This window comes from Mytilus galloprovincialis, chromosome 2 (genome assembly GCF_965363235.1).
Source record: "Mytilus galloprovincialis chromosome 2, xbMytGall1.hap1.1, whole genome shotgun sequence".
Taxonomy (NCBI): domain Eukaryota; kingdom Metazoa; phylum Mollusca; class Bivalvia; order Mytilida; family Mytilidae; genus Mytilus; species Mytilus galloprovincialis.
Genome location: NC_134839.1, coordinates 93,110,427 through 93,254,605, shown reverse-complemented (window position 1 = coordinate 93,254,605; position 144,179 = coordinate 93,110,427). Strand labels below are relative to the sequence as shown.

Genomic DNA, 144,179 nt, shown 5'->3' with positions numbered 1-144,179 from the left:
ATCTGACATGAGAAAATAACAAGGAAGCCATCGAACTACCTATTGAGATTATCCTAACTTGATACTCACTTCTTTCGTGTTCATGTGGGATAGAAGTCCTTTCTCCAGTTCTCTTCCTTATGTGTATCCATTCTTCGTTTTACCGCCTAAATCACTAGCCGATATCTGTATCCGGTATTTGGTACCCTGGTATATTTTTTTTAACGCGAGGTGTTCAAAATTTCGAGCGATTTGAACACTGAACATGTAATGTTATAAACTGAACGGATCATGAAATAAGATAAACATCGACATATTTTTTTACGATATTATCATAACAGGCCTCATTGATATGCATAATTATGTCACTAATAAGTAAAACTAGTAATGATAATAAAAATAAGTTCATAAACTAAACATATATGCCAGCTTGGAAGTTAAATAATTCACAATTACTAAATTATTAGTCAAAAATTCACACAAGATCATCCTGCGCATACATTCATATTTTTTAATGAATTTCTTTGTAAATTTGCCAATTAGAAGGATAGAAAATCGGACAAACAACTATCTTCTTTTTTAGAACAGAATTTGAACAGCGATGTACACTGTGTTTGAACACACATGTTAATATTTTTAACACAAACGTTAAAACTTTGAACACGTCTCTAAGCATGAACATATGACGTTAAAATATTGAACATTCGGTGTACACATTTTGAACGCGTCCGGACGCGTCAGGCGTCTGGTATATTTACAGTGTATGTCAATTGAACCTACTTTGATACCATAACTGCCCTTGAATTTTTACTAGATATCTTTTTTGTCTCTTTGACATATTCCTCATTTTCATTCTCAATTTTATTACTCACTATTTAAATTACAAGCATGTGTGAGTTTCTATAATTGTACAAAAAAAAATGCTGAAAAAAGTATACTATAACAAATAAATAGTTACGCCATGAGCGCATGATACGTCCGTCACCTTTTTGAAATATTCAATAACTTCTCAATGTCATATCAGATATTTATAAAAATCAGTCAATATATATCATGTATATAAACAATACACCAAAGTTTCATGAGAACTGCTGAAAACATTTTTGAGTTATTGTCTGAAAACTGGAAAATACCATCTTTTTTAATGAATCAACCCCTTAACTGAATAACATAAAATCGAAAAAAAAATAAAAATCGAAAGGTTGCTTACAACAATAGATATAAACAATTCAGAAAAGTTTCATGAGAACTGCTGAAAACGTTTTTGTGTTAAAATGTCTGAAAACTAGAAAACCCCCCCTTTTTAATTAATAAAACCCCTTAACTCGGAAACGTAAAATCTAAAATTTATAAAAATTGAAAGGGAGCTCATGTCAATAGATATAAACAATTCACCAACATTCCTTGCAATTTTATGAAAGAATTTTTGAGATATTATCAGAAAACTGAAAGAAAAAAACACCATTTTTATTGAATAAAACCCCATTACTCAGAAACTTAAAATCTAAAATTTATAAAAAACGATAGGGAGCTCACGTCAATAGATATAAACAATTTACCAAAGTTTTATGTAAATTGTTTAAAGAGTGTTTGAGTTAATGTCCGACATGTTGACGACAGACGGACAAGAATATACCAAATACATATCTAGATACATAATTCTAAAAACCATGTTCATAGAAAATGGAATTCATTACAAAGGATTATATCCGTAATAAGAAATACTGGATTTGTCAAGGACTCGACTTATTTTAATATTTCATTTACTGTTATCTGTTTTTGTCCATTTAAATTCCTTGTTATCTGTTATAAGCCAAATCAATTTGCTGTTTTGCTGTTATTGGGACCCCCCTTGCCCCCCCCCCCCCCCCCTCATTAAAGAGTTAAGCTTGAGCCCTCAAAAAAAAGTTCTGTCAATTATTTTACTTTTTTTCTGTTTTGATGTCGTATAAATTGGCCTAACCAAGTAATAGTCTCTAATGTACCTAATGAAATGTAACCCTCTGTAGCATTACAATTTATAGAATTCTCCGTTTCAATCGGAAGTACAATTAAAAACCGTTTCATAGTAAAATTATTATCATAGAATACAAAATGCATATTTGCAGTGAGTAACTATTATACATTTTTTATGATTACAGCTAAATAAAGATTCCTCTCCAAAATCCCCGTATGATAAAGGCAGCCTTGACGATGGGGGAATGTCACGAGACAAGCGGGACACCTGTTGTGAGTAAGTAATTTAAAATACTGTGGATTCATTTTTATTCGTGGTATACCAATTTTCGTGGGTTTCGTGGGTCACAGCGAACCACGAATTTAAGAACTCAACGAAGAATAATCCCGAAAAATGTGTATGGAGTTGGATGTTTATTTCCGGTTATGTTATGCAGTTCTAGTATAGTGTTGACTAGCGAATGCAGTTCTAGTATAGTGTTGACTAGCGATAAACATTGTAACATAACACGTGATTTTGATTGAAAGAAGATACAAGTATTTTGATTAAATCTATAATAAATATATCGAATATCAGTGATAATTTACTTTTTAAAATTGATTAAAACTGTTCATGGAAAATAACTGCAAGTTGTTAATTACCGTGTCATAGTTTGGTTTACCTGTGATTAAAAATCAATAGGATTAAGTACGGGGATATTGCCCGTAGGTAATATTGTTTATGACAGGAACATTTATTTTCACACCTTATACTTATATCACTGTTTATTATATCGTGATTAGGGAAATTAGCTTTCAATCATAAAGTTTTGAATGCCTTATAGAATTCAGACAAGAATTTAAAAATTGTAAAACAAACAAATAATTAGTTGTCTCTGCCCATTATTGTAATCGAAGTTATCAATGAACACTTTAACCTAGAATGACCAATTAAGCGAGGATTTTGACAATTCAAAACTTTTTCAATGAATTCCTTCTTTTTTGTTTTGTTTTATTATTGATCGAACCAAGGATGTTATATGATCTCCTAAATCAAAAAGAAATCCACGAATTACGTATCTAATTTTTGTTGTTGTAATCAGCGATCCACGAATTTACGTATACCACGAAACGTCTTTTTTTCTCTATCCACGAAAATTGATACCCACGAAAATAAATGAATCCACAGTAGTACATAAATATTCAGTTAATATGAATGACAAAAATCAAGAACAAATCCATGAAAGTTCTCTTCTACATCAATACAGGTTCCGTTCGGTTCGGGTTGGAATCTGTTTCTCTATATAATGATTTTTAGACGATATCTAAACAAATATTTTACTCTATTTTTCAAAGATCTACAGAAAGTTGTGTTCTTCATATTCGAGATCATAGATATGATCAGATATGATAACCTTTTTTCATCAGTGACATCACGATAGGAAATTCTGAAGAAATCAAAAATATTTGACGTCTTAGTTGAATATCGACCAAACAAAGTTTTCTCTAGTGTTAAGAAATGTTTTTCTCGTATCGATATAGAAATGAGAAATATAGATTACACAACTGCAACAAGTGCATTACGATATTTTTCCACTCGAGACATTTAAATTTTAATATTTAAAAAGCAGGAGGCTTGCCGAGCTTTTTAAATAATAAAAGTAAACAGTTGAGAGTGGAGAGATACAATCGCACTACCAAAACTAGTTAGTATGAAATTCAAAACAGTGTAGCTGTGGCCATTGATTGACACATTAAAATCATTCATTGACTGGGACAATTTAGGTGAACGTTTGTATGTAACGACCAATGCTCACTATGTACTTTTTAAAGACACTTAAACTATGGGGTCACCAAAGGTTCTCAACACCTAAATAAAGTAATTCGAAAAATTAATCAGAAATAACACGATATTTTGATTTATATCAATTATATAAATCAAAACACAAAGGTTATTCCTGATTAATTTTTCGAATTATTTTATAATTAAAGGCGTTAAGAAACCTTTGTTGACCCCACAGTTTAAATGTCTATCGTAGGTACGTCATGAACAGTGGTTGTTACAGACAAACGTTCACGTAAATTGTCCCAGTCAATGGATGATTTTGATGGGTCAATCAATGGCCACAGCTACACTGTTTTGAATTTCATACTATATTGGTGAAATCTTTTTTTGTTGGATTATTATGCTTAATTTTTTAATGATTTGTAGAAAGCAGTGTTCTTTATGAGGGACGTCATAAAGGATTGGTCCATTTTTTCATGACGTCACAATAGTAAATTCAGTAGAAACTAAAGAAAAATTCATCTTCATATCAAATTTGCCAAGAACAGATATTTCACTAGTGAGGAGAAATATTTTCTCACATCGATCAAAAATATGAAAAATGTGAAAAGAGCATACAAATTAGAGAAATTAGCATCAAATTTGAGAAAATAGCATTAAAAATTAGAAAGACATAATTTTCTATTTTCAACGATCAGATAAAAAGTTACAATTCTGTAAATACAAAAGAACAATTCTAATTTTTTTTTTCTTTCTTTTTTAGTTCATTTATTGACAAGTTTAGACGTAACAGTAAAACAAGTGTAGCAGAAAAGGAAAAACTATTACAACAGAGGGTAATCATCCAGAAAAATCCAGTACCACAACCTCATTCGTATCCATCAGATAAAAAGGTTTGTACTTTTTCCTAAAATATAAGTTAACATTTTGTTCTCCAATTCAATATAAGATGGGGAAACATGTCAATGTGACAGCAATTCAACGACACAAATAACAAACGAAAAATTAACAAACACAATCTTCCAGAAAAGATGTGAATGCATTAAACAGACTATCAAACTTAAGGTGTACCATCAACATCAAATTCTCCGGATAAAAATAAGTTAGATCCACTATAAATGAGATTACAGGTTTGGAACCGGAAATGTTATTGTTCTTTGGCTTGCACTTTATTCAATTGAACTTTTCATAACATTTTCGTATGTTTTGTGCTCTTTAAGATTTAAACTTATAGTGCTCATGTGTCTTACCACCTCGATAGTCTCATGGCAGAGTGTTTGCCGGCTGTTGGGATGATCTTGGGTTCGATCTTTGGTCTATTCAAACAAAAAACTTGTAACTTGATTAATAGTTTTTTTCAAATCCCAGTCGGATGTCTGTAACAACCAAAATTTGTAGGTTGGGACCCTATTAACCTCGTGCTGTAAAAGCTATTATGATATCTCTTGATGTGACGTGAATCATGACTTCTGTGTGGACTTGTCGCAGACGTTGTTCTGTTTAATCATACATTCCTCAAGATCTCAAGTTTTATAATTATGACGTTTTTTTTTTTATTCATTTTGATGTGACGCCTTCCTATGATGTCGTGTTGCTGTTCAGTTCAGTTGTATATTGAGCGGGAATTTCGCTCTAAACTTTCAAACCCTATTTTGAGATGAAATTTTCTTTGACGAACGCTCGTATAATATATTATATCACCTCACCTGAACCACAGGGCAAAGTGAACAATTCTCATCACTTGGTATCGGTCGTCGTCGTCGTTTCTTGTACAAATATCTTCACTGAAACTAGTGCATGGACCAAATTTATACAAAATTGGCCACATTCATCATTGGTTACATACTACAAAAAAATGCCCAATTATCCTGCTGCCAATCAAGATGGTCAAAAACACCGTAGCGGGTTATTTAACAGTGTGACTATGCGGTATGGGCTTTGCTCATTGTTGAAGGCCGTATGGTGACCTATAGTTCTTAATGTCTGTGTCATTTTGGTCTATTGTGGACAGTTGTCTCATTGGCAATCATAACACATCTTCTTTTTTATATGCACCACATTTTTATGTTATTTCGAATAGAATGACAACATATTACAGTTATTTCTTATAATTTAATTCTAAATTCCATTTTAAACCGGCGAAAATCATGAAAAAACATTGATGACGTCATGGTCACATGACAAAATTGTGTATATTATATGATAAATAAAACGACGTCAGCCAATCAGAAGACGTGTTACATCCAAAATTAAATTATTTGATATTATAAACTGCAGATATTTAAAGTGTCAAAGTTTATGATCTGATCTAAATACTAGTAAAGTCGAAAAAGGTGTGACTGTAAAAACTTGCCAATTTTAAAATTAAATAAGGAACATTGTTTGTTTTGTTCACTATCATCATTTGTCAAATCATATTTTCATTTTAGAAAGACAAAAGGAGGAGCGAAAAGGATAAAAAACAAATAGCAGGCGACGATTGGAATTCAAAGTCAACCCAGTGTGGTACAGTTGACTTTGATGTGTCACTGACATCTTTTAGTGTGTCAACAGAGGACACACGAGTGAAGACTTTGACAGGAATGAGAATGGCGGAAAGTGAATCTGATGGAGAGGAAGCTAGACTGTTTCATAGCTCATTGATGTATGGTAACAATGACACACCTGATAAAACAAGGAACCGAGTAAAGTCAACTTCTAGCTTAGTATCAAATTGAATGCAACGTTTAATCATTAAAGATATGGATTACAAGAAAAATGTATGTTTTTATTTTAAAGCCTTTATACTATTACAAAATATATGACGAATTGTAATAAAATGAATTTTTCCACACCAATTGTTAACTCATCGGTTTTTTTTTTTATTATAGTTTACATAGTTCTGAACTTCTTTTTCTCTCCTTTTCTCTTTTAAGCTAACTCTCATCATGGAAAGAAAACCAAGTTTTTGGTATATTCCCGCTATCTAAGTTAAGGGCTGTAGATATATATAAATCACCTTGTCTCTCTGTTTGTCCATGCAAATTGCAAGCCAACTCAACAGCTTGACGGATATTGATGAAACGTAACAATAATAGGGATTGTCCAACATTCTAAACGAAAGATAATAGAATTTACTCTCTTCTTCTGTTGATTCGTGTATGTCCATGTTCTATGGACGCGCTACTCTTTATAGAATACTTATAAACCCTTGTCATGCGGGGGCCGTAATATCACGGCCCCCACGACACCGTTATTTGGCACCAAATGCACACCATACATTTGGAGGTCAACATTATGCCATTTTATTCGAAGTTTATGCATGTTTCCTCAATCTTACATTATTAATTGTCATGTGTCTCACTTTTAATGTTCAATTTGAGCTCAAATACGAACTTCGAAAACTGAAATTGGACAAAATGGGGTTTATTGGAGGGGTGGGCTTACCTTCGAGGTCTGAAACACGAAGTTGTGAGGCCTAAAACTTTGAAAAATAATGTAAATCCGAAGGCATATAACTACTGATCGTGTATATTATTTAAAAAAAAAAACGCCTAGAAAACGACTTCTTACGGTTGCAGGTCCAGTTGATGTAAAAAATCGGAAAATTTTAGAATTTTGGTGCAAATGACCTTCTTAGGACTGAAGTACCCAGATCATTTTCACGCCGACCTACCAACTGTTGTAATTACTGTGTTCACTGGGGTCCACTCTACATCGAAAACTTCTGTTGGATGCATCTATTAGCATCCTTTGGACTTCCAGGGCGAAAAAAAGAACATAAAAACGTCAAAATCGACGCTTTTGTTGATATTATTAATACATTATTTTAGCTTTACTCCTTCTGCGCTTCATATAAAATGTACAACGATGAACGCTTTAACACCACAATAAATGTACAAAAAGAAGCCTTCAATTCTTAAATAAAAAGATCTAAATAACTTAAAATTTATAGATAGTCAATTAAAAGGCCGAATTCTTATTTGTAAAAGAAGGATATTTTCCTGTATAAACGAGAAGCATAGTGAGCATATCGCAGACGAATATCACATTTAATGAATGGCTGTTATTTATTTTGAATTTACAAGATTGATCGTTTATATAAATATACAGTGTTAATTTCCATTGTTTAACCCAAGCGTACATTTTAGATAAATAAATTGAATGAAAACTACGGTTCCTAATTTGTGCATTGGAATTAAAAATTCGATATGCATCATTACTTTCTTTTGTTTACAACTCTGTCTTGTATTGTTCTGGTCGTACTATTTCAAATATTCAATTTCATGACTGTATCATGTGTATCCATAAGTTTACCATAGTACTATCATATGGTTGGGTTAAAAATTAATGGTAAACCCTTAGGCTAGTTTTTACTGTTTTAATGTTTAATCTTATCGTTTTAATTTCTTGACATAACTGCACGACTCGATTCTCAATTATATGTGTTAAGATAATCGTTGCAAAGAATCCTGCTCAAACTTTAGTGAAAGACGGGGTTAATCTTGCTTTGTTGCGAGAGTTTATATTCTTTGTTGAAGGCAATTGTAGTGACCTGCAATACAAGTTCCATTCAATTGAGTTTAGTTATTATATGTCTTGTGTTTCTGTCTCTGCCCTAGGTTTTCTATATGAGTCTATTGGCACGAGAAACTTCATGTGAGCTTGACCTTTGCCCTCAATGTAAAACTTGTATATTTTGTTTGAATTAAATGGAGAATTAACTGTATGATTGGCATTCGTACCACATCTTCTAAGATATATTAGATACATAAGATATATTGTTAGTTTAGTGTACCACAATGACCCTTTTATCAAAATCCTTTTTTTTTTCACAAGAATCTCTTGACCAGACTATGACTTTTTGACTCTTGACCTTTGCATATTGGATGTGTCTCTTCGTATGATTACCTTGACGTCAAGTCAGGAGTCTCTGGTTTTTGTTAGTCTTGTATATTTTTAATTGTAAGTTGATTTTATAATTTGAAGTTTGAACTGGTACACATTTTGTTAAGGGCCATCTGAAGCCCGCCTCTGGAAGAGGGATTTTCTCGCTTTGTTGAAGATATAAAAAAGAAGATGTGGTATGGTTGCCAATGAGACAACTATCCACAAAAGACTAAAATGACACAGACTTTAACAACTATAGGTCCCCGTACGGCCTTCAACAATGAGCAAAGCCCATACCGCATAGTCAGCTATGAGGACTCATAAATGGCCTTTGACTGCTTTCTGCTCTTTTGACATTGTTACTGTCTCTTTTACACATTCCACATTGCCATTCTCAATTTTTTAGAATGTTTGGTTCAGATGAAACTAAATCCTTTAATTTCCGTGAATATCAAGTAAGAAAATTTACTGCTTCAGTAGCATCATGTTCTGCCAGCTGTGATAGATAATGCAAAATGTTTCAATCATTTTACCTTAGATTTCATTTCATGGACATGTAGGTATGAATAGTCTGCTTTTACATCATAAAAATTCACACAGAAGGTATACGCATATCAATAAACTGAACTCAATGCTAAGAACCATTAAAGTACACTTAGACAGAGAGCTCAATCTAGTGAAACACTTTGTTAAGTTGGTCACATTTAACTTGATATCACTGTCTGTTACCAAACTGCACCGAGATCCTGAAAAAAAAATGTGCAAGTTCAGTTTATTTAAAAAAGAATTCAATGGAAGAAAATAAGCTGATTACTGAAGTAAATGTAGAATATGTCTATTAATCACAGATGCCCCTGCTTGTGAAAAAAATGAGTAAACTTCCACATATAGATGCAGGATTCGCGTAATTTTGACCGTTTTGTGACCATAAGCATTGTGAATAAGTTTCAAAACATTTGGCTGAGGCAAATTAAAGTTAAAGAACAGAAACAATAGATTTAGCAGTTTTCCTATCTCAAGGCTCCGGGTTGACATTTGTATCATTGGTACTCGTACCACAATTTTTACATATAAAAAAAACATGAACAGTGACGCCATCGTGACCCAATATTGAGCTTCACAGATCTGTGTTATGGGGTAATGTGAATCGCGTATAAGGTTCATAACATTTGATTGAGTCAGACTTATTTAAGACAAAGGAAACGAAATAGTCAGCACTTCTTATATTTTTTAAAGGGACATGATAACTCTTGAACGGTAAAAGTGACACTTAAAAATTTCAAATTTGATTTTGTGTTGAGGTGGGGATCCCGCTTACATGTTCAACCCCGCCTTATTCGGTATGTATGTGCTTGTGGTAAGTCAGGAGCCTGTAATTCAATGAATGTCGTTTTTTATGCGTTACATACTTGTTTTTCGTTCATTTTTTTTACATAAATTTGTTCGTTTATTTTCTCGTTTGAATATTGTTTTACAATGTCATTTCAGTGCCTTTTATTGCTAACTATATGCGGTATTGACTTTGCTCATTGTTGAAAGCTGCATATGACCCATAGTTTTTAGTGTTTGTGTGATCTGGTCTTTTGTGGAGAGTTCTTATTGGCACTCATGCCACATACGGGGGAGGGTTGGGATCCCGCTAACATGTTTAACCCCGCCTTATTTTATATGCACGTGCCTATTTTGTTTTTCGTTTATTTTTTGTACATAACTTATACCGTTTGTTTTCTCGTTTGAATTGTTTTACATTGTCATGTCGGTGCCTTTAAAAGCTGACTTTGCGGTATGAACCTTGCCCATTGTTGAAGACCGTGTTGGTGACCTAGGCTACATTGTATAATTGTTAATTTCTGTGTCATTTAGTTTCTTGTGGAGAGTTCTCATTGGCACTCATGCATCAGCTCCTTTTATATATTGTGTTTAGGTTTTGAAGTATTTGATTGAGGCAAACTAAAGTAAGAAGAGCAGAACCCGTTTTTATGGGACATTCGGGACAGACGGACTAGTGTAACTCTTTATGTTCCTAAATCATGGCGCCAACACAGAAGTTCTTACTATTGTGCTGGTGATACATATCCCACTAGCACTGTCATTAACACATGTACAATTAATTTTATTATAAAAATAATATTCAATCTTAATCTTGATTTCTTTATTTTTGGCCGAATGATTATATGCATGCCCTTCACAACGACTGAATGAGTATCAAATTTGCCAATTTATTGTACATAATTATACATTTTATTATATTTATAACTTTTTTTCCAACTAATTAAAGCTTACCAACTTATTGATCATAACTTTCCTTTATATGTCTTTTAACATTCTGTTTTGAACAAAAAGATTTCTAACATATACTTCACATGTATTTCTTTCAAATCTGACATTATTAAAAATCCATTAAATAAATTCAGTCGAACTTGATAATAAATGTGCAAGCAAATATATATGCAAGTCGTCAACTGGTCAAGTGGCTAGATGCACTTATCGTTAGCCATATAAACAACATGTCCTAATTGGGTGGTTTTAAAACTTCTAGCATAGGTGGATCCAGGGGGCGCCCCCCAAACCCTTTGTGGGGGAAATTTGGTTGATTATATAGGGAATCATTGAAGCATGAATGAAGCGGGCCCTCTTAGGAAAAGTTCTGGATCCGCCACTGTCTAGACATATTTACGTAAATAAGGGATGAGTAAAGGAAAAAAAAAGAAAACAGCATGACTGAATTAAATAAAAAGATGTTCGATGTACTGTATACTTCGGTTTGTTTTAAAAATATATACGATGCTTTATTTTTATCTAGTTTTCTTATCAAAATAATTAAAATGAGAAAATAAATACCTTATAGCTTCCTTTACCGTCGATGCTAAAATGTTTAATGTTATAAAATAATTTTAGCGTCTTTGACCTACTTTACCTTTTTATTCGGAGACTTGCGGTTATTTTCTGTTACGTTCAACGGGAACATTAGAATGATCTAGAATAGAACCAAGATGGAACCAAGAGCGGATCCAGGGGGGGGGGGGGGTCCTTCGTGGGAAAAACTTAATTGATTATATAGGGAATCATTGAAGCATGACTGAAGCGGGCCCCCCTTAGGAAAAGTTCTGGATCCACCACTGTCTAGACATATTTACGTAAATAAGGGATGAGTAAAGGGAAAAAAAAAGAAAACAAAATGACTGAATTAAATAAAAGGATGTTCGATATACTGTATACTTCGGTTTGTTTTAAAAATCTATACGATGCTTTATTTTTATCTAGTTTCCTTATCAAAATAATTAAAATGAGAAGATAAATACCTTATAGCTTCCTTTACCGTCGATGCTAAATGTTTAATGTTATAAAATAATTTTAGCGTCTTTGACCTACTTTACCTTTTTATTCGGAGACTTGCGGTTATTTTCTGTTATGTTCAACGGGAACATTCGGAATTCTCATGACTTTTTATACCTTCAATGTATTTTCCAAATCATTTATTTATTTAGTATATTTATATATAATTATATATAATTGAACCATAATTCGCGGATTATTCAATGTGAAGAGTCAAAAATTATTTTATGGTTCAATAAATCCAAAATAAATTATTGCCATTCATTAAAAACTGCTTCCGGTTCCGGTCTACAGCAAGTTGAAATTTTTTTCTAGTGAAAAAATTTTTGGTAAATCTGTGTCAATCATTCAAATTTGTGTCCATCCAAGCCAATTTATACATCAAATTACATCATTCCATCATATTATCCATATATACCACATTATTTAAACCTTTGAACGTACAACATCAGAAATATGTAGCGAAAAACAAAAGTCATCCACCACGTTTTTTTCTCCTTGTCCGACATAGGGAAGCCCTATACGGAACAAATCTACTGTGAAAATAAAACAATTACTGTTTAAACTTTTCCATATTGCAACAAATTGACTTAATACAGTTTATATAAAACATATATGTCGGTGACAAAAGTATTGAAAGAAAGGAAGAAGTTTTACTCAAAAATTAGAGGTACGGCGCTAGACCGAGAAACATACCTTTTTACTGATAGTAAAGGAGTTGGATTACAAGAATTCACACCAAACTCCGTTAAAGGAAATTTCAAAGTAATATACAAAAGAGGGGCAACCATAGAAAATAAACATCATATTGGAGACCTACTTCAAAAACTAAAATCGTCATCATCAGATAACCCAATAGTTTACATATGGTTAGGCACTTGTGAAATTACAAGGAAAGTAAATAGAATAATAGAAACAAGAAAATACCCATACCAAAGCATAGAATTCTTTCTGACCAAATACAGAGAAGTAAAAAAACAAATTCAAGATTTAAAACCAGGCAGCACAGTATTGTTTATAGACTGTCCATATTATTCTATAACTAGAGCAAACAATAAATATGCAATTAGAAAAGAAGGCAATGAAAGACCTAAACCAAATAAAAAACCATCTCTAGTGATAAATAAATTTAAAAAGAACAGATTAGTACAGTTATCAACAGAAATTGACAATCAAGTATGCAATCAAGTTGATTACTACAATCGTCAGATAAAACTAATCAACAGAAATACAGCAACTCCTAGGCTATCACAAGATTTAATAATATCAAATAAATCAAAAAAGGACAGAAGGGTAAGATATAGGAAAAACTATAATCTGCTACAAGACGGTGTACATCCAACACGAACTATAGCAAAGCTATGGATTTATAAACTCATTGATCTAGCGCTAGAACTATCAGAAGATAGGTGTTAGACAAACTTATTATAAGGAAGCCTTATTATAAGCTGAATGACTCTTATAGGGAAGCCCTAAATGAGTTAGATATATATAGCAAATGTAACAATTTAGAATAAATAGGGAAGCCCTGTTTGTCTATATTTAGAATTCAAGGAAATAAATTATAGGGAAGCCCTATAAAATAAACAAAGGTGACCCATACTGGAAAGAGTACAAATGAGAGTGGAAAATATTTTTTATTTAGGATAGGGAAGCCCTATACTATAAATAAAGGTGTCCCAGTCTGGAAAAAGTACAAGTAAGAGTTGAAAATATTTAATTTAGGATAGGGAAGCCCTATACTACAAGCTCAAGGGTAAATCAATAAAGGATAACATAAGATAACAGTAATAGTTAGGGAAGCCCTACTACACATACAAGGACAGTTATTTTAATCTTAAGAGTAAGATAGAGAAGCTCTATCATACAACGAAAGCAAATAGGTGTATAATTAGATTTTTAGGGAAGCCCTAGAATCACATTATCACTGTCTCAACTAGATAATAGATAGAGAAGCTCTATCAACTATCAAGAGAAGGCGTAATGACGAGACGTAACAGAGGTACATCAGTAGATGTAATGAACGAAGAACCATGGGAATGTAAAATCTGCTCAACAATATATAAAGACCCAAATGCTAAACTTCTAGAATGCCAGAGATGCAAGGATCACTTTTGTATCAAGTGCCTTAACAAATCAAAACCAGAATATGACCTTCTAAGCAAAACAGACTCAATGTGGTTCTGCGTCCCATGTAGGAAAACAGTAGAAGAACACATAGTTACTGATCTAAAGATAGAGGCGAGATGTAAGGAGATAATGGCAAATTATGAGCAGAGAATACAATTTTTAGAATTATCTGTTGACACTAAATGTGACGAGACAAGAGTTAGGGAAATAGTAGAAGAATCAATAATTAAAAATAGCTGTGATAAAGAAATGATCAGAGAAATAGCTAAAGATGAAGCTACTAAAACAGGGGACGCTGTACATAAAAAAATGGAGGAAGCTGAAAATAAGGGAACAGGGCCGCAAAAGAAAGCAACAGTTACAACAGTGATAGAAGAGATGAATGAAAGAAAAGCAAGAGAGAAAAACCTGATTATATTTGGCATTACAGAAAATCAATCCGAGGTTAAACAAGAAAGAATAGACCATGATACAGAGAAAATAAATGAACTTTTTTATGATGCAAAAATACACCTGGAGGAAGGAAATATAATGAAAACCAAAAGGCTAGGGAAGTACGATAGTAAGAAAGATAGTAGACCCTTATTGGTTAATCTTAAAAGCATAGACTCGAAACTCACTCTATTCAAAAATATGCATTATATCAGAGGTATGCCAAAATATGAGAAAGTCAACGTTAGTAATGATCTGACACAAAGTGAAAGAGAACAGGAGAAAGTACTATGGGCAGAGGCAAAAAAGCTACAAGAACAATGCATATCGGGGGAATACCAATACAAAGTAAGAGGACCACCCTGGGCCAGAAAAGTGATAAGAATAAAGAAGTAGTGAAAAAAAGTTCAAAGGATGTAAATAAAACTGTAAAAAATAGGGAAAAGGTTTTTAACGGCGAAAATGTAAATAGTTTTGCAGTTCTACCCAAATTGAACTGTTTTTATACAAATGCAGACCAGCTATTCAACAAATTATCCGAATTAATAGTAAGAGCAAGGGATAATAAACCAAATATAATTGGAATAACAGAAGTTAAACCAAAGGTTAATAGGTACAAACCATCCAAGGCAGAATACTCATTACCAGAGGTGGGAAACTATAAAATGTATGAGAAAAATCTAGAAACGGATGAAGGAAGAGGTCTACTATTATATATAGACTCAAATCTTGAATCGACAGAAGTAAATATGGAAGCCCAATTCCAAGAAAACATATTTATTAAGATCAAACTTAACCAGAATGACAAATTATTGATAGGCCTAATATACAGATCACCATCTAACAACACAAAGGAATATAATGATAAACTAACGGAATTAATATCGGAAGCAACTCAGAAAGGATTTTCGCATATACTTATTATGGGAGACTTTAATTACCCAGCAATAGATTGGGAGATATGGAACACAAAAGGAGAAAATGAAAATAGCATCGAAAACAGATTTTTAGATTCGATACAAGAAAATTTCCTATTCCAACATACAATCAAACCAACAAGATGGAGAGGTACAGATACTCCGCATACCTTAGATTTGATATTGACGAACGAAGAAGAAATGATTAGTAATCTAGAATACATGAGCCCTCTAGGGAAAAGTGACCACTGTGTATTGTCCTTTGACTACAACTGTTATATAAACATTAAGAACAAACCAAGAATAGCTAAGCTGTATGACCATGGGAACTACCATGATTTTAAACTAGAATTGGATAAGATAAATTGGCAGGAAGAAATTAAAGATGACTTTTCTGTCGACACAAACTGGAAATACTTTTTAACCACTATAAATGAATTAGAACAAAGATTCGTACCAACAAAAAAAATGACACAAATTGGAAAGAAGAAAAACGCTTTCCCAGTAGACAAAAAAACCAGAGAATTAATTAAGAGGAAAAATATACTGTCAAAGAAAATTGTAACCAACCAAGACCCGGAAATTAGAGCTGAGTATAACAGAGTAAGGAATAAAACAAAATCATCAGTTAATAAACTTAAGAAGAAATTTGAGAAGGGATTATCAGAAAATGCAAAAGCAAACCCAAAAGCTATATGGAGTTATGTAAAATCAAAGTCCAAGACAAGGGAAGGTATTGGTGATTTACACACTGATCCCGACGATACTAAATCTCCAAAAACAGATGATGATAAAGAAAAAGCGGAAATATTATCAGAATACTTTGCAAGTGTATTTACACAAGAACCAGATGGCGAAATCCCTGTACCAAATTCAATAAATATTGCAAATGAATTAACTGAATTAAAAATCAACAAAGATATGATAATGAAACACTTAAAAAAGCTAAAGATTGATAAATCACCAGGTCCTGATAAATTACACCCCAGACTGCTTCGGGAAACAATGGAAAGTATAGCTGAACCCTTGAGCTTGATCTTTAACCAATCATTGAATGAAAAGACAATACCAAAAGAATGGAAGAATGCACTTGTTAGCGCTATATTTAAAAAAGGAAACAAATCGCAAGCAAAAAATTACCGCCCAGTGAGTCTAACATCAGTTGTTTGTAAGATATTGGAGAAAATCATAAGAGAACACATAATAAAGCATATGAAGCTAAACAGGTTATTCTCAAATAAGCAGTACGGTTTTATCTCGGGGAGATCAACATCATTGCAATTACTAGAGGTAATTGACAAATGGACAGAGGCGATAGACGATGGATATGAGGTAGATTGTGTATATACAGACTTTATGAAAGCATTTGATACAGTACCACACAAAAGGCTACTAAAGAAAATTGAAAATTATGGAATAAAAAACCCTATACTAGATTGGATACAAGATTTTCTATCAAATAGACAACAAAGAGTCTCAATAAATGGTGAAGCATCAGAATGGAAGGATGTTACCTCAGGAATACCGCAAGGCTCGGTACTAGGACCACTCTTATTTGTACTCTACATCAATGACTTACCGGAAGGAGTTAACTCAGATGCTTACTTATTTGCTGATGATACAAAAATCTTTAAAATAATAAAGGAAGACGGAGACCATGAAACATTACAAAAGGATTTAGACAAACTAGAAAAATGGAGTGATACATGGTTACTCAAGTTTCATCCAGAAAAATGTAAACATATAAACATTAGCAAGAAATCAAAGCAAGATATTGAAAAATATAATCTACTAGGAAAAGAAATAAGCAGATGCAAAGAAGAGAAGGATATAGGGGTAGTCATTGATGAAGAATTATCCTTTGAAAAGCATATATGTGAGAAGGTAAATAAAGCAAATTCAATTTTTGCGGCATTAAGAAGATCATTCAAAAATCTAAATGCAGAAATCTTTATTCCATTATATAAAACACTTGTAAGAACACATCTAGATTATGCTAGTTCAGTATGGGCACCTTTTAAGAAAAAATATATCGATAAAATTGAAAGTGTACAAAAGAGAGCTACAAAACAAATACCGGGATTTAAAAACCTAAGCTACGAAGAAAGGCTAAAGAAATTAAAATTACCAACACTAGCGTACAGAAGAATAAGAGGGGACATGATTGAAACCTATAAGATCATACACAATAAATATGACCCGGAAACTAGTACTTTCCTAAAACTGATGTCGAGCACAGAGAATAGGCACAGTACTAGAACTAATAGCAGTAAAATCGTTCATCAAAGGTTTAATACTAATCTTAGGAAAAATAGTTTTACGGTGAGAATATCAAAAACCTGGAACAAACTACCAGAAAAAGTGGTTAAGGCACCGTCTGTTAATGCCTTTAAAAACAGACTTGACAATCACTGGAAAAACGAGGAATTATATTATTCTGATTACCGCGCAGTTATAACCGGAAGCAGCAGTAACAGTAATAATTACGACCTAATATATGAGTCTGGTGAAGAGGAGCCGTGAGGATCCTGTACCGGAAAACATCTTTAAGTATCTTTAAGTAAGTATTATAAATAAATTTCTATCAAAAATAAGGCTCAAAGATGTATATTAATACGAATAACAACGTACACAGAAGTTTGCGTATGAATACACAACCGTTAGAGTGGGCGTGTCGCCATAAAAATTCATTATCTTTGGCTCAGACTATAAAACAAGTTAAATAAAACTTTTACAATAATTAAACATTAGGGATAGGTGGGAGGGTAACTAATCGAAAATATATCTAATAATGATTACAAAGTTACTTAAAAGTACTCACTGAACATATACTATAGATAGTAGAGAATTTCGAAATGTTGAAGAAAACGAACTTCGCATATAATTATGCGTTTTTAGAATAAAAAACTATACGATGACATTGAAAATAAAGCCAATTCTTTTAACCAATCAGAATACAGTAAATACACCAAATTTATTTATTTGTAAATATAAAAGAATATTAACCGCAAACAGTTGTTAGGTGGGAGTGAATCTGATCTTGGACCAAAAATACGGAATTTTCCGATTTTTGACTTCAACTGGACCAGAAACCGGTAGTGATTGTTTCCTATAAGATTGAGAAAGGAAATGGGGAATGTTTGCGTATTACAATAATAATTGCGATCAGTAGTTGTATGCCTGTGAGTTTGTACTATTTTTGCAAGTTTTAGACATCTGAACTTCCTGTGTAAGACATCGAAGAGAAGCCCACCCCTCCAGGAAACCCAGTTTTATCCGATTTCAATTTTCCAAATTTGTATTTGAGCTCAAAATGGAATTATAAATGAGAAATATGACAATACATATCATCAGGTTGAGGGAATATGCATGAATTTCGAAATTAGTATCATTCAGTTGACTTCTAAAAGTATGGGTAGCCATTGGAGCAAATTAGCGGTGGTTTGGGTAAGACCGTCATATGACGGTCACAGAATAGTAAGGGTTAAAGAATATTGCTAGCTCCTTTATATTCTTCCGAAGAACTTCCTGTTTGAAATCAGACTAATATGAGTAAAGTAACAATTTGTAAAGAAGAGGAGAACAGTTGGTTCACATGTATGTTAGCAACGTCATTACCTCCCCTGTAACTGTATCGTATGCCCTTAAGCTAATGTTGTCGTAAAAGTGTCGTTAGAGAGTCGTTAAATTTAACAAAGTTAACTGTTGTTAAAAAAATTCAACGACAAAAGTAATGTTAAGAGTCGTTATTATACAGAACGTGTTTTATTTACTTTAACGATTAAATTTTACTGTTAAACAAGTGAACATATAATTTCGAATGAAAATGAAAAATTCTTTTATTATCCAAATCTTCAAAAATGTACTTCTATTGAATTACTGTCATTTAGAACTATAAAGCCCCAGCGGCTGAGCCACACGGTCACGTTTCGGCTATCCCGTTTTGCTACGTTTTCACAGCGTAGCTAAACGGCAATATACGTAGCGAATTGATCGTAACAATCCGTACTTTAGGATGTTTGCCTGTCATGTCACTAGGTGTTATTACGGTTTAGTACGTATCTGCTAGGTTTTTGTACGGTATATTACGCTTCATGGTACACATAACTAGGTTTCATTACGTTTTTCAAGGCATACGTGTTGGTGCTTATTACTACGCATCTTTATCTTCTTCTTCGTATAAGAAAACCACGTGTATCCATATTTCCCTCCAATTGCTAAAATATTTTGTCATTCTAAGAGAAAACGGATGGAATTGACAAATTATGGATGATTGTTTGTTACACAGTTATTACAATAAATCGTTGTCCAATCCTATACCAACACCCCAACTCCATAGATCACAAGTTTTTTCGGGCATCTATTTAGACCAATTAGAATGAACTACTTGACTATGGCCATGTCCATCGTCAGGAGCCAGTGTCATTTCATGGTGAAACTTATTTTGAATATACTGTAATTTTTAAAAGGGACTTGACACCTCGTGATCTGTTTATACTTTTCTATACTTTTTTTTCTGTTTTTCATGTTTATCAATTTTACAAACACAGTATAGAACATGTTTTTATAATTTGCAACATGTTAATTGTCAAGATTTGCAGATGGTACTGTGTCTTTCAAGTTTGTATGCCTACGGAAAGAGAAAAATATGGGTCTTTTAGTGTGTTTTCAGTCTTGAAAACACTGTGTAGAATACTACGCGACGCGACTGTAATACAGATTTTGGTTTTACCATTAATGTGTCATTTCTTTGTTGTGCAGTCACTTCCTGCATAACAGTTTTAATTTCATTTTTATAATTCCCTTTTAAAAGGCGTTCACTAAATAACGCATATTGTTTTTGCAAATCTACTGGATCGTTCGTACAGCTCTAAAAGGGAAGCATTCTCCTTTAATTGTGCCTCTGAAAGTAGAGGGTGGATAGTATGAGGACCTTTCCAAGTTCTGATAATGTTAAGGTTTTTTCCCGATTGCCATGAGGTCTAAGAATCCTACTCCTCTTAATCTTGGGCCTTAGAATACCAACACATTTTAGCTTGTGATTTCTCGTATGTAGATTTAAGTAATGCGTGTTGTATGTTAGCATGTTCAAAACATTGTGCTATTTTGTCATCTGTACCTTCATTGTAAATTAAAAAAAAAGCAATCGTTCTTGACAAATAGAGGTTCGATATTTTCTGTTTATTTCGGAGAGTCCTGAAAATACTATTTAAGACTTCATAAAACCTCAGATCAGTTATTTCCCATTAGAACTCCAGGAGAAAGAGGGACGAAAGACACCAGAAGACCAGTCAAACTCATAAATCGAAAAAAAACCTGACAACTCCATGGCTAAAAATGAAAAAGACAAACAGACAAACAATAGTACACATGATGCAACACAGAACACCAAATAATAAGCAACACGAACCCCACCAAAAACTACGAGTGATCTCAGGTGCTCCGGAAGGGTAAGCAGATCCTGCTCCACATGTTGCACCCGTCGTGTTGCTCATATTTTAGCAATTCCGGTAGGTCACATTCATGAAAGGAAAGGGAATTGTAGTTACGACGTTAGAAAAATATCCGATATCATCTGTGAAACTTATTCCATGACGGTCAACCAACTCGCGATGGCGTCCGTAAAATTCACGAAGGGAGGATTTCAACTTCGCCATTTAGAACTCTTGGTTTAATAGGGTCCTTGTGAGCAGCAACCCTCTATCAAGAAAATCATGATAGGAAATACCAGCACAGGAATATCTTATCAATTGAGAGATATATACCCCGTATGCAGGTGCTGCTGGAATGTTGCTACATAGAAATGGAAAGTTCACAATTGGAAAGCTCAATTGGACAGCTGAAATCATCTCTTTTGTCGTAAAATGTTGTTTTCAACCGACCTTCATTGTCAATTTCTAGATGTAAGTCAAGATATGAGGCCGACTTAACTGTATCTGTTGTATCCTTTATCTCTAGTTCGATGGGATAGATGCGTTCAACATAGTCACCAAATTTTGAATTATTTAGTGCGAGAACATCATCCATATAGCAGAATGTAAAGTTAAAGGATAAAGCTAACTTCATATCTTTCTTCCTAAGAAGTTCCTGTATGAAGTTAGCCTCATAATAATAAAGAAGCAAGTCGACAAGAAGAGGGGCACAATTTGTGCCCATTGGAATGCCGACAGTCTGTTGAAAAACACATCCTCCAAACGTTACACATATGTTGTCAATCAAGAAAACAAGCATCTTGATAATGTCAGTTTCAAAGAATTTTTTGTTTGAATCAGTGTGATCCTTTACAAAGTAGGATTTGTCCCTCCCTAAGGCAAGACTTGGAAGATAAAGTTCTTCATCTTTGGTTGAAATTCCAAAAGAACATAGAACAGACCTATGATTATCCAGGTTTCCTCTTTGGTAAGTGTCGTGAGTGTATACGTTGAGTTTCCAAGTGAATTGTAAATACCTAATTCGTTTATCAATCAGTTAATGTAATGCGTTTTACACATTAAAACGATTTTGTTATCGGACGATGGACTAACTTTTCGGCCTCTTCCACGCCCTCCACGACCCCTTCCTCTGCTCTGGTCCTCATCAGAACGGTCTGATTTGAAACACACAGGAGGAGGAAAATTGGAATAAAAACGAATAAGTGCAACGAAAAACATTTCAAAAGAGCATTTAATATAAAAGGGAATGACAAGGTTCCCACCAAGGATTTCAATTTTTTTCATGATTCGTGTATCCTCTCAACAAAAATGTTATCAGAAAAAAACCATAACAATAAAATCTTGCTTTTGGAGTACAAGAAATTATTTAGACCATTAATAACGACAACAGTAGTATACCGCTGTTCAAAAGTCATTAATCGATTGGGAGAAAACAAATCCTGGTTACAAACTAAAACCAAGGGAAACCCATCAACTATAAGAGGAAAACACGAAACAACTGAAGCACTGAAGTACAGCAAACAACAAACAAAAATGGTCGTTTGAACCTGGTTTTATGGCTAGTCGAACCTCGCGCTTGTTTGTAATGTTAAATATACTGCTAAAATGACACCATTACACGACGGGAATACAGTGGAAATAATTGCAAGAACACACAGGAGAGAGAAAAAATAAAATAAATAATACAAAAGTACATTGCGACATGTTAACAATATTAACAGAATATCAACGACTGACTAAAACTAATTAAGAACAGTACACAGAAACATTATAATAGAGTTACGAACATAAAATAGGAACCAAATAATTTAATTAAAATAACAGATGTATTAATTATATTAATAAAGTGCACCTCCTTGAATTGTCTTGATTTTCTGAATTTTCTGAATTAATGATGCCGTTTCATATGTCAATGATCACAGCGTAGTAACTCTTGATACTGCGTAGAATAAACGCACAAAACTGTAAGAAAACGTGCGAAAACGTACTTCAACCGTAGTGAACCAAATTTAAAAGGTACTGACCCCGGATCGTAGTACGTACTGAAACGTAGTAAAACGCAGTTTATACGTAATGAAACGTATTTTAAAAACTTGATAGAACGTGTCCCGTGTATTTATCGAAAAACCTAACAAAACGTAACAATACGTAAAAGAACGTATCAAAATGTGACATAAACCTAGTAAAACGTACGGACCGTTAAAAAATGAAAAGAAATCATGAAACGTAGCATTTCTAAACGTACTAACACCTAGCTGTCGAAACGTGACAGAGTGACTGGGGCTTAATTGGTCACCCGCACAGCGCAAAAGTGAGTGAAAACCTGTGAAGAAAGAAAAATTATCAGTATTAGTTGATTCTGAGAGAATAAATAATAAAGTAATATGAAGACAATAAGTATACAGCTGTCATGACATAGTTTGAGTGTATACCGGAGAGAAATACAGTCAGTACTTTCAAATAAACTAATGAATTTTGACCAGGCAGGCTTTATCACAAGTAGATTTATTGGAGAGAAACTGTAGACTTATAATGTCTCACACTTCACAGAGATAAATGACATTTCTACATAAGAAAATGCCTGTACCAAGTCAGGAATATGACAGTTGTTATCCATTCGTTTGATGTGTTTAGACTTTTGATTTTGCCTTTTGATTTTGGACTTTCCTTTTTGAATTTTCCTCGGAGTTCAGTATTTTTGTGTTTTTACTTTTTTTCTTGTATATTATATATATAAATACATAGAGATCCATTTTGTTACACCTTAATTTTTGTGATCTATTTATTTGGCAATCGTCAATGACAGTCAGCAGCGTATAAGAACATCAGGTGTTTGACCTGTTAGTAAAACCGGCTTGTTAAAACATATTTTTTCACTCTTTTGGTCTTTTGGAAAATGTTGTTTGTTCTGTATTAAGACCCCTGTACAACGAAATTTGTTACATGCACACGTATGAAAAATGCGGTGTTTATCCAATGCAACCATATGTGTTGAACGTTGTTTTTAATTTTGACATGTATGATTTTTAAAAAGCATTCGACTCTACCACACTTGGGTATATTTTTTTTTAAGAATCCATCTATAATTGAATAAAACAAATAAAATAATATTTCATCATTCAATTTTAACTTCTTCTGATTGGCCGAAAGTTTTTGTCTATCAGCTCATAAATATTATTTTGTTATGTGATAGTGACGTCATCATCGTGATTTACTCCTTAAAAATGAAATATAGAATTGAATTATAAGGAATGACAATAATATGTTTTTCTACCTATTTGAAATAACTTTTAAAAAAACGTGGTTTTAAAGTGATTTTTTAAGTCATTCCTGAACTAAACGGACTTTGCAGCTCGAGGTCAAACCACAGGGGCGACGCCAGCGATTTTAAAAGGGGGGTTCCCAACCCAGAGTAAAAAGGGGGGTTCCAGCTATATGCTCCCATTCAAATGCATTGATCTTCCCCAAAAAAGGGGGAACCCCCTGGATTTGCTACTGAACCAATAACAGTTAGGGAAAGTATAGACACTACATTCAAGAATGATACAGCTCTTGATCAATGTGGACCAATTTGATGAAGGGGTCCCAAATCCACAATATGTATACATGGTTAGATAGAAGAACCACATATACTAATATTGACTATGTGGACCAATTTAAAACCTTATATGTGCATGGTTAGATTCAGCATACCAAAGACCTCTACTATTAAATATAGAATTTTTGACAAAATACAAATAACTAATTACTACCAAGAGAAAAGAAGGTAATTTACTTACATACACACATTACCAAAGGTTTGAATCATAGCTTAGACTCCTCTGGCAGCTGGTAAAATTGCAGCCGTATTCTAAAACTGGGACCCTTATAAACATTTGCATCAAAACAAGCAAAAAATAATAAACTTTTAAAGTAAAATAACGAAACAGACTTCCTACGTTAAAATCTGAATAGAGGACTTAGTTTATGACCGTAACTTCTCCAATAGAGCAGTAAAATGACAACATATATTTTCTTTAATCGTACGAATTGATAAACTCTTTTGTTGCATATTACTATATTTGTAATGTTTCAACACAACTGTCATATGACTCGTATTATTCTGTATGACTTTCAATAATTCCTTATCACATTTAAGTTTTAGTTTTCTATGTTGTGTCATGTGTACTATTATTTGTCTGTTTACTTTTCATTTTTAGCCATGGCGTTGTCAGTTTATTCCGATCTTTGAGTTTGACTTTAATGGGGTTCAGATGAAAAAGCAGGACCTAAAAAAATAATAATTAAAACACTGTAAGATGCACACATTACATAACACTAATGATTTAATTTTGAAGATAGCAAACAAAAATTAATTTTTGACCCCAATATGGATCAACATTGAAAACCAAGCACAAAATCAAAAAATCTAACACTTTTTGGTTGACCATATGAAATAACACAAACAATTGAATTTTGGTGAAATTAAACAATGTTCAATTTTTGAACCCAATTTTGACCATCTTGGATAATGTGCATCAAATCAAAAATATTAACACGAATGTATTTGGCATATCAAAGAACCCCAAGAAATCCGTTGGACCTTTATGTTGATTTATTTGAAAACAAGCCTCAAACTTAAACAAAATCTAAATGTACACTTATTTTCACAATATCAAGGAACACAAATGATTTCATTTCTAAAGAGATCAAACAAATTTTAATTTTGAACCCTTTTGGCCTTGGTATGAATTATTTCAAAAGCAGAACCTTTAATCCAAATATTAAATACCCAATTAGATTCAGCCTTTTACAGAGTCCCAAGAATTAAATACTTTTGAATTAAACTCCATTGAAAGTGCAAAAGAAATAAGCAGTGTATACAAAGTATTGGATTTGGCCCCTTTTAACTAAACTTATAGGGTCATAACCCCTATACAATCCTAAACCTTATGGCATTATTAAAGTGCAAGAAATATACTTCTACTCAAGTTATTGTCTAGAATAAAAATAAAACTAAGGCCCCTTTTCAGTCCCTTATTATTAAACAGTTTGGACCATGACCCCTAAAATTTCATTTTGAAGTATGGAACCTTGTAGTTAAATTTCATAGAAAATTCAAACTCAAAGTAGCGTCCAGAAACATTAAAAATGCTTGTTTTTACCGCTTTTAGGTCCTTAATTACTAAACAGCTACCACAATAACCCCATCAATAAATCCCAACCTTTGTGGAATTGAAACGGTTTGTGCTTCAACTTGATACAGAGCTTTATATTTATTACATAGTGAAACATTCAATTGGCTGGCCACGAACGTTATTACCGGTGACCTATACATTGCCAATAACACTCCCCTGCGAAATGTGTTATCCAAAGGTCCTAAATATCATGAGCCTAAATCCATCAATTGGAAATACAACTTCAAAATACTGATGGATTCAGTCGAGGATTATGCAGGCAATGGGCTAAGCACGAGAAGGAAGACGTAGATACTCTTTCCGAATATATAATACCCATGCTACGTCAATCTTTAAGGACCCAAATACTGCAACACACTTGTTTACCTCCATGACAAATATGTTATTGTCCCCGCAAATAAAGCCCTAAACAGCATTGTTTTTGTGTGTAAAAGTCATTGCATAAACTGCTTAATAAATGAATTAGGTACTGACAATTCACTTGGAAACTCAATATATACCGTCACGACACTTACCAAAGAGGAAATCCTGGATAATCATAGGTCTGTTCTTTGTTTCTTTGGAATTTCAACCAAAGATGAAGAACTGGATCTTCCATTACTGTATTGGATACATAAACTGCATAAGTGTCCTTACAAACAACGGTATTTTGCTGGGTCTTCCAAGTGCTTAACCTCTTTCTAAATTATTAACATCTATTTTATCAGCGATCAAAGCCGGGCTTCAAAGTTATTGTGAAGCTGCCTATTCTAGAGGTGGTGTGAATCAGATGTGGATACTAAAAAATTCAAAAGATATATTAGAGTACATACAATCTAAGACTCGTTCATCTTGCAATAGTATTAACACATTTGACTTTTCTACACTTTACACAAGTATTCCCCATTCCAAACTGAAAGACAAATTGAAAGAGTTGGTATTGCTTTGTGTCTTTAAAAAAATGGCCCACGTATATACAAGTATTTTGTCTGAGGGAGGGATAAATCCTACTTTGTAAAGGATCACACTGGTTCAAACAAAATATTCTCTGACACTGATATTATCAAGATGCTTGATTTCTTGATTGACAACATATTTGTTACGTTTAGAGGACGTATTTTTCAACAGACTGTCGGCATTCCAATGGGCACAAATTGTGACCCTCTTCGTGTCGACTTGCTTCTTTATTATTATGATGCTGATTTATACAGTCTGTTCTTAGGATGAAAAATAAGAAGTTATCAATATCCTATAACTTTACTTTCCGCTATATGGATGGTGTTCTCTCACTAAATAATTAAAAGTTTTGTGACTATGTTCAATGCATCTATCCCATCGAACTAGAGATAAAGGATACAACAGATACAGTTAAGTCGGCCTCATATATTGACTTACATCTAGAAATTGACAATGAGGATCGGTTGAAAACAAAATTGAGCTTTCCAATTGTGAACTTTCCATTTCTATGTAGCAACATTCCAGTTGCGCCTGCATACGAAGTATATATCTCCCAATTGATACGATTTTTCAGCGCTTGTATTTCCTATCATGATTTCCTTGATAGAGGGTGGCTGCTCACAATGAAGCTATTAAACCAAGAGTTCCAAATGGTGAAGTTGAAATCATACTTTCGCAAATTTTACGGATTTTTTTCAGCCCCTTTTCGACCCCTCATTATTAAACAGTATGGACAGTGACACTCAAAAATTCATTCAAAACTTTCCTTTTGAAGTATGAAACCTTGTGTTAAAATTTCATAGAAATCTATACTCTTTTATATCAATTACTGTCCTGAAACATGAAAACTGCTTCTTTTTTGTCCTCTTATTCCTGTACAGCTCAAATAACCCTCAAAGTATATCCAACCCTTCTATTTTAGTATGGAACCTTGTGCTAAAATTTAATAGAATTCCATACAATTATACTCAAGTTATTGTCTGCAAACCTGACAAAACATAATGTCAGACCCATTCTGGTCCCTTATTACTAAAAATAATAACCACAAAATTAAGCTGAACCTTCATATTGTGGTGTGGAAACTTGTGCTCAAATTGACCTTGACCAAAAATATATCTCTTATACTTTAGTTAAAATCTTAAAACCATACAAGTAATTGGTTATGGGGCTTTTTTAGCCGCTAAATACAAAACATCTAAGACAATAACCTCCAAGATCAATCCCAAACCTCCTATTATGGTATAGAACCTTGTACAAAAATTTCTTACACATCAATACACTTGCACTAAAGTTATTGCTTGCGAACCAATAAATGTTCCATGAACTAGTAAATCTGGCCTTTTGGCTCCTAATTACAAACCAACAAGGACAATAGCCAGAAAGACGATACAATATTTATCAAATGTACCAGGATTATAATTTAATATGCCAGACGCGCGTTTCGTCTACATTAGACTCATCAGTGACGCTCAGATCAAAATAGTTATAAAGCCAAACATTTACAAAGTTGAAGAGCATTGAGGACCCTAAATTCCAAAAAGTTCTGCCAAATACAGCTAAGGTTATCTATTCCTGGGATAAGAAAATCTTTAGTTTTTCGAAAAATAAAATGTTTTGTAACAGAAAATTTATTAAAAATTACCATATAATTGATATTCATGTCAACACCAAAGTGCTGACTACTGGGCTGGTGATACCATCGGGGACGAAACATCCACCAGCAGTGGCATCGACCAAGTGGTGTAAATATTTATCAAATGTACCAGGATTATAATTTAATACGCCAGACGCGCGTTTCGTCTACATAAGACTCATCAGTGACGCTCAGACCAAATAGTAATAAAGCCAAATATTTACAAAGTTGAAGAGCATTGAGGACCCAAAATTCAAAAAAGTTGTGCCAAATACAGCTAAGGTTATCTATTCCTGGGATAAGAAAACCCTTAGTTTTTCGAAAAATAAAATGTTTTGTAACAGAAAATTTATAAAAATTACCATATAATTGATATTCATGTCAACACCGAAGAGCTGACTACTGGGCTGGTGATACCCTCGGGGATGAAACGTCCACCAGCAGTGACATCGACCCAGTGGTGTAAAAATTTATCAAATGTACCAGCATTATAATTTAATACGCCAGACGCGTTTCGTTTACATAAGACTCATCAGTGACGTTCAGATCAAAATAGTTATAAAGTCAAACATTTACAAAGTTGAAGAGCATTGAGGACCCAAAATTCCGTCCTTTAGTTGGTGGTAGACTTTTTCAACAAATTGTCGGTATTCATATGGGAAGGAACTGTGCGCCGACTTATTTTCATATGAATCGGAGTTCCTGCAGACACTTGTCAAAGCAAGAAGATCAAAGAAGCGAGGTTATTTTATTTCACATTCAGATATATTGATGATGATCTTTCCATTAACAATCCGAACTTTTCCGATTGGGTTCCATTAGTATACTAGCATCCCCCAGAACTAAAAATTAAAAAAAACAACAGACCCGGCTTCATCTGCCTCATTTTTAGACTTAAACCTCGAATTTGACATACACAGTCATCTCAGTACCAGAATCTATGACAAACGAGACGATTTTAAATTTGAAATTATAATTTCCCCTACCTACGAAGCAATATACCAACTTTACCTGCATTTCACAACTTATTCGGTATTCAAGAGCTTGCAGCTCCTACTCATACTTTATAAAGCGTCACCAGTGTCTGAGCAGAAAGTTGATGAACCAGGGGTATGTCAAAGAACGTCTCGCCCTTTTTCTAAAAAAAAGTTCATTGGAAAGTACCAAGACCTTGTTGAGATATATTCCGAATCAACTTCACAAATAATACACGATGGTCTTGAAGTATAGATTATGGGTACTGACGTTTTGCATCGTCTTAATAACGTGTTATATTATTCTTTTTTGTCTTTTTGTCCCACATTTTTGCTAATGTGCTTTGTCTATATGCCTTTTTTTGTGTTTCTCAATATATATGACGTGGCTCTGTACTTATACATACCGTAATTGTGTTATTGTTCTATGGTAATTTTTGTGTTCTTGTCTTACATTTTTCCAAATGTACTATGTCAATATGCCTTTTTGTGTTTCTTTGATACATATTACGTGGCACTGTACTTATACATCTTGTCATTGTGTTATTGTACTATCGTAAATTTGTGTATTCTTGTCTTTCAATTTTGCCTGTATGCCTTGTTGTGCTTCTTTGTTACATATGTGTGTGTTATTATAGTGATTAAGATTATAACATAATGTCCCTATTTTTTACATTTTTAACTATTATGTCTGTTTGTTTTGTTCACACATCGTTGTCAATATAATGGAATTCGATGCGACTATCATACAAGTGAGAGGTTTAGCTTGCTTTGAAACCAGATTTAATACACTATTTTCTACACAAGAAAATTCCTGTACCAAGTCAGGAATATAACAGTTGCAATCCATTCATTTGATTTATTTGAGCTTTGGATTTTGCCATTTAATTATGGACTTTCCGTTTAGAATTTTCCTCGTAGTTCAGTATTTTTGGTGATTTTACTTTTTAGCGGAGTTGGTTGAACCTTGTGCTAAAATAGAGATCCATGCTCAAGTAATTTTCTGAGAACCAAATAGTTTTCGGTTGCATAAAAACCTGAAGCTGGATGTACGTATACGGAACCATGCCAAGAAGCAACGATCAAAAGAAAAAGACCAATACAGGCAAAACTGCCAAATAGCCAGATTTCAAAACCAGTAAATAGTTTGAAATTAATGTTAAAATCAAACAAACTAATCGATATCTGGAGATGTTTGAATCCAAACGTTCAACAATTTACATGGCGGAGGAGAGATAAAACTCAGGCAAGTAGAATAGACATGATATTAATTGGCTCAGATTTTTCAAAAGTCATTAGTAGAAAATTGTAAAATTAAACCAGCTGTAATTAATTCTACTGATCAGCAAAGCGTTTTTTTTAAGTATTAAGACCGGTGTGTCAGAAAGAGGAAAGGGATATTGGAAGATTAACAACTCTATTTTAGAAGAGGAAAAAAATACAGAGAAATAATAAGTAATCTTATTCATAAATATACTAATGGAAATAATAATATGGATTGGATTGTCAATTATTGTGGGACGTTTTAAAAGCAGAAATAAGGGAGGTAAGCATAGCATATTGTAAGAATAAAGCAAAGGCAAACAGAGAATTAAGTCGAGAACTAGAAAATAAACTGGAAGAAAGAAATAAGTTAAGAGATGCAATACCACATAAGGAGGCATATATAGATGAAGAAATAAAAGATTTAGAACTAAAAATAGGTAAGATATACGAACAGAAAACTAGAGGTGCGCAGGTTAGGTCAAGGGAGAAATGGGTTGAATATGGGGGAAAAATAATGCATATTTTTTAGGTTTAGAAAAACAAAGACAGGTAAAAAAAGGCGATAAATAAACTAAGTGACGAGAATGGAAATATAACAACAGACCAGGCCGATTTATTAACAAAAATGAAGCAATACTATGAAAAACTGTACAGTTCTAAATGTCAAAAAAAAGATTTAGTCGAAAATTATATTTGTGAAACTGAATTAGAAAATAATTCAAATAATGTTGACAAATCAGTTTGTGACGGAGAAGTAACAATGGAAGAATGTACTTCAGCTATTAATGCAATGAAATTAAATAAAGCACCAGGGCTAGATGGTCTAACAGTTGAATTTTATCAGATGTTTTTGGAAAAAATAAGATATTTTCTAGTCAAGGTTTTAAACACTGGTAATGAAAAGGGAAGTCTATCGCACTCACAACGTACTAGTATTTTGACATTATTGTTCAAAAAGGGGGGTCATTTATTATTAGATAATTATAGGCCAATTTCCTTGCTAAATTTAGATTTCAAACTATTGTCATTTGTTTTAGCGCAACGCTTAAAAAAGATACTACCAAAAATTATTAATGAAGATCAAACAGGATATATTAAAAACAGATTTAGTGGTTTTAATTTTAGACAAATTCAAGATATTATTGACTATGCGGATGCATATTCGATTGAAGGGGCAATAGTTTTTGTAGATTTTACTAAAGCTTTTGATTCCTTAGAATGGGATTTTATGTTAATCACTTTGAAACATTTTGGATTTAATGAATCTTTTATAAACTGGGTAAAAACATTATATACTGGGTTACAAACTTATGTTATTAATAATGGATGGATTTCAGAAATATTTCATAACTCAAGAGGAATAAGGCAGGGGTGTCCCTTATCAGCTCTTCTTTTCGTCTTATCCGTGGAGATCATGGCTTTAAGACTTCGAAAAACAGAGATATCAAAGGGTTCGTAGTTAAACTAGATAATAAAAATCATAGCATTAAAATTTCACAATTAGCTGATGATACTACTGCAGTGTATATAAAGTGCGAATCCAGCTAGTTCATTTTCACTGTCATATGCGGGTATTTCTATTGTAGAATAAAGGATCATGGGGAAACTGTATTTGTTTACGTTTTGAAAATACCAAATTAATTGATTTGAAGGAAAGTTTTTACATATTTTCATTGTGATATGTCTTTATTATGTACAAACATAGCATTAAAGTTCAAATAAGTGTTATAAAAGCAACATAATATAGCATATCGATTTTTGAAAGCGATCCATTTTAACTATAGATGCGATGAATTATCACTGTTAGTGCAGTCATTTCTGATGTGGAATTATCGAAGATGCGAGGAATTTTTATTGTAGAATTATGTGATAAATGCACTTGAAACAAATGAAAAAACTTAGTTGAAGACTTTAGAATTTATGATAAATATATTTTCAAATTGAAATACAGACTCCTCATTCATTCTTTATCAAATATATAGCTTTTCAAACTTGTAACGAAAACGATTCTCAAAATGTCATATTGTATTCTTCAAATTACGTTTTTCCTTGATTTAAAAAAAAAATTAAAAGATATTTCTGTATTTTTTTTTAAGTCAAAGATTGATATTGCGGAGTTTAAGTGCAGTCTGTGTAAAATAGAGACGAGTACATTTGAGGACGTTATCTTCCACGCAATAAATACACTTGCGAACAGAGAAATATGCATCTTGAAACGCAATGGTGACAGAAAAGCTTATAAAAGATTAACTTTCCCCAGTTGTACCCTCAACTGCTTCAATTTCCATATTCTGAAAAAGACAGTTTTGGTAGAACAAATGTTCTTGACTCGATTGTTGCTTGCATGATTTTAACTGTATAAGGTGAAACGGTATGTGACATAAATTATCCACAGTCATTAAAACATGAAATGTAAGGTGTGGGCGAACTTTTTTGTTTGCATTGGTATGTGAAGTAGAGCACCCTTGATACAAAAAAAAATATCCGTAATGAACAGCTCGATACCAGAGGGGGACAGGGGGTTGCCCCCTTTTTGGGAAAACATTTGGTTACTTTTATATGGAATCACTGGAGCGGGCCCCCTCTTAGGTAGTCATTGGACCCCTACTTATAAAAATTTCTAGATCCGCGAGTGGATACTACCACAGAGGTCAAACAATGCACATTTGGGTAATTGTACACAACATGCATGCTACAATTCATGTTTGATGATCTTAGACCCTTTGGACCTCTATGTGGGCTATTTCGGTAACTTGGTAAAAATCCCCAAACTGGATACAAGGTTAGATTCAGCATGTCAAAGAACCCCAAATATCCATAAGGTCTTTTGTCTATAAAAATGCATGCATGGGATACATTTGTTATTGAAGGCATGACTGTAACAATAGGATGAAGATAAAAAAAAATATCTTATTCTGGGGTCTCATTGGGGGGGGGGGGGGTCTGATCCCTGATCCCGCTTACTGCTTTATCAGATTCCCGTATCCCGCTTATACTATGCAGTTCTCATTTTTTTTTTAAATTTTCCGTGTCCCGCTATACTTTATTTCTCGTTTTCACGACACAATCATTTGACTATCACGTGTCACGCTTACAAAAAAATCGGCAATTCCGCGTCACGCTTATACCCCAACGCGACCCACTATTCTACTCTTTTCTGATTCATATTAAGCCCATTATAAATATATTAAAAAAAGGGCCCCAGTGTAAAACCTTTTAAACGGGAAAACCAACGATTCAATCTTTATCAAGATGTACGTAATTAGTGGTGAAGTGTCATAGAAATGGATAAAAAAACAAGGATATGGAAATGGATAAAAAAAAAAAACAAGGATAAAGATCCCTATACGATTCATAAGAAATTTTAAAAATGGAATTACATTTGAAATAAATGTTATTTCTATTGAATTTATTTATAGAGTGTTTTAAAACCAAACTTTCCTCGGTAAGTTAAATTTTAACAAATCCGTCTCTTACTTTATCTATTGTTTGAGCAAGTCGGCTAAATTAAGGCTTTACAGCTAATTTCCTAATGCATGTAAAGCAAAACTTTGGTTGACTTGATTGCTTAGTTTGTATAATTGTTTATACAAACTTTGTACATAAGATTGACATCTTTAAACAATATGTATCGGCATAGTTTAACCTGTATTTATATAATTATTATATTTGAATTAAATTGGGTGTTATCATAATGATTGTACAAAAAAAAAAGCAAGCACGCTAACTAAAGTCTTGCTTTACATGCTTAAAAAAATACGCCGTAATAGATAAAAAAAATAAATATATCATACAGTGAAAATGCGCCGCATATACAATACTAATGAATCGCTCTACAGTGAAAATGAAAGAATAGTATCATTATTCGACAGTAAACATGACTCGCATAAAGAAAGCATCATAGTGGAATTCAGTTCAATATGAAGAAACTGAATGACAAAACCTATTCTACGTTATACAACTTTAATAATTGTGTTGAAATGAATATTTTTTCTGCAACAACTTCTTACCTGTTAGTTATAAAACACCTGCACGATCTGTTCGTGAAATGTCCTAAATATTCACCTATTTTGGTATATATTTCACAGCTATTTGGATTTAGGCGCGAAAAAAAACCCGTTCGCATCTCTTACTTTGTTTGATTAGTATTATGCGTTTCTTCACATATACTTTTTAACTAATTTTCTTCATTTTCTTCAAAAATAAAAAAAAGTCGTCTGTTTATTTATCATTCTACATCAAAAATTTATGGCATATACAGTGAAAAGGATATTTTAGGATCCGCACTTCACATACACTGCTACTGTATTTCTGAGTAATAAGAAAGAAATCAAAGCTGCTATGAATGAAATAGAAATTTTTGGATCATTTTCTGGGTTAACTTTGAATAAAAATAAAACAGAGGGTATATGGATAGGAAAACTGAAAAATAGTAAAGATAAGGTAGCTGGGATTAATTGGACAAACAACCCAGTCAAAGCATTGGGAATATATTTTAGTCATAACAGAGAAGAATGTGAAAAACTAAACTGGGAGAATAAAATTGAGAAAATGAATAAACTATTTCATTTTTGGGGGAAACGTAATTTAACTTTAATCGGGAAAATTCTTACTATAAAAACATTAGTTTTACCACTTTTTACATTTTTTGCAAGTGCCTGTACAGTTCCGGAGAAATTCAGAAAAGAAATAGAAAGTAAATGTTATAAATACATCTGGGATGGTAAACCAGATAAGGTTAAAAGAAATACCATGATTAAGTCAAACGAAGAATGGGGGTTACAAATGATCGACATACAAAGTAATTTTATGTCTCTAAAAGCATCTTGGGTAAGTAAACTCATTAGTAATGATATTTCAAACAATGTCAACTTGATTTATTTGACAAAATGGTTTTACCAATATTGATATATGGATCAGAAATATGGGGTTTTGAAAATATAGATATACTTGAACGTGTACATTTACAATTTTGTAAAATGATTTTACATTTAAAACAGTCTACTCCAAATTTCATAGTGTATGCAGAACTTGGCAGATACCCTATTACTGTGTCTGTAAAACTGCGAATGATTAATTTCTGGAGTAGACTTCTTAATGGAAAAGAAAGTAAAATTTGTGCTGTATTATATAAACTTGTATTTTTATATTATAATGATTACGGAATAGACACTAAGTGGATATCATATATTAAAAATATTTTTGATAATTGTGGTATGTCCAATATATGGAATGCACAGTTTGCTGACAAATGGGTGTCAAAATGTATTGAGCAAAAACTCAAAGATCAGTTTCAGCAAGAATGCTTTGCATTTGTTGCAGAATCACCTAAAACTTTATGCTATCGTATTTTTAAAAATAATTTTCAATTGGAAAAATATTTTTCTGTTTTACCTCACAAATTCATTTATACATTATGCAAATATAGATGTGGTAGTCACCACTTGCCGATTGAGTCTGGAAGGTGGCAGGGTTTACCGAGAGAAGACAGAATCTGCTGTCTCTGTGACTCAAACGACATTGGTGACGAGTACCATTATATTATGAATTGTGGATCTTTTATGTTTGAAAGAAAGAAATTTTTACCTACATACTGCTGGTCTAACCCTAATATCTATAAGTTTGATCAACTGTTTAATTCATGTAATATTGTAATATTAGAAAAACTATGTAAATTTATCAAAGTTATAAATGTGAAAGTCAGTCCTCCAAGTTAATTTCATTGTATTGTTCACACATGCTTGTAAAAATTGTACCTTATAGTTATATTTATGTATGTTCTCTATAACTATGTAATTGTAGTTTTATGAGAAATAAAGTATTCGTATTCGTATTCGATTCCATTCAAATATCTCAGCGTGGTTGGTATTAATTGGTTAATTTTTAAGATGAATTTTGAAAAGAAGAAAATTCTAGAATATATCTAACATATCCCTGAATTTTATAGAGAAGTATTGGAATGTTGGGTAATATCAGGCGGTGGACAGACAAAAAAAAAAATACCAACTTTACAGAAGTAAGGAAACAGGTAATTTGGGGGAACAAACTGATTAATTTTGAAAATAAAACTATTATTTTTGAAAATTGGATTAAGAGTAACTTGATATTTGTCAATGATATTATAGACGACACTGGTAATATATCTCAACATTTTATTCTAGAAAAATTAGAATGCAAGAATAATTGGATTGCAGAAATAAATATTTAAAAAAAGTCATTCCAAAAGACTTGCTTCAGATGTTACAGTCTGAAAGTTCTATAAAAAGTATTGTAAATATTCCTAGACAGAAACTAATCTGGAAAGGTAATTACATTGAGGCTCCAAGCTTTTCAACAAATATATTATATACGTCAATTTGTAAAGATAAAACTGAACCATCAATTGGTGTTAGCAAATGGATGCGTATTTTACAAATTAATGAGAACCTTAGTATCATGGCCAACTATTGTCCTCAGTGTAAGCCAGTACGAGTTATCGCGCATGATTTTGATTTCTTATCCGTCTGATCAGTCTTTTCTGTTTGTGATATCTTATCAAGACAACATGCTGAGTTTGTAAAGACAATGTTGACACTCGTAAATAATTTGATAACCCTAAGTAAACAATATTATAAATATATGACACTGTAGCATGCTAGGTTCTGCGGCATGAATACGAGTTGTATAAACCATGGAAGTATTATATTGACCCTGTATTATATTGACAGGGGTCAATATAATACTTCCATGTATAAACTGACTTTATTTCCGAACGACATACAATTCGATTTTACCGAATGTCAAACCATGCATACAAAATAAAAAGTCGAAAAAGGACAAATATGAGATCATGATTATCAATCTTTCGACGTAAACCCGAATATGAGACAGCGTAGAATTTGAATATACATACACAAACACAAACTCATTGCAACATTTTGCTTTTTCATTAAAAGAATAAATTCAGTCTTTATTAAAAGAATAAATTCATTCTTTGTTAAAAGAATAAATTCAGTCTTTATTAAAAGAATAAATCCAGTCTCTGCTTTTACTCTTATTTTCAGTTACCTCCCAGAATTGCTTGTTTATCAATATTTTCTCTAACTCTTCAGCCATGATTTCTGAGAGACATTTCAAAATTGGCCTTCAACACTAAATGCTTTTAAAATAGTACGTTTGCCTGCGACGATGCAGTTTAATAGTACTTGTGCCCGCGAAGATGAAGTTTGTTTATAAATCAGAATGGATAACACGCTACAGTACATCAACGTATTGTCCTTTAAATAGCTTTAATTTTGCTATGTGAAAAAAAGACGAATGTCGTATTAATAATGATTAAGTATAAATGTACAGCTAAATTTTCAAATTTCTTTAAAAATGTCTTCAGTTAAGACAACAAGTTTAACGATGTGAAAAGCAGCGTCTTCTATGTAAAATTAAAATAAATTTACAGATTTTGACACTTCAATCACATTCACTGGCTACCTATAGAACAATAGACAATTTTCAAATTGGATTGTTTTTTTTTTTAAGTTTGGATGTTCCGAAGTGACAAAGTTTTTCTGAAAAAGATCAGTTTGCAGGTCATCTCACAATGGGCACTATATCAATACATATTTCTCAGTTTCAACAATATTTATACACGCTTCACATGTTCGTTGATGGATGGAGAGGTCTCTCACTTACAAAAATGATATAGCCTTAGATTACTTTTTTTAATATAGATATAAGCCAATCGAAGCACATACTACTGAATTTATGTACTGATATTCTCAAATTTTCCTAAAACCGTAAAGAAAGTCCCACAGAAAAAGTGTTTACAATAATGTTCCGAGTATAATATATAAAAAAAGGGGGGAAATACCCTTCGCGGAAAATAATATTACTGATATGTGTAGGAAAGTTAAACCACGGATTTGACTGAACTTGACAGTGTTATCTGATATTCACAACAGGTGATCAAATGAATGATGAAATTTGTGAACTTCACGCGGATATCTTTAGAAAACATGCTAATCGAAACAACAGGGGTCGCAGACATCTGTTTGCATGTATAATACTGAATTCTAACGATTCCAACTATCTCATTCATACGATAAATAAAAAAAAAAATTCTGCAAATGCATGTACAATATAAATGCAAGAAGATTTGGGATGAGTTGGTATGAGTTTCAATGAGACAGCTCTCCGTTAACTTTACATTAACAGAACAATAATTAAAATAAGTTTCCTTTTTACTACAAATTTTACAGTAATGTTCAAGTATAAAAATTTAATATATTTCACGATAGAAACTTTTGAAAGGACAGAGACAAATTAAAATTAATTTTATTTTGTTCTATGCGATTTATTTCTCTCAGTACCAGTTAAAATGATAAAAGGAGAATGTACATCAAACAAGCAATAGACTAGTATATATTACATGTACATGTAAGATAGTACAGCGATTCATATTGCCAATCAAACTGATCAGTGAAAAGGTATAAAGTTGATGAAAGAAAATTTGACGATTTCATTCCAAATCCATCTACTACAAAAGATCTTCTGAAAGTGTTACTGCATCTGAAAAATTTAAGATAATGACACTTTTCCTGTTTCATCGGTCTTTTTAGAACATGAGAATAACATATATATAAAATATTTATCTATTACTTCTATGTAAATCAGATGACATGTTTAAGTATCAAAACTGTTTAGTTACGGCCGCCTAATTATTTAAAAAAAAACTTTTAATGTAAGAAAATTGAAAAAAAAATCAATTTAGATGGGATTTCAATTTTTTTAATACGCTTCACGAAAAACATTCAAAAGTCTGAGTTAATGTAGTAGTGAAAGATTTTATATTATCAAAAATAAAGAAAACTGACGGCTGGACAAAAATAAATATAAATAAAATTCTTTTATATTAAAAGTTACACTTCTTTTACTTTATTTACTGAATTTTTAAATTCATGATATAAAACTTGTATTAAACGTATAAATATTTTATGTACAAATAGATTAAACTTTGTTTTGTGACTTGTGAGCGATTTACTTGGTAGGACCATGGAAGTACTATATCAATATAATTTTTCCATGGACTTAGAAATTTTCTCGCTATCTTCAAACAATGACAATAACTCCAGTTTTGGATAAAAAAGGCCCCGATTCATTAAATTTTCTAAAATACCAAATACATACCATTGAAAAGATTATAAAGCAAAGAACATATATTTATGCCAATGAATTTATTTCTAAAAATAGTGAAAGATGTAATCATATATGAAAACTCATTTGCAAACGTTTTTGGTTTTGAATTGTATGAAGTAATAGGGAATGAACCACTTTTTTAAAAATGAAAATGGCCGTAACTTCTGCTATCCCGATTCAATTATAAAATATGTCATTAGAAAGCTAAGAAAATGTATTTTCTAATGTGATGCCAATGAAAAAGATATTTATTTTTGTTTACTGTCAGCTAACCAAAATTCAATATTTCCTTAAATAATCTATAGTAAATTTATCGATATCGATTGCGATCAAATTTAGCGCATGCGCACTGCGGGTGCTGATAATAGTTGCGTATGTAACCAACTATATGTTTTCATGTTTCATTATTTAGAAGAAAATAAGTTAAAAATATATAGATGGAAACTTTTACAATTCATATTACCAACAAAACAATTATTGCTTAAATGGAAACAGAAGAATGACAGTCTATGTAATGTATGTAACGAAGAAGAAGATTATAACCACTTTTTTTTTTTATTTCATATCGATTTTTAGAAAAATTTTGGAAAAGTATTTATGAGTTAATGATAAAATCAAATTTAAATTTTAGAGTATCATTAAAGCAATTAGTATTTGGGAAAGACGAATGTGAAAGTTTATTTTGACCTAATTACATTGTTGTTTTGTAGGTTTTACGGGTCCTACATGTGCCTTGAATGTAGACGAATGTGAAAGTATATTTTGACCTAATTTCATTGTTGTTTTGTAGGTTTTACAGGTCTTACATGTGCCTTGAATATAGACGAATGTGAAAGTTTATTATGACCTAATTACATTGTTGTTTTGTAGGTATTATATAAAAAATTTGACAAAAATTATTTTGGTCTGAATTATTTCGGTACAATCTTAGGTTTTCCATATACAAATCATATTATGTATCTAATCAGAAATTGACAAAGGTAAATGTTTATCAAATTTTTGTTCGAGAATACATAAAAAGATACAACGAAAACAGAACAATGAAACTTAATCCATTCTTACAGTCACTAAAAAGAAGTTTAGAGTAGACGAATGATAGAATAAAACATAATGTATTAAAATGTTGTATAATTGTATTTGAAGTTTATACATATTATTATAATATATACATATATATTAGCAGCTGATTGCTAACCTGGGTAATCAGTGGAATATTTAACAGGATGCATCAAGAAAAGCTTGGTTTCTTGGTGTAACAATGTAACAAGCATATTTGATGAATAAATATATAATGTTGTTAAAAAAAAATACAGGCAAAACTGTAGGGTAGATGAAATGCTGCAAAAAGTTAGCACCTAGAATCAATAATGCAATACCATCCTGTATTATTTGTTTAATTAGACAATGAATATTAATTTATTAGCTCTTCTCTTGGTACTTTCTATTGAACCTTCTGAGAAAAGGGACCAGACAATCTTTCAGAAAACCCCGACTTCTTTTTTTGTTGCTCGGGCATCGAACTCTAAGTAGCAGCTTCAAGCTCCTAAAAATCATATGTGTTGAGCTATGTATACTCCATGTGTGGGTGAATTTGGTAAATCGCTGCTTAATTTGGGAAACTTTATAATTTCAAAATTGAAATCATCTTGTTTGTCATACACTGGTATTGAGATGACCGCTAAAATCAAATTCGGGTTATATGTCTGTTGTCTCTAGTTTACAATTAATGGAACCCAATTTAGAAAACTTTGTATTTTTAATGGATTGATTGATTGGTGATTGGTAATTGCTTCACACTGAATTAGCACAAGGATATATGGCGGCGACATTGTTAATGGAAAGAACATGTTCAATACACCTGTATGTAAAATCAAATGATATAACTTCTTTGGTCAAACCCTTCCAAAAACGTACACGTTAAGACAGGGGGAGACCACTCCCCTCTCAATTCACTTATTATTGGTATATTATTATATATTTTTCTACAAGTTACGCTCCATATGGTCTTATTATCTTGATGCCAAGTTAAAGCCTCTTAAATGAAAACATGTCTAAATATATGGGTAGATTTATATATCACAAAAATACATAAAAGCATAAAGTAACGTTCTTTATAAGTAATTAACTGGCTTTAGCCAATTAAAAGTACACGTTCATCAGTTGACAAACGAAATGTTGTTTTCTAATTATTAAGTTTTGGTCACGCCTTGGATTTCACGATCAAAATGAAACTTTGAATGATCTTTCAATAATAATACTTTTTCAAAAATGTTCTGAACTTTTTCAAGTAACAGCATTTACTATTCAATACAATAAAGATTAAGTTTCAATTATACCATTATACATTGTAATGCTTGCATTATAGATACAAGATTTTAAATAATCAAATATGTTGTCCTCCGACATAACTAAGGAGACATTGATTGTCGAAATGCGAATCTAGTGCATTAAAATTTATACTGTATTTTATTTTAGTGGTTTCAAGATTATAGACAACACACGTTACCCCCATGATTTACTTTTATACAAGTTGTTTGGCTGGCAGGTTTATCAAACACATTTTGGAAACCAGATATCACAATGAAGATTGTGGTCAACTTTAATTTAATATGACCTTGTAGTTTCAGAGCAAAAGATTTTTGTTTGTTAAGCTTGACAGACAACAACCAAGGATGCCAAGCAAAAAGGAAAGATTACTTTGCCCTTGGATTTTATATGCAACTGTTGTACCCTTTAAATGAGGTATTGGCCAACAGACTATTGCCAGACTAAAAGTTTAAATCATAAGGTCTTGGTAAAGAAGTAAGCAATACATGAATATTTAAATCAAATTTCACCAGATGCTCCACAGGGCACAGCTTTATACGACTGCAGAGGTCGAACCCAGAAAAGTTGGGGCAAGTATGGACACTACATTCAAGCTTGATACAGCTCTGAATTTGGATTGTGATTAAATAGTTGACACAGCATAGGTTTCTGACACAGAATGAATGTGGTCTAATGAAATTAACAATTTTTTTTTTTTGCTTTAGAGCAATACATTTTTTTATTTTAATTTCTGACATCTGAAATGAGAACAATTATGACCTCCCCCCCCCAATTTTTTTTCACCTACCCTGTCCCTTATTTAAAAAATAATCAATTAAAATTTCTAATGGAGTTTGCAACAATAACTACTCATTTAAATACATCATAAAGCATTAAAATATAAAATGACATACAGTCATGGTTAAAATTAATATTAATTAATTGTAACTTCTAAAAATAAATTTACAGCTAATGATCTCAAGACAATCATAATTTCTTAATTATTATATGTACTTAAATCAAAATATTTGATATTTCTAGAAACAGTTTAAAATATTTCATACTAGAACTAGCAAACAAATAGCAAAGAGTACCAACATTAAACAAATACTAAAGTATTTGTCCATTTACCAGGAAACCCATGTTTTCTCACTTTTTGTCCCTAATTCCTAAACAGATTGAGTCATAACTCCACAACTCCAATCCTTACCATCCTTTTGTGGTGTGGAAACTTGTGATACAATTTCAGGCAATTCTATACACTGTTCAACAAGTTGTTGTCTGGACACTTGAAAAATGCTTATTTGGGCCCATTTCATACCCCTAAACCATAACCCCCAAAATCAATCCCAAACTGCCTTCTCTGGTTTCAAACCTTGGGTTTAAGTTTTAAAGATGTATATTTACTTATACTTAAGTTATTGGCAAATTTCCCATTATGCTAATATTATTGGCAAATTTCCAATTATACTTAAGTTATTGGCCCAATGGAGTTTATTATACTAAAGTTATTGACAAATTTCCAATACACATATTTAAAAGCAGTGTGAATTAGTTCAAACATTACTTTTGGATTACCTCCCTTACACTGCTTTCAAATTGTCTTAACTGTCCTTTAACCAGAATAAACCCTTGTGTTCCCCATTTTTGCCCCTAATTCATAAACTGTTTGAGCCATAAACCCCCAAAGTCAACCCTAACCATACTTAGTAGTATGGAATCTTGTGGTATAATTTCAGAAAGATTCATCCACTTTTACACAGGTTATTGTCTTTTAACTACAAAAATGCTTTTTTTTTTGCCCCTTTTTGGCCCTTTCTTCCTAGACGGTTTGCCCCATAACCCTTAAAATAAATCCCAACCTTCTACCTATGGTATTAAACATTGTGGTATAATTTCAGAGCAATTGAAATACTTCTACACAACTTATTGTCCTAAAACTAGATAAATGCTTGTTTTTAGGCCCCTTTAGGCCCCTCATTCCTAAACCTTATTGACCATAACCCCCAAAATCAATCCAAACCTTCCTTTTGTGGTAATAAACATTGTGTTATGTTAATTTTATTGATTTCTATTTACCTATATTAAAGTTATTATCCGGAAACAAACTGTCTAAAGATGACGCTGACGACTACAATGACGACGTGATACCAATATACGACCAAAAAATTAAAAGGTTGTATAAAAATCTGAACACTTGATGTAGGCTTAGCACAAACTTACTGTTTTGGCTTAGCAAAATGCATCTAAAACTATTTAGAGAAAACTGTATGGCAATAAACATAGAACTAACACTACAGAGATTTTTATGTTTTATTTGATTTTATATCACATTGATCAGTTGACTGATTCAGTCATAACATTATTAGCAGAAAAATATCAACAAAAAACAATCCAACAAAGTATTAAATCATCCGTTAAGAGTCTCAGGTCTTGTGGGTCTGATTTCATTTGTACAATACCCAAAGGTTTTTTATCAATGATATTCTAGAAATATACAAATTCAATAAAAAAGACCCCTATTCAAACAGATTTTAAAATGGAAATTAAATATACAAAAATGTCAAAAAATTTAACATAAGGCTCACAATTTACAATGTGCACTAATTAAAAATTGAGGAACATACTTAAATATCTAATGTTATGGAAAATAGGTCTGAAATAAAGATTAGAAAAAAAACAACCAGTAAACACAAGTCTTGAAGAATTTATGCTGATAATTTGATAATTTTAAAGGTATGTTGAGAAAAGAATATAAAACAAAATTTTGATTCAGAGGTAATCACATTTTGCTACCCCTTAAAATATAAAGAGTAATGCTTTTCAGACAACAAATATTTTTAAAGCTATGGAAAATTCTGTGCCAATCAAACCCAAAATATAAGCACACATGGTCTGGTACCACATTTTAACATAGTGAAATAGATGTAATCATTCAAAGAATTAACTTTTATGATGGAATTCTTTAAATGACATAACAAATCGCCTTTTCAGAATCTAAAGTATTCTGGGTAATATTTTCAAAATTGTACACAGACACATTTTAATTGGTTTCCTTTTTGGTATACAAACAATAAGATTACCCATGGAAAAGGTGAATTTGAAATGTAATGATAATGAGGAGCATCAATACAGTTAGGTCCTTATTTAGCATAGAAAATTGAAATATAACAAATAATCAGATTTTCTTATAAGGGACTTATCATTATTTACCTGGGAGGGGAGGCTGGTCATTTTGATATCAAATATATAAAATTTTCTTGATCCCCCCCCCCCCCGTCATAAAATTTATCTATTTTTATTTGATCCCCCCTGTAAAAACATTTAAAAAATGTGATCCCCCCTCTAACATTGTCTAATAAACATGCCAAAATTTTAACATGCAAAACACTTGTATCATGTTATTTCACAGAAATATTGTAAACATGAAATATTCTCAGTGGATTCAGTCCAAAACCCTATTTGAGGGAAAATTGCCTTGACATACATGTAGGACTCTTCCACGAATATTAGTGGGTAGGGCAAGCCAGTGCTTTGGGAGGCTAAATTTTCTGATTTTTTTTCTAATTTCCTTTATCTATTGGGCTATTAAAGAAAACTTTTTAAAACAGTAAAAGCACATTATTTACTAAGAGGGATCTATTTCTTGTCATACTTCATTTCATTTATAAATGTGTGACATTTCATTTATAAATGCGTGATAGTAACCCAGAATTTTGATTTATTAGCCTAAAAAAAAACTTTGAGGGAATGAGAGCTAGGTATAGATGCCCAAAGGAATCTGATATTAATGATAAAAAAGGGTACATTAGTGTGTTCCGCATCTCAGAATAATCTATTGTATCAATATTCAACTGTTTGTATACAGAATATTTGACCATTTATTGGAGAATTTATTGCTCTACATTATATTCTTTCATGATGCAGTGTGATTTGAATGTTTGGACAAAATTTTACACAAATCGCTGTAGATTTCATTTTAATTTATACTTATAATAATTTCTTTCAAACTTTTAGGCTGATTATAACATAAATTGGCACTAATGCTTGTTATTAATGTAGTGAATGCAGTGATATTATTCGGGTTATGAAGCACCTATGCATTCTGAATGGGATAAAATGACACAAAATGACAGCTTACTACATCACCAAAGTTATGGGAAATATCTTACTTATAGATACATTGTGTATGTATGGTGGTAAAATATTTATTTCCATTTGACTGTTGTAATGTTCTTCTTGACATTTTGTCTCTTGAAGTACATGTATTTAAACTACTCATTTCCAAGTGCAAAAAATATATTGATCCCCCACTTTGAGTTTATAAAAAAATTTGAATCCCCCTTTTCCACAAACTACATTTTTTTGTATCCCCTCTGTATTTTGACCACCCCACCCTCCCAAATAAAAAATGATAAGTCCCTAAGTGATAAATAAATTTATTCCATTTGTTGCAATGAAAATTATGAAATACCAAGACTTCTTATATAATTAAACTCTGAAATTTCACTTAAATAAATCCATTTACACAATTTCACTTTTGGTCGCTTGTTATAGTTTTTCAATATCTGAATTCTTTAATTAGCAATTTTACAAAGTATATAAAAAAACTTGTTAATGTAAATTCATATCACAGCTTCATTGATTAGCAAGAAGTTACATCATGCAATATTAGTAATATGAAATTATCAATACATTTGTACAATCCCTTTTTTATTTTATGTAGAAGTGCTTAGGTAAAAACTGGGAAGACCGATAAGATGCAATGTATATAACATCTATTCATGTATGCAAAGTTAATACATCAAGTATTGCACCATGATCAAAATTCTTAAACAAAAAGTAAACAGATTATAGAAAATCAGAGAACTATTTTAATGGAGGTACTTAAAATAACTTGAGTAAATCAACCCAAGTCTACATACAGATTACCCTGATATAACAGAATAAAAAACATAAAAATCAACAATATAACATGAACACTTTCCTATGCTATCAATAATTCTTTAAACATGTCATATAAGTGACCACCTTTTATTGATTTGAATTTAATGATGAACTTAAACAACCATTTATTTTTCACCTACTTTCGTACTTGACATTACTTCTCTAATATGGAAACTCCTGGCATGAAACCAGAGAAAAATATGCAAAATTCTCATTATTTAATCTACTTATCACAATCATATTTCAGCGTATGCAATTTGAAAGGAAAAAATAGAAAAATACAACGGAATAAAACTGTTAAATCCATTCAATGTGTGCTTTAGATATTTTTTGCTTGTTGATACACTGTATATAATCATTCCATTAATACCTGATACCAAAAGAAGCTATCATGTTTCTAGCAAGAAGGTAAAAATACTCAACATAATTTTACAAGTAATGTTAAAACATTAATGTTGTGTTGGTGTTTGAAGACTGACCTGTTTAAAAAGTTATACTAATAGCAAGTTAATTCTTAAATAATGCAAGTCTTCTAAATTCTAAAGTTAGCTCCTTAAAGGAGAGAGCTGTTTTAGATTTTGCACTGATAATCGGTTTCAACAAACACTTCATAGAAGGCTTATGTCAGCAGGTAATGTCTGCTTGTTTGATACTGTTGATTTATCTATTTTGATGGGTATCAATTTTTGTGGATTGTTGAAAACTTGCATATTCATGGATATTCAATTTCATGGTTTTGCCAATGTCTGTATACAAATCCTATTGAAAATGTATTATTCGTTGAACATTTGAACTTGTGGTTCACGTGTAACCACGAAACCAACAAAAATGTGTATCTAACCAATAATAATGAATACACAGTAATCCTATTCTGTTTCTGTAATATCAGCAATACAAATAAAAGGGTATCACAGAAAAATAGGTGATAATTATAATCATCTATTGTAGACTATGGTATTATTTCTACCTATAATAGGCCAGTTCAATGAAAAAATATATAAACACATGAATGACAATAAATTATTAAACTGGTGTGGCACAGTGAAGTTCTATTTAGCCATAAAGGAAGCTGTAAGGTCATTTATTGGCACAACAGATATGTAATTTCAGTCATAATTGATACTTCATCTTAATAACAAACAAAAGCAAGCATAAAGATGAGATTCTTTCAAAAAAGATTATCACAGGAATGGAACATACTTTATATCCTAAAATACAGATATAAATGCAAACTCATAATCTGTCTAAATGCCAAATCCATCTTTTACATGAGTGATCAAAACTATGTGATAGCCATTGCTGTTTTAGTAGGTTATATCTTTCTTGGCTCAGGAACAAAGGCTTTCCTCTCCTACAAAATCAAATATATATTAGACATAAATTGTTGACACAGAGATATGTTTTGCCTGTATGATGAAATTTTGATAATACATGTATAATGCAAGTGTTGAAATTAAAATGTCAATACTTTTTTTCAATTATATTACCTAATAAATCCAAACTTCACAAAATATTCCAAAAAGTCAATGAACCATGGATTAAGATGAAAGGTTAAATAATCTCCCTCAAGTTGAGAAAAGCAAATGCTTATCCATTGCATGCCAAATACAGTTGACTTGATCTTAAGTGAGGCCTTCAAAATGGGCCTGGCTATGCCCCACCCTTAATCTGCCTCTGGGGACTGAGATAAGGTTAACATGGCTGAGGTACTTACTTTAATTCTCTGTCCTCCTCTCCATGATCATCTAGGTAAATAGATCCCCATAGTGTGGCCCTTGGACCTCTGATTACTACCACTGTACTGGAGTTGATCAGTAGAAACATTCCAGTACCAGCTCCACACTGTACAGAATGCTACAAATATTAATCCAGGCAGCTTTTAATTTTCAGCAATTTAAATGTTATTTATCATATACTGTAAATTCAGAAATTATTGTGTGCATCTATTGTTGCTATTTTGTCATTTCAGAATTAAATGCGATTTTAAATTTTAAAATTTTGAGAAAAATCCTGTTTTCAAATGTGAGTTTAAATTATTGTGTTTACAACTCTGTCGCATTTTTTCACAATAATAAAAACCTTGCATTAAGGTAGATCATAAGTAAATGTTTTTTGAGACAGAATTTTCTTATAATTTGCCAAAATGAAGATTTTACTATGCTTTTTTCAAAAATATAATAAAAAGTATGGGTCACCGTGCTATTTTTCAAGCTATGAGTCCTTGAAAATTGCCTAAATTTGGTTAGTTTGTTCATAAAAAAAACTTATAAGAGAGCATAAAAAAAAAAATTGAGAAGATAGGTTTCATAATATGTTTTAAGAAAATATAAGAAAACATGGTGTCACCGAACTTGTTTTCTTGCCACAAGTGAAAATAAAAAAAATTCCCTATTAGCCAAGTATAATTTTTGTACTAAAAGATGGCTCATTTGAAAAAAAAGATTTTTAAAGCCAAAAAGTTGATATTTGTTAAAATATTTTGAATAATAGTATAAATTAACAAGTTTTCTTTATATAAATAAACAATCTAACCATTAAATTGCAAATCTGTTTCCAAATTTGCTGATTTGGGCAAATAACTAGACCGATTTTGTACAGATTGTACAATCCAAGATGGTGGTATACCATGGGTCTACTTTAATTTTTGAATTTACAGTATAGGATGTCATAACATCACATCTTCTATTAATCAAAGCGCTGTAAGCGCTGAAGGCAGTTAACCAAAAACCAGGCAAACGTAATTATGTGCAGTGGCGGATCCAGAAATTTTCATAAGTGGGGACCCACTGCCTGCCTAACAGGGGACCTGCTCCAGTCATGCTTCAGTGATTCTCTATATAATCAACCAATTTTTTTCTCAAAAAGGAAAGGGGGTAAGTGGGCCCACTGAAAAACCCTCTAAATCCGCCTCTGATGTGGCATTAAACATTCATATATTGTACATTTATGTTTATCTAATGAAATAATTATTAAGGCAAATAATTTATATGTTATCAAGGTTTCAATAGCAATGAATATATAAATGTATATTTTTTATGGTGAGTCTGCAGTGGTACAAGTTCGCAATGATTGTAGTTGTTCTAGTAGGTAGTTAATGTTGGTTTTAGTTGACTGTTAGTAGTACGTGTTGACTAAGTACGAACATGTTTTAGTATGAATGGACTGGTTTCCCTGTAAAGAAAACTGAGTATGTGTTCTATAGTACAATAGTTATGCAACACAAATCAGACAAATGTTCACTACTACAAGGATCAAAGGTGAGGTCTGACTGACCTGCCCATAGTAAATGTAAATGATTTGTTATATTGTCCCATACATGAATATATATGGTTTAGGGGTGGGGATCTCGAGGGGTTTTCAAGTTCTCAAACAGGAAGGGGTAGGGTGACCCCAGGGACTTCCCCTATATTTCATTTGATTTGTTATATTGTTCCATACATGAATAGATATGGTTTAGGGGTGGGGATCTCGAGGGTTTTCAAGTTCTCAAACAGGAAGGCATAGGATGACCCCAGGGACTTCCCCTATATTTCATTTGATTTGTTATATTGTCCCATACATGAATATATATGGTTTAGGGGTGGGGATCTCGACCGTTTTCCAAGTTCTCAAACAGGAGGGGGTAGGGGGACTCCCCCTATATTTCATTTAATTAGTTATATTGACCCACACATGAATATATATTGTTTAGGGGTGGGGATCTCGACCGTTTTGTAAGTTCCCAAACAGGAGGGGGTGGGTCACCCCATGGACTCCCCTCATATTTCATTTGATTAGTTATATATATATAGTCCCATACATGAATGTATATGGTTGAGAGGTGGGGATCTCATCAGTTTCAAAGTTATCAAACAGGAGGGGGTAGAGTGGCCCAAAGGACGCCAACTATATATCATATGATTTGCCTACATGCAGGTAGTTATTTGTGAAAATAAAGTAAGAATCTTCCAGCTTCTTTAACTGAAACTTCAAAATTGAGAAAAAAAATACCCCTTCAAAATTGCAGTAATATGTTTACAGTTTAAAAGCATCTTACATGCATTATCAACATTTATCACTGATAAAGAAAATTTATACTGTGACAAGGAACATATATATTGTTAGATATACTGTTCCCAGCTGTCACATTGTATTGGATTTTGACATTAAAATTTGTCAAAAGTAATTTTGAGTTTCTGTTTTAAATATTTTCTGCTTTTTCTTTCTTTTACATATATCTTTTGGTTTTCAATTCTAGTGTTTATATTCATTTACCATGAATAGATGTATTTTGCCACCTGCTTGGATTCGCCAAAAACCCGGAATTACCCTTATCCACTTCCGGAATCGGATCCATAATTGAAATTGTCTTTTTCACGGCAGCCATTGTCATTGTGTTCCAATGTTGTTTTTGTCAGTCAGATACTATTTTACTCGTATTAACACATTTTTTGTCGGCGATTTTCTGTATATAGCTAGCGATTGAACAAAATTGACATCGCTGTCATGAATAATAATGATTAAAATAAGTTTTGAGATCGTTTATTTGGAGACTTTGGCGAAAAGGTTTGCAAAGCTATTTTTAATTTTCTTTCAAGTGGAACTGAGACTACTATAACTGTGACATAGTTGTCTCAGAGTGGAAGGCCCGTCGGGCGTGGCTAGTAACCAAGTCGAAAGTGGAAGGTCACGGACCTCGACCACCGCTAATTAAACCCCTGCCTCCAAATTGAAAAGATACGAATTTCGTCTTCTAATTTGAAATTGCCGCCAACAGCATGAACATTTGAACTTATTATATAATAGACTACTGATGTAGTTGTACTACGTATTGATGACAAACAATATTCCTACGACTTTTGCCATTTGGGAAATCTAAACTACTTGTCTTAAAAGATTTTCGGCGATTAAATATTTCGTACAATTGTTTTTTGACATCTTAGCCAAAAGCACAGGCGATAATAAACTACATAAGAATTCCTAATGAGCACTACTTCCTATGTGCAACTTCAAAAGTTTTGGGTGATTCGACGATCATTTAAGGTTTTTCTAGTCATATTTTTTGTAATCAGAATTAAAAGTATTAAAAAAGTGTTCAATTAGTTATATATAACATAGTAGCCAGCTAGATAATAACAATGGCAAGTATTTCAGCATTTATTGGGTAGACCACAAATCTAGGGTGCTCGCATAATGCAGATTAACTGCATAAAAATGACGTCATCCATCAATATTATTGTATTTATCGTTTATTTTTATACACAACTTGGCAAGAAATTCAAGTGTGCAATAAATTTTTTATAGAGTTCAGTACTGACCTCTACAAATCCATAAATGGTAAGTAAAATCCATTGAGCATTTGGCTTTAGGCCTACCCTAATTCATTTTACTAACCCCTTCAGTTCTTAAGGCGGTTCAGTAAGAACCATATAACTTATAAATTATTATAGGTATTTCATCTCCTAATTTTGAATATGCTAGACTTATATTGTTGATTTATTATAACTCATTGGGTGCAAATTTTCTCAGATTTCTTTGAAATATAATAGTTCAGTGACACACAAATTTCTCAACGGCTTCTCTGTTCAATTTGTTTTAAAAAAACACTATGAAATGCGATTTTAATTTCGTCTATGAAATTAAATAAATTAACAGTATTTACTGTCGATTTTCATTTATTTTTGTGGGTATCAATTACCAACTAATCCTAATCTTAGAAAAGATAGTCCCTACTTCCCTACTATCAAATGTAATTGTATCACAAATTAAATACTACTTCACTTACATGTACACACTCATAACTACTTTGTTGTTGACAACATGACTGTCTAAAACAGAGGTACTGTCCACATACAAGACAGAGAGCAGGATCCTTGGGTACACTGCTACACATACCACACTGTCTACTGTTGTAACTCTGGAATATCTTGTAATAGTGATGAGGTAGTACAATCAACTGTGGGGGATGCCATGTAGGTGTGTACATCAATAAACTCTGAAATATACAAACATGGTTTTTACTCTTTATTTGGGTTATTGTCTCTTTGACACATACCCCTTTTCCATTCTCAATTTCATCAGAATAAAGGAGACATGTATTGCATGTAAATTAATTGTGTTAAATCTAGCATAGGAAATGTCAAGTAAAAGGTGCACATCAATTAAAACTGTACTTGACACTACATCACAGATGACTTGCTACTGTCAATGCCATATTTAGATCTACATTATACAACTTTAGGTTTTACAGCAGGCCTGATACATTTTGTGTACCATAATAGAAAAGAAATACTCTCAAAAGCAAAACTTTCATTTGCACACTATAATTAATTTATGAATAAGGCTGACATATTCATTACAATTTCGTACACTTACTACACATATTTTCAATGTTGGTTTATAAAGCTGACTATTTCTGATCTCCAGTTATAATAAATGATATCCTTATCCTATCCTGAACTTACTTTAGAATCTGTTGACTGTTAATTGATGAAGCTGATGAGCTGACTAGATCTGATCTCCAGTTATAATAAATGATATCCTTATCCTATCCTGAACTTACTTTAGAATCTGTTGACTGTTAATTGATGAAGCTGATGAGCTGACTAGATCTGATCTCCAGTTATAATAAATGATATCCTTATCCTATCCTGAACTTACTTTAGAATCTGTTGACTGTTAATTGATAAAGCTGATGAGCTGACTAGATCTGATCTCCAGTTATAATAAATGATATCCTTATCCTAACCTGAACTTACTTTAGAATCTGTTGACTGTTAATTGATAAAGCTGATGAGCTGACTAGATCTGATCTCCAGTTATAATAAATGATATCCTTATCCTATCCTGAACTTACTTTAGAATCTGTTCACTGTTAATTGATGAAGCTGATGAGCTGACTAGATCTGATCTCCAGTTATAATAAATGATATCCTTATCCTATCCTGAACTTACTTTAGAATCTGTTCACTGTTAATTGATAAAGCTGATGAGCTGACTAGATCTGATCTCCAGTTATAATAAATGATATCCTTATCCTAACCTGAACTTACTTTAGAATCTGTTGACTGTTAATTGATGAAGCTGATGAGCTGACTAGATCTGATCTCCAGTTATAATAAATGATATCCTTATCCTATCCTGAACTTACTTTAGAATCTTAATTGATGAAGCTGATGAGCTGACTAGATCTGATCTCCAGTTATAATAAATGATATCCTTATCCTATCCTGAACTTACTTTAGAATCTGTTCACTGTTAATTGATAAAGCTGATGAGCTGACTAGATCTGATCTCCAGTTATAATAAATGATATCCTTATCCTATCCTGAACTTACTTTAGAATCTGTTGACTGTTAATTGATGAAGCTGATGAGCTGACTAGATCTGATCTCCAGTTATAATAAATGATATCCTTATCCTATCCTGAACTTACTTTAGAATCTGTTGACTGTTAATTGATGAAGCTGATGAGCTGACTAGATCTGATCTCCAGTTATAATAAATGATATCCTTATCCTAACCTGAACTTACTTTAGAATCTGTTGACTGTTAATTGATGAAGCTGATGAGCTGACTAGATGTGATCTCCAGTTATAATAAATGATATCCTTATCCTATCCTGAACTTACTTTAGAATCTGTTGACTGTTAATTGATAAAGCTGATGAGCTGACTAGATCTGATCTCCAGTTATAATAAATGATATCCTTATCCTATCCTGAACTTACTTTAGAATCTGTTGACTGTTAATTGATGAAGCTGATGAGCTGACTAGATCTGATCTCCAGTTATAATAAATGATATCCTTATCCTATTCTGAACTTACTTTAGAATCTGTTGACTGTTAATTGATGAAGCTGATGAGCTGACTAGATCTGATCTCCAGTTATAATAAATGATATCCTTATCCTATCCTGAACTTACTTTAGAATCTGTTGACTGTTAATTGATAAAGCTGATGAGCTGACTAGATCTGATCTCCAGTTATAATAAATGATATCCTTATCCTATCCTGAACTTACTTTAGAATCTGTTGACTGTTAATTGATAAAGCTGATGAGCTGACTAGATCTGATCTCCAGTTATAATAAATGATATCCTTATCCTAACCTGAACTTACTTTAGAATCTGTTCACTGTTAATTGATAAAGCTGATGAGCTGACTAGATCTGATCTCCAGTTATAATAAATGATATCCTTATCCTATCCTGAACTTACTTTAGAATCTGTTCACTGTTAATTGATGAAGCTGATGAGCTGACTAGATCTGATCTCCAGTTATAATAAATGATATCCTTATCCTATCCTGAACTTACTTTAGAATCTGTTCACTGTTAATTGATGAAGCTGATGAGCTGACTAGATCTGATCTCCAGTTATAATAAATAAATGATATCCTTATCCTATCCTGAACTTACTTTAGAATCTGTTAACTGTTAATCGATAAAGCTGATGAGCTGACTAGATCTGATCTCCAGTTATAATAAATGATATCCTTATCCTATCCTGAACTTACTTTAGAATCTGTTGACTGTTAATTGATAAAGCTGATGAGCTGACTAGATCTGATCTCCAGTTATAATAAATGATATCCTTATCCTATCCTGAACTTACTTTAGAATCTGTTGACTGTTAATTGATGAAGCTGATGAGCTGACTAGATCTGATCTCCAGTTATAATAAATGATATCCTTATCCTATCCTGAACTTACTTTAGAATCTGTTGACTGTTAATTGATGAAGCTGATGAGCTGACTAGATCTGATCTCCAGTTATAATAAATGATATCCTTATCCTATCCTGAATTTGACTAGATCTGATCTCCAGTTATAATAAATGATATCCTTATCCTATCCTGAATTTGACTAGATCTGATCTCCAGTTATAATAAATGATATCCTTATCCTATCCTGAACTTACTTTAGAATCTGTTCACTGTTAATCGATAAAGCTGATGAGCTGACTAGATCTGATCTCCAGTTATAATAAATGATATCCTTATCCTATCCTGAACTTACTTTAGAATCTGTTGACTGTTAATTGATAAAGCTGATGAGCTGACTAGATCTGATCTCCAGTTATAATAAATGATATCCTTATGCTATCCTGAACTTACTTTAGAATCTGTTCACTGTTAATTGATGAAGCTGATGAGCTGACTAGATCTGATCTCCAGTTATAATAAATGATATCCTTATCCTATCCTGAACTTACTTTAGAATCTGTTCACTGTTAATTGATAAAGCTGATGAGCTGACTAGATCTGATCTCCAGTTATAATAAATGATATCCTTATCCTATCCTGAACTTACTTTAGAATCTGTTCACTGTTAATTGATGAAGCTGATGAGCTGACTAGATCTGATCTCCAGTTATAATAAATGATATCCTTATCCTATCCTGAATTTGACTAGATCTGATCTCCAGTTATAATAAATGATATCCTTATCCTATCCTGAACTTACTTTAGAATCTGTTGACTGTTAATTGATGAAGCTGATGAGCTGACTAGATCTGATCTCCAGTTATAATAAATGATATCCTTATCCTATCCTGAACTTACTTTAGAATCTGTTGACTGTTAATTGATGAAGCTGATGAGCTGACTAGATCTGATCTCCAGTTATAATAAATGATATCCTTATCCTATCCTGAACTTACTTTAGAATCTGTTGACTGTTAATTGATGAAGCTGATGAGCTGACTAGATCTGATCTCCAGTTATAATAAATGATATCCTTATCCTATCCTGAACTTACTTTAGAATCTGTTGACTGTTAATTGATGAAGCTGATGAGCTGACTAGATCTGATCTCCAGTTATAATAAATGATATCCTTATCCTATCCTGAACTTACTTTAGAATCTGTTGACTGTTAATTGATGAAGCTGATGAGCTGACTAGATCTGATCTCCAGTTATAATAAATGATATCCTTATCCTATCCTGAACTTACTTTAGAATCTGTTGACTGTTAATTGATGAAGCTGATGAGCTGACTAGATCTGATCTCCAGTTATAATAAATGATATCCTTATCCTATCCTGAACTTACTTTAGAATCTGTTGACCGTTAATTGATAAAGCTGATGAGCTGACTAGATCTGATCTCAAGTTATAATAAATGATATCCTTATCCTATCCTGAACTTACTTTAGAATCTGTTCACTGTTAATTGATGAAGCTGATGAGCTGACTAGATCTGATCTCCAGTTATAATAAATGATATCCTTATCCTATCCTGAACTTACTTTAGAATCTGTTGACTGTTAATTGAGGAAGCTGATGAGCTGACTAGATCTGATCTCCAGTTATAATAAATGATATCCTTATCCTATCCTGAACTTACTTTAGAATCTGTTGACTGTTAATTGATGAAGCTGATGAGCTGACTAGATCTGATCTCCAGTTATAATAAATGATATCCTTATCCTATCCTGAACTTACTTTAGAATCTGTTGACTGTTAATTGATGAAGCTGATGAGCTGACTAGATCTGATCTCCAGTTATAATAAATGATATCCTTATCCTATCCTGAACTTACTTTAGAATCTGTTCACTGTTAATTGATAAAGCTGATGAGCTGACTAGTTCTGATCTCCAGTTATAATAAATGATATCCTTATCCTATCCTGAACTTACTTTAGGATCTGTTCACTGTTAATTGATAAAGCTGATGAGCTGACTAGATCTGATCTCCAGTTATAATAAATGATATCCTTATCCTATCCTGAACTTACTTTAGAATCTGTTGACTGTTAATTGATGACGCTGATGAGCTGACTAGATCTGATCTCCAGTTATAATAAATGATATCCTTATCCTATCCTGAACTTACTTTAGAATCTGTTGACTGTTAATTGATAAAGCTGATGAGCTGACTAGATCTGATCTCCAGTTATAATAAATGATATCCTTATCCTATCCTGAACTTACTTTAGAATCTGTTGACTGTTAATTGATAAAGCTGATGAGCTGACTAGATCTGATCTCCAGTTATAATAAATGATATCCTTATCCTATCCTGAACTTACTTTAGAATCTGTTCACTGTTAATTGATGAAGCTGATGAGCTGACTAGATCTGATCTCCAGTTATAATAAATGATATCCTTATCCTATCCTGAACTTACTTTAGAATCTGTTGACTGTTAATTGATGAAGCTGATGAGTTCTGATCTCCAGTTATGGTAGTGATAAACTTATACTTATACTATACATGTTGAACTTACCTTAAAATCTGTTGGCTATTGATTTATAAAGCTGACAAGTTCTGATCAACTATCAGGGTAGTGATACAATGTGTTATACTTACTTTAGAATCTGTTTGTTGTTTGTTGATAAAATTGACAAGTTCAGAGCACCACAAACGTATCAATGTCATGGGTTCCTCTATAGTCATGGAAGTGTTTACCTTATACTTGTAGTATGTGTTTAACTTACTTTAGAATCTGTCGGCTGTTCGTTGATAAAGTTGACAAGTTCAGAGCACCATAGACGTGTTAATGTCATGGGTTCCTCTATTAACCAATTCAAACATGTAGCAGAACTACTGTCAAAACCATTATATAATCCAAGGTAACTGATCAGAATCTGGAACTCTGTGGCATCCTCCTATAAAAGGATCAAACTTTATTGCAACTTAACAGATTTAAACAAGAGGGAAAAGGTTATAGCTATAAAATTTGAAATAAAAACAAGAAGATGGAAATTGATAGGCCATGTCTCAAGGAAGGAACAAGCAAACATCGCTAGAGTGTCACTGAGATGGACTCCAACTGGCAAGAGGAAAAGGGGAAGAGTGAAAGAAACATGGTGAAGAACAGTGGAAAGCGATATGAAGGAGAAGAAAGCGCAAGACAGAGTGTTATGGAGAGAGCTAGTGTCAGCCTTATGTGCATCAAAGCACGAAGAGGATTAAGTAAGTAAGTATAAAATTTTAATGTTTATCCTGCAATTGGGTGTCCTACTATACAGATACAGCCCTACAGATATCGCTTTGCTGTATCTGTATACTATACAGATATTGCTTTAAAGCTCCGCCCACTGCCGGACTGAGTATTGTTTGAACCTGTGTGACCTCAGAATGTGTATTCCAGTTGCATTCCAATGACGATGACAATTGTCGATTTCAAACTTGAATGTTACAAAATCAACCATGTCAATTTCAGCATGCATGTTTAGTGAATGTCAAGTCTGAAGCGTAGGACAACTCGTACACTTCTGTTTCAAATTTGACAATGTTTTGTTATTTGTTTTTACTGTTGACATTAGTTGTTATGTTTAAATAAATAATTATTCACCTTGAGCGATGTATTATTGTTGACCATTCGAGATTCTTTTTTTTGCGAACCCGTCTTCAGCGTAATGTGTGATTTTGATATTACTACTCGGGGCTCAAGGGATTACAAATCGAAAATAAGTGCTAAATATGTTAGTTTTTGTAACTTTCAAAACACAAACAATATACAGAATTAATTGCAGGATAAAGACAATAACTGTTTAGTGTCTTTAAATACCAGCTGTATTTGTACTCGGCTCGAAACAGGTGTAGTAGCTCGCTAAAAGCTCGCATACACCTTGTTTCATAGCCTCGTACAAATACAGCTGATATTTAAAGACACTAAACAGTTATTGTCTATATAATACTAAAAAAAAAAAATTGTCCAGATTTTTTATTTAATACTATAAATTCATAAATTTTTGAGTGTTCTATTGTGATTGTTGAAAAATTGACATAGACATGATATTATCTATTGCGTTTACGGGAAATGAAAGAAGGAGTGGTACAAAATACTAAATTCAATGCATTTCTTAAAATTTTGGGACATCAATCATATCAACACAAGTTTTGAAATAATAAAACAGCTCATTATTATGACATTAATACTATAAAATAAAATGACTATTGTGAGAACAATAAGCTTTAATAATTTAATTTTGGATGTAACGCATCTCCTGATTGGCTGATGTCGTTTTGTTTATCAGCCCATAGACATAATTTTGTCATGTGACCGTGACGTAATCAACGTTTTTTTCTGATTTACTCCTGTTTAAAAAATATTTTTTCTGCCTATTTGAAATAACATAAAAAATGTGGTGCACACTTTAAATAACCCGCTACGCAGGTTATTCAGTGTGCACCACATTTTTGCTGTTATTTCTTCATAGACAGAATAAATATTAGTCATTCCTTAAATAAAAATATACAGGAGAAATAAGGAAAAAAGATATACAGGAGAAATAAGGAAAAAAGACAAACCTTAGGGGGTGGGAATTCTTCCTCAAACAAATGGAACCTGATAAGAGATGCTGTCTTCAGGAATGGTAAACAATAGTCCTGTACAGCATAGTCTACACTCTGTGGTGACCAAACACTCTGACAAATCTGTAAAATAACATGTAAAATACAGCATAGTCTACACTCTGTGGTGACCATAAACTTTGACAAATCTGTAAAATAACATGTAAAATACAGCAAAGTCTACACTCTATTGTGACCATAAACTTTGACAAATCTGTAAAATAATATGTAAAATACAGCATAGTCTACACTCTGTGGTGACCAAACACTCTGACAAATCTGTAAAATAACATGTAAAATACAGCAAAGTCCTCACTCTTAGGTGACCATGCACTCTGACAAATCTGTAAAATAACATGTAAAATACAGCATAGTCTACACTCTATTGTGACCATAAACTTTGACAAATCTGTAAAATAACATGTAAAATACAGCATAGTCTACACTCTGTGGTGACCAAACACTCTGACAAATCTGTAAAATAACATGTAAAATACAGCATAGTCTACACTCTGTGGTGACCATAAACTTTGACAAATCTGTAAAATAACATGTAAAATACAGCAAAGTCTACACTCTATTGTGACCATAAACTTTGACAAATCTGTAAAATAACATGTAAAATACAGCATAGTCTACACTCTGTGGTGACCAAACACTCTGACAAATCTGTAAAATAACATGTAAAATACAGCAAAGTCCTCACTCTTAGGTGACCATGCACTCTGACAAATCTGTAAAATAACATGTAAAATACAGCATAGTCTACACTCTATTGTGACCATAAACTTTGACAAATCTGTAAAATAACATGTAAAATACAGCATAGTCTACACTCTGTGGTGACCAAACACTCTGACAAATCTGTAAAATAACATGTAAAATACAGCATAGTATACACTCTGTGGTGACCATACACTCTGACAAATCTATAAAATAACATGTAAAATACAGCATAGTCTACACTCTGTGGTGACCATAAACTTTGACAAATCTGTAAAATAACATGTAAAATACAGCAAAGTCTACACTCTATTGTGACCATAAACTTTGACAAATCTGTAAAATAATATGTAAAATACAGCATAGTCTACACTCTGTGGTGACCAAACACTCTGACAAATCTGTAAAATAACATGTAAAATACAGCAAAGTCCTCACTCTTAGGTGACCATGCACTCTGACAAATCTGTAAAATAACATGTAAAATACAGCATAGTCTACACTCTATTGTGACCATAAACTTTGACAAATCTGTAAAATAACATGTAAAATACAGCATAGTCTACACTCTGTGGTGACCAAACACTCTGACAAATCTGTAAAATAACATGTAAAATACAGCATAGTCTACACTCTGTGGTGACCATAAACTTTGACAAATCTGTAAAATAACATGTAAAATACAGCAAAGTCTACACTCTATTGTGACCATAAACTTTGACAAATCTGTAAAATAACATGTAAAATACAGCATAGTCTACACTCTGTGGTGACCAAACACTCTGACAAATCTGTAAAATAACATGTAAAATACAGCAAAGTCCTCACTCTTAGGTGACCATGCACTCTGACAAATCTGTAAAATAACATGTAAAATACAGCATAGTCTACACTCTATTGTGACCATAAACTTTGACAAATCTGTAAAATAACATGTAAAATACAGCATAGTCTACACTCTGTGGTGACCAAACACTCTGACAAATCTGTAAAATAACATGTAAAATACAGCATAGTATACACTCTGTGGTGACCATACACTCTGACAAATCTATAAAATAATATGTAAAATACAGCAAAGTCCTCACTCTTAGGGGACCAGACACTTTGGGAAATTTGTAAAATAACATGTAAAATACAGCATAGTCTACAATCTGTGGTGACTGAACACTTAACTCTTAAATGTTCAATCTATTAAATATAAAATACAGTATATTCTAATATCTGTAATAATCATAAACTTTGTCAAGTCTATAAAATTTCAAATACAGTATTGTTTACACTCTGCCTTGACTTGACTCTTTAACAAATCTGTTAAATATAAAATATAGTATATTCTAATATACATAAAGACTGACCACTTTGACAAACATGACTTAGTAACATGAAATATACTTACAGCTGGGATATCTTTGTCAATCATATCTATATCATCATATAACCTGCTGACCTCTAACCTAGTGATCACATGACTCAGCATCCCTTCTAATGTCTGAAAGGGTACCTAAAAGGACAGAGAAATTTAAAATACATGTATACTGAAAAATTACTTTTTGAAGATATAAAGCAATAAATAATCAAGATGTCTTTGAAAAATTTATAAAAGGTCCACAATTTTCATAACATTTAAAAGAAAAAAAGGATTATCAGCTGCACCACTAGGGCATGATATGCCCTTCATCTTGTATGTATGAAGTTTTATGCAAAAACCATAAATAGTTTCTGAGATACGGCAAGACATGTGCACTTCCCCCTCCAAAATAAAATTTTAAATCATCACCAAAAAATATACAGATCTTTAGATTAATATAACTAAGAAGTGTGTTAAGTTTTAAGCAATAATCATTAATGGTTCTTGAGATACGGTGCGACATGTGAAAAAAACACCCCTTTTTTAGTTATAAAAGTACAGTAACTCAAAAAGTCAAAATCTCATTTTCACCAAAAAGTATACACATCGTTTGACCATCATAAGAAACAACTATGTAAAGTTTTATAATGTGAGAATTAGTTGTTCTCAAGTTACGGCGCAACATGTGGATGCCGAACAGACAGACAGATGGACAGACGCCAGACATTTGTATACCATAATATGTCTCCTCTAAATTTTGACGGGCATATAAAATTGAACCACTTACAGGCCTGCCTTTCTTTCTCCATGCCTCTCTTTCCTCAGCTGTGAATTTACAACTTGTAGAGACCAGGGCCTGGATGAATATTACATTGTATAACATCTTCACAATCAACTGATAATGTTCTGAAAAAAAAATTTGTAGTTGTGATAGTTTGCAATAAACATAAAAGTATTGAATAAATTAAAGACAAATAGCAAAGGGTAGTAATCCAAAAGCTAAAACTAATAAAAAGATCCTTATATAACTCAGTTTTAAAAGAGGATAACATCTTCGTCTCTTATCTTCTGAATCTGTGATTTTCATTTTCAAATGCTATTTTGAAAGTTCACATTTAAACTAATAAATACCAAAGTAATAATTCTAAACAAGATCTCTGCATTATTTCTCATCAAATATTATGCATTTCTCCTTTTTTAATCTGGGGAAGGGGTTGCAGATAAGAAAACAAAAATATCATTTTGTTTAAAAGTTCAAGATAGTGGAGAGGAATTGTATTTAAATCCCAACAACCAACAATATAAGTCTCCTGAAATACTGCATTCTTTTAAAAAATATCTCACAAAATAGAACCACTCACCAGTTACTTATTTGAAGTGCTTATCACCCCATGTTTTATTATTTCTGGCACTGTCTTTAACTACACATACCTTTTTCTATAGTAGATGGCAGTGTCAATATCAGCTGAATCAAAATAGCTGTTGGGTCTCTTAGCAACAGAGGAACATCTTTCAGATATACAGACACACTGAATAAAAAAACAGTTGAGAAAACACGTTAACATTTAAGTACAATTTTGTCTAATGAAATGGGTCTATCATCAAGAGCTAAATTGACAGAGCATCATCACTACAATGGCTTCCATTTTTAGATTATAAAAATTAGGTGGCGTAGTCAGTAGTTAATTTTGATGAAGTTGAATCCTGACTGTCCTATGAATGGATGTACTGCAACAGTTTGGATAATTTAAGTAAAACCACATACATCAGATGCATAAAATCCTAAAAAAGGCACTTTCATTAAACTTTTAAAGCCCAAAGAAACAGATGTAAACAATTCAAATTTATTATCTTCACCTTTTTTACCTTCTTTAACAAAGAGTTCCATTCATTTTGTTTAATTTCAAATGGCTTTCCGCCTGTAGGATACTAATTAACTATAAGGATAACCTAAAGTTACAAATATAAGTATTCAAGATGAGTTCTGTGTTATACATCTTGGATATTTATTATTGTAATGAAAAAAGAGGAAAAAGGGATATTTTTTTCTATGGCTACATTCCTGCAGTGAGAAAAAGTAGATTATTAGTTAAATCCATTTCTCTTATCAATTTTGACAAAATGCAAATTAACTTTGAATAAAAACTGACTTTAAACATGAAAAGGAAAGACAAGTTTGCAAGTGGTGACCTGTTGTTTGTGCTATATACCTGTTTGATTGTTCCGTTAGACCTATACCAGTGATATGTGACCAGACATCTGTATATGGTTTGGTTGTCAGTATCTTACTGTGCATACTTAACACATGCATCAATGGTACTGAAAAATATCATTTCCTTTCTTATATATTATAACTAATAAACAAATACATCAGAAATATTGCTTCAATTTGATGAAGTACAGCTTAGCTGTCCCAATCCTACTAAATTTACAAAATGTTATTTATTGTCAAAAGTGATAAAATGATTGTCATTAAATTGTGTTACCATATAAGATATAATATGAAATGATTTTACCACAAAAGTAAAAATTTTCTCAATTTTAAATAATGTTAATTTGAATTATTTAAACAGCTGAATACTCACAAAATGAGTGTTTCCTAAGAGCTGAGGTGTGTTTACTTAAGTTTCCACATCTCTGTAGGCACTCTACTTCAAGATTTGTCCTGAAAATAAACAAAACTTTAAATAAATGTCATTGAAAACAATAGCTAATCCTAAATTGCACAAGACAATATGTCAAGATACAATTTTGGGTTCAAATTGGACCTGTAGAGTGAAACTTTACCCTCAAAATCTTTCTGCATTTAAACACATGGTAAATGATGGATTAATGTATGTTAAACACCCAGTGGCAAATTAAATGCATATTCATGATGAGAACAATTCAATGCTATATGAATATGAACCCTGCTTTGTATTAGACTAACATGCAGAGCCTGAATTTTAATGTGCTTTTCACAAGGTAACAGTTCCCAGCTCCTATAAACATTTTGCATCAATTCAAAATTCAGTTAATTAATGAGGTAGCTGTTGCTTACTAATATATCTTAACAAAAGAAAGTGGCAAACCAGATGTAACACAAAAAGGTCTGAGTAGGTATGGCACAACAAAATAAAATTGGGTGCCATTTAAATAGAAGCTACAAAGTTTTATTATTGAGAAAAATGCAACAGAAATGAGTTGAAGAGACAAAGGTAAACCAGTATAGCCTCTATTGAAGTAGGGGTATTCAATTATAAGTGACTGTTCTTGAAGAGACAAAGGTAAACCAGTATAAACCTCTATTAGAGTAGGGGTATTCAATTATAAGCTCTATTAGAGTAGGGGTATTCAATTATAAGAGACTGTTCTTGAAGAAACAAAGGTAAACCAGTATAAACCTCTATTGGAGTAGGGGTATACAATTATAAGTGACTGTTCTTGAAGAGACAAAGGTAAACCAGTATAAACCTCTATTAGAGTAGGGTATTCAATTATAAGTGACTGTTCTTGAAGAGACAAAGGTAAACCAGTATAAACCTCTATTAAAGTAGGGGTATTCAATTATAAGTGACTGTTCTTGAAGAGACAAAGGTAAACCAGTATAAACCTCTATTAGAGTAGGGGTATTCAATTATAAGTGACTGTTCTTGAAGAGACAAAGTAGGGGTATTCAATTATTAGTGACTGTTCTTGAAGAGACAAAGGTAAACCAGTATAAACCTCTATTAGAGTAGGGGTATTCAATTATAAGTGACTGTTCTTGAAGAGACAAAGGTAAACCAGTATAAACCTCTATTAGAGTAGGGGTATTCAATTATAAGAGACTGTTCTTGAAGAAATGAGATATGATAATGATAAGATCAATGACTTATGTTGGATATATTTATTTTCATGGCTTTCACTTTTCCTGGATGGAGAAAAATTGTATTTTTTGTGGATACTCAATTTTGTATTGACAAATTTTATGGACAAGCCTTTAGAATATTTGTACTTATCTGGTAGTTAAACACTTAAATTCTTGGATCCCCTTTACCCATAAAAATCCACAAAAAAGTAGTACCCTTGTCACAAATAATAATGTATTCACAGTACAATTAGTGGTTCCCCAAAATGATCTAGTCATAAACTTTAACAAATTGTTGATGCAACAACTAACAACTCTAATCCTGGGAACAAGTTGAGCTTCCCTGACTTGAGCCTCCTGACTTTGTTACAGGCTAGGTAAAAATGGTATGTTCCTTACCTGGCTACAGAGCACACAAACAACAATACACTCTCAGATGTGTGGGAGTTTGTATAAGTTTTAAAGACACTGTATGTTGTGTTGGTGAGATCTTCCATTACACTACCCATGGTCTTGGTTACTGCTGAAGATCTCTGGAAAAATTTAGGAAATCTTACTCCTATTTTAAATATTAATGCAAAATGAGTGAAATACAAAAGGAGGGTAGTGAATTTTTAATGAAAAATGGACATGCTTGAGACTTTTATTATTTACTGTGGATTAATTAATTGTCAAGGTACATGTACTAGTTGAAGGGATTTCTTGATTGAGGAAAAGTGTTTTTTTCATGGATATTTAATATCAATGTTTTTTTTTCTCAAAGTCTGCATACAAGTCTATATAAAATTTTTACTTCGTTGAAATATATATTCGTAGTTCAAAATTCATTTTTAAAACCATTGCATAAAAAAATCTGTAAAAATAACATTGCAATGTTTTGAATCTTAATCTGAAAGATAAAAATAAATAACTCGTGTATTACGATATTTCTCCACTCGAGACAGTTAAATTTTATTATTCAAAGTGCGAGGCAAGCCGAACTTTTTAAATAATTAAATCTAACTGTTGAGCAATACACTTGTTGCAGTGTAGGAATCTGTTTCTCTTATGATTTTTATCCTTCTTTTTCAAAGATTTTCAGAAACTTGTGTTCTTTATATGTGACGTCATCAGACATGGTCGCCTTTTTTCATGATGTCACAATAGGAAAGTTCAGAAGAAAACAAAATATTTTGACGTCATAATCAAATTTCGACTTATCATTTGCCGAGAACAGATTTTTTACTAGTGAGGAGAAATATTTTTCTCACACCGGTCAGGAAATGTGAAAAAAAGCACAAAAATTAGAGAAAAATGTATGAACTTCAGCAATAAAAGCTTTTCATTCCAATATAAAATGTCATCTTAAACTGTCTGTTGCATAAAGCATTCATCTAGATAAGATGTATATAGTTATCACAAGCTTCAAACAAAGTATATAAAGTATGTGATTTGTATACGTACAGGTGTTATAGGTCGAGTAACCATCATCTAGATAAGATGTATATAGTTATCACAAGCTTCAAACAAAGTATATAAAGTATGTGATTGGAATACTTACAGGTGTTATAGGTCGAGTAACCATCATCTAGATAAGATGTATATAGTTATCACAAGCTTCAAACAAAGTATATAAAGTATGTGATTAGTATACTTACAGGTGTTATAGGTCGAGTAACCATCATCTCAGCTATATCCTTAACCATCTGTACTTTATCCTTTGTAACAGGTTTAACTAGCGTGTACCGACTCTCTTCGGGAATTATGGGAATGACAGAGTTGGCTAACTGTCGACACAATGGACACCAATATTCACCTTTGTTTACTGCCAAGTTCTGTGTTAGTTGCTGTGTCTAAAATGTTTATTAATAGCATAGAGAAATTCTGGAAAATACTATTTACTAGCATACACTTTTTTATACTTATTAACTTATTTTCAAATTGTATGCTTTTGCTATCTAGTTGTAAATTACCAATGGGCTTATTATGATTAATGAGAGAAAGAGCTCAGCATACAGCAAGTTTTTTTCTAAATAATTTAAAAAAAAAAATAACACCAGAAACTATGTATATACCTATATGAAGCTATGTAAGAGTCTAGTCAGCTAATATCAGACTTATGAAAGGCCATTATATATTTGCTTAATGAATGTAAAAGTGTTCATATTAACCTATCCCATACAAAATCTGAATTGTATTACAAGAAATGGCCACTTGCCACTTACTGTTCTCACATTAAGAGATGCCACATAAGAACTGTGACAGTTAAGATGAAAGTAGTAGCCACATCCCATTAACAGTAATTACCCTGAGTAATGCCATAATAGAAGTGGCCATGTCCCACTAATAGTACTTACCCTCAGTGATGCCACATAAGAACTGTGGCAGTCTAAATGTAAGTAGTGGCCACATGTCTGTTTTAACACTCCTCCCTCCCAGCCAATGTCCACTAATTGTACTCACCCTCAGTGATGCCACATAAGAACTGTGGCAGTCTAAATGTAAGTAGTGGCCACATGTCTGTACTAACACTCCTCCCTCCCAGCCAATGTTGATGGACATCTGACAAGAAGTCTGAAAACAAAATTGTGACTAAATTCACATTTGTTATCTTAGAAGAGTTATGCTTAATCCCTTTTATTGTAATCAGTCTATTGTTGGCAATCATACCACATCACCTTATTCTTTATATTCAAAATGGCAATGTCAAGGACAATATATTATATATAAATACAAAATAAATAATCACACACATCCATTTTACTTTAGGTATAAGGTTCATTTACATGGTTTGGTTCAATTAGGGTTTGTTCCAGGTGAGGATAAGGTTTAAGCGTTAGACCAGGATAAGACGAGGGTTAGGGTCAGAGTTAAGTTAGTTTAATACAACTTTATATGGGTTTGCATCACTAAGTAAAATAATGTCAGAGAAATTAGGCCAGGGTTTATTAATTTGTTGGTTTACGGATTTTCCCCATGTAAAAGTCGGGTCAGTCAGTCAGGAAAAAAAAGAAAAAAAAAATATCTTTCAATACAGAAAAATATGCAAAATAAATATAAATATCACTTTTTAATAATATGTTTGTTATGCTATTTTGTCACCATTTCTTAAATTTTTGTTCCAAGAAATATTATTGCTCAGCTGTCATAAACATCGCATGACATTGTCTAATAATTTCCCGTAAAAAAAAAGGGTGGGTAGGTGGGTGGGAGGGTGGGGGGGATGGGGGGGGTGGGGGGGGTTGCACAGACAAAGAAGAAATTAAATTGTCATTTCACAAACGAAGGCAAACAGATTCGCGTAGGTCTTAATCAATTCCAGAAAACTTGGTGAATAATGATCTTCAAGCACGAAAACTGATCAAGAAAAAAAAATGTAAAAACTTCATACGAAAATAAGTTTCAACACACGTGTCAAAAACGTAATAGACTCGTCCACTGGAAAAACAAGAATATCGGGTTAATCTGTTGTCATGCATTCCCGTTTTTTTTTATCCAAATGGACGATATTTTGTTTATTATCTATGAGTATGAAACAAGAAAATTCAAAATGATTTGTTTATATTCAGTACTTTAACCTGTCCACATTTGGACAAGTCTATTTCTATGAGATGATGCATCTTACGGACTGATGACAAATAAGGGAAACAAACTTATTGTGTAATTGGTTTTAAGCACAGGTTTCGTTCCGCAAAATTATTTGCGCAAACGACATTTCAAGGTCAATTTTAATTGATTTGTCTATTTTTTAGAAACGTTAACTGGAAGTTTTATATTTTCACAACAGAAAGTGTTATCAATTTTGTTAATGATTAAAATGCATTTCATTTCATAACAAGAATGTGTCCACAGTACACGGATGCCCCACTCACACTATCATTTTCTATGTTTAAAGGACTGTGAAATTGGAATAAATTCTCTAATTTGGCATTAAAATTAGAATGATCTTATCAAAGGGAACATGTATACTAAGTTTCAAGTTGATTGGACTTCTACTTTATCAAAAACTACCTTGACCAAAAACTTTAACCTGAAATTTGCACTATCATTTTCTATGTTCAGTGAACCGTAAAATTGGGGTCAAAACTCTAATTTGGCATTTAAATTAGAAAGATCATATCATAGGGCACATGTATACTAAGTTTCAAGTTGATTGGACTTCAACTTCATCAAAAACTACCTTGACCAAAAACTTTAACCTGAAGCCAAAAACTTTAACCTGAAATTTGCACTATCATTTTCTATGTTCAGTGAACCGTAAAATTGGGGTCAAAACTCTAATTTGGCATTTAAATTAGAAAGATCATATCATAGGGCACATGTATACTAAGTTTCAAGTTGATTGGACTTCAACTTCATCAAAAACTACCTTGACCAAAAACTTTAACCTGAAGCCAAAAACTTTAACCTGAAATTTGCACTATCATTTTCTATCAGTGAACCGTAAAATTGGGGTCAAAACTCTAATTTGGCATTTAAATTAGAAAGATCATATCATAAGGAACATGTGTACTAAGTTTCAAGTTGATTGGACTTCAACTTCATCAAAAACTACCTTGACCAAAAACTTTAACCTGAAGCGGGACAGACGGACGAACGAACAGACGAACGAACGAACGAACAGACGGACGAACGGACGCACAGACCAGAAAACATAATGCCCCTCTACTATCGTAGGTGGGGCATAAAAACTAAATTTGAGGTACTTTTTAGAAATTCCCTATCATAATGACTATGTATGTAAAGTTACAAATGGATGCAACTATAACTTCATCATAAACTACCTCGACCAAAAACTTTAACCTGGCAAAGAGCTGTTTCACACAATCTCATTTTCATGTTCAATGAACCATGAAATGAGGACCAAAAAACTAAATTTGAGGTACTTTTTAGAAATTCCCTATCATAATGACTATGTATGTAAAGTTACAAATGGATGCAACTATAACTTCATCATAAACTACCTCGACCAAAAACTTTAACCTGGCAAAGAGCTGTTTCACACAATCTCATTTTCATGTTCAATGAACCATGAAATGAGGACCAAAACCTAAATTTGAGGTACTTTTTAGAAATTCCCTATTATAATGACTATGTATGTAAAGTTACAAATGGATGCAACTATAACTTCATCATAAACTACCTCGACCAAAAACTTTAACCTGACATGGGACAGACGGACGAACGGACGAACGAACAGACGAACGAACAGACGAACGAACAGACGGACGAACGGACGCACAGACCAGAAAACATAATGCCCCTACTACTATCGTAGACGGGGCATAAAAAAAGAATATTTTAATTATTTTCCAGGGATAATGCATTTGTTAGGGTCGGCAGGAATTAAATATATTTTCACAACAGAAAGTGTTATCAATTTTGTTAGTGATTAATGCATTTAATTTCATAAAAAAAGAATATTTTAATCATTTTCCAGGGATAATGCATTTGTTAGGGTCGGCAGGAATAAAAAAGCATGAAAAGTCAATTTTTATTTATATTCTGGAAATCGGCAAAATCGGGTCGGCAGATCCGTAAACCGACAAATTAAAAAATCCTGGCTTTATTCATATTGATGTCAGAAATAAATCTTCAAAGACTCCTTCCATGAAATAAAAGGTGATTTAACTATTATACAAACCTCATCAAAATGTTCAAACAATGTCTTCAATCTTTTTCTATGCATAGAAGCACATGTGACGGGATGGAACTTAAACTTTCCTCCATCCACTGGAAGTTCTATAGGTGTGTCTGTCTGTAACCTATGACCCAGTACTGTAATCAATATCATTGCATTAGTTTTATTATGTAAAACTAAAGAAGCAGATAAATTCTTCTCTTGTTGCTATAAACATAAGTCATGGCTATCGTAAATTTCGAGTCTATCAAACTAATATGTATGCATTTATATGTAGGATAAACTTAACATAATCATTAAATTGTGAAATTGTTTTCAAAATCATTTCTTAAATAATCATGATGATTTAAAATTTGCTTGTAAATAAACTAGCTATTTAAAGTATTTTTTTATTACAAATCTTCAGAAGTATGAACATCCATATTCTAAATACTGTCAGTTTTTTCCAGATTCTTAATTGAATAATATAAGACCTTTATTTTAAGTAATTCATGAAAACTCGGAAAATAAATTCTCTTATTTACGTGGATGATGTGGTTTTCATTTTCAGTTCATTTCAATCATTTCATTCTTAACAAATAAATACCTCTCTCTTTCTATGTTTATACAAAAATTGAGGAATTGGTAGACTAAAAATGAATAAATAATGTAACACACCACTTGTTGCTTGCATCAACACTACCAAGCCAATGGTTTTGTCTTCAGTAGATGGACTACTATGACCGCATATAACACATTCATACTCCTTTTCTTCACCAGGAATATAGGAATCATTCTGGGATTCTGATGACAAACTAGGTTTAGGGTCATCATCTGAAATAAAAAACATTGTAATAATGCCTGGGTTCCTAGACATAGATCATAGATCATACAATTAATATCATTGGGAAAACAAGAATGTGTCCCAAGTACACGTATGCGCCACTTGCACTATCATTTTCTATGTTCAGTGGAACGTGAAATTGGGGTAAAAACTCTAATTTGGATTAAAATTAAAAAGATCATATCATAGGGAGCATGTGTACTAAGTTTCAAGTTGATTGGACTTAGAGTGGGGGCCCATATTCGCCGGGGACACAATTTCGCCGTTTTATGATTTTGAGGTGTAAACACTTCAAAGGATGGCTGAAATGGAAGAAATATGCCGATAAATTATAATTTTATAACAAATATGATTATTTTTTAAACTTAAACAAAATTACGGCGCTTACTGCAAAAAATCCAAAAACGGACAAAGATTTTCAGTCAATTTCCTGAATGAAAAACAGGATTTTCAAAGATTTTTTTCTTAGTAATTTTTGACTGATTGGCCTAAATTTCTGTTTTTTACAACTTTGAAATGTCTGCTGTTCATCTATAATGAAATTTATTTGATAAATATTATATAAAGCTGCAGTTATTTGGTTTTAAATAGATGTGTAAAAACGGCGAATATGTGTCCCCCGTTGACAAAAAATCAGGAAATTTCAAACACCCTTTTATCCAACTTTTCAGATGATTTTTCTCAAAACAAACAAGTTTTCAAGCTAAGAATATTTTACATATGAAGTTATCTTCATATAGAAATATCAGTATACTTCAAAAACATAAAGACCTGAACATAAACTGAAGAAATCATGGAAAGATATGGCGAAAATGAGCACCCCACTCTAAACTTCATCATAAACTACCTTGACCAAAAACTTTAACCTGAAGCGGGACGAACAAACAAACAGACGAACGAACAGAAGAATGAACGAATGAACAGACGAACAAACAGACCCATAAGACCAGAAAACATAATGCCCTTCTACTATCGTAGGTGGGGCATAAAAAACACAAATATATGGGAAAATGATAGTTTTTAAAGATGAAAAGGACTTTATTTTTGTAAAACCAATTGCTTTTAATATATCTTTCATGGCACAAACACCATATAATCTATCATATTTGTTTTCAACATAATATAAAATGTCTTTTTTGAATCTATTCATTTTGACCGATGTTGAGACATGGAACAACATATACCAGATATATCACCGAGACATGGAACAACATATACCAGATATATCACCGAGACATGGAACAACATATACCAGATATATCACCGAGACATGGAACAACATATACCAGATATATCACCGAGACATGGAACAACATATACCAGATATATCACCGAGACATGGAACAACATATACCAGATATATCACCGAGACATGGAACAACATATACCAGATATATCACCGAGACATGGAACAACATATACCAGATATATCACAGAGACATGGAACAACATATACCAGATATATCAGCTTCTTTATTTTGTTCCATGAAGGCTTTCTGTTTGTTGGCAAACTGTTCCATAAGTTTCTTCTGTCTTTCTTTGGCCTTCCTTCTCCTGAAACGTAACAAAGTATTGTTATTACAGAATTTTATACATTAAATGGGGTAAAAAGGCAACTATGTGTATTAGTTTCATAAAAAGAGATTGATAGATTGTATGTTGCTTGACATCGAGAGGCAAATACTTCATGAATGTTTTCATAAATACAATATGTTGGTTCTTTAGTTAAGGTTTTCCAGGATAAAGGTCAGGAAAAGTTAGAATGCCAACTGAAAAGGTGGATACATTACATAGGAACAGATATTTGACCTAGCAATAGGCCACCTACCGACCCCATATAGAGAGTTGTTGCAAGGAGGTCTTTATGTGCAAAGAGTGTGGCATACTCTTTACATGAGACATTGGATCAAAAAAAGAGAAGAAAGAAAAATAATGTCATGCTATATGCTCTGAAAGGCCTTTAATAAGGATCAGTGGAATCCAAACAAAAACAGTGCTTAAAATCAATAAGTGATAATGGCAAATAATGTGATATTCCATATACAGTCAGGGGCATTACTTAAACAAGTAACAATTAAAATTACCTATACAAGTAATGTTGAAAACGAGGCTTATTTAAATATAACTTATATAAGTTATTTTTCTGAATATTATTTTTATAGGTGTCCAAGAATACAGATTTTACTAGCTTTAAATAATTTTCACAGTTATCTGGTTATTTTTCCCTTGATATATAAAAACTAATTCTTCAGAAACACTAATTAACTTTCCGACGCACTTATCTTTCATACCGACGCTTCTGGGTCAAAGATTGGTCTCTTGGGACTATTAAATTATCATTTTCCTCTAAAATCTTGAAGGTAGACTGATATAAATAGATAGATACTTGTGAATTAATTAAGACCTGAAGTTATTTATAATTTGTAACCTAAATAATTTAAATATGTGCCTTAGATAAGTGTAATTGCTATTTTTTTCAAAAATGTTTAAAATAACTTATTCAAGTAATATTTTTGTTATTATTTTCAAAGTAACCCTTCATCTCTATACTCCTCTCAAATTTGATAAATTCTTTATTTTATGATATAAAATGTAGTTTAAAATCATGAAAACTACATTTAGTCTATGTTTCTATTGAAAATTAAAATAACTCTATTAAGTCATTTAATTGTATTTAAAATAAAAAATTACTTACATAAGTAATTAAAAAAAATAACTTGTTTAAGTAACGCCCCTGACTGATATAGAAATGACAACAAAATCATTGATCAAATTACAGAAATCATGAATAGCCATCAGCTTATCATGATGCCATATTAAAGTTCACAGAAAAAAAAAGTTTTAATGATATCAAAGTAATCTTAGATTTCGTATCAACAACAAAAAAAAGAAATTTCAATGATGTAATTGAAAAATTTGTTTGGATATTTCTTTTGTCATTTTGCTTTATCCAAAACATTTTCTTCTAGTCTTTATTTGGTGCTGTCCAAAATAAATAATGTCACATTTTATGAGATTGGCTTTATCCATACCTTGACTTTTTTTAACATACCTTTCCTCATCTCTTTCTGACTGTTTCAGGTTGTCTTTCTTAGGACTCGTCACACTGTACAGTTCCTCAATGTTCCTGGCACAAGTGGTACTTTGTTGAGATAATTTATCTAGAACTCTACCAATAAAATAAGGTCCATCCCCAATAGGAGCGTCACCAATAGATCGATTGGATCTTGACAAAGGAATATATTGTTCTTCTTTCCCAGATAATTTAGCATGAAGTTTAAACAGTAAAGATATTATGCTTTCATTAATTGGCACATTTGTATATTGAGCTTTATCAGTTTCTACACCTTTATTTTCATACTGTGAAGAGGCATGTTTGGCACTTGTAGGAGTTGGTAACTTATGAATGGGAACCAGTGGGAATGGGTCATTATCAAACTCTATTTCTGTAGGAACAGGCACAGGATTAACTGCAGGTATCTGTCCTGAATGTGCTGCGGTAATAGGTCCTCCAGATACTGAAAAATAATAATGTTTTAGGTAGTGTTGAAAAGTTAAATAAAATACTAAAGTTAACATTACTGTGTGTTTGTTTTTCTACATTGGCCAGAGGTATAGGATGAGGGTTGAGATCTCAAAAATCATTTTTATCCCTGCCACAGTTTTGCGCCTGTCCCAAGTCAGGAGCCTCTGACCTTTGTTAGTCTTGTATGATTTTTTATTTTAGTTCATTTATATATTTTTCCCAGCTTAGTATGAGATTCATTATCACTGAACTTGTACATATTTTTGTTAATGGGCCAGCTGAAGTACACCTCTGGGTGCAGGATTTTCTTGCTGTATCGAGGACCCATTGGTGGTCTTCTGCTGTTTTGTGCTCTTTGGTCGGGTTGTTGCCTCTTTGACACATTCCCCATTTCCATTCTCAATTTCATTACAATAATGACATTCATACAGGTATTAAGTATCTAAGCTGCAGTAGCATATGTTAAGAAAAAGAATAGATAATTGTAACATTCTTTGTTTATACTCCCATACTACTTTTAAATGCTGAGAAAGAGTTCACATTTCATATAATTTGTAAATGAGAATGTATAACAGCATAATTTGACGATGAAAGGATTATTTCTATAGCAATTTTACCAGATTAACTTGCTGAAAACATCAGTAATGTCAGTTTGTTAGATAATGACCAGTTTTAGAACTCACTTGATAAAGAACTAGGAGCTAAGTGAAACATTTCTTCCAGACTAGATAGAAGTGAGAATTGCTTATCTTCAATAGGAATTGGCACCATAACTTCTCGGACAATCTCTTTAGCATTCTGTAGAATATTACTACCAGAAAACCATTCATTGTATTGTTTATCATGGACTAATCCATTGAAACTTCTGATCTGAAATTAAGTCATAATGTAAAAATTTCTCAACAATTAAAATATATGCATTTCCTTAAATTCATAATTTCTTTCAAATATGTCTTAAATTATACATTTTACTTCAACAGATAAACATTTTTTTTTAGATTTCATTACTTCGTGAATATCAATTTTTATTAAAATTCAAATGATTTTCAGACTGCTAGAGTTTACAGACATAAACATAATGTTCCAAATTATTGAAATAGTGACTTGTAATTTTCAAAATCCACATAAAATTTGTTTATTTTACAAGCCTGTGTGTGTTTCATTTTTTCAGTGATATAATTTTGCTTGAGATTCTTCAAACATTTTTATAGAGTGCACTTGCATTCATTGTTTAAGGCCATAGCATGACCCTCAAATTTAACTTTCTTAAGATGTTGCTGTTTCACTGCCTTTTAAAAGACATATTTTCAAATCTTGCTGTTTATAACTATAATCTATAATAGTATTCCTCATCATACAAAACTTACTAAAAAAAGAAATACACTGAACATTAACTGGAAGGGTTAAAATACAAATGATTTATGAATGTAAATTTAAAAAGAATAAGAAACCTGGCACTAACATAATCTTAAGAGTGAGAGTCAAGTACTTATTGTCTTAAAATATTTTCATTCACCTTACATAATAAATATAAATGTTTTAATCTATCTAAATACTAGAATTGGGACATTTGATGTGAGATCAGTAGGAACAACAGGAGTTTAAAATACTTACTACTTATATAACGGAACCATGAGGATATAAATTATAAAAAAAACTTAATATACATACACTAATGTCATAGTAAAGAAATATTTACCTTGCGACTAGTATCTGGCGGTGGTAAACACAATGATAAATCCATAAGGTGGATGGCATGGTATAAAATACTGTCTGGCATACTTGTGGACATTAAAGCCTATCAAAAAAAAATTAATGAATATTAATATTGTTTCTGAGAAAATCATTTTTTTTATTCATCAATTATCCTTTTATTCTTTAATAACTAATTTTCTAGGAATAGATGACTTTAATAACAATTTTTTTTTTGTGTCAAATGGTTTTCTTCTATGAATATCAAAGTCAAAATGGTTGCCATGAAGATATTATCTTAGAAAACCTTACCTTATGCATAACAGTAAACAAAAAGGAATGCATAGTTCTGCAGTGCAATATCTTATAAAGATCTTTGTACTCCGGATTAATTTCCCGTGGACATCTGAATGGTGGCCATGGAGATGCTTTCCCTTTGAATTTACCAGTCTGTTTTACACTGTAAAAAATTACATCAGAATTACAACTAGAATAAACAGCTGCGCCATGAGCGCATGATACGCCCGACGTCTTGTGTGGAAGTTTTATGCAATAATCATAAATAGTTTCTGAGAAAGTTTTAAGCAATTACCATTTATTGCTTTTGAGACAAGACGGGACATGTGTAACCCCCCACCCTGTTTTTTTTTTTTTACAAATATCACTAAAATAAAATTTTTAATCAAACCAAAAAGTATACAGATCTTTAGATTAATATAACAAAGAAGTGTGTACAGTTTCAAGCAATAATCATAAATTGTTTTTGAGATACGATGTGACATGTAAAAAAAAAACTCCCCTTTTTTACAAAATACTCAATAACTCAAAAATAAAATTTTGAGTCATCACCAAAAAGTATACAGATCTTTAGATTAATATAAAAAAGAAGTGTGTAAAGTTATAAGCAATAATCATAAATCGTTTTTGAGATACGGCACGACATGTAAAAAACCCCTCCCCCTTTTTTACAAAATACTCAATAACTCAAAATTTAAATTTTGAATCATCACCAAAAAGTATACAGATCTTTAGATTAATATAACAAAGAAGTGTGTGAAGTTTTAAGCAATAATCATAAATCGTTTTTAAGATAAGGCGCGACATGTAAAAAACCCTCCCCCTTTTTTACAAAATACTCCATAACTAAAAAATGAAATTTTAAATCATCACCAAAAAGTATACAGATATTAGGATCAATATAACTAAGAAGTGTGTAAAGTTTTAAGCAATAATCAAGAATCGTTTTTGAGATACGGTGCGACATGTGAAAAAAAAAAACACCCCTGTTTTTGTTACAAAGTGCCGTAACTCAAAAAGTTTAAATCTTATTTTCACCAAAAAGTATTCAGATCATTTGATCATCATAAAAAACAACTATATTAAGTTTCATGAAATTTAGGTAAGTCGTTCTCAAGTTACGGTGCAACATGTTTACGCCGGACAGACAGATGGACAGACGGACGGACGGACGGACAGACGGACAGACAGACGGACACCGAACATTTGTATACCATAATACGTCCCGTCAAAATTTTGACGGGCGTATAAAAACTATTCAATAACAAAGGGTCCATTTCACATCCTAATATAACCAGAAGTTACCATACAATTGATACTAAGGAATAATGATAGGTGCAGTCAATTTTAAAGATCAAATAAAAGGGTTTTTTTTCATCACAACTTTCTCTCAAGCATAATAAATTTCAAAAGTTTTAAATAACCCCAAAGGTCTTCTATCACAGGTACCATCACCAGCATATTACATGTACAAGTAAATTAAGTAACAAAACATTTGTTTCATAAATTTGATTAACAATCTTTTTATATAATTGGAACTCAAAATGAGAAACTATTCACTTGGAAGCAAGATGTTGGACATAGAGAGGTTTTACTGCATTTGATAAATGAAAACAGAAAATGTTGGTAATCCCTTTTTTAAGAAAAGATAACCTGAGGTTTGTTTATTTTCTTTGATTGAAGATGTAATGTTGATGTCATATAAACCAAGATTATCTTACTAATCTGTATATCTGTCCATAGATGACTGCAAGTCTTTCTTGTATAAAGCTCTCATTGACACATGCACTGGGTCAAAATCTTTCTCCCAAATTTCTCCTGACAAAAACAATATACATGTATTAGCATTACTACTGAATATGGTGTCTCATTTAATAGCATTAACAACAGTCAGTTTTCAGTTATATAGACACTGCAATCTGTATATATGTGCCTGTCCCAAATCAGGAGTCTGTAATTCAGTGGTTGTTGTTTGTTCATGTGTTACATATTTGTTTTTCATTCATTTTTTAATACAAAAATTAAAAATTAGGCTGTTAGTTTTCTCGTTTGAATTGTTCTACATTTGTTATTTTGGGGCCTTTTATAGCCTTTGGTCTCTTGTGGAGAGTTGTCTCATTAGCAATCATACCACATCTTCTATTATATAATCACATACTGTGAACTAAGTAAACTTGTCTAACATTGTAAGATATTTAACATTTGTAATTTTTGTTTATACTTTCAAAAACTTGGTAGCATCTCATTACCTGCTTGCTAACAACATTAGCCTTATTCTGTCACAGAAATACTTTCTAACCTTTGGGTTTATATGTCCCTTGCTGTAATCCACCACTAGCCTCTAGATTAGGAGCTTTATAATCTGCCACCTGCAAATTATATTTCAATATGGTTTTCATATAGATCAAATGATAATAGAGTTTAAACTTAAATTATCACTTTAAACAGCACATTTTTGCACTTAGAAAATTGTGAAAGGAACTAATAAAAACTTAACTTCTAATACCAAAAATAAATTGATGTAATGCTTAAACCTTAAGGTGAAAAGAAATGTACAGAAAAACTTAAAAGGATTATATAAATGGTACCATTAGAAAGCAAGGTCTTCAATGGTATAAGGATTATATAAATGGTACCATTAGCAAGCAAGGTCTTCAATGGTATAAGGATTATATAAATGGTACCATTAGAAAGCAAGGTCTTCAATGGTATAAGGATTATATAAATGGTACCATTAGAAAGCAAGGTCTTCAATGGTATAAGGATTATATAAATGGTACCATTAGAAAGCAAGGTCTTCAATGACATTAACATATATTTTATAATTTTAAGGTATGGTGGGGCATACATTTTTCATATGCCCTCAGTACTATGGAAAAGAGGCATCAATGTCATTTTTTTTATGATAAAACAATGTTCAAAAGTTTGCTACTACACATATGTGATTCAAATTTTGAAATAAAATTAGCTTTTTACTGTGTACTTCATTTGATAGTAATAAAAATTCAAGCGAATGATTAAGATCTTGCTCAAAATAATGCCAGAAAGAAAGTGAATTTTTAAACAGAATCAATTTTGTAAATTTTCACCTACAGCTAGATTGTCTGTGACATACAGGATTCAAAAATATTTCATAAAACATTTTTGTGTGGCACAATTGGCTATATAAGGTTAACTTCTAAACAAATACAAAGCAATCTTTGGCTATATAAGGTTAACTTCTAAACAAATACAAAGCAATCTTTGGCTATATAAGGTTAACTTCTAAACAAATACAAAGCAATCTTTGGCTATATAAGGTTAACTTCTAAACAAATACAAAGCAATCTTTGGCTATATAAGGTTAACTTCTAAACAAATACAAAGCAATCTTTGGCTATATAAGGTTAACTTCTAAACAAATACAAAGCAATCTTTGGCTATATAAGGTTAACTTCTAAACAAATACAAAGCAATCTTTTCATAACATTATTTAGAATTAAATTACCTCTTTTAGAGTGGGTTCAAACAATTCCTTGCCATGACCAGTCATACCAGATTTTTCTGGCATTAAATCCATCAGTTGGCTGTGCTGTCTGTCTGCCATACATAATAATGTAGACATTTCTAATCTTGTTAAATTAACTTCTGTAATTCCTACAATAAGTATTTTAAACCATCATTCAAAATTATTCTTGTAATGAACACATCTCTCCTTCCACACCATCCACAGAATTGAACAACTTTACATAAAAATATTACTATAGTGCATAGGTCTATTGAATTATAACAAGTTAAAAGCTTTATGATTTGAAATGTTTCTTTTTGTAGTTTTATAGATTTGTCACAAAATAAAAATTCCAAACTCAATGGAGCATGGCATAGGCGTGACTGATAAAAATATTACTATAGTGCATAGGTCTATTGAATCATAACAAGTCAAAGGCTAAATGATTTGAAATGTTTATTTTTGTAGTTTTATAGATTTGTCACAAAATAAAAATTCCAAACTCAATGGAGCATGGCATAGGAGTGACTGATAGAGATTCCAAAGATCATTTCTTTTTACAACATGATTGATTCATCTATTGTGAAAAAATGTAGAATGTTGACTTTATTAATGCCCAACTGCACTAGATATACTACCTAGATATGTCCTGATTCCTAACAATGTACTAAAGTAGGTTAATACAGCATCTACCATAGCTGATTCCTGATCTCCTTCAAGTTTCACGTTCATAGGGGGTGGTGCAGTGGAGTAGGATAACCAATTGTCTATGTGGAACCTGGAACACAAATAATGTAGAACCACATGTATATGAATATTCAACTAAAATATGACCCAGCAAATAACACAACTTCTGGTGCCACTTACTATCTGTTTTAAGATAATAGATTGAAATCAAATAAATAGTTTTATCGTACTAACAGCTATCCACTATAAATAAAAGACTTTATCTTATAAATTGCTTTCAACAGGTTGTATATTGGATAAATTACATTTGGATATTGTAGCAATAAAGTGATGAGCACAAATTGTCCAAGTCATTTATCAATAATATATACCGGTAATGAATTTATTGTACTATTTTAATGGCAAAATAATGGTTCTTATCTTCCCTTCTCCCTTTACGGTTACTTCACTAGAAAGTATGGTATGTTTTTCCAGGCATCAGTGAACATTTCTGATTTGGTATGAATTTACTCTTGTATATATATTTTATATGCATATGCAACTGGCAAATAAATATGTTATAACAAAGAGTCAAACACTAACAGTATTCACAGTACGTTTATCTTGAGTTATCTTACCTTTCTAAAACTGTTCTTACAAAGTAATCCGGATCAAGTTTACAGGCACAAATCTGGAATAATAAATTTAATATGTGTTTACTTTTAAAAAACTAGACCCAGTAAAAACAGCTATAAAATCGGCAGACAAGCATAAGAAGGTAATTGAACATATCCTAGCTGCGGAACCGTAGCTCTTAAGTCCTTATGTAATTTTTTGACTATTTGCAGAACACCTTCCAGCTAGACATGTACACCTTACAATCATTCCATACACCAAGTATAGTAGACCTATTGCATACAGTATAAGAAAAACAGACCAAAACACAAAACTTAACTATAACCACTGAACCCTGAAAATGAGGTCAAGGTCAGATGACACCTGCCAGTTGGACATGTACACCTTACAGTCCTTCCATACACTGAATATACTAGACCTTTTGCTTATAGTATCTGAGATATGGACTTGACCACCAAAACTTAACCTTATTCACTGATCCATGAAATGAGGTCGAGGTCAAGTGAAAACTGTCTGACGGGCATGAGGACCTTGCAAGGTATGAACATACCAAATATAGTTATCCTTTTACTAAATATAAGAGAGAATTTAACATTACAAAAAATCTTAACTTTTTTTTTCAAGTAGTCACTGAACCATGAATACGAGGTCAAGGACATTGGAAAAGTGACTGACGGAAACTTAGTACCATGAGGCATCCATATAAAAAGTATGAAGCATCCAGGTCTTTCACCTTCTAAAATATAAAGCTTTTAAGAAGTTAGCTTACGCCGCCGTCACTGCCGGATCACTATCCTTATGTTGAGCTTTCTGCGACAAAAGTCTCATGGCTCGACAAAAATCCTGTTTAATTCATATAAACTTTTCAAAATGTGAGTTTAAATTATTGCGATTATAACCCTGTCTCATTTTTCGCAATAATAAAAACATCGCAATAAGTTCTGAACTTACAGTACTGTAATAAAACATTGTGAACAGTTTTAATCTTGTTGTCATGTGCCATTCATCACTGAAGACCTTCCGACAAACTATCTAGATATAGAACAAGAAAAGTGCTATCTTCTCTCTTAGTATATCATGTTTATATAATGCATACTTATTCCTTATCAATGTATTTAGACAACTGATCACACAAAAAACATTTCCAATTACCTGCATTAAATATAAGTCTGCATCTACCATTGAATAACAGAAATGACATTGTATATAGGTCATAGCTTGACCTTTGATCTGTAATCCATTTCTAACCCACATTTGGCTGTAGATTTCAGCAATTCCAACCTGTATTTGTAGTGGGTGTATTAATAAGGTCTTTAACATTTTCTCTGTCAGAGGTATATCTTTGAGATGGAGTCCCTGAATCTGTATACCTTGTACCATAAAGCAGGCTAGATATCTATGTAAGGGCAGATGGAATGTCAACTGGTATGGATTTGGCTGAAATTAAACATTAGATTTTAATACATATTCTGTGTATTTGTAAAAAATATTTTATATTTCTGTTAAGTTTAACCTTTATAAGGAAACAATTTTCTGTTTATTCCTCCTTTCACTTTATAATTACACTATTTTTGTTGCATTTATTATTAGGTTTTTTAAATACAAATTGATTTCTCAAAAAAACAATGAACAATTTCAACATAGATATAACTGGTGTAGAATTCTTTCAAGTGTTTATAATAATATTTACTTGAAACCAGTAGGTAATGTTTACACAAGGTAGCATCACAACAATCCTGTGGTGGGTTCATGCATGTATTTATAATATTTAGATAAAAATAAATCTTAACAGTTGATAGTATTTTATAAATTTTGACAAACATTCAGACATGTCTTTTGCAAAGTCTTTGTTAACGTATCTTTATTTAGTTTTTGCATTGATACATTGTTGCACTATACATGTTCATATGTGTTTTTACTATACTTTTTTGTGAACCAACCTTTATAGAATCTTTACACTTGATAGCATCATACAAACTCTGTAGTATGTTCATATGTGTTTTTACTTTACTTTTTGTGAACCAACCTTTATAGAATCTTTACAGTTGATAGCATCATACCAATCCTGTAGTGCATTTAGACATGTCTTTATCATAGATTTTGTCAGCTCTGGAGAATCCTTTAATTTACAGTGTGAGATCAGTGACCACATTGGTGAGGATGCCATTTCTAACTCAGCGGAGAAAGCTGCATAATATGTTTCTGATTCAAATTCCACATGCTGACTGAGTTCTCTATTGTTAAGGTTCATCCCTTGAAGGTAGCTCAGTAAATCTAACCACATGGTAACCAGTCTAGTATCTGATAAGAACTTTATTGTAATTGCCTTATGAGAAAACAGATTAATCAGATCACTAACAATTGGCCAGTAGCAATGTTCCTTCATCGCTATGTTTGCACAGTCGACAACCATGTGAAAATTAGATTGGGTATCTGAAATGAAAAAAATCAATAAAATGTTACCTAAACTCTGTCAACGTATATGTATTCTACCTTGGACATTTTTTTTAATAAACAATGCCATTATAAATGTTCCTGTCGGAATATATATTCTTTACTCTTCATTCTGTAATATTTGATTGATTGATTTGTGTTTCACACCACTTTGGACACCATTGCGCTATTTCGTGGTCGTCAATATTTTAAGGTGGAGGACGATTTTTTGTAGGAGATAACTACTGACCTTCAGTAGAAATGATAATAATAATATTACAGAATATGTCTTCCACTTGGAACTTATCATATGAAGGATTTTCTATTTCATGACAGAGTCATCAGACCATTTGACTCACCACAAAGAATTTAATATTGCTACATACTCTACTATAAATTCTAGGACGGAGAGTTTATATCTAGTTAGAAATCAGAGTCTTATTTCACTAAATGTCAAAATAAAATTATTTTTCTACTCGCTAAAGTCACGAAAATAACTCTTTGACACATATCCTTTTTCTATTCTCAATTTAAGAGATATAAAACCTGTAACTAACATCTACACTTCACCATACTAACCTTGTAGAGAACTCTCTGTCAAAATACTCTCTAACATGTTAGTCAGACTAACAATCAGTATGTATAGTAAGTTATATTCCTCCACCATCTTTACAGCCAGCACCTCATTGCTGAACAACTGGACACTAATGTGGACTACTCTATTAGATATAGCAGGTCTGTTTAGACCATTAATTAGAACCAGGGTCATTCTACTATAATGTCTGATAAATGCTCTGGTAAATGCTTCCTGAAATAAGTTTTGAAAATTGTAGCTTTAACAATAATATCAATGTGTGACTTAAACTGATGAAATTGTACCAATTACTAGCAGTATTAATGTAAAAGAAGTACTGCTAACAGGATAAATCTCCAGATACATGCAAGTTTGGTGAAGGTTGGACAAGTGGTTTTATGGACCACCACTAAAAACAAAATGTTTGCCTAAATTTCAGTCTATCAATTCCTGATGTAAACTTGAACTTTTACCAAGTTACCTAAAAATCTAAAGGTATGTTTACCATCTCGTGGGAAATTACCAAAACAAATATTTGATAAGAGATGAACATCAGTTTCAAAAGACAACATGCAGAAACCAAAATTTTTATTCTATCAATAACTGCTGTAACCTTGACCTTTAACCTATCAATGGGGTCATCCCAATTATTGGCATTATCAAATGATGTTAGAAGTTGGTCATACGGCTCAAAAGATTTTGAAACCGAAATTTTTGCACTATTTATAGCTGCTACTATCTTAATATTTGACCTATTTACCCTATTTTGTGAAGAATATGTAATTCAATGTACATAAGAATTTATTATATGAAATAGATATCCATTTTTTATTACAGAAAAAAATATAAGAGAACTATCCTTACTTTATAATTGTCATCAGGCAGCAGACTGAGAAGTAATGTGACCATTTTCTGTGGGAATTCATACTTCACCATCCAGAATGTAAGTTCATCAAGTAATGTCTTATGTACCATTTCCTGAGAAAGACCTGGCATCGCTACAAAATTATAAATTGATAAATACAAGATACAAGATCAAGATAAATAAAAGATATGTTAGCCTAAATCAAAATAGAAATGCCTTTTACTTTTTAAAGTGGTAAATGTGTTTCTTTATGTATTCTCTTTATATTCTTTTCACTGGTTCATCAAATATGTCATCATATGTACTCTTATGCATGTGTATCAAAATCTGAAAATCAGAAATCTGTAATTTAGTTTAAAGGAGACTGTTACTTTTGGGTCCCTCTAATTTGGACAATCTAAAACTATCATAAAGCTTTATCTAATATTCCTTTGATGTTATGGCGACATCCATGTGTCAGACATCAGTATCAATTTTGGGAATTTTGGTGTTTTAATTCTTGCATTTATGTGCCTAAATGTCATGTTCTTTAGATCATGCATTCGTTAAAAAAAAACAATTAAAACCATATCAGGGATTCAGGAATTCTAAAGAATGTTGTTCAAGTTTTTCTAGCAGAACATGTTTTTAATTTTTTTATTTCAATTTCATTTAAATGAATTAAAACTAAGGTTTTACGAAAGTCATACAGAGTTTTTCACACTGAAAATAGTTGGTAATGGTAACATATCAATAGTGAAATAACATTATGTTTTATTGGAGGGTAACATAGCAATAGTGTCATATTACAATAACAGTATGTCCTAATGAAGGGAATCAAACTCATGCAAATATTTACCACCAAATCGAAAAGCTGAAAAAGTTGAAATCATTTAGATAATGATATTAATCTACATTGGTCTAACTCTAAACCTTTGACATATTTATGAAATTCAATTCTAAAATGACGTCCTTCAAATGCTTTGAGTACACACCCGTTGTAAAATATGAATATATTTCCTGGGCTGTTCCGATCATACTCCGCCACGTCATATGCATTTTTATGAATAAGCTTCCCAACGTCATAGTACAATGACGTAAGAATATAGGTATTTACAAGAAAATTCACACTTGTGAAACTGAAAATAATTGCAACAAGGAAATGTAAACAAACGATGCTAAAATGTGTTATAAGCCATATTTTTTTTATACATTTAAGACATATAAGTAAATTATCATTTGAATTCATCAAAAACTTTCTAAATACGTTATTGTAAATAGTTTAAGCATATCACAAAATCAGTTTGCTCCGTTCTTTAATGCCATTTAATAGTGTGTTTATATATTGGAACAGCAAATATTTGCCTCCACCTAGATCGCTTCGATCCAAAAGAATTTCGGTATTTGTCCTATTAGAATCAAAATAATTGTTGGGAGCTTGAATATATCATGATTTTACCCCGGATTGTCCCTTTATGCTGATATGTTACCCCACCTATCGTTCAGGGTAAAATATTTTGCATAAAGGGACCACCCAAGATAAAACCATGATATATTCAAGCCACCATGAATTATTTCTTAATTTAAGAGTCAGCACTTATTTTATCAACTTGAGACAGGAGCTGCAATGAATAATTTGATTAAATATGCTAAGACAAATTCTTCTTTCTGTAAAACTTAGGAGAAGAAATATTTGGTATAAAACTGTCATGATACAGCTGATAAATGTATCCTGAAATGTACTATTTATGACAAGTGTCTTGTTTGAACCAGAATATTTTTCACTTGGGTGTTTCGTCAAATCAGCTGCCATATTCTTCAGCCGTTTTTTGGACATATATGTATAGTAAGAACATATACTGTAGTTTAGAAAGAGGTGCCTTGGATGTTTCATTACGAAATGTTCTTTTCATTCTATTTTAATCTCCGTTACCACAGGTTTTGTTCTTACTTTCATATTCATCAAACCCTTTTGGTGTAGTCATGTTATCTAATGCAGCGTTATATCTTTTCTGGCTGTCAACAAAATAACTATTCGACCCATCTGGTAATAAGTTTACTGAAATAATAATAAAAGAGTCCACATGCTATATTTCTCATTTGCTTAAGTGAGTATGACTGACTATGTTAATGTTTTAAGGGGTTTCTGAATCTTTTGTTGACCTTTTCTTGTAAAAGGGACTCAAAGTCACTGTTGATACATACTCTAGTAATATTTGCAGTCAAAACATGTACATGTAATCATAATCCTTTTTTTCAAAGTTTTCAAACTGATTTTGTATTTTTTTCAAATTTTCACCAAAAAAAAACAACAGAAAAAGTGTTTGCTGTATGCTCCCAAGGGAACTTAAAAATTGAGGTTCATTTGTTTGTTTTTCTTTTTAGATCAAAGCAGTTGTATAGTTTATTCAAATGCCATATATTTTATTTCTCTTCTTGTGCAAGATAATGTAACAATATGTGTGTAAGGCAACATAGTAATGCATGCATTCCTGATTCATATTACAACTTGATATGAATCACTGTCATTCATATGACCAAAATTAATGAGAAAATTAATCAAAGACTCAGATGGTTAGGTTGCAAAGAATGTTTATTAAACAATGAGGAATGGTCTACAATAAACTTTTAATTATATGGAAATATAGAAAAAAAAAATTAGGATAGGGATATCTAAAAAAAATCATAATAATATTTGTATAGCCTATATAGGTTTGCAAACATTTTGTGAAGATTCCTGGATCTTGGTTGAAAACCCTCAGGCAGCATTTATTACACAAAATTGATATTGTATTTTGAAAGCTTTGCTGATATGACTATTTTCTATGGTATGGAAAAATAGAAAACAGAATTGAAATATATTTGAAATTATGTATCAAATTTTGGAAATACTGTATGAACAATAAATTACAGCCCTTTAAAATTCTTTGAAGATGTAATGAAAAAAATATGTGTCAATTGTTTATTTAATGCATGACTCTGATATATACAAAACTTCTGTTAACTCCTTGTACAAGGCATTAGAGTTAAGTGCCTGCCCAATGACCTTTCTCATGGCTGCCCCCATATCACTTAGTGTGTGTAGAAACTGATATATACAAACCTTCTGTTAACTCCTTGTACAAGGCATTAGAGTTAAGTGCCTGCCCAATGACCTTTCTCATGGCTGCCCCCATATCACTGAGTGTGTGTAGAAAGGTTAAGAACTGGTCAGCATCCTGCATGTCCAACTGATATGTATCTTTCATCTCTGAAAATATATTTGTCTTATGTATCCACTGACAGATTGATTTGAGTACAGTTAATGAATGGTTTCTGGTCTTTTTAATTTTATGAAATAGATTGATGATGAAGCACCATACATCAATTTTACACCTTATTTTTACTTGTGAATTTCTTATTGCTGTATGTTCTCCGTTTGTTTTAGCCCACACTGTGATATACATGTACTGTATAAATGATAACTCATGGGTATTTAAAACTTTTGGAAATTTCTCCACAGCTGAATTTGTCAGCATGAATATTTTTGAACTGTGTATCATTTTTTCCATTAATTATAACCTTGTTACAGTCTGCACTGTTAGCCACTAGTCCGATGCCCCAGACTAGTAAAATTTCATTCGGACTTGTAAGTTTTTGCAAAACTTTGTTTGAACCAATAAGAAAAATGTCAGAATATTGGTCTTCAGACTAGTAGTTGAAAAAGTTTTTTGTGCAGACTGTTGTTATAATATACAATATATTTGGTAAGAAGATAAAATTGAAAATGGAAACAAGGAATATGTCATAGAGACAACAACCTAACTAAAGAGTATTGTCAGTATTCAAACAGATAATAAAACAAGATAAACTTTTGTCTCTGTATTCCTCTCAATCAACAGGCATTATTTCCATAAGTTTCTTAAAAGGATATTTATTTGACTGAAGGGACCTCTTGGTTTGATGAAATTATTATAATTTAATTGTTTTTTTAATTCATTCATGCATTTTTAGCAATTAAAACTCTCTTTGGATAATTAATGGACATCTTCATGAATCTTGAGTATAGAAAGTTTTAGTATATGATGCAATACTACCATACATTCAAATTCATGTTTTCGTAATTTTCGATCAATAATCATTATATTTGATTTTGAATTGAAATTTTTTAAAAAGCAGAAACCTCATATTTGATACTCAAAGAAATATTCAATATATGAATATACTTTAATGTGCTTGATGTTATATAGACCTTTGTACAACACCAAACACATTTCGGTATTTTAATATATTGAATATATCTTTAAGAATCAAATATGAGAATTTTGTAAACAGGATGTAGATAAGCAAGGAATTTGATCATATTTAATATAGAAAAGCAAGATACCATTTAATATAAAGAATAAGAAGATGTGGTATGATTGCCAATGAGACAATTCTCCACAAGAGTCAAATAACACAGAAATTAACAACAATTACATTAAGAATGACAACAAAAGGTAAGGAAGTTCCCTAGAAAAATGTGACAAATATTTCATATATGACAATTATGTTTTAATGAATAAATTAAGTATTAGGTGAACAGGAAGTTAATTAGTAATAAACCTAAAAATGCATCACTAGGTCAGAGAAGTTCACATTCATAACAATTACCAATTTCAGGAAGATCTTATTTAAAGTTTCCTAGAAAAATGCTACAAAGGCCATTATATGTTAACCTGATATTGTAATTGATTAGCAGGAAAATGACAATGGATCTAAAACTCATTACAGAATATAGCCTATACATACATGTATGAAGACTGATATCAGATTTCAGATCAATCTTATTTGTAGTTCCCAGAACTAGAGGGTCTAGAGAGACTGTGTCTCTTAACTAGATCTATGCACATCTCCAACAATGGACACTCGCAAACATTGTGGACTAGGATAAAACATGACAAACAAGAATGTGGCCCCAGTACATGGATGCCCCACTTGTCCTATCATTTTCTATGTTCAGTGGACCATAAAATTGGGGAAATCTAATTTGGCATTAAAATTAGAAAGATCATATCAGAGGGAACATGTGTACTGAGTTTTAAGTTAATTGGACTTCAACTTCATCAAAAACTACCTTGACCAAAAACTTTAACCTAAATGCGGGACAGACAAATGAACAAACAAACGGATGAACAGATGGACGAAGGAACGTACCAAGGGATGCACAGACCAGAAAACATAATGTCCCTCTACTATCATAGGTGGGACATAACCAGAAAACATAATGTCCCTCTACTATCGTAGGTGTGACATAACCAGAAAACATAATGCCCCTCTACTATCGTAGGTGTGGCATAAAAACAAAACTCTTTTATTGATCTTGTATTGCTAATCATTTCATCTGTTTATACAGTTTCTCTCTAGACTATCACTTTTGGGTCAAAATCACACACAAAAACCCTGTTATGCACAATAGCAATGATAGCAATCACTCCTATAAAAAGTCAATAACTATTTCAGAAAAAATAGTCATTCTTAGTAGATTGTGTCTTGCTGAATTTTGACTTATTTAGGTTTTTATCTTTTGTAGCTTTCCATATATAAATCAAGATTGAAAGAAATGGTAAAAAATGTTATCAAAAGGCAATAACTTCAATAAGGAGTCAAGTGACAATTATAGCAATGTTGACTTATTTGTAGTGCTAGTCTTGATGAATTTTTTTTCTATTCTAATAGTTTTCAACCAGATGCTTTACAGGGTGCAGCTTTATACGACCGCAGAGGTCGAAACCTGAATGGTTGGGGCTAGTATGGACACAACATTCAAGCTGGATGCAGCTCTTAATTTGGATTGGGATTAAATAGTTGACACAGAATAGGTTTCTGACATAGGATTGAACTTAAAAATTTTTTTTTGCTTTTGAGCAATTCACTATGCTTTTGAATATTAATCCTCTCAAAAAAAAAAAATATTTGAAGAAATTTTCTTTTTAATTTCTGAAATTTAAAATGAAAAAAATTGCCCCCCCCCCTTTCCCTTATTCCAACAATGATCCAGGGATCTCCATAGCCTGTTTAACGATGGCGCACCGCCATCGTTCAAAACTGTGATTGTTTTTATAGCCTGACGCCATTTTTTTAGCAATTATAATTAAATGCATGTAATTGCATAAAACTCAAAGACTTTTTTACAGTATAATCCAATACAGTTCAAACGCCTGAGGGATATCTGGATTAAGATCGCTAATCACTTGTACCTGAGCTTGTTCAGGTAGATCAACAAACCAGACAGAAGAATATTATCTGAAGATAGACAATTCATTTGTCAAATTATTTAAGTTTTAGTTTCCGCAAATGCTTATGATAATTCAGATTAAATAAATAAATTAATAATCCAGTTACAAAGTTTAACAAGTTGACCACATGCTTTTATTTTGACTTACGCAATCAGCATCCCCTTTTTAAGAAGTACAAAATAAGACGTAAAACAGTAATTATTATTTCATCGCAAATAACTCGAGTACTGCTGTATTGTAACAATAATATAGAATTACTTTTAAAAGTTAAAAAGTATAAACTTTTAATATTTCCTGTAAAGAAATATTGTATCGTAATTCCGAATTCATTTCCTAGTTTGCAATCAAATTGATACATCCGCGTTTCCGGTTTCTATTCAGACTCGAAAGATGCATGTTGCATAGCATCGATTTGCTAGATAAAGTCATTAAAAACCTTTTCATTTGACAACGTTTGCTTTACAAATCTTTTTAACCTTTTACATAACCCATACGACTCGTTTTGTCGTTGCTGCAAACCAGCCATACCGGTAATGGGTTCATGACTTCTGAATTTGACAGTGTCTGTGAAAAATAAACTCCACATGATTTTTAACCCCCATAACAATTACCAACCAGATGCTCTGCAGGGCGCAGCTTTATACGACCGCAGTTGACACAGCATAGGTTTCTGACACAGAATGAATGTGGTCTAATGAACTTAAAATACTTTTTTTTCCTTTGAGCAATTCACTATGCTGTTGAATATTAATCCTCTCAAAAAAATGTTTGAAGAAATTTTCTTTTTATTTATGAAATCTGAAAGGAGAAAAATTTAACCCCCCCCCCCCCCCCCATTTTTTTTTTCACATCCCCCTTTCCCTTTTTCCAAAACTGATCTCAATTCAAATTTCTTATGGAGTTTGCAACAATAACTACTCATTTAAATACATCATAAAATATTAAAATGTAACAAAAGGTGCTTGTTATCACTGAATGGTAAAGATTGTTTTAATTTATCAGTTGGTAGTAAAAGTGAATATACATTGTATATTGTATAAAACAATGATTTAAGTTGATTCAACTACTATTCTGGACAAAGAAAGATAACTCCAATCAATTGAAAATTTCTTGCTATTGCACAATATTGTGCAATTAGATATTTCTTGCTATTGCGCAATACTGTGCAATTGAAAATATTTGCTATTGCACAATACTGTGCAATTGAAGATTTCTTGCTATTGCGCAATACTGTGCAATTGAAAATTTCTTGTTATTGCACAATACTGTGCAATTGAAGATTTCTTGCTATTGCTGAATACTGTGCAATTGAAAATTTCTTGCTATTGCACAATACTTAATATAATAATTTTGGATCCTGATTTGAACCAACTTGAAAACTGGGCCCATAATCAAAAATCTAAGTACATGTTTAGATTCAGCATATCAAAAAAGCTCAAGAATTCAATTTTTGTTAAAATCAAACTTAGTTTAATTTGGACCCTTTGGACTTTAATGTAGACCAATTTGAAAACGGGACTAAAAATTAAGAATCTACATACACAGTAAGATTTGGCATATCAAAGAACCCCAATTATTCAACTTTTGATGAAATCAAACAAAGTTTAATTTGGACCCGATTTGGACCAACTTGAAAACTGGGCCAATAATCAAAAATCTAAGTACATAATCAAAAATCTAAGTACATTTTTAGATTCAGCATATCAAAGAACCCCAAGGATTCAATTTTTGTCAAAATCAAACTAAGTTTAAATTTGGACCCTTTGGACCTTAATGTAGACCAATTTGAAAACGGGACCAAAAATTAAGAATCTACATAAACAGTTAGATTCGGCATATCAAAGAACCCCAATTATTCAATTTTTGATGAAATCAAACTAAGTTCAATTTTGGACCCTTTGGGCCCCTTATTCCTAAACTGTTGGGACCAAAACTCCCAAAATCAAACCCAACCTTCCTTTAGTGGTCATAAACCTTGTGTTTAAATTTCATAGATTTCTATTTACTTAAACTAAAGTTATGGTGCGAAAACCAAGAATAATGCTGACTTGGGCCCCTTTTTGGCCCCTAATTCCTAAACTGTTCAGACCTCAACTCCCAAAATCAATACCAACCTTTCTTTTGTGGTCATAAACTTTGTGTTTAAATTTCATTGATTTCTATTTACTTAAACTAAAGTTATTGTGTGAAAACCAAGAATAATGCTTATTTGGGCCCTTTTTTGGCCCCTAATTCCTGAACTTAGAACCAAAACTCCCAAAATCAATCTCAACCTTCCTTTTGTGGTCATAAACCTTGTGTCAAAATTTCATAGATTTCTATTTACTTAAACTTAAGTTATTGTGCGAAAACCAAGAAAATGCTTATTTGGGCCCTTTTTGGCCCCTAATTCCTAAAATGTTGGGACCAAAACTCCCAAAATCAATCCCAACCTTCCTTTTGTGGTCATAAACCTTGTGTTAAAATTTCATAGATTTCTATTCACTTTTACTAAAGTTAGAGTGCGAAAACTAAAAGTATTCGGACGACAACACAGACAATGACGCCAACGTGATAGCAATATATGACAAAAAATAAAAATTTTTGCGGTCGTATAAAAATAGCATGAAAACTACAGGTGGACCTTCTTGATAGCTATTGGTCATTCTCGACTAAGGGAAAGGGAGGGGGCATGAGGGCTTGGCCTTTGAAGGGTTACAAACGGCAATTATTGAAAATATATATACTTCTACATAGAATTTATAATGAAAATTTAAATAAGCAGTAAATTAGCATTTTCACCTATCCTTATGTGGAGGTATGAAATACTTTCTATTGCGCTACACTGTAAAGCGTAGATACGGTTTATGATGGTGAAAGTTCCTCCATCGTTCAATTTTCATCCATGGAGATCCCTGATGATCTCAATTCAAATTTCATTATTTACACATTTCATTAAATTTAGTTGAGACAAACTTAAGTTAAGAGAACAGAAACTAACCAGGTGCTCCGCAGGGCGCAGCTTTATACGACCGCAGAGGTCGAACCCTGAACAGTTGGGGCAAGTATGGACAAAACATTCAAGCGTGATACAGCTCTGAATTTGGATTGTGATCAAATTTTTGACATTACATGGGTTTTTTTACACAAAACAAATGTCAAGATTTTACAAATCAATTAAAGATTTCTTCTTATTTAAATCTAAAATTAAATAGTTGACACAGCATAGGTTTCTGACACAGAATGAATGTGGTCTAATGAACTTAAAAGTTTTTTTTTGCCTTTGAGCAATTCACTATGCTGTTGAATATTAATCCTCTCAAAAAAATGTTTGAAGAAATTTTCTTTTTATTTATGAAATCTGAAATGAGAAAAATTTAAACCCCCCCCCCCTTTTTTCACATCCCCGTTTCCCTTTTTCCAAAACTGATATCAATTCAAATTTCTAATGGAGTTTGCAACAATAACTACTCTTTTAAATACATCATAAAATATTAAAATGTAAAATAAAGTGCTTGTTATCACTGAATGGTAAAGATTGGTTGGTAGTAAAAGTGAATATACATTGTTTATTGTATAAAACAATAAAAAAAACTTCATCAGCAACATTTTATATTGGCAAATTTCCAATGAAGTTATTTACATAAAGTTATTGGCAAATAAAAATAGAAAATGACATCATAGTCATGTCTGGCAAATTTCCAACATACATTATCTAAAAACATTTTAGATAAGATAAGGAAAAAAAGCTTCATCAGCAACATTTTATATTGGCAAATTTCCAATGAAGTTATTTACATAAAGTTATTGGCAAATAAAAATAGAAAATGACATCATAGTCATGTCTGGCATATTTCCAACATATATTATCAACTACTATTCTATACAAAGAAAGATAACTCCAATTGAAAATTAATTGCTATTGCACAATATTGTGCAATTAGATATTTCTTGCTATTGTGCAATACTGTGCAATTGAAAATTAATTGCTATTGCACAATACTTGATATGGAATCCTGATTTGGACCAACTTGAAAACTGGGCCCATAATCAAAAATCAAAGTACATATTTAGATAAAGCATATCAAATAAGCCCAAGAATTTAATTTTTGTTAAAATCAAACTTAGTTTAATTTTGGACCCTTTGGACCTTAATGTAGACCAATTTGAAAACTGGACCAAAAATTAAGAATCTACATACACAGTTAGATTTGGCATATCAAAGAACCCATTTATTCAATATTTGATGAAATCAAACAAAGTTTAATTTTGGACCCCCATTTGGACCAACTTGAAAACTAGGCTAATAATTAAAAATCTAGTACATTTTTAAATTCAGCATATCAAAGAACCCCAAGGATTCAATTTTTGTTAAAATCAAACTAAGTTTAATTTTGGACCCTTTGGACCTTAATGTAGACCAATTTGAAAACGGGACCAAAAATTAAGAATCTACATACATAGTTAGATTCGGCATATCAAAGAACCCCAATTATTCAATTTTTGATGAAATCACACAAAGTTCAATTTTGGACCCTTTGGGCCCCTTATTCCTAAACTGTTAGGACCAAAACTCCCAAAATCAAACCCAACCTTCCTTTTATGGTCATAAACCTTGTGTTTAAATTCATAGATTTCTATTTACTTATACTAAAGTTATGGTGCAAAAACCAAAAATAATGCTTATTTGGGCCCCTTTTTGGCCCCTAATTCATAAACTGTTGTGACCTCAACTCCAAAAATCAATCCCAACCTTCCTTTTGTGGTCATAAACCTTGTGCTAAAATTTCATAGATTTCTATTTACTTATACTAAAGTTATTGTGCGAAAACCAAGAATAATGCTTATTTGGGCCCTTTTTTGGCCCTTAATTCCTAAACTGTTGGAACCAAAACCCCCAAAATCAATCCCAACCTTCCTTTTGTGGTCATAAACCTTGTGTCAAAATTTCATAGATTTCTATTCACTTAAACTAAAGTTATAGTGCGAAAACCAAGAAAATGCTTATTTGGGCCCTTTTTGGCCCCTAATTCCTAAAATGTTGGGACCAAAACTCCCAAAATCAATACCAACCTTCCTTTTGTGGTCATAAACCTTGTGTTAAAATTTCATAGATTTCCATTCACTTTTACTAAAGTTAGAGTGCGAAAACTAAAAGTATTCAGACGACGACGACGACGACGACGACGACGACGACGCCAACGTGATAGCAATATACGACGAAAATTTTTTCAAATTTTGCGGTCGTATAAAAAAATCTTCAAGTTTTCCATTTGTAAAGGAGCATAACCCTAGAATGGTAATCAAAGTGCTTGTAATCAGTGAATGGTTAAGACTGCTTTAATTTATCAGTTGGTAGTAAAGTGAATATTGCACTTTATATTGTATATAGCATTGATTTAAGTTGATTCAACTACTATTCTGGACAAAGAAAGATAACTCCAATTTTCAAAGAAGATTCCATAAAGCATTGGTTTTAGGTGATTCAACAACCATTTTGGACAAAGAAAGATAACTCCAATTTATTGTTTTGAAACCACAAAATTGCTTGTTTTAGTCCCTTTATTCCCAGACTGTTTGCCCCATAACCCACAAAATATATCCCAACCTTCAACTTATGGTATTAAACATTGTGGTACAATTTCAGAACAACTGAAATACTTATACACAACTTTTTGTACTGACACTAGATAAATGCTTGTTTTGCTAATTTCTAAACCCCCAAAATCAATCCCAAGCTTCCTTTTGTGGTTATAAACATTGTGTTAAAATTTTATTGATTTCTATTTACTTATACTAAAGTTGTTATCCAGAAACCATCTGTCTTCGGAAGACGCTGACGACAACGATGTGATACCAATATACAACCGCAAAAATGTTTGGGGTAGTATAAACAAGAGTGCACACGCTGAAATGTCTCGCCTTCTATACTAATCATTGATATTATGTTGATAGTCCTAAGTATAAGCTAAGCTTTATTACAACTGTCACATAAACTTAACATTAACCAAGATAACTAAACAAAGACCAATGAACCTTGAAAAAGAGGTCCAGGTCAGATGAACCATGCCAGGCAGACAGGTACAGCTATCAATGCTTCTATACAACATATATAGTTGACACATTACTTATAGTTTAAGAAAAATAGACCAAAACACAAAAACTTAACACTGTGCAATGAACCGTGAAAATGAGGTCACGGTTAAATAAAACCTGCTCGAATGACATAAAGATCATAAAATATTTCCATACACCAAATATAGTTGACCTATGGCATATAGCATTAGATAAAAAGACCAAAACTCAAAAACTTAACTTTGACCACTGAACCATGAAAATGAGGTCAAGGTCACATGACATCTGCCCGCTAGACATGTACACTTAACAATCATTCCATACAACAAATATAGTAGACCTATTGCATATGGTATGAGAAAAACAGACCAAAACACAAAAATTTAACTATAACCACTGAACCATGAAAATGAGGTCAAGGTCAGATGACACCTGCCAGTTGGACATGTACACCTTACAGTCCTTCCATACACCGAATATACTAGCCCTATTGCTTATAGTATCTGAGATATGGACTTGACCACCAAAACTTAACCTTGTTCACTGATCCATGAAATGAGGTCGAGGTCAAGTGAAAACTGTCTGACAGACACGAGGACCTTGCAAGGTACGCACATATCAAATATAGTTATCCTATTACTTATAATAAGAGAGAATTCAACATTACAAAAAATTTGAACTTTTTTTTCAAGTGGTCACTGAACCATGAAAATGAGGTCAAGGACATTGGACATGTGACTGACGGAAACTTTGTAACATGAAGCATCTATATACAAAGTATGAAGCATCCAGGTCTTCCACCTTCTAAAATATAAAGCTTTTAAGAAGTGAGCTAACGCCGCCGCCGCCGCCGGATCACTATCCCTATGTCGAGCTTTCTGCAACAAAAGTTGCAGGCTCGACAAAAATGATTATGATACATGTATGTTATATCATAAATATAAGATAACAATACATATGACTTTAACAGGATGGAAGATAACAACCTTCACTAGAATTGTCCCTCAAATGATGAAGTAATCTTAAAATTATCCTGGGCATCATTATCTCTGCTACAACCAACAAATCCTGTGGCGGGGTAAAATTCTGTGTCTGTCTATCAGGACCATGTCGAGTACAAAACCTGAAACAAAAGGGTAAACATAACAAACTAGATCATGTTCCTTTCATATAAAGAGCTGGATGATAACATTTTAAAATAAATGGCTTAACTAAACAAGACCTCTATTTCTGTATGCAATTGATTGAGGTAACATTTATATTGTCAAAGCATAACTGATTATCATTTCAATAAAAAAAAAACAAGAAAATTTGAAGAAAATGTTCCTTGTGTCAGTAGTGTTGTAAAATTCCAAATAATCTGCAAACAGGAAGTAGCTGCATGGCTGATGTAAAAATTGCTTACATACATGTACTACAACTCACTATAAATAAATTCAAGTCTCAATATAAAATCATTTCCTTCAAGAGAAGCCATGAAAATTTTGACATAATTTTGACATCCAAGACTTTTTGACAGACAGAAGGAAGGTCAATATGAATAGGTTACTAGATCTGCATTTCAGGTAACAAAGCATAAAGACATCATTGTAGATTTAGAAAAAGAGCAGGCTAATGCTGCTACAAGGCAGCACTAGCACCCCCAAAGTGGAAAGAGATTAATATAAGTTGTTTCCCAATCCACTATAAATAAATATGTTTAAACTACATTTTTTTGTAACAAAGCATAACATGATTATAATGTCAACAAAGGAACACATATTCAGTGTATATTAAAACCATAAATATTGCATTTCTTACCCTTCTTTTTTCATGACACTAACATCCCCACAGTCACAGGCACCACCAGCTTGGCTACGGAACATGTTGAAGTCATGCCCTTCATGATTCCCTGCCTGGAAACACTCTGCACATAACGACATACATGGTGATATACCACATGTCCTACATCTATAGGCCACAAAATTAGCTGTCCACACCAGTCCACATATCACAGCATTGTCATATTTTCTAACTGAAAGTAAATTTGTTATAAAATTAATGTATACAAAGAAAATGCTTCAAAAAAAAGCAGGGCTCACACTAGCTTGCAACTGGGGCAATAGTTGCTTAACCCGTCTGTCACTTCGACAGACCATAAAAAGTGATATCTGGTCGCCAAGTACAGTTGTATTGTAGTTCCTGATACTCACTTTCAGTCACTTGCGTCATCAGCAATTTTCGATTTTTACCAAGAATGATGAAATGAAATTGTTTTACCTTCTTCTTTTGAGTATACATTTGTACATGGTAATATATATCTTTTTATCAGATTTCATAATACAAAAACATTTTTGTCATTACCTTCATGACCTTTAATAGTTTTAAAAGATAAAATGTTTACAAAGTTTATATTAATAAAATTATTTAACACCCTGTCTGTTAACATGGTTAATGTATCTTTTTTTTTATCATCTTTTAATATCACAATAAAATATTCGAATGAACTAATTTTATAAAGTTGTTGCAGTTTAATTTTTGATTCCTTTCAAATAACTGGCAATGACTGAGATTTTCTTTGGGGGGTTTTGATTTTCAAGAACATATCCATTTTGTAAATCTTTTATATTTTAGTTATATCAAGGATTTGAGGTTTGTATAGTCATACAAATCAGCGGCGGATTCAAAATTTTTCGTTAGTGGGGGCCCACTGACTGCCTAAGAGGGGACCCGTTCTAGTCATGCTTCAGTGATTCCCTATACAATCAACCAATTTTTTCAAAAAAAAGGGGGGCCCAGCCCCCTGAAAAACCCTCTAAATCCGCCTCTGCAGATCCTTTGTTATATGTAGTTGTATATTTAAACAAGTCTAAATTGAAAACAACATATTTATATAACATGTATATGTAAATCATTCATTGTGATTAATTTTCTCTTATCATGCATTATGTTTTATTTACATTATGTGTCATATTGTATCTGTTATGTATAGTGTACACCTGGATATCACAATGCCATGTTTATCATATGTGACTTATCCATTTAAATAATTTAATTATAAATGTACTAAAATTACCATATTTGCTTATTAATGTTCTTGTTTTTAGTATTGACATTTCATTTAGTACAATGTACTTGCTTTTGTGTAATCATGCCAGTGTTTGTAATAATTGACTTATTGTGCAAACCTATCATCTTAGAAAAAATTATGCAAATACCCATGATTCTTGACTGACTTATCTTGTACAACAGTGATTTTATTTGTACCAGAAAACAAACTTGATGTCTGCTTTCTTTCAACCAAAAGAAAAGAGTTAAAAAAATCAAGATGCATTTCTACAGTTTTCATATGAAGTATTCACTTAATTCATAAGTGGGGCTAGTTGGTGAAGCTTTAATTCAGTACAGTTAAATACTTTTATTCAATAGTGGAGCAAGTTGGCAGACTATTAATCATAAATGAATGGGATAACACTATTATTCACAAGTGGGGCGAGTTGTCAGACCTACATTCAACGGGATTGCATCCTTTTTCTTAAGTCTATACTAACTAAGTATTGATTGTTTGGTTGGGTTGTTGTCTCTTTGACATATTCCCATATTTCTATTCTCAATAAATATAAGTTGTAATGACTAAATTCATCATGGTTTTTCTATTTTTCGATATACATGTAAGTGGATGATGAGTTGGCAGACCTTTGTTGAACAGGATTTGAACCTTTTCAAAGGCGGGAAGAGTTCTCATACCTGTGTTCAATGGGATTTTACCCCCTTTTTATAAGTGGGAGTGCTTTGGTAAACAAGAGTTGGTATTATAAAGAAGATGAGTGGGGCGAATTTTAAGCAAATTGTGAGAGTTGGTGAAAAAGAATGTAGGACAGAAAGTCACAGGACAAATAGTCACAGACAATACGTCATGGACAAAAAGTCACAATTCAATTTTTCTGATTATTTTCTTTGAATAAAAAACGCTTATTTCTACAAAAACATTTTTGTATTTTTTTTTAACTATTGTATATAAACCAACTTTGTGAACAAAATTTATCAAAAAAATATCAAAGATGATCAAATAATTAAAAAAACAAAATGTCAAAGTGGCTTGGAACTTAAATGGCTTCATGGTCCCCAGGAATCTTTCTTATGCATGATTAAAATTAAATAACTCTCCATTTTTCAAGTATAATGACACATTTCCTAAACTTTAATATGAATATATGTGTTAAAAAGTAAATATTTCAAGATATTTCGCTTATATATTCAAACAATTTTCATCAGCTTACAGTGGCTGATCCAGAAATTTTTATAAGTGGGGGCCCACAGACTGACTTAAGGTGGTACCTAACACTACAGGGAGATAACTCTGTAAAGTCAGCTTAACGTTTTAATTACGTTGTGTTGTAAAGGGAATATTAAGCTTCTCAATGATCAAAATTGGTGTTTGTCAAACTGCTACATGTATATAACCAGTGTAATTTTTCTGACAAAACGGTTGGTTCAAAATTTTTGAAATTTTTATATTTTTGTTAAAGGGTCAAAGTAAATATTTTGACAAAATTTTATGAAAATTAAACGCGCCAAATTAATTTTAGTGAAAGTGTTGGGTACCACCTTAAATCCGCCTTTGGATTATTTGTGACTTTATATCCGGTGACTTTTTGTCCTGTGACTTTCTGTCCGTTTACCGGTGAAAAAGTGGGGAGATAATAGACCACTTTCGAGTTCATCCGTCACAGGAAAAAAATTGTCAATTATACGCGCCTTTGAGACGTCATTTACCAGATAGAGGGGCTCGCCTGTATCCCTGCACTATAAACGTTCATCAAGCGTCTTAGTGATCGTCATTGTGCAGGATAAACTAGAAATAAAGTTTTGTTCAGTAGGTACTTAATCACATTTCCCTAATGACAGCTGTGTAGATTGTCAATTATGCGAATTAAATTTGCCGAAAAATTCGTGCAATATAGCTTTTAAAGTTTTTAACCACTCGCTCAACATGGAAATGGAAGTGACGACGCACCTAAACGCACGAGTGACGGAAATGCATCGAAATCGAAAGTTGTCTATTAGGTGTACCGTTTGGGGCCAGTTGTTATTGACTCAGTTTGATTGATACTTTGCTTGATGATCCAGTTTTGAAATATTGAGAATATATGGTATTACCATTTTTTGAAAATTCATCGAAAGTAACTCCACCAGCTATCAGCCATCTGCACCAATCTAAAACATCAACATCATCAATCGACTTATTTCTGGGATCAAACAAATAGTTCATAAACTCATGAAGACTTTTATTTCCACTCTTCCTGAAACACTCCGACTTGAAGTGAGTGGCAACAGTCCTCTTCCCCCTTTTTAACAATGCATTCACTTCTGGAGCTGCCATTTTGATGTTTCCATGACAGACTTAAATGTTTCAGCGACTATTTTGCAGTGGAAATGTTGACTTAGACGTTAGAACATTTAAAGGTTAGATACCATCATTAAATGCCTTAAGTAGCATCATAATGTAAGGGTTTACATAGGTATAAAGGTATTGTTTGGCTTTTGTTGACAAAGATTTCTGACGATAAGTAAAGACATTGACAGGTACCCAAATTACGGAATATGGTAAAAAACGAATTTACAGTCTTACTAAATAGCGATCAGAAGAATATTAGGGGACGACCATTTGATATTCTGGGGGAGGGGAGGAGGATTTGTTTTGGATCGGTTATTTATTTTTGTAAACTAAGAGGACAGGTTATCTATTTTCTGCACTATTGAAGTAAGATTTTTCACTACTATATTTACATTGTGAACTCGCCTAACACTTTAGTCCATAAAATATATAATAATGTAGAGAAAACAAGTAAATGGGTTAACATTGTAAAAGACTGGTTAAATAAATTAGGTTTTGGCCATCTCACTTTTGATACTATTAATCTAAAATATCACATAAATACTATCCAACAAAGAATCTTTGATCAGGCTTATCAAATTATGATCGAATTGTTCTATCAATAACTTGATGTGAAAAATTAAATATCTTTTTCCATACTAAAAGAATAAGAAAAAAGACCCCCATATATTGATATATGTAAACTCAAAACTGACCGATCAGTTTTCAGTAAATTTAAACTAAATGTCCATTCCCTAGCAATTGAAAGAGGGCGTTATACCCGGCAACATTGAAAGAAGTAAACGCATTTGCTTATCCTGTAACAGACAAGAAATTGAGGATGAATACCATTTTTTCTCAATCTGTCCATGCTATACATCATTGGGGGATACCTATATACAAAATATTAATAAAAATCTTAATTTCAATTTTATTAAAATGTAGTCCGCTATAACACTCGGAAGAATTTGACTGCACTTTTAGATAGCAGTCTACCAGTCATGCTTTTTATTGAGAACATCTGCATAACTTGTCATTCTTTTAATATGCAACCTAGTTTTTGTTTGTGTTCTTTTTTTAATTGTTCATGATCATTAATAATGTGTTAACTGTCGATATTTATAATTTTTTTCTTCGCTGTGAATACCACTGTCACTCTAATATAATTATAATCAATTTAACTATTGTCAGTTTATTGTCTTCATTTTGTATGCCATAACCATTTAATGTAAATGTGTCTGTGCTAATGAATAATTGTCTATTGTCTATTTATAATATTTGAAAATATACAATTTTACATTATTTGTTTATTATAAATGATACATGTATAGTCAAGTCATTATGTATCATTTAATCAGAATTAATCATTATCCTCTGCAAAAATGAATCTTCTATATTCCCAACTGCATATACATGTATTGCATACACAGTATTTAAGTTTGGTTGTATCTAGCCTTTTTTTTTAAAAAAAAACATTGGCAATCATGATTGGCCGAGCGGAGCGAGTCAAAAAAAAATTGAAGGGTTTTGGAGCCACTCAAGGCCCAAGAAGCTATAGAACAAATGATGCAAAATCGTGGTTTTTGATCCCCAGACCCTTTCTTAATCTGAAAATGCAAGTTCTGTTTTAATAATTTTTTGACAATATTTTGGTTTCGAAGCAAAATGTATAGATTCAGTGTAAGACTTACGTTTCTAGGGACAACATCAAAAGACCAATATGCATCATAAAGGTTCGTTCGTTCGTTCGTTCGTTCGTGCGTTCGTGCGTGCGTGCGTGCGTGCGTGCGTGCGATGAATGAGTGAATGAACGTTTATGCTATATATATATTGATATATACCTCAAACCTGTCATGTACAATGATTCGTAAAAGTTAGATTCTGATACTCCTTGCTATACAAACCATTAGTATAACCAAATGAGAATCTAAAAGTTTATTAAGAAACTGATCACTAAACAAATCATTAGCATAAGCATTTCAAAAAGCATTCACTACTGAATCATCTGCAGATCCAATACCAGTAAAAAACTTATCATCACATCCACCAATGAATGAAATTAAAATATCAGAAAAGGGCGTCAACAAACTTCTTCATAACATCAACCCGAATAAAGCCACAGGCCCTGATGAACTATGTGGAAAGGTCTTAAAGGAAATGAAAGATCATCTTAAAGTCCTATCATCACACTCATCTTTCAAAAGTCAATTAATACTCATAAAATACCCACAGACTGGAAACATGCAAATGTCTGTCCTGCATTCAAAAAAGGCGACAAAAACAATGCCATAAATTACAGGCCAATTTCACAAACATGTATACTTTGCAAAATTATGGAGCATATCATAGCTAGTCAAATAATGGAACATCTCGAAAAAAAAAAACAATATTTTATATGATTTACAATATGGTTTCAGATTAAAACGCTCTTGTGAGACACAATTACTATCTTTCATACAGGACCTTGCAAGAGACAACAATAACAACATACAAACTGATGTCGTTGTGATGGACTTTGCCAAAGCTTTTGACAAAGTCCCTCACATGCAAAAGGTTACTTTACAAATTTTAAAAAATATTACGGCATAAACAATAATACCTTAATTGGAATGGATTGGTGATTTTTTACACCATCGTACACAAACAGTCATGCTAGATGGAGAACAATCAGAAAAAATTGGGGTAACATCTGGAGTGCCACAGGGCACTGTCCTTGGCCCAATCTTATTCCTTATTTACATAAATGATTTCCCAGTATATTTACAACACAGCACCTTAATGTTATTTGCCGATGACAGCATTATCTATAGAAACATCAAAAACATAGATGATGCATCCAAACTACAACAGGATTTAAATTCAGCGGCACAATGGGAAAAAGACTAATTAATGTCATTTCACACAGACAACCAGTCAACCATGACAACATCCTTCATGGTCACATTCTCCAAACTGAAACAGCTACAAAATATTTAGGCGTAACCATCCAATCTGATCTTAAATGGAATAAACACATAAATAATATAACAGCTAATGCAAATTGTCAACTTAATTTCCTAAAACGTAACGTTAAAGTTTCATCCAAACAAATTAAAGAAAGGGCATACATGTCATTAGTTAGACCTAAATTTGAGTACAGCTCTTGCGTCTGGGACCCTTACAACAAAAACCAAATCAACTAAATTGAGATGATCCAACAAAGAGCTCCTCGCTATACATGTAAGAGATACTACAATGCCAGCTCTTTCTCAAATATGCTTGATCACCTACAGTGGCCAACATAAGAGACGTATACAAACAAGACTAGTGGTATTCTATAAGATTATACACCAATACATAGCAATTTACCCTAAAGATCTTCTAGTTCAATCAGACAGTAGAACAAGATATAAACATACCAACCACTTTACGACAAATTCAAACAAATAAAGATTCTTACAAGTTCTCATTTTATCCACATACAATAGTACAATGGAACCTACTACATTTTGTACCTACATCAGCAATCTTTTGTACAACAGTCCGGCGACGGCTTTAAAGAGCAGATTTCTATATCTGCTCTTTCACAAATATTCTAAAAACTGCATAACATGTACATAGTTTTACCAAGAAATATACATAGGATAACAATCCACAAAAAAAAGATTACTGTTATATTTTACTTTATTTTTCTATGCACCAATGTAATGTAACGTAATACTGAGACTACTTTTAGTCTCAGCGTAAACGGCTTTACTGAAAATTTATTTCTTTTAAATTGTAAACAAGCCACGCATGCAACGGTACGTAATAGTCAAAGTTGTGACTGAGTGCAGAAATATGAAGATAGATAGATAGATAACTAAAGGAGAAGAAGGTACATAAAATATGACGCTAGCTCTCAATGTAAGAAAAATCTTGGAATGTTCGTTTCACAACAATTATTCCTAAAAATTGAAATAACGTAAATCTTCAATGTTGAAGGTTCAAATAGTATGCAAGCGGGTTTTCCAAAACAATCTTAATATAGCGGGAAGAGAATATTACGTAAATTTTAGTTTGTTTGTAAACTAGAAAGTTATTCAAGGAGTGAAATTTCTTCATTATGAACTGTGATAAAGACAGACCTATCAAAAAGTGAAATTTGAAAACAAAAAGCATTATTAAGTTTGCGATGTACAAAATATTTGGCACATACATGTACTCGGCATACATTTTTCACAGCAGAACATTGAATATTAGTTGAAAACGTACAGAATAGACACTAAATATGGAGAAAAAGATCCAGGTTCAAGAGCTGCTGGGTTCAATAACAAAAAATCTGGAATGTTCAATATGGTAATTACTGTTACACAGGTTTGGAAGATTTACCTCAAACAGGTTCTTCTTTGGGGTCAGTGTCTGTATGTACCCGCATGCGTGGATGCATAGCCAAATGTGCCTTTGTAGAATAGGGGTACCCACCTCTGCTTTTATAATTTAATGTCAATGGATCCAGAACAAAATGTTACATTTATTAACCAGGAAATTATCGCAATTAGTGAAAAAAAATTGATTACTCATGACCATGTACGGGAAATTACAAAAAAAAATTGAAAATTGCTGAAGTATATAGTGTATCAGGATACGGGAAACTGACAAAACAGTAAGCGGGATCCGGGACCAGAACCCCTTAATGAGACCCCAATGACAGTCATTCCACAGGCATTTCTACCCATGTGACATGCGTTTTTGACACAGATACATGTATTATGAAAATGTTTGTCATGAGAAATATGAATATCAATAACAAATCAAGAATACCGAAAAATTGTGTTATCGCATACATGTGGAAGAATATCTCAACATGCTCAAAAACATTTTGGAACCCCAAAAAAAGAAATTGCTTAATGTTAAAATTTATTTCTATTGATGTTCAAGTAAGATTGGCAGACTCATATCCATGATAATGCCTTGGTTTGGATGTTGGGTTGTTGTCTCATTGTCATATCCATTAGAGGCATAAATATTGTTATATTTGATGAGATGACATCAAATCATATTTTGAACTTACGAAAAAGAAGATGTGGTATGATTGCCAATGAGACAACTATCCACAAACGACCAAAATGACACAGACATTAACATCTATAGGTCACCGTACGGCCTTCAACAATGAGCAAAGCCCATACCGCATTAGTCTCAAACTGAAACTTTAAACTCTAAATTTGAAGTTTGAATGGCCTTCTTCGACATTTTAATCATCTAATGAAATAATATTTATTAGAGATAATTTAGAACAATGTATGGACAATGATGGAGAAAGTGATTTTGTTGTTAAATGCTTTTTACTGCAGAATAAGAAAAAAAGTGTGATATATTTATTCAAGGAATTATGTTTCTGTACATTGGACATGTGGGCAATTGTATAATCATGCAAGTTTTGTTTTCATGGCATATCTATTGCTCTTGTATTTGTTTTGGAAGTATGCCATTATACATGTATGTTTTTTTTTCTTTTTCAGTCTTGAACTCTTGAATAATCCAGTGTCAACAAATTGTGACCATCCATTCTGCAGGTAGGTGTCCATGTTCATGTACATGCCTCTAAATAATACAATATCCATTAAAAGGTGTCTGCCCTCTCTTTAGCTATAGTCTTGGCAAAGTGGGGAAGTATATTCTGCAAGTAAAAGTAATTACTAATGATGCATGCCCTCTTAGAGTCTCTATAGTTAAAGTGGGGAAGTATATTCTGCAAGTAAAAGTAATTACTGTTGATGCATGCCCTCTTAGAGTCTATAGCTTAAGTGGGACGTACATTTTGTTTTGGGGGCAGAAATAGTCATGGGCTGTAAAATTATAGAGCCATGTCTTGTCAGAATAAAGAATGCGTTGTGAAGAGAGATTATTAGGCTCTCTGCACACTAGAAACCCTTGCAACATATTTTTCATGGATCTGTAGGTAGTTGTATGTGTAAATTTCTGCACTTGTGAGTGTCTAACATTTCCTTTTAGACATAAAGAGAACACCAGTCAATCAATAAGCAATGTTTAATTTAAAAATTTTACAATGTACAAATAAAACAATCTTTACCCACCTCAGTGCTATCAAGCACTTATTAAGTCTTAACATGTATCTCAGAAATTATACAAAATTACACATAGACTCATTTCTTCTTAATACCATACTGTATAGTCAGCTATAAAAGGCCTCATACTGAACAATGTAAAAATTCAATTGAGAAAACAAACTAATTTATAACAAAACAGTTTGCCAAAAACAAATACATGTACGAAACACATGAACCAACGACAACCACTAAATTACAGACTCCTGACTTGGGACTGGCAAATATAGTATGGTGAGGTTATAAAATACAAGAAACATAAATATTGGAACTTAATCTTGGAATATAATATTAAGAGGAAAAAACTGGCAGAAAATTTTAAAGGGAAAGCATGTTGAATTTAATGAAAGAATTTGTTCTTTCTTTAACATAATTATTTCTATTGTTTTGCAGATTCTGTATTTTAGAGTTTTTAGAAAAGAAGAGATCAGTACCTTGTCCACTATGTAAAGCTCCTATCACTAAAAGGTAATTAAGAAATAGAACAAAAAATAAAAGATCTATCTGGTATAATCAATCAGATTTAAAATAACATGTATTGTATCGTTAGAAAATGTAGTTAAATGATGATATTTTATTGAATAAATTGAAATTTTTAATCCTCTATTACAGACAAATATTTTTCTTCTTACTAGAATTTCATATTGACCAGAATGAATTGGTGTTGAAACCTTCACAGAGATGTGCTACCACTTAGATTTCAGTGGTGAGATGGAGTCAACAAAAGATCTCGGTAACAAACTGTTCAAGACAATATAATTGAAGATATTTTTTGTTTGAGATTTGACCTCCCTATCAGTAGACTTATTTTCAAAATAAGATTTCAATTTTGTTTTAATGTCAAGAAATTTCATTAATAAAAAAAAGTTGATTTTTTTTCAGGAGCTTAAATGAAAGACCACAGTTAAACAGTATGGTGGAGGGTGTGAGAAGCTTGATCAAAGCTTTTCAAGAAGACACAGGGGCTATCTGTATGTTGTTTTTGTTGTTGTCTAGCCTGCAACATGTTTTGCAAACGCCAGACATATTGATCCTACATTACATCTAAGCATTGTCAGGGATGTCAACATTTAGGTTCTGTCTGTAGTGGGAGTTTTCTTAACATCAATAAATTTTTGTTTCAAAAATTCAATATGGAACATATATTACATTATTGGTTTATTACTACAATCAGTAAATTTGTCAGAAAAATTACATGAAACTTGGTCAGTGGTTTTTTATAACTCTTATTGCAGTTAACATTACAGTCTGGGCTGAATTTTTGAACATAAAATTTCATGAAAAGTTATGAAACTTTGACAAAACTCTTTTCAAGGTCAAGATTTAGAATCTGAAGATAAATTTTGGATTTATTTAAAGTTCTGTATTTTTCAGGCAAGACACAGGCTAAAATTCGAAATAATTTTTCAATAGCTGTTATCACAATGAATCTTAAAACAATGACTAGATAGAAACCATGTCTATATTTCAAAGTTTAAGGATATATTTTCTCTTTATGATGTGATAATCCTGATAAGTATCAATTTCACTTTTCCACAATATTCAATGAAAACAGGGCAGTTTGATTATTTTTCCATACCAGAAACAACTAATTAGCCCATGTTTGAACAAAAAATAATCTTAACATTTTAACTTAATAATAGTTTGACTAACACTTTGCTATATTATGTTTCCTAGAATTAAATTTCATTAAAATCCATTAGTTATATCAAATTTCACACAAAAAATACTATATATTTCAGTTCAAAAGGATACAGATATCGATTTTGAAATATTCTGTGTTTAAATTTTGTGTTTACAAATATTTTTTTATACTAAGGACCAACTGAATAGATCTGTTTATGCATTTCTCTAAGTGTTGTTTATCCTTTTGTAGTTTCTCCTCCAAGAGGTCTTCCATCCATGAACTTAACTCCATGTACACCAGAACCATTACCATGCAAAGCAGCAAGGGGCACTAAGAGAAAAATAATTGTAGAATCACCTAAGGTATATATCAGAACATTTAACTTTATCACAGAATATTTTTCATTTCCATTATGTCACTTTTCTGGATAATAAGTTCAAAGAAAAAGTATATTATGACCTAGATTTGAATTTTGTTCTCTTTGTATGACAGTGTAGAGGACATAGAAATACCAGGTTATTGTCCGTTATTCCATCCATGTGAGTGTATGTCAGTCCTGTTTTGTTAGTTCTCTCACATATAATAATCTATATCAAAGATTTATATCAGCAATGTGTCGGATAATTTTTCAAAATCAGTGATCATCTATTTTTATGCCTACGCCTTTGGAGAGTGGGCATTAAGTTTTACCCTTGTTAGTCCCAAAATTGGTTTCCGTTCTCTGACTTTAGTTTGCCTCTGTCAAATGTTATGAAACTTATACACAATGCATATTACCACAAAACACAGATCAGTTTAGAATTTTGGTGGCGTCACTTTTTTTTTAACCATTCTAGAGTTATGCCCCTTTACAAATGGAAAAATTGTTTTCGTTCTCTTACTTAAAATAGCCTTAACCAAATATTATGAAACTTAAACACAATGCTTATATCCACAAAATACAGATAAAGATTGAATTTTGGTGGTGTCACTTTAACTGTTCTGGAGTTTTGCCCCCTTTACAAAAGGAAATTATGTTCTCTAACTTAAGGTTGCCTCTACCAAATGTTATGAAACTTTACCATGTATGGGGTCTTATTCTTTTCTGGCCTGCAATGCAAATCACAGAATGAGACGTAAGAATAACAATCTGTCAGTGTCTCTGACAGTGTAAACCATTTCTATAAAGCTTCATATTTCAGGACGCCAAAAAACTTGATGCTTCATACTTTTGTTTAAACAAATGTTTTGTTATGAAGTTTCCATCTGTCATGTATCATCAGTCCTTGAAACATTTCAAAAAAGTTTGAGAGTTCAACAAAAATTGGCACCTTCTTACAGTTGATTTGCTCTATCCTCATGTCATATTTAAAATTAGCAGTGCTCAAGGTTGAATATTAATACCATTTTTACACAACATAGCATACTGATAAATTCTTATGTGTTTGATCTTTTGCAGAGAACAGAGACTAAACAGAATTGTAGGCAAAGCAAAAGACGAAAGTCTCTCAATATTCCTGAAACTGAAAAGACAATTTCAGAATCAAGCAGCAAGAGTTTGGCCATTGAAGATCAGTGTGATTTATTAAAGTATCTTGATCAGGGATCTTGTGGCGCTGAAAGTAGTCATTCTGAAGAAAAAACAAAAAACCTGGAAACATCAGCGAAACAGTTAAAACATGAATTGCGAAAACGTAACGTGAAAATAGTCAAACAGAATATCCTACCAAAAGATATAACTGAATTGAAAAATGATGAAAAACAGAAAGTACCAAGGGGTTACGGTTTAAGAAGTCCAAAAAGAGTAAATTATAATGTTGATAGTCAAGACAAAGACAACCTTAGTCCAACAAGCAAAAGTGATCTTTATAATTTTAATGATTCACCTATAACACCTGTGCATTTATTAAGACATCAAAGGGACAATTTACAGGTAAAACAAGGTTCTCAATTGAAAATGGAGGATACTGGCTTTAAACATATTAAAAGTACTAACAATAGCTTAAATGACACTCGAATTAGTCATGAAAGATTTGAGACAAGAAAAGAAAAAGAATTTACAATTGGAAACAAGGCAATTGATTCTGCTTTAACAGTTAAAAAAAATAATCTGATTGTTGCAAGTCAAGATCAGGCATCTCCAGATTTCCAACCAAAGGAAAGACAACTGTTTGCAGATAAAACATATAAAAGGCAGAAAAATAATTCAAATGCAGATAAAACATATAAAAGGCAGAGAGATAAGGCAAGTGATGTCCAAATAAAGTCTAAGGTTAATTCATGGCTAACAGATAATCCTGTTAGCCAAAATAGTGGCAATGGAGAGGAGAATTTAGTTCATGGAATAGCCATTGATGTTCCTATTGAAATTGAGGGGGATGTAGATGAACAAAATCTTTTATTAGAAGATGTTATTGCATTGAATGAGAAAGAGATTGATAAGAAAAATAGTATGAAAGGGAATAAGGAAAATAGAGCAGAAGTTAATGGAACCTCTGTCATCGAATCAGAAGAAGGAAATAATAGAATTGACACAATTGAGACAGATGCTGCAGATTTTAACAATTTAGGAATGAGACCTTTAGCTTCACAAAAGAGAAGAATTTTCAAATCTAAGCCAACAGCCCAATCAACCTCAGTTTGTCAGAAAAAGGGTGTGCTTGTAATAAAGAAAGTGTCCCCATCAGGCAACACTTCCTCTAAATCAACACACCAAAACATTGTTTCTGTTGAGAAAGAGCCTTACATTGATCCATTTGAATTCAAATCCAGTCAGAAAACACCTGTTATTCCAGAATCCAAGAAAAGTAAACATGTCAAGAAACAACAAAAAGATCAAATGAAAGGCAAACTAGATTTTATGAGTGGGAATACTACAAATATAAAACAGAAAGAATCGGGTGAAAGAAGTGATGACCAGCAAAAACATACAACAGATAAAATACAAACTAATTCATCTGATCAAGTCAGCTTAATACAAGACACTGAAAATCACAATGGAAGGAAAAAGAGTTATAGTTTGATAGAAAATACAACACTTGTACAAAATCCACAGGTAGTTAACAGCCTGATCTCAGATAACACGGATAGTGAGTTGAGCATAATTCCAGGTAGTTTTGAGGATTCTACACTTTCAGGAAAAAGCAAGAAAGGAAGAAGATTATCAAACAAATTAAAGAAGGAAAAACAGGAGGAAGAGACTAATAAAAAGAACATGAAAAAATTAATTGAGACAATAAATTCAGCCGAAGATGAAGATTTGTTGACATGCACTCAAGAAGTTTTACAGCAAAAGAGCTGGAAGGAGGATTCTAACAAAACTTCGTCAGAAGATATAATTCCAGATACTTTTAACGTTCAGATTTCATTGAAAGGAAGGAAATCTGTATCATTTGCATCCAATAATATAGAAATAAGTGGAACCCCTCGCCAGACAAGAAGGTCTGTGCCTATGGTAGTGGATAAGAACAAAGGTAGACTGCTTCCAAAGGAGACCAGAGTGAAAAATGTTCAGAATGGCAACCAGAATTTGTCTGCATCAAGTCAGGTTCAAATGATAAAGCAAAAGAAACAGCAAATCATGGCTAAGAAAACTAAGATTCCTTTTGAATGGGAGGAAAAAGGTATGGAACGACTTATTATATAAATATTGTTTATATGTTATCTATAAACATTATAAAATGAGGTGATGTGGTAAGATTGCAAATGAGACAACTATTCATTAAGACTAGAGGACAAAGCTGTGAACAATTACAGGTATAAGTACATCCTTTAACAATGAGCTATTACAATACCTTATAGTAAGCTACAAAAATGAAAAATACATCTGTTTCAGAGATAATAATTGTGAGGAAAAACTTTGTGGCTGACCAGCATATAAGGATAAAACTTCACAAAGACTTGTAACATATATAAACTAGAGTTTTTATTTAATGTTACTGTTATGGCAGCTTTTTCTGCGGTGTTTTAGGTTTTTTATTTTTTGTGTAGGTTTCAGAGTTTTAGAGCATTATAGTGACACAAATTTTAAAAGTTAATAGAAACAAACAAAATTACAAAGTGTTTTATTTTAAAAACACCATTTGCACAAGTTTTCAATTTATCTAGTACATAGTTAAGCTGAACAATTAGATATCAAGTTGACGACATGGGTATCTTTTAAGTTGGATGTAGAAAATCCATAACCTCCGATTCAAAAAAAAAATTACCACGGACGGAAAACATATCAATCTATTAGTTCAGTAATTTTCATATCTGCCCTTCCATTATGTGACTCAAGAAAAAATTCCCAAAAATAGGTAACAGTTGTATCAAAAAGAGAAAATCGAGTGCACCTTTTTATGTTAGGGCGTGTTTGAGTTGAATATTTTGTCTTGATATCGTACAAACCAAGAAAATTTCATACATCGTCTCGCTTCAGATTCTATCATTTTTATATATATCAAAGATACAGGTTGACTTTATAACACAGTACTAAAAGATGAAATATATGGGGCAAGTGAAATACCTATCTAATGAATCACAAAAACAGAGTAGGTGTGTTCGAATAGCTATTTTTTTTTACTAAAAGTACTTGACGACAGTCTTTCAAGTTGGATGATGAAAATGCATATCTTCGAAAAATTATAATTTTTTGTGTGTGTTAACTAGTTTATAGTCTTCAAACACAAAAAAAATCTAGTCTGCCCTTCCACGAAATATTCAATTAGAATTTTTTTAAATGTTTATGAATTTTCAAAAATTCCACCTGACAACCGATCAGCCAATTGTTTTAAGTTAAATCAATGCAGACAAGATCATTAACTAATGCTCACAATAGTTTTAGCTTTAGATTGACACTATTTTCTTTTAGGATTATATTTTTTTACAGGCTAATTAGTAAACATTACAGTAAACATTTATCGCCTTCTCTAACAAAGAGCTTCAATTCTTTTGTTCTATTTCAACCGGGTTTCCGACTGTTAATTACCATGATAACCAATCACAAAAAAAGTTAAATTGAAAAAAACAATGTAAAAAAAAAAAGCTATAATAAATTTTATTTGTCCAAGGACTTAAGCTGAATGCATTTATGTAGGTATGTATGGAACCAGTCTTTTCATTTTATTAACAAAATTAATAGTATACTCAACTTATAATATGATTAATGATGTCCTTGTATCCAGACATCAACTTTTTTATTTCTGGACAAAATCTTTATTAGGAATATATTTTCCAAACTTTGCATGATTATGCCTGGTTGAAAGTGTAAAACTAAACAGAATTTTTGGTCAAAAACTGTTTTGTCAATAAATCAAATGTCAGCTGTTGATAAGACTAAAGTATTGGAAATATTATAAATTTTGTTATCTTTAAAACCATATGCCAAACTTTTAACAAATATGATTTAATAACACCTCATGGGATTGCGGAACCCCTTATAAATTTTGGGGTTAACAGGTTAAAGATCAATTTCACATCAGCTGTAACAGCCTGTTCATTGCCTGAAGTTTTGACCAATGTTTTTCCAGATGTTATTTTTTTACCTGTATGTCCAACTGCTACCAAACTTAGTATATAATGCGGCCATAATGCCTTATTTACAATTGTTTGTACTGAAGAATTTGATATTTTGATGGACCATACTTTGATCATTTGAATTAAATAAATGTAATACAATGTACATGTACATTCGTTATTAAGATAATTTATATACATATTGATATTGCGCATGTTTAGAGTAAATAGAAATAATTTGTATATTGTGCATGTACAGATAAGACCGAGCAAAATCAGCAGGTGTTAAATTGAAATTCATTTTTTTGTGTATCAGGTCACAACTCTGATGGCAGCACCAGTACTGATGACCTTGACATTCATCCAAGTCAAGAGGAGTTTGAACTGCCATCTCAAGGTATTGGATTTTTACTTTTCTTTATTCTTGTTTAAAGGGGCTTTATAGGAGGGGGGGGGGGGGGGGGGGGGGTTAACCTGTACTGCTTTAAATATATTGGACACTTTTTAATATACTGGTACAATTAAAAAAAAAAATTTAACTAGAATAAAAATTTGTGTGCAAGCGAAGATGCTTGACTATTCCCTTTAGGAAAAAACCCTTCTGTATCCCTTTGCATTTATCAAGCACAATATTGAGTTCAAGTAGTTATTCCCACTTTATTGTTTCAATGAAATACCTGAAAGTAGCTTAAGATAAAGGTATCAATGATATTTTTGACATTTTTAAAGAATTACGATGCATAATAAAATCTCACACCTGCACACACGCACACACATGTTCTTGTGCAGACAGCATAAGAGTTGTTGATTTTTTTCATTATTATTGTATTCAATTCTATCTATGTATAGGAATCAGGTATAAATTGTTTGTCTTTTCCAGATGTTGTGTCACAGGAAACAAATAGTAGTATCATAGAAAATAAAAAAGATTTAACGGGGAAGATTCCCAAACCTCAGAAAGATCCAACACAGGGGATTCCCAAACCTCAGAAGGATCTAACACAGGGGATTCCCAAACCTCAGAAAGATCCAACACTAGGAAATCCCAAACCTCAGGAAGATCCAACACAGCAGAATCTTGAACCTCAGAAAAATGTAATAGTAGATGAAAATAGACATGAACAGATTAAAAGTCAGAATCTTTCAAAGGATAGAAAGGTTAGAAAAAATAAAGATTTGTCACCAAATCTGTCACAGCTTGTGGAAAATTTATCAGAAAATGCAGATGAAAGTGTTCGAACAAATGATAGTAATATTTATGTGGAGAATACACAAGAAAACATTGACATACAGGTTGAAAATGAGATAGAAACAATGGATATCCAGGTTGTACCAGAAAGTGTTGATGATTATATAATGGAAGCTCAAATTGATCCTGAATCTGCTGAAAGGTTACCACCACTTCAAAATCAAAGCTCACAAAATAATAGAATGCAGAGTGAAGATCAGAAACAGATTAACGAAAAAGTATTAACAAAGCAAAAGCAGAAAAAAAATATGATCCAAAATCTCAACGTTACAGAAAGTAATGAATCAGTAGAAATAAGCAGTCAGTCAACTGTATCAACTGTAAATGAAATCCAAGACTCTGATGTTCCTGTGAGGAAAAGCAGGAGTAAGTTACGATCCAGGAAAGTAAAAAGTCAAGATAGTCCTAACTATCGTATAGAAATTCAATCTGTTGTGGAGGACACACCTGTTTCAAATAATTGCCAATCACAATTGAAAAATATGGATGTTTTAAGTGACACAACATCACAAGAAAGTGTTTCAATACTTCTTCCTCCAGAAAAGGGAGATCATTTCAATCCTTTAGGAAGCTCTGCAACAAGAATTGTTGAAAGTGATGAAACTGTAGACCAAGCAAATATAAAAAGACATATTATAAAAAAACCTAAGATTAACTCAAATTCAGTTGATATAGAAATTGATAGCAGTGTTGAAATGATTCCTGCAACAGAATCTGATTCAATGATCAGTTTATCTAACCATTCCATCAAATCAGGAAAACATCAATCACAATCAAGTAGCTCAGCAATTCAGAAAAGAAGGACTTCCACCAGAAATAGTCAAGTAAAAATGGGGAAGACACAAGAAATGTTTCCTGATTCTGATGTTGAAATAATAAGCCAACCACATATCCCTGACCATTTGATGGGAACACCTATAGTCTTATCAGGAACACAGACTTGTAAAGATGAAACTTTGGGAGGTAAAGTTGGCCTTGAGAAACAGTTTGCAGAAAAGAGTAACAGTAGTAATGTTGAGAAAGTCCTGATGACTACAGATTTAGAACAAGACAGCACTCCTCCTGAATGTGAACATGTTGAACATAAAAATAAAAGTGAGGACAAAGTTAATGAAAGAGAAAGTCAACCAGGATACTTAAACCTAGATACAGATGATACATTGCCACCAACCCTAGTGTCACAGAAATCTCTCAATATAAGAAAATCTGCTGAGAAGAAGAGGAGATCTGAAGAGAGACAGTTGGCATGTCAAAATACAGAAGGAGACAGAACAGCTAAAGATAAGTTGGAGACCACAGAAAGTTGTTCTCCTGAGGACATCTTTATGATGGATTCTGAGAAACAGAGCAATTATTCTCAATCCTTACCTCAGAACCAAGAGGGAATTATTTGTTTGGACTTGGAACCATCAGAAGTGCTAACCTCGATTGTTGAACGATCAAGTCAGACATCTCTTTTAAAAAAGAATCAATGTACCCAAGAAATAGAAAATTTTAACAAAACTGGTCAGTTTAAAGACATAATTGTTGCTAAACCAGAAGAAAACATTGATAAAAAGGAAAATGACCCTTTCACACTGAAACCTGAATCTTTGCAGAATATAAGTTCTATTGACAAGGAATTGATAGATCAAGAAAATAAGTCACAGAAACATTTGTCAGACCCAGATAAAGATATCTTAAGTCCTGAAAAAGTGAAAACTGTCAAAGGAAAAAGAACTGTAAGAGGACTTGCTAGAAAGAGGAAAAGCTTAAACCAACAGAATAACACCTGCAGTGAGTCAGCCTCAGAAGAATTAGATAAACAAAAAGACCTTTATGAAATTAATAATGAAATAAGTGAAGGAATCAGAGATCAAACTCTTACATCAGAGAATAGTTATCAAGTGCATATAACCTACAGTTCACCAAAAAAGTCAGAAAATACCAGTCCTTATAGAAATGTTATAAAGAGTCCTTATAAAAATATAATTAAGAGTCCTCACAGTCCTCAAACAGACCAGAAGAATACAGAATTAACACCTACCAAAAGTAATACACCGAAAGCACAAGAAAACATTCCTAAAGCTCAGAAGATTTCTCCTACCTTTACGTTTTCCCCTAAAAAACCTAAGAAAGCCAAAGATGTGAAACTAAATGGCGGGAAACAAAGATTGAGCCAAAAACCAGAGTTACAAAGTCAAAATAAAGAGAACCTTGAGGATAGTGATACAGATGTCATTGTACAAGTAAAACAAAACAATTTTGAAAGATTATTGAGAGACAATATTGCTGACACTGAAATTTCAGAGGAGGAAGATGAAATAATACGTCAGGATAAATTGAATTTCTCAGATGATTTGACTTTAATGGAAGATGATATTGGTGACAAAAGTAAAAATCATTTGGATTTGAAAAACCAAGAATACCAATCTAGAAAATCTAAACCATTTGAAGATCAAGAAACTGCTATTTTGTTGCCAGAGGTTGATAATATCCCAGATTCTTCAACCCCATTGTCAAGAAAAACAATGTCTAATCAAGTGAAGCTTAACAGATCAGGTCAAAATATGAAGATAAAGAAATTTGAGGAGAGAAAAAGTGTACCAGATAGTAATGATGTTGAGTATGATGTAGATATAGAACCCAGTTCACCATTACCTGATCTGATTGGAGGGGACCAGTACAGTGATAACCATCAAGATGTAAGTATTTGTATGGTATCTGTCTTAATTTGAATAGGTTGTTACTTTACCAGTGTTGCCAACATTAGGATTTTGGATAAATTTCAATAGAAATAACTGAATGATTTAGATATACAGTTTACTGTGGTGTATCAGCAGGCCTTCCAATGTTGGTCCTGTTTAAGTGAATGGATTGGGCTGTTTCTCAGTAACTATAGATCAATCAATAATATTTAAAATGTTTATTCATTACTAGGAGTGTGTCTAACTCATTTGACATTAACCTCATTTTAAAGTTTCAATCTTGAAGTGATTAGAATTTACCAACCCTCCATCCTCTATATGTTATTTTGCCTTCATTTAATCAAAAAAGTGAGTTTTACTCTTTAGTAGTCCTGTTTTTATTAAGATCCATGTACATACATAATGTACATGATAGGTTATCAAAATTTTGTATATGAAATATAAAAAGAAGAAGTATATACAATATATTTGACACTTTTGTCGCGCCTGCAACAAAGGTCAACAGTTGTTTAAAAGTTTTCTGCTTAAGTCATTTTGATAGGAACTACTTGTAATACATCAATGTCTATAAGTTTGCATCACTATCAGTACATATCAGTTTGACAACCATTTCAATGTTCTGCCCCCTAGGTTATGGTTACTTTGAATTGATTAGCAATGTTGCTATCCATCATATTGTCTTTTTTTGAATTTTTTGCCGAGTTTGATGATCTATAAAGTAATTCAAATATTGCCACAGTTCAAAAATCTAATAAACATACTTATTAACAAACATCTCTTTACTTTTAGCTGTCAAGTGACTCTGAAGATGAAGATGTAGTGTTGATAAAATCTTGTCATACAGTGCACCATATTGATGGTGAATTTAAACAATCAACGCCTTTCAGTGTGGAGGATAGACAGGACCTAAATGATGTTGTGGAAGTTGACACAGTTGAACCGCCTAATGAAGATCCAATGTCTGATGATGATGGTGAAGTTGTTAGAGTTAAGAAGAAAAGAAGAAGAATAGTTGAGGATGATAGTGACTCATCTAATGGTATATATATTGAATGTAAACAGTAAACATATTGAATGCAAATGTATAAAAGTAAGCAGGAAATAGAATTGGAAAGAACAATTGGTCATTGGTTATTGACATTGTTGCATGATGTCTGCCTGATATGATTGGTTATTGACATTGTTGCATAATGTCTGCCTGATATGATTGGTTATTGACATTGTTGCATTATGTCTGACTGATATGATTGGTTATTGACATTGTTGCATAATGTCTGCCTGATATGATTGGTTATTGACATTGTTGCATGATGTCTGCCTGATATGATTGGTTATTGACATTGTTGCATAATGTCTGCCTGATATGATTGGTTATTGACATTGTTGCATGATGTCTGCCTGATATGATTTATCACTATTGACATTGTTGCATGATGTCTGCCTGATATGATTTATCACTTACTGTTTGGAGCATGTATCAGGCTGTTCAATTGCTTCACATTTAAGAATTGAATGCTTCTTTTTGTAAATTTATTGGGGTGTAAAAGCGTTGACCGAAGTACATTTTGTATGAAGCGCAGAAGCGCTTCATTCTAAAAATGTACGCACGGTCAACGCTTTTACAACCCTATAAAGTTACAAAAAGAAGTATTCAATACTTATAATTACATTTTTTAGCTATGATCATGAAAACACGAATTTTATATATTTTATTATTTAATTCACCTGTGCACTTTATTGTTGGAGCACGTGTAATCATGAGTGAAAAGTTGTATTGAGCAATGCAACTGCTTGCTAGAATAATAACACGTGATGTGCAGTTAGCCAATCAGAATAAAATATTATAATGAAACATACATCTAATGTAATTATTTTGTCATGCATTGGAATTTTATCGTTTATTATACAGTATGGGTTTTCTCATAATTGAAAGCCCTACAGTGACCAATAGTTGTGTACATACTTGTCCTTAAGTTTCTTGTTTATAGTTCTGAATAAAAAGTATTGTCCCATGTTTAGATTTGTTGCATAATTTTAATTATGTTGAATCTGTCATCGTTTGGCATCTAAAATTTGCTGTCTTTAGCAATTTGAACTTCACCCAAAAGAAAGTAGCATTAAATTTAGACAAAATGTCATGTGGTAGATATCTTTTGGAAAAATGTTGAACAATTTTTCGCTCTGTCTTCTGATAAGTTAAAAACCATTGATGCCATGGACAGAAATTATTACTTTATAGAATATAAAATGGTCTAAAATTTTATTTACAGCTTCAGAAGATAGTGTCACAAGTCGCCATCTCAATAACACCTCCTCATCTGCATTCTCAAGTCAAAGTGAACCTATCAATACACAGGTAGGTCATCTCAATAACACCTCCTTATCTGCATTCTCAAGTCAAAGTGAACCTATCAATACACAGGTAGGTCATCTCAATAACACCTCATCTGCATTTTCAAGTCAAAGTGAACCTATCAATACACAGGTAGGTCATCTCAATAACACCTCCTCATCTGCATTCTCAAGTCAAAGTGAACCTATCAATACACAGGTAGGTCATCTCAATAACACTTCCTCATCTGCATTCTCAAGTCAAAGTGAACCTATCAATACACAGGTAGGTCATCTCAATAACACTTCCTCATCTGCATTCTCAAGTCAAAGTGAACCTATCAATACACAGGTAGGTCATCTGCATAACAACTCTCTAACATCCACCTATCAATATAAAAATAGGTTAAATGAACAGCTCCTTTGCATTTTCAGGACAGAGTGTCTCATAATATATGTCAAATATATATAACTCATATATGTCTCTGACATCAAAGATATGCAATCAACACCGAAGTCTTTAAAGGGAAAAAATCCTAAGCGATAAACAAAGACATCCTTACATAGGACAAGCATATTAGCTATTTTTAAACATTCAATATCCAATGGATTAAAGTATAAAGACACCATCAGAAAAATATGACCATGTGCAAAACTAATATATTGAAAGATAAGTTAAACAGATATACAGAGTATAGAGTAGTTTTGGCTGAATTTATATATCTTTAAATGTGTTATCTTTATAGCAAAGATACAAATTGGAGAGTGATTTAGAAAGAATGCGGAGAGAAATGCAAGAAATAGAAGCACAGCTGGCTGCTGATACTGCTACTAACAGGTTAGAATAAAAGTTTCTTGTAGTCTTCAATTTATAGCATACAATTAAATCAAAGAAAACTTGATATTAATGGAAACTACTTTACAATGTGACATCAACTCTCATCAATGGTTTCTTCAGTAGGAAAAGCAAAATTCATTTAAGTTTTACATTATTCAAATAAAATTAACAAATTCACTTTTCATTTTAGCTCAAGAATACAAAGAGCAGGTGAAGAAGATGGAAGCACAGGTTTGTATAAAATAGAGGAACAGTTTGTGTAGATCCTCTTCAGCTTATACTTTAAATTCTAATTTCAGTTTGTTTAAAATCATCATTGAAAAATCACAGATAACTGGATGCTCTGAGTAAGCTTTGGAACAAATATAAAATATTGCTTTTTACTGTTTGTTTTTTCTCCAACAAATTTATAATTTATAGGCATAGAAATGTAATCAGCAAAAGAGTATAGTTTCATTCCAAATGTGCTTGTTTTATTTTCAGAGAATACAAATAAGTTGAATTTCAGTGATATTGATGAGCCAAATGAACGACCTATTTCTCGGAACAGTGATGTTATTCAGGAATACCAATCAGGCGATGAACTATTCCTTAGTCCAAACCCACCATCTCCCCCTCCTTTGTCACCCCAACAAATTGAAATGACAGAAGAAACTGACTTTACAACAGAATTTAGGAAACATGGCCTTGAACTTTTACCTGAAGAATCAAGCCAAGAAAAAGAAAGATCTACAGTGGAAATAGATGGTATAGAAGACAAAGAGTTAATATCACAAAGACGAAGTACAAGATCAGATATTGACCAGAAGCATTTATCTGTAATAGACCAAGTTAATAATGAGAACATACCTTCTCAAATTAAGTCATCACCATGGAGAAATCAGTTAGCCAATAATATTACATCAAAGCCATCTAAACTGTTATATTCTCCCTTAGATCAGAGGTCTCCACAACTATTACCCGCCATGGAGAGGAAAAGGCAGAAGATTTTGTCTCCATTAGTTACAAATACAGCTGAAACAAAAAGGCTACAGAGATGCTTTGTTTCAACTGGATTAATTTTACCTCAGATGGTAGGTACAATTTACTATAAATGAAGGAACCAAAAAAATTATACCGGGGTATGTGTCAACTGTTACCTAATAAAAAAAATGAAAATTTTTCATGATTTGCTTACATCAATAGATGAGGGGCCATTATGTTTTCCAGTCCCTCTCCTGTCCATTCATGTGTCCCATATCAGGTTGGGCTGAACAAATACTTAAGATTATATGTGTTACTTTTAATACTGATTTTCAGTTTTCTCATCACTTGGCGTCCGGCGGCGTTGTAGTCCGTAGTTGTTCGTCATCGTTAACTTTTACAAAAATCTTCTCCTCTGAAACTACTGGGCCAAATTTAACCAAACTTGGCCACAATCATCATTGGGGTATCTAGTTTAAAAAATTTGTGGCGTGACCCGGCCAACCAACTAAGATGGCCGCCATGGCTAAAAATAGAACATAGGGGTAAAATGTAGATTTTGGCTTGTAATTCTTAAACCAAAGCATTTAGAGCAATCTGACATGAGGTAAATTAATCTATTAGGTCAAGATCTATCTGCCCTGAAATTTTCAGACAAATCGGACAACCCGTTGTTGGGTTGCTGCCCCTGAATTGGTAATTTTAAGGAAATTTTGCAGTTTTTGCTTATTATCTTGAATATTATTATTGATAGAGATAAACTGTAAACAATAATAACGTACAGCAAAATAAGATCTACAAATAAGTCAATTTGACCAAAATGGTCAGTTGACCCATTAAGGAGTTATTGCCCTTTATAGTCAATTTTTAACAATTTTCGTAAATTTTTGTAAATATTTTCCACTGTAATTACTGGGCCAAGTTCATTATAGATAGAGATAATTGTAGCAAGAAGAATGTCCAGTAAAGTAAGATCTACAAACACATCATGATCACCAAAACACAATTTTGTCATGAATTTATCTGTGTCCATTGTTTAATATGCACATAGACCAAGGTGAGCGACACAGGCTCTTGAGAGCCTCTAGTTTTATACAGTTAATTTAAGAATAAGTCCTGTATGACACAAAACTTGTTATACAGTCATTTGAGTATACACATGCATTCTCTGTTGTGTACAGTATATAGGGTCAACTTTGTCAGTCATGCTTTATTGACTTAAAAAGGGTTGTTTTTTTAATTAGAAGTTTTTGTCTCGCCTTGATGGAGTCAAAAAGCGAGACATAGGTATGCTGTGTCCGGCGTCTGGGTTGTCATCAACAATGTATCGGTTTGTGATTTGGTTTAGTTTATGGTGATCCACAAGTGGTAGGTCAATGATATTTGGTATGCATGGGCATATCTCATTTCCATGCAGATTATTTTGCCCCTTAGTCATGGTTTATCGACTTTGAAAATTTTGCTTAGTTGACATGTATTAGTTTGTGATTAGGTCAGTTCAAAGGGAACCATTAAGGGTAGACAAATGTTGATTGCTATTCAGTTGTATAAGCATTAAACATTATACCACTGTCCCAGGTTAGGGGGAGGGTTGGGATCCCGCTAACATTATTTATGTATGTGCCTGTCCCAAGTCAGGAGCCTGTAATTCAGTGGTTGTCGTTTGTTTATGTGTTACATATTTGTTTTTCGTTCATTTTTTTACATAAATAAGGCCGTTAGTTTTCTCGTTTGAATTGTTTTACTTTGTCTTATCGGGGCCTATTATAGCTGACTATGCGGTATGGGCTTTGCTCATTGTTGAAGGCCGTACAGTGACCTATAGTTGTTAATGTCTGTGTCATTTTGGTCTTTTGTGGATAGTTGTCTCATTGGCAATCATACCACATCTTCTTTTTTATATTAGCACATCTTATTATCATGGAGAATATTTGGCACTGCCCTTTCAGTCATGGTCTATCCACTTAGAAACAATTGCTTAGTTTACATGTACGGTATTAGTTTGTCTTTAGATCAGTTTAAGATGAACTTCTAATGTTAAGTCAATGATATTTAGTATGCAAATTTATTGGCATTTGCAAGTATTGTTTCCATGGAGATTATATAGCCCCACCCCTCATCATGGTTCATTGACTTTGAATTTTTTACATAGTTTACAAGTTTAAGTTTGTGTTTAAGTTTGTTTAAAGGGAACGACTTATAATTAGTCAATGGTGTTTGGTATGTAGTTGTATTTGCTTTAGCCCATCTCATTTACATGAAAATTGCTTAGCCATGTACCTCAGTCATGGTTCATTGACTTTGAAAATTTGCTTAACTTATGAAAGATGTTAAAGTATTGCTATTTTAATTTCAACATTTGCAAAATCAAAATTACTAAAAGGGCAAGACATATCTCTGTGATAACAGTTAATTATGAAAAGTATTTATAATGAACAATTGATATACACATTATATTACATAATCGCTATTTTGTGCATTTTTCCTTGGATCTTTTTTTGTGATAATTTTTCATATCATGCTTCTCGCTTGAGATGGAAAATTATCGCTAGAAACTAAGGAGGCACGTGGCGTTGCTATTGAAATTGACATGAAATTGACAACGTCATCATAGGTAAAATAGCGATAAACAGATTATCATTGATCATCTCAACTCGATTGCCTTTCTGGCTTTCGCCATCCCGGCTCAAGCGGGAAAATCAATCTAGTTTAGATGATCAACAATAATCTTTAATTATCACTATTTTACAAAAATTTTCTTTGATATTACCGACTGATAATTTCCTTTCTCAGCAGAGTCGAATGGTATAAAAATTAATAATAGAAATAATGGATGCACGTGGCGTTGTCAATTTCATTGACAACTTCGTCATAGGTAAAATATCGATAAACATCTCAACATGATTGCTTCTCTCACTTTTGTTGTACTGGCTCAACTGAAAAAACCAATCTCGTTGAGATGATCAACAATAATCTACAATTATCATGTATAAATTTCAATTGCTGGTGAAAATTGACATTGTTATAATGTAGGATAGGAGGGTCTTCATCTTAGACATATGAGATCAAGTCTGTATCTGTTCAGTTGGCTATCAGTCAAACATTATATGATGTAAGAAATCCTATGCCTTCTTTGTAAAGATATAAATATAATCCTCATACAAACAGAAAGATTTGATAGAATTGAACATTATATTTCAGAAAGAACTACAAAAGCTAGCAGTTTTAAATCAGTGTCAGTTTTGTACAAAGTTTAGTAAAGATGTAACACATGTCATAGTTAAGACTGGTAAGTAATTCTAATGCATTTAGAATCTAATGAAGGTCAATGAGTCAGTGTTCCATTGTTTGGCCTCATCAGCCATTGATTGTCATCTGTCATCTATTTGTATGTTGTCATACTTTCAACAACTTTTCAAACAGTAAGGCCAGCTTGAAATAAACTTGGCAGGGATAACTTTTTAAAAAGGTGGTAAAACTCCATTAGTTTCTTCTTATCAGAAAAAAAAATCATAACCATCAAAAGCATTTCTATAGTCTTGCCTTAGTAATATAGATTGTGTATTCATCCATCTATTTTGGTTATACCAATTAGTTATTTCTCACGATACAGCAAGATCTGTATATATTATAGATTTACTTATAATGTTTCAGAAAGATTAACAAGTTATTTTAAGAGCGAAAAAAAAAAAATTGCCTCAAAAATCTTTGAATTTATCATAAAAAAATTAGTTTGAACCCTGAACAAGTAATCATACAACTACAGATAAATGTTTTTAGAAATGATGCAAACATGGCTTCATTGTTTTCACCTAGTTCTTATTTAAATCCTATGGGAAAATCAAATTTTTATTTTTCAATTTTGTGAAAATTCTTTCCAGAAATGATTCATGGAAGCTTTCCTCTGTGAAAATCATGGCAATCAGAGGCATTTCATTCAGTTTGGCCATTTAAAAAAATCTAATCTGAAAATACTACGCAAAATGTTTTGAAATTTAAAGGGATTGATGAAAATAAACATAATTTGTAGCTAAAAATGTAATTGAATATTCCTTGAGCAATAACAGGGTACATTTGCTAGGCAAGCAATTCCTCTAGTTTATGAATTGTGGCATTTGACCTTTGCCTAAGCTGCCACTCTAAATAACACATAAAGTAATGCTTATTTATTCTCAATTGAATGTAATTGCTCCCTATCAACCTCACTTTGCTCATATCAACTTTAAGATAATTTTGTTTTAGATGATTTTATTTTATTAGCTCACCTGGCCCAAAGGGCCAAGTGAGCTTTTCCCATCACTTGGCGTCCGTCGTCGTCGTCCGTCGTCGTTAACTTTTACAAAAATCTTCTCCTCTGAAACTACTGGGCCAAATTAAACCAAACTTGGCCACAATCATCATTGGGGTATCTAGTTTAAAAAATGTGTGGCTTGACCCGGCCAACCAACCAAGATGGCCGCCATGGCTAAAAATAGAACATAGGGGTAAAATGCAGTTTTTGGCTTATAACTCAAAAACCAAAGCATTTAGAGCAAATCTGACAGGGTTTAATTGTTTATCAGGTCAAGATCTATCTGCCCTGATGTTTTCACATGGATCGGATAACCCGTTGTTAGGTTACTGTCCTGAATTGGTAATTTTAAGGAAATTTTGCCGTTTTTTGTTATTATCTTGAATATTATTATAGATAGAGATAAACTGTATACAGCAATAACGTTCAGCAAAATAAGATCTACAAATAAGTTTTACATGACCAAAATAGTCAATTGACCCCTTAAGGAGTTATTGCCCTTTATAGTTAATTTTTAACATTTTTCATAAATTTTTGTTAATTTTTAGAAAATATTTTCCACTGTAATTACTGGGCCAAGTTCATTATAGATAGAGATAATTGTAGCAACAAGAATGTTCAGTAAAGTAAGATCTACAAACACATCACTATCACCAAAACACAATTATGTCATGAATTTTTCCGTGTCCATTGTTTAATATGCACAAGACCATGGTGAGCGACACAGGCTCTTTAGAGCCTCTAGTTATTTTACATCAAAACAGATTGTTTAAGATGCATATTGTAAAATGTACCAAACTTTAAGGAACAAGTCAAGAATATAAATCAATATTAAAAATATTTACTAATGAATGTTCAATATACTTTAGAAATGATGAATGATAGATTATTGTATTTCATTCTATCTTTTACAGAACCCATTGGAAGTCGTGTATGTGACAGAACATTAAAGTTTTTTAAGGGGATATCTCAGGGTTGTTGGATTTTAGATTATGAATGGGTTGTTGATTCCAGAGCTGCTGGTAATCTGTTGCCAGAGGTATATTTTTAATTAATGTTAAGCATATGTAAATTTGTATCAATTTATAACAACTTGTATGATGCATATCATTGAGTAAAACTTAGTAGCTTTTTAAACATTTGAATACTTTCAACCAAATTATTAAATACTTCCAAATACAAATGCACTAGGCATATAATTTTAGTGAGGCAAAATAATTGAGCCGAGCAAAGCGAGGCGAAAACCTTTTTTGGAGGGTATGAAATGAATGGTGCAAAATCCTGCATTCTAGGCATTTCCAGAGAGTTTGATAATGTTTTAAATTTGGACACTTTTTATATATTTTTTTCTTATTTAAAGATTTTTACTTACACCAAATTTTTATCAACTTTATTTAAATTTTACTTGTAAGATAATCATCCAAATATCAATTTGAGTCTGTCGCCAGAACATAGAACAAACATCGATTCAGTAGAGTTTGCCAAATTTTTCTATGGCCGGTTCAGTCAAATTGTTACAGAATATTTGGTCTGCTGACATCCTTATGGTCATGTAGTATGGCAAGACCGCACAATCTCTCGCCACTCATGCATGCTCTTTTCGCAAGTTTACAGTTGTTTCAGGGCAGTCTGTGTTTCTAGAGGTAGCACATTATCATCAACACAATGATCAATGTCTTCTTCCGATTCCTTCTCCATCAGCAATTCGTAGGGCCAACATTAAAAATATCTTTGTTTCCCCTCTCCCGACTGAGGTTGTTAGGGTATGGGTAGGTAGGTAGGCAAATTATTTTATTTTATTCCTTGATATGGTTTTCTATATTGAATTTGTACAAAATTTAACAGGTAAGGCTCAAGTCAAGAAAAGTGGGGTATTCCCTGTATTCTAATTCAGTGTACACCACAGTTTTCTGGTGTTAAAAAAACAGTATACAGGGACCTTCTTTTTTTCCTATTCATTTAATTTAATGAAATCTACAAAAGCGCACATTCTACTTGTGATACTAATGCCTATTGATAGCAAGTGTTTTTTTAGTTAAAAAAATCAAGCTTATTTCAAGTCTAATTTGATAAAATTGAGAATGGAAATGGGGAATGTGCCAAAGAGACAACAACCCGACCATAGAGCAGACAACAGCAGAAGGTCACCAACAGGTGTTCAATGCAACGAGAAATTCTCGCACCCGGAGGCGTCCTTCAGCTGGCCCCTAAACAAATATATACTGGTTCAGTGATAATGAACACCATACTAAACTCCAAATTGTACACAAGACATGCATAACTCACAACAAAACAATTCCTTTGTTCACCATTTCATACCTTGATCATCAATTATGAGATGACAAAAAGATACATGTATGTTAATCACTTGGGAATTAAAATTCAATGAATAAAAATTTTCAATAGAAGTGAACATAATTCAGTTATGTTCAGTTACACCTGGATCATGAAGCTTGGTCAATTGATTCCCAAACAAAGATTTGTATGTTTTTTTCGAGTTCTAGAAGAAACAAGGCTTCCCTTTATATTCATGTTTTGTATTTCCTAAAATACTTTTAATAAGTATTTACGAATTCTACTGATGCAGGTATAACGTTAAAACGTGTCCTTTTGTAATTTTCATGCCATAAATTGAAAAAGGAAATCCCATTTAAACTGTTTTTTTTTTACACCAGAAAACAGGGACGTTCCATGAAAGCAGGGAATACATGTATCCCACATTTCCTGACTTGTGCCCAACCTGTTCAAAGACAGAGTAGATAGATTTTAAAGCACGAGTCAGACCATTTTTACTCAAAGTCTTTAAGATTTTATCTTTTAAACAGGAACAGAGGTTAGACACAAAGCAAATCAAGATGCACTCAGCGGATTGAAAGATGCTTCATTTTTTTTTTTTTTTTTTTCAAAAAAAGATCACCCTTGAAAACAAACAAATCGTGTGGGAAAGCATTTTGTTTGTTTTCCTTGATTCCGAATCATGTAGACGCTTCAATGCAAAAATACCTTGATTTAAAACGCTCGTTGACTACAGCATCGGAAAGGTATCCCCAAAACCCAACGCTCGTTGACTTCAGCATCGGAAAGATATCACCAATAATCAACATAGCAAAAAACAAAATAGTGGACAAGAATGGCCAATAAAATTTTTCGGGTAGCGGTGATTTTACCGGGTCGGTCGTGTGAGGGGAAACAAACAATATTTTATTTTTGGCCTAGTAACAGTTTTGTTTGCCAACAGGAATTAAGCTTGACTGTAAGCACCATCATACAGTTGCAGTTATGCTGACCAAGAGTAAACAAACTAGGGATAACATGAGATAAGATACATGTATATGATTCTATCTAGAGTTAGTTTACTAGTATTATATGGGTACAGGGGCATTGGATAGTAGTTTTTGCCACTAGGGATAGAATGAGATAAGATACATGTATATGATTCTACCTAGAGTAAGTATATATGAAATAGGTACAGGGGAATCGGAATGGAGTTTCGACGTTTACATGTAGATCCGTAATTTCAAATTATTTCTGGAAAAAGTCGGTATTTTAGTTCCAGTATCTATAAATGTAGGGTTTAGGGGTTGGGGTGTCCGATTCCGAAACCTCAAATATAGAGACACGAAATTCTGTAGTCCCAAATAAGTAAAGACAAAATCCTGTTTTAAAGGTCCTACCGTTAATCAATAAAGTCAAATTTAAATATGGGATGTTCTTTTTTTAGGTTAAAAAAACATGGATAAAATCTAATCCATGCATGTTTTATATTATTTATATTTTATTTATCTGTTAAGAGAAAGATAAACGTTGGTGAAACGGAGAAATGAAAATGCAGACAGGATTGCCGTCCTTGCGATGCCCAGTACTTGATTTGTCAGTGTACTTATCATTTTAGGATTAGTTCTAATGAAGTTATAGTCAATACTCAGACTCTGTTCACAAAAAAATGAGTTTAGTGGAATTATTCCTTCTTTACCTTTAGTATCGCTTTTCCTTTTTTCTGCGGCAAGAGCCTGTCTTAACCAGAGACCCACCACCCGTTGAGATGCTGAGTTATATCCAGGAAGAATAATTTAAAAGGAATGATGATAAATTATCAAAATTAAGGTGGAGATAGAACAATTTTTAAATGACTATATTACATTTATATATACATGTAGTTATAAAAAATCAGTGTTGAAATTTTAGTAAGGCAATTGCCTCACTTGCCTCAATGGTAGTTACGGCCTTGGATATATTCTTCCTTGCAAAATTACAACCTGCTTCAAGCCAATCCTAGGGAAAAATGTTTTGAAATGTTCTGTTTCATTAGTGAAATACTATTGAAAAAGAAACTAAGATGGTTTGTTTCTGGTGTCTGCAACAACATTTTATAATTTTTGATTTGGTCAGTTTTAGTTTTAACTCAGTTTAACCAATTCAATTTAAGCATTTCCATATAACTGTAAAACAGACACAGGAGACACAAGTTATACTTTGATTTACTGTTATTTAAATCACTTTTTGTCTGTTTTATGTTATCTGTATTTGCTATCATTACAAATTGCAATGAATTATTCTCAAATTTAAATGGTTTTCTTTTTAATACATTTACATTCTTTATACCTTTATCACTAGAAGTATTTAATTCTTAGCTTGCCGCGATATAGACTTTTTGTACTATGCGGGGTAAGGCAACCAACAATCAAAATCACTAGAAGTATCTGAAATTTGGTTCAGGAATTAATAAAATCATTGAAAATGAAATACCAAATTTGGTAATGAACAGTAAAAAATGAAATTGTGCTGACCAGCCTTTACATAAAATGTTTTTAAAAGTATTTCATATGAGGTTGATGACTGTTTTGGTGAATATATGATAACTTGTATCTGTCAATGTGTAAACATCTTGGATTCAGAACACACTGTTTTCCCCAAACCTTCATGGTAATGTGATACTATATTGCTTGAATGTGATGCTACTAGTATCTGAGAATTTTATGCTATTTTGGTGTTTCAAAATTACATGTTTAACAGGGTGGTTTGTGAAACTAAGGACATCTTTTTAACCACTAAATGGATCTTCATTTCAAAGTCATGTTTGCAAAGCCCCTTTAGACAACAAACCCCTTATTATTTTGATGATACCCTTTACCTTTCAGGCCGATTATGAAATCAAAGGTGATACTGTAACAGATGACTTTCACTATGGACCAATGAAATCAAGACAGAGTACAACTGGTCCCTTGTTTGATAACATACAGTTCTTGGTTCTAGGAGATAGTAAAGGTTTACAAAAAGGTGATTGTAAACTGTCATGATATGAATGGCTTGGATATAGATACACTAGAGCATTTGGCAAAAAAATTAGAATATCAAGAAACTTATATATCATGCAAAGGGATGAACTATCAAAATGTATTCATATTTCGCTGATGACCTATTAAACTCAACCGGATTGTTGAATCCATATCAAGGAAAAAACACTAAGTTTACCGCATTATTAGAAAGTGTTGTGTGTCTTTTACTGAAAATGTAAATCAATAAGAAATCCAGGTTTAGTAAATATTCTCTGAAATTTTGAAGTGAAGCTTTTAGAATGAAGTGATAAAAGAAGAAGCTTTTGAATTCTCTGTTAATGAAAGTATGTTATACTGGGATTTTGTTGTGCCTTATTATTTCTTACTATGCGTTATACTAATACTGAATATTTTGTGTGCACTGTTGCCACTTTTTCATTAACTATAACTTCACAGCAGCAAAACCAGTTCAAAAGAATTCACAATTGTTTTAAATAAGAATGTCCATGTTTTATTGAAATACCAAGATTCAACCTTAATGTCTTAAAATTAAAAAAAAATTATTTAAGGGGCAATATTGATCCATATTGTGCTCCCTTCATTTAAAAAAAGGATTGATAAGGTGTCTACTGTAACACTAACTTTCACTGAATATCATCAGAAGTTAAATTTTCTTTATTTACTTACATTTCTATAAATTTATCTGGTTATACATCTTTATTGGTGGTATTTTTCTATGCCAAGTCTTACTGACTTATATATTAGTTTGATACATTAAAGCTGAGGAAGACTTCCCAACACCATCAGCATCAACACATTGACCTTACACATGAGGAAGACTTCCCAACACCATCAGCATCAACACATTGACCTTACACATGTTTAGTTACCTTAAAGTAGGAGACCACATTAAAGCTGAGGAAGACTTCCCAACACCATCAGCATCAACACATTGACCTTACACATGTTTAGTTACCTTAAAGCTGAGGAAGACTTCCCAACACCATCAGCATCAACACATTGACCTTACACATGTTTAGTTACCTTAAAGCTGAGGAAGACTTCCCAACACCATCAGCATCAACACATTGACCTTACACATGTTTAGTTACCTTAAAGCTGAGGAAGACTTCCCAACACCATCAGCATCAACACATTGACCTTACACATGTTTAGTTACCTTAAAGCTGAGGAAGACTTCCCAACACCATCAGCATCAACACATTGACCTTACACATGTTTAGTTACCTTAAAGCTGAGGAAGACTTCCCAACACCATCAGCATCAACACATTGACCTTACACATGTTTAGTTACCTTAAAGCTGAGGAAGACTTCCCAACACCATCAGCATCAACACATTGACCTTACACATGTTTAGTTACATTAAAGCTGAGGAAGACTTCCCAACACCATCAGCATCAACACATTGACCTTACACATGTTTAGTTACCTTAAAGTAGGAGACCACATTAAAGCTGAGGAAGACTTCCCAACACCATCAGCATCAACACATTGACCTTACACATGTTTAGTTACTTTAAAGTAGGAGACCACCTTTAAGAGTGTAGAGATTCAGCCAATTGAAAATATGGTCACTATGACCTATATTCTTTATGACATTTAAACATTTGTTAGTGAATTTGTAATCTTGATTACATATGTTTGAAGTCTCCCGAGCAAATTTTTAATAAGTGTAAGCGACCATATTCATGTCATCTTCTAAATATAAAACTATTTTCAGATGATTTGAAGAGTTTATTGATATCATGTGGAGGCCAGGTTAAGTCTAACATAGAAGATACAACAGAACGCCAACACTCTGTTGTAATCACGTGTTCAGATTATGATAATGATTCTGACGAAGATGACAGTCCTTCTCCAGATGAACTCAAACTTTTTAAAGGTATGTATAATATAGGAGATCCTTAAAAATTACGACACTTAAGGGCAGTCTTTAGCAACAATAAAAGAAGATAGATGAGTTGAATAAAAAATTTAATGTTCAGACTCTATGTATGAACAGCAAATGACAGGCTGGGGCGTAGCTCCATATACGCTGTCACGCCATGGCGTGCACATCGCGGGGTCTAAAAAAATAATTTACGCCGGAAAATAAAATAAAAATACAAACGAGTAAGAAATATAAAATTTAACTTAACCAAGCAAATTAGAAAACTATACAGTATAACTATTTTGATAATGTCACAATAATATTTCCATATGTAAAATCAACTCTGACCAAAATCGTTTTTAATTTATTTGCGTGAATTTTCCGGTACTCAACGTAAAAAGCATAAAAAGCAACATAAACATGAGCAGTTCAAAGCGTGACAAGCCTGAATGGCAAACTTTAGACGATTTTTTCACTAAAACGCCTACTAACAGTACCAACAGTGATAGTCATGCAGAAACACAACCAGCAACAAATCAGGACAATATAGACTCTGAAATGTCAAAAATTGACGATGTCACGGCAGAACTTAGCTTTAGCGCCACATCAGTGTCAATGTCAAAGCCAGTACAAAAACATCTGGGACCATCTTATCCAGATATTTCTTTGTTGAAAGATTCAACATCCTTAGGAAAGGATGTAAAATTACAACTTTTGACCGACAAATGGAAAGATGTCCACACCTTCAAATTTCCGACAAGGTATATTAACTCCATTTCAATAAAAAAAATCTATAATGCGCTTCGTGTAACTAACAGGGCTGCAGGGGTTGTAAACCCACGTCTTTGTTTGGATATAAGGATTGTAAATTTCGTACATAATTTTAGCAAAACATAACCAATTGACTTTTGTTCCATTTTTATCTCGCAACTTTGGATCCGACCCTGAACAATTTAATGAATTACAGTAACCTTTATACAAGTTTGACTGTCCCTTTGGTATCTTTCGCCCCTCTTTTATACTTAAATTACGATAACGGTAATCTGAATTCCCTCTTTAAATTATTGTGATATTTTGAAAGGCTACTTCATATTGTTCTGTTTTGACACCTTCCTGTCGAAATAAGGCATCAAAGCATTCAAGACTTCAAGAGAGAGGTTGAACGCTGGCGAGCTCGCAGTCGAATCCTACCTAATGATAAAGTGCCGACAACAATGTGTCAAACGCTTGATATCGTTAATCCCGCATTGTATCCGTCTATTGATACAATTAATACTGTGTGTTCTAACAATGTCCGTTGCTACAGCTGAAAGGTCGTTTAGCGTACTGAAAGGTTTGAAAACGTACATCCATTCCACAATGAGAAATGACAGATTGTCAGCTTTGGGTTTAATGCACATCCACCGTGATTTTCAGGTCAATTTAGACAAGGCCATGAACGTTTTTGTTGCAGCTAAAAAACGAAGGGCAGATTTTTGATGTTTCTCAATAAAAAATTATTAAATACAGTCTTAATAATTTGCTATTCAAACCAATTTTAGGCCCTCAGAACGCACCATTTTGCATCTAGCCAAACTGAAAAAAATCAGGGGGGGGGGGCAATCCCCCCAACCCCCCTGGTTGGGGTGCACTTCAAAAGGACCCAGCTACGCCCCAGTCAGGATTCTTGATGTGCTCTATTGTATTTTTTGGATTTAAAGTTTCTTTTCCATATTTTAGTTAATTTTGTTAATTATTTATTTCAGATTTTTATGTTCACCATGGTTTAGTGTCTGTTTCTAGAGAGTGGGCCTTGGACAGTCTTACTGTGTATAACCTGCAGCCACTAACCGACTATATATTGACTCCTGGTAAAATTAGTAAAAATGCTATACCAAACTTTGTTAGTGAATAACTTATACTTTCATGATTGGTGTTTTATAATGTAGTAATGCATAATTTGTATCAGATTATATACTCAGTGCTATCTTTGAAATTGAAATATATATTTGAACAAATAAAGCCTGATGTTATTTTAAATGTTAAACCTATTATATGGAGGTTATGCTTCATCTGTATCCATAAACTGTCATGTTATATTTTTACCTGTAATGGACAATATTGTTAAAGTGCTGTAGGTTACAGATTACATATGTGGTGAAATTTATTAATTTTTACCATATCAAATGCAATAGTAGGCACATGTTAATTAAATATACACACACACTGCATGACCATATGACTATATGAGAAGATCTCAAAACCATAGAAGTAATTTATTGACAGGAATTACAACTATTTATTATCACTTATTAAAAACCTGGGGATCTTTGAAGAAGCTAAATGTAAATTTGCTAATTGGTATGTCAATGTAAAAAGTCTTTTAAGACCAATTCCTGTCAGAAAACACTTATTTATATTTCAAGAGTGTTCATGTGCATATAGTCATAGTCATCAAGTTTGTTATGTTTTATGTACTTCAAATATTTCACTTTATTCAGCTGTCATGTTCTGTTTATAATTGTAAGGTTGAAACTTACTACTAAACTTAATTATGTGAACTTATATACTTTTTAATAAACTATACAGTAGAGAGGGAGGAGATTAGTAGTTATGTCACTTACTATTGTTTATGTCTGTTTATGTATGTCTTTATTTTAATCTGCATGAACTAGAAGAAAGTAAAGATTTCTAGTATCAGATGTCTTGTTAACTTTTTCTATTATACTAAAATAATGTGGTAAAATGTGTTAGCTGGCATGGGTAAAAGATGGTAAATAAAAGAATTTCACTTTCTGTATAACTAATATAGGACAATGGGGTTGATTAAAAATGACGCCATTCCAGTCCCTTTTGGTTTCCACATAATTAATAAAAAAAGAATAATTAACAAATTCCATTTCAAACCTGAAACCAAGGATTTATAGTAAGATACAAATCCTTGCAGAAACCTTTTCCAACAGTATATGTACCTATTACCTAAATTGTATATTCCTCATGTGTCAGGGGCACTATTAAAGGGTGTATTTGGGATTTGCTATATAAATGGGTCATAATCACACCTTAACTTGATATACTAAATTCAATCATTGTCACATTGTTTCCTATTGTAGTATTTAATCAGCATGACTTTATAAGATGACTTTAAGAATACTAAATATTTAAACTATGATAAAGCAAAGCAATAAAGAATAAGTTCCAGGTCAATGGGTTCAAACCCTAAGATTTTTTAATGCAGAGAAAATCATGCATCTTATAGACAGCATATATATAAATAGGCGATATCAGATTATAATACGAGTACAAAACATTCCAGGTAAAAAATAAAGCTTATATATAACTTGATGCCTTAATTCAGCCACATACACGCGATTATGGTGGTGTTTTAGTATATATATATACACACATGTTATCTTTTCTGAACTAAGGGTCATCTGAGCTATTTTCATCACTTGGTGTCCTCTGTAGAGATGGGTCCGATTACTTGCAATGTAATTGATTAAATTACAATTACTTTGTCATTTGTACGATTAAATTAAATTAATGATTACATCATTTCTGAAAGTATCTGATTAAATTAATGATTACATTGGCAAAGTAATCATGATTACATCTGATTACAATGAATTTAAAAACAAAACATTTTGAATGATGTGAATGAATAAACGTTCAATATATCTATAGCATTTTTGAGAAAGTATTTTATTTGATACATTATAAAATGATAACTTCAAACTTCATCTATTTAATAAACACCAAATTTCCCTACATATACATACATGATTATTGTGTCACTGGTTATTATACATTACACTTTATCACCAATGATCTCTGAATCATTTTGAATTAAAATTAATAAAGATTTATAAAGAGTTTTTTGTTTGTCTTCTCTTTCATACTTTATATGTATTCCAAGGTGCAGTTTATGGAAGTTAAAATATGGATGAAATAAAGTTACCTGTTAAAACTATGTTAAATTTTAATAGAATTGTTTAATCAAATTTTAAACAATTTATAAGTACTAAAAATCATTGCATTTTACATGTCCAGTCCAAATACATTTTTTTTAAAATTTTAAACACCATATTTGTCCAGCTTTTAATTTCGTTTGTGCTAATTAGATAAATTTTCCTGTCTGATTTATCTTTTATCATATATATTTCCCTACAGCTATACTCAATTGGTAATTGCAATAAAAACAAACCTTAATTAGTCTCCTACCTGTCAATTCAAAGTTAACAAAAATCACAAAAATTAACAAAAGATTATAATTTAGAAATTTAGATAGAAAAGTATTACTTGAATATATAACAGTTATTATCAAATATTAATATGAAGATCATTAAATGATGAATATAATATGTACAATATCTTTTACCAAGACAAAAGGTATATAATTGTATTATATGTCTCTGCTTAGGCTAATGATGACTTTTCAATACTGTAACAGTTTATTTTTTTACTGAAGAAGACATGCTTAAAGTAAACTAAACCATTTTAGCATGTTAGATATTTATGAAATATGAATAACAAAGAGGTTCATTTAACACAATTTTTTTTTTCATTGTAATCAGAATGTAATCAAAAAGTAATCAGGATATTTTGAAAAGTAATTGATTAAATTAAATTACATGTAATCAGATTTTTGGCTGATTAATGATTACAGTGATTACTTGAAAAATTGTAATCAATTACAGCTGATTAACGATTACAATTACAATTACCCCAACTCTGGTCCTCTGTAATGGTTTTGTAACTCGTACGAAAAATATTTTCCTTTGAAACAATCCAGGAGAGTTTCCAATTAATATTGGTAATATTACTGATTATCATTTTATCATTAATAATAATAAAAATATATGACAATAACATAACAAAATGTACACAAAATATTGATTATTTTTCTATTTGTTTATGGGTTTTATATTATAGTATACAAATATTCTTGTATTGCGTATATTTCTAATTTATAACTCATTGATGTATTACAGTTTTAGTGCCTGCATAAAATTAGATTGCAAATTCAGTAATTGTTAGATTCTTTACCAATTGATGAAATTGTTTGGCCTTGATAACTATTGCCATCACTGTCATCTGCCATTACCATTTTTTTAAATCTTCACTTTTGAAACCAATATACAAATTTTAACCAAATTTTGGCTTAGAATACCTGGGCATCTTGCTTTTCATTTTTTGCATTCTTTTTTGTCAAAAACTGTAGGAGTTGGAGGGAAACTAGTTTAAAATACCATAAAAAAAAATCAGCAAAATAAGATCTACTAGGTATGGATTTTAATGCCATTTAATAATTTTTTTATTTCAGAAAGTTTAATAGTTATGTAAGTGGGTTAACTGAAGGATCAACTGAAGTTCATTTGCGTTTGGGGATTGTGGGGCTGGCTCAAGTGGAACAATTTAATACTGTAGAAAACGAAAAAAAGGACCTTGGTAAATTTATACTTCAAACTAGTAACAAACAAGAGGACTGCTATGCTTTAGGCCCAGTTTGCATTATTTACTGTAACAAAAGAGCAGTTGCTTTGGCAAGATGTCTTAACTGGTATCACTATGTTTGCTAAAAATTAATAAACTGAAATTGTACTATTACAAACAAGCACTGCAGAATTATTAAAATCCAATAGCTGCACACAACTACAAGATTTTGTTAATCCTAAACCACGTAGGGATGGAGACAATATCTTCTTTGATGATGAAGATGTTACTGAATTGAAAACCTTGTATAAAAATTCAGAAAAGTGGATCAATTCTTATAAACAAAATAGCCAGACCACAGAACATTTTGACTAGCAAGGCTGCCAAAACACAAATGCTGATAAGCAAACAAGCCAGAACACAATATTTATTCCTAAAAACAGTATCAGTGTGGAAATAAGGGGCACACAATAACAAAAAAACAACATATATCAGCCCAAGATTGTCTGTCAAAGACACACTGGTACCCATCTGGAAAACCATACAAAACAGCCTAGTATAAACACACAAGGACAATCTGGTTTATATAGCATCATCATTACACAAACCTTCAATGAAAACGAACTTGTTCTTCTCTACTTCCAGCTTTGTCCCATGATTACTTTAAAATGGATATTGATAAGAAAATGAAAGAGACCGTGAACATGTAGCCTAACTACGAAAAATGTAAACAGTACTAACTTAAATTAAGTCAGATATCAACTACAAAATCGTACATTGCTAGTCTATAATTAAAATTAAAACAAATTGAATACTCAATAGAAATCTTCAAACAAAGCTCTTTTTGATGCAGGATATCATTCCAAAAGTAAAATCGGATCAACAACATACATCATTCCAACACGTAGATAGCTAAAATGACATTTAATTACTGCTACATGAACAGCGAATAAGACAACTCGAGAATTCAATCATAAAGATTAGTGTATTGGTGGAGAAACTAGAAACATTCACTTTACTGAACCTGCCACACACAAAGGAGCGTATCAACAAGAAGATGAAATAATATGATAAAAAGAAGTCAAAAGAACTAATTTTAAACACTGAGATTCTTTGAAGCTAGGACGCCTACTTTCTATCTGATACAATAGTGGATCAAATCTTAAGCAAGTTCAGCTCAGCAACATTTCAGCAGCCAACTTATCACAGGGTTCATATCAGTCAACCATGGCACACCCAACAGAAATACAGCAATACACACAAATCATCATTGTTTAGCGACAGAGATTACTCAAATGAAACAACCTTGGATACCACCAACAACTCCTTAGAGCAACCCCATATCAATTCCACTAATGCATCAACTGATTTCGC

At 32.2% G+C, this 144,179-nt stretch overlaps 3 protein-coding genes across 6 annotated transcripts in view; 2 read left to right on the top strand and 1 right to left on the bottom strand.

Moving 5' to 3' along the window:
• The window catches only part of LOC143064904 (uncharacterized), a 19,442-nt gene extending 12,909 nt beyond the window's left edge, over positions 1–6,533 (top strand). The window contains exons 7-9 of the mRNA XM_076238112.1: positions 2,121–2,212; positions 4,464–4,593; positions 6,130–6,533. Coding sequence (XP_076094227.1) covers positions 2,121–2,212; positions 4,464–4,593; positions 6,130–6,417 — 510 coding nt within the window. The 3' untranslated portion in view covers positions 6,418–6,533. The remainder of the gene's footprint in view (positions 1–2,120; positions 2,213–4,463; positions 4,594–6,129) is intronic.
• Positions 6,534–47,387: 40,854 nt separating this feature from the next.
• Positions 47,388–104,880, bottom strand: LOC143064902 (E3 ubiquitin-protein ligase ubr3-like). 4 transcript variants are annotated; one of them, XM_076238104.1, is made up of 35 exons: positions 104,458–104,880; positions 101,119–101,332; positions 100,305–100,441; positions 90,111–90,257; positions 88,959–89,066; positions 87,867–87,881; positions 87,028–87,161; positions 86,169–86,397; positions 85,183–85,589; positions 84,309–84,593; positions 83,159–83,211; positions 82,493–82,632; positions 81,855–82,003; positions 80,667–80,736; positions 80,089–80,185; positions 78,383–78,530; positions 78,078–78,176; positions 77,062–77,248; positions 75,905–76,370; positions 74,309–74,406; positions 72,687–72,842; positions 72,033–72,166; positions 68,852–68,962; positions 68,047–68,241; positions 66,809–66,942; positions 65,166–65,245; positions 64,791–64,899; positions 64,012–64,109; positions 63,368–63,486; positions 62,629–62,733; positions 60,465–60,590; positions 58,646–58,816; positions 52,989–53,198; positions 48,939–49,078; positions 47,388–48,575 (listed from the first exon to the last, which is right to left on the bottom strand). In XM_076238104.1, exons 1-35 carry the CDS (start codon positions 104,678–104,680, stop codon positions 48,458–48,460), a joined length of 5,412 nt encoding a protein of 1,803 aa, XP_076094219.1. In that variant the 5' UTR covers positions 104,681–104,880; the 3' UTR covers positions 47,388–48,457. The 4 variants fall into 4 exon arrangements, with proteins under 4 accessions (XP_076094219.1, XP_076094221.1, XP_076094222.1 ...); XM_076238106.1 differs by lacking the exon at positions 87,867–87,881; XM_076238107.1 differs by lacking the exons at positions 90,111–90,257; positions 100,305–100,441; positions 101,119–101,332; positions 104,458–104,880 and adding an exon at positions 90,004–90,102 and having other exon boundaries at positions 88,959–89,068.
• Positions 104,881–108,646: 3,766 nt separating this feature from the next.
• Positions 108,647–140,072, top strand: LOC143064901 (uncharacterized). The gene is made up of 18 exons (XM_076238103.1): positions 108,647–108,991; positions 110,158–110,211; positions 111,157–111,231; positions 111,646–111,734; positions 112,640–112,752; positions 113,829–115,992; positions 118,182–118,262; positions 118,746–121,798; positions 122,591–122,840; positions 124,072–124,157; positions 124,879–124,970; positions 125,161–125,201; positions 125,454–126,043; positions 129,135–129,222; positions 131,139–131,263; positions 135,363–135,501; positions 137,244–137,405; positions 139,139–140,072. Exons 1-18 carry the CDS (start codon positions 108,924–108,926, stop codon positions 139,285–139,287), a joined length of 7,419 nt encoding a protein of 2,472 aa, XP_076094218.1. The 5' UTR covers positions 108,647–108,923; the 3' UTR covers positions 139,288–140,072.
• Positions 140,073–144,179: the final 4,107 nt, after the last annotated feature.

Coding starts and splice junctions, on each gene's coding strand:
- LOC143064902 (XM_076238104.1), bottom strand. CDS start 104,680: ATGGCAGCTCCAGAAGTGAATGCATTGTTAAAAAGGGGGAAGAGGACT. Junction 72,167..72,686: donor GTTGATGCAAGCAACAAGTG/GTGTGTTACATT, acceptor TATTGATTACAG/TACTGGGTCATAGGTTACAG. Junction 58,817..60,464: donor AAGAATTCCCACCCCCTAAG/GTTTGTCTTTTT, acceptor ATCCTTTTATAG/GAGGATGCCACAGAGTTCCA.
- LOC143064901 (XM_076238103.1), top strand. CDS start 108,924: ATGGAGAAAAAGATCCAGGTTCAAGAGCTGCTGGGTTCAATAACAAAA. Junction 108,992..110,157: donor AATCTGGAATGTTCAATATG/GTAATTACTGTT, acceptor TTTCTTTTTCAG/TCTTGAACTCTTGAATAATC. Junction 129,223..131,138: donor ACATGTCATAGTTAAGACTG/GTAAGTAATTCT, acceptor TATCTTTTACAG/AACCCATTGGAAGTCGTGTA.